Source organism: Saccopteryx leptura, chromosome 3 (genome assembly GCF_036850995.1).
Source record: "Saccopteryx leptura isolate mSacLep1 chromosome 3, mSacLep1_pri_phased_curated, whole genome shotgun sequence".
Classification (NCBI taxonomy): domain Eukaryota; kingdom Metazoa; phylum Chordata; class Mammalia; order Chiroptera; family Emballonuridae; genus Saccopteryx; species Saccopteryx leptura.
This window is the reverse complement of record NC_089505.1, coordinates 286,677,548-286,801,713: the sequence shown is the minus strand read 5'-3', so window position 1 is coordinate 286,801,713 and position 124,166 is coordinate 286,677,548. Positions and strand designations below refer to the sequence as shown.

The window sequence follows — 124,166 nt, the reverse complement described above, 5'->3', positions numbered from 1 at the left end:
CCTGTTTGAAAAGTCTGACTGTATAGTATTGTTCAGCTGGATTGTAAGGCTGCTCTTAAACTTAAAAAAAAAAAGAAAAGATGCAGATGAGGCCTCCAGCTGTCTCTCAATTGATGTGAGTAAGAAAGAGCAGAAAGTTCTTACACAAATCTCAAGGCTTAATTTTTTATAATTACTTTTTTGATTATTTATTGATTGATTTTAGAGAGGAAGGGAGAGAGAGAAACATCTATTTGTTGTTCCTCTTACTTATGCATTCATTGGTTGATTCTTGTATGTGCCCTGATCATGGGATCAAACCTGAAACCTTGGCATGTTGGGATGGATGCCCTAACCAACTGAGCTACTTGGCTTAATTTACCACCCATTCTTTTTCTATGGAGTCTGTAGCAGTCCTGCTTTCATAATTGCCTTCAATTTGATTGGACCTTGGGATCTAGGAAGAAAGATGGGGAGAGAGGAAAGAAGCAAATAGAGGGAGGCGAAGCAATTATAGAATCAATTGAATATAATTTCCTCAACCTAGTTCTTCATAATCTATATAGTAGCCACTAGGCACATGTAGGTAGCTATTGAACTCTTGAAATGTGGCTAGTGCAATGGAAGAATCGAGTTTTTACTTTAATTTAATTTAAAATTAAATATTGAAGGAGCGGGAAATATTTTTTCCTTACATACTATATTGTTTGGGTAGGACTACATTTCAGTTTAACTTGGAAATTTAATATCTGAATTTATAAATAAATACCATATTTTAGACTTAGTATTAAAAAAAAAAAAGAATGGCCTGACCTGTGGTGGCGCAGTGGATAAAGCGTTGACCTGGAACACTGAGGTCACTGGTTCAAAACCCTGGGCTTGCCTGGTCAAGGCATATATGGGAGTTGATGCTTCTTGCTCCTCCCCCCCTTTCTCTCTCTCTCTCTCTCTCTCTCTCTCTCTCTCATTCTAACTCTCTCTCCTCTCTAAAATGAATAAATAAATAAATATTTAAAAAAAAAAAGAATGCAGAATATCTCAATTTTTATATTGATTACATGTTAAAAATGACATTTTTTATATACTAGGGTACATAACATTAAATTAACATGTTTATTTGTACTTTTTAAGTTGGCATTAAAAATATAAATTACAGCCTGACCTGTCGTGGCGCAATGGATAAAGCGTCGACCTGGAAATGCTGAGGTCGCCGGTTCAAAACCCTGGGCTTGCCTGGTCAAGGCACATATGGGAGTTGATGCTTCCAGCTCCTCCGCCCCTTCTCTCTCTCTGTCTCTCTCTCTCCCTCTCTCTCTCCTCTCTAAAAATGAATAAATAAAAAAATAAATAAATTTAAAAAATATATATAAATTACATATTTGGCTCACATATTTTTATTTTTTTAATTTCTTTTACAGAAACAGAGAGAGTCAGAGAGAGGGATAGATAGGGACAGACAGGAACGGAGAGAGATGACAAGCATCAATCATCAGTTTTTTGTTGCAACACCTTAGTTGTTCCTTGATTGATTTCTCATATGTGCCTTGACCGTGGGCCTTCAGCAGACCCAGTAACCCCTTGCTCAAGCCAGTGACCGTGGGTCCAAGCTGGTGAGCTTTTTTGCTCAAACCCGATGAGCCCGCGCTCAAGCTGGTGACCTCGGGGTCTTGAACCTGGGTCTTCTGCATCCCAGTCCGACGCTTTATCCACTGTGCCACCGCCTGGTCAGGCAGTGGCTCACATATTGAAGAATGCTGATCTAGCCAACTAAATCCAATCTTATTTTCCATACCTTCCTTCAGCAGGGAAGTTTCTGAGGGTTAGGAAGGAGAATCTGTACCTAACTCCTTGAACACTAAGGGAGGTATGGCTGCTTGGGTCACTGTGAGTTATGGATTCAGAGGTTCTCATTAGGGTCTTAGAGTAGTTTTCTGCTTTGTCTATTTATACTTCCATTTCTTATTACCTTATAAATGCTTTGACCATGAAAGTAATAACAACTGTGGTGATATATGAACTAATTATCACCAAACATGGTAGTGATTATGCATATTGTTAAATATGGATGGATTAACTTTGTTTCAAATTTTATTTGATTATAGCACTGTACATTCATGTACACTTAAAATCAGCCACTCAAATAGCATGCTCATGCACTCAAGTTTAAATATGAAGGGATCAATTTATGAGAATCCCTCAAAGTACACACACTATACATCTCTTTGCTGGAATTATTTTCAACTTTCCAATAAATGCTATTGAATAAGCAAATTTTATTACATATCAAGGAAAATACATTTTTTGGGGGGTTGCTTTTTAATATAATGCTTAATATTGATTATAATTTAGTTCTAGAAATAGTTTGCCTTGTTCTGTAAAAAAAAAAGTGGCATATAACAACCATATGATAAATTATGTCAATACAAGCAGAATAAAAATTACCAGGAAAAAAGAATATCACAAATACATTATAAACTTAGCATTGTTTCTATAGTTAACTTTCAAATTTGGCTTTGAGTTCTCCAGTAGTTAAAGGAAAATGGTATACAGGATCTAATTTCTTGGGAGAAGAAGATACATCAGATACCCAAAGAAAACACAACATTTTTTAGTACTGAATTCTAAAAGTGCTTTCACATGTAAGTCATTGTCACAACATTTTATTAGCAAGTTCAATAACATTTCACATGACTGCGTCTGGTGGTGTCATTCAATTAGTGGTTTTTACATAGAAATGAGTAAGAATGTGATAAATAATTGTATGTTTTATTTTTACAGGAATCTTGGGAAGCCAAAATGAGGCATAATCAGCTATGTTGTCAGACACCACCTACTGTCACTGTTCATGTAAAATCTGGGTCAAGTAGATCATATCAGCATAAAAAACCTATTAATCTGAAACGTCCTATTTTTAAAGATAGTTGGCCAACATCTGAAAAAAATGCTCAGAATAGCAACAAGTCTAAACGCCCCAAAGGACCCTGTCTGGTTATACAGCGTCAGGAAATGACTGCTTTCTTTAAATTATTTGGTAGGTTTAAAATATTGTAATAGTGGTAATTAGAGAGTACTTAAAAATTAGAGAATGTAAAGATCTAGGTATTTTATTTTCATAATAATCAAAAAGGATACTATTATTTCCTATCAGATTTCTCATTTTCAACCAAATCTATTTTTATTTTACTTACTCCTTTTTATAAATGTTGGGTTTTGTTTTGAAATTCTTTTGGATTAGAAATTTAAAGTCTAAGTGTCAAATGTAAACTCTGGGCAATTCAAATTCATAGCATGAGTTTTCTATGACCTCAAGTAAAAACAACAATAAAAAAAACTGCATAAAATCTCAGCCAAGCGAACTGAGCTGGTTTCAGGGTTTTCCCAAGACTTTCAGTGCTATAACTGAGTAAACTGGGAAGGTAGTCAGTCAACTTAGAGAAGTTTCAGTATTATATCTGGGGAATATTGTTAAAAATAAACTAGGCTTTATCATGTTCATATAGTTTGTATCATAAGACAGTGAGTGCTACTTTGATGATAAATGTTTTTAAAATCATCAAAAAGAAACTTTCTTAGAGTACTTCTACTGGCCAACAAAGGGGTTTTGTTTAGTTTTGGTTTTGTTTTGAAGTAGAGGTAGTACGGTAGACAGAAGAAAGGATAGGATAGACAGAGTCTAGTAAATGTTTCAGAAATGAAGTCAAGTAGATACCACAGTCTGTAGGTAGAGGTAATAAACTTTGTTGTTTATAGAGAAAGGCAGATGTGTGTAGGAGGAGAGAGTTGAGAATAAGAGTATATGCTCTGCTTAGAGGACAGAAAGTTTTTTTAAAACAATGAGAACAAGCTGGTTAAAAGTTAAAGACAAGCAAAATTAGTTAAAAAAATATAACTAATATAAGTAGGAAAATGTTGAACTATCAGGATATTCCCAGTGCTGTTAATACAAGTTTGCCTCTCTATTAAAAGTAGAGCACAAATCTATTTTTATTATTATTAATTATAACTGATAATGAGATATAAGAGAAAGTCCCTGACTACCTTTTAGGTAATTTAAGAAATAAAAATGGAATTAACAAGACAAATTAATTATTCTCAGAAAGTCAGTACTTACTCTTGGAACTTTTTATGTATTTGACTACATACCATATTTCCCCATGTATAAGATGCTTCTATGTATAAGACGTACCTTAATTTTGGGGCTTGAAATTTGAAACAAAATGTATTACATAAAGTTATTGAACTCGTTTTATTTATCAACAACAATGAGCGCAAGAACAAGTGTGAAAAAGCAGTAAATGCAAGTAAAAAAATCTACAAATACTGTATAAGACACCCCCAGTTTTTAGACCCCACATTTTTTGAAAAATTGTGTGTCTTATACATGGGAAAATATGGTAGATATTGCTAGGTTGTAAAAATTAATATAAAAAAGTTAAGCTTTGTTATTTAACTTAAAATGAAAGGGGGAAATGGAAAAAACATTTTTCTCAGATTATATTCTGCAACAAACCAATATTTTTTTTTTTTTTTAAATGACCCAACACAATTTAATTATTTCGTTGTTTGGTGGGTTTTTTTGGTGTTTTTTTTTTTTTTTTCCACAGAGGCAGAGATAGACAGGGACAGACAGACAGGAACGGAGGAACGGAGAGAGATGAGAAGCATCAATTATCAGTTTCTCGTTGCGTGTTGCGACTTCTTAGTTGTTCATTGATTGCTTTCTCACATGTGCCTTGACCGTGGGCCTTCAGCAGACCGAGTAACCCCCTGCTGGAGCCAGCGACCTTGGGTCCAAGCTGGTGAGCTCTTTGCTCAAGCCAGATGAGCCCGCACTCAAGCTGGCGACCTCGGGGTCTCGAACCTGGGTCCTTCCGCATCCCAGTCCGACCCTCTATCCACTGTGCCACCACCTGGTCAGGCCAAACCAATATTTTTAAAAATTCTACATTTTAGCCTTATAAAATTGAAATAAGTCCTTTTGACCTTCTTGGATGTTATTCTTTTTTTTTTTTTTTTAACAGCATTTCTCTTTGTTGATTTTTTTGTCATAATACTCAGTTTCTCCAAAATTAAATGTTAATTATAAATAATTAATTATGAATCTTCTTTACATAGACATTTTCATGTGTATTTAGATAATAGATAATTGGACAGACATAAATAGGAAGAAAGAAGAAGAATCCAAAACTGAAAACACCCTGTGACGAGAAAGGAGAAAGCATTTAGAAAAAAATATTAATAAAATATTTAGAAAACAGAGTATCCCTTAAGTCATTATTTTTTAAAGACTGAAAAGCTATTGGGATATTCAATAACAAACTTTTTTGTTTTTGAGAGGAGGGGAGATAGACTCCTGCATGTGCTCCTGGTAACTCCTGTCTTGGCCCAATGCTGGAACCAACCACTCTATCCTTAGCTCCCTAGGCTGATGCTCGAACCAATTAAGCCACTGGCTGAGAGAGGGGAAGAGAGAGAGGAAAGGGGAGAGAGAGGGCAAGAGACGCAGGTGGTTGCTTTTCATGTGTGCCCTGACCAGGAATCAAACCTGGGATATCTGTATGCTGGGCCAATGCTCTATCCCCTGAGCCAACCAGCCAGAGCTTGAGCTATATATTAAGGCAAATCATATGGTAAACCAAAGAATAAAACAGTAACTTTTTGTATAGTGCTGGCAATGGTAAATAAACCAATCTCCTTATGTAGAAATTCTTCAAAAGGAAATATGCTGCCTTTAAAAGACAAGTCATAGCTATCTTTTGTTGTAGATGATGATTTAATTCAAGATTTCTTATGGATGGATTGCTGCTGTAAAATTGCAGACAAGGTAAATTTGGTAACAGTATAATCATTAATCAGCTTTATATTACCAGACCATCAGAACTTTAATGAAATCTTATAAGAATTTTCTATCCTCCTGGTTAAGTTTAGGAAAAGAAATAACCTGCATTGCTCCTTCAAAGTGGAATCCTTATACATTAATTTTTTTGAAATTAGTATATACTCTAGATTCATTCTTTATTTTGGGAAATTGTAAAGTATTATTGGTTAGATGTAAAAGACCTAAGACTATCTCTTTGATTGAAAACAAGAATCAGTATCGATTTAATATATTTTGATCAGAATTACCACCTTTTTTCAGACTGGAGAAAGAATATTCTGAGATTTATTCCACTAAGGCAGTCTGTTAATATTTTAATATTTTGTACATAATTTTGATAGAAACAAATCTCAATAATCTTGTAGAGTAAAATTAGCTTATATTCTTTAACATCAATGTTTCATTTTTAAAAAATTTATGCTAACTTCCATAATGTTCCAAGATGTTTCTATTAGATTTAGCTGAAGAGTTACAATTTCAGCTTTGTAAATGCCATCTTCAACCAGGTAATCATATCAGAAAATTTAGTATGATTTCACATCACATTTAATATACCAAACAGAATTTGGAAATTTAATTTCAGAAAATTTCAACCATACACAACTTAGGGTAGAGATGAAAACAAAGACCCTCCATGTGCCTGTCTCATTATAACAATAAACTGTCGACCATTCTTTTTTTTAGCAAGAGAGACAGAGACAGATAGTTGTAGCACTTTAGTTGTTCGTTGATTGCTTCTCATACTTGCATTGACTGGGGGGCTCCAGCTGAGCCAATGACCCCTTGATCAAGCCAGCAACCTTGGACTTCAAGCCAGCAACCTTTGGGCTCAAGCCAGCAACCATGCGATCATGTCTGTGATCCCATGCTCAAGCCAGTGACCCCACATTCAAGCTGGTGAGCCTGTGCTTGAGCTGGCGACCTCAGGGCTTGAACCTGGAACCTCAACATCCCGGATGGACACTTTATTCACTGTGCTACCACTGGTCAGGCTGTAGGCCATTATTGTTTCTTCTAATTCCTCTCCCCAAAATAAAGTTCTAGACATTCTAATATTTTACCCATAAATATTTCAAGATGTATCTCTAAAAGATATCTTTTTAAACATAATCACAATGTCACTAACACTTTAAATAATAAATAGTACTGCCTTAATATCAAATATCTAGTTCATGTGGCATAGTTTTTAAAAAATATTTTTTATTGAGTTTTAGAGAGTAGGGGAAGAGCAGGAAATATCAACTTGTAGTAGTTAACTCTCACATCCCAGGGCCTTGAACCAGTGACCTCAGCATTCCAGGGTGACACTCCATCCACTGCTCTACCACAGGTCAGGCATTATGTGGTATAGTTTTAAACTTTATGATTTTAAGTGCATTACAATAATTAAAGTAGTTGGGAGCACTATATTTCAACATGATTTCCAGAGTTTTCTACTAAAAATTACATTAAGACTTGGAATCTCCTTTATGGCCAATCTGTGAAGGTACGATGAATAGGCATTTTATGAGAGGGAATCTAATACATCGATATTATAGCAACTTGTTTTTAAGTTAAATAGCCAGAACTTGGCATGGTGTCCGCATACCAGGCTAGACATGTATCTTTTTAATAATTTAAAACTTTTTTTAATGGAGATAAAGCCATATTCTAACTTTTGTGTGTGTGTGTGACAGAGACAGTCAGAGAGAGGGACAGACAAGCAGGGATGGAGAGAGATGAGAAGCATCAATTCTTCATTGTGGCACATCAGTTCATTGATTGCTTTCTCATATGTGCCTTGACTAGGGGGCTACAGCAGAGCAAGTGTCCCCTTGCTCAAGCCAGCGACTTTGAGCTCAAGCTAGAAACCTCACGCTCAAGCTGGTAAGCCCGAACTCAAGCTGGATGAGCCCACACTCAAGCAGATGACCTCGGGGTTTCAAACCTGGGTCCTCCACATCCCAGTCCGACATTCTATTCACTGCGCCACCGCTTGGTCATGCCCGTATTCTAATTTTTAATAAGGAGTTATTTTTAAAAACTATGTTAAAAAATGAATATGGATGTCTGTAACTAAAAGCATTCAGGAGAAACCATTTGTATATATACATACATCAAGCCACTGTGGCAACCTAGTAACAATTAGTGAATCTAGGTGAAGGATATATGTTTCTTCATCTTATGATTATTTCAACTTCTCTATAGTTTTGAAATTTAAGATAGAAAAAATTTGGTTTTTAGTTCAAAAATATTGGCAAGCCTGACCAGGCATTGGCGCAGGATAGAGCATCAACCTGGGATGCTGAGAACCCAGGTTCAAAACCTCAAGTTTGCTGGCTGGAGCACAGGGTTGATGGCTTGAACCCAAAGGTTGCTGGTTTGAAGCCCAAGGTTGTGGGCTTGAGCAGAAGGTCACTGGCTCAGCTGGAGCTCCTCCCTCCCACCCCATCAAGACACATGAAAAAGCAATTAATGAACAACTAAAGTATGGCAACAAGTTGATGCTTCTCATCTCTCTCCCTTCCTGTCTGTCTGTCCCTGTCTGTCCTTCTATCTCTCAAAAAGATGTATTGGAAATAAAATGCAGGAGTTCATATAATCTTAATCATGATAAATGGTCAAGAATTATTTCTCACTGTTCCCATGGATTATAGGAAACCAAAAAATAAGGACTCAAATAGATAATTCTATAATAAATATAATGCTTTATTGTTTTAGCTCATTATTCATCTTAAAGGTAACTATTTTAAAGCATTAAGCAAAACATTAATATTAACTTTTAACTTTTTTGCCTATAGTATCTTTTGGCTATGACCTTCGTTTATTTCAAGAGGGCTAAATTTACTATAAATGAGCATACCAGGATGAATTTCTTTATTGCTCTGTAAGTATGCTTTCTCCTAAGTGTTTTTTGTGGTAGTTATTTATAATATATATGGTACTTTTATTTAAAACAGAGGCTGTTTAAAACCTGGTATCTTTGAAGAGACTTTCTTTATAAAAGCTATACAGTTTTTATTTCACTAGGATATTTTATGTTTTCACTGATCTTATCTTGCTTTATGCCTAAGATTTATTATTTAGTGTTCTACTTGAATTTGATTGTACCTTTTACATTTTCAGAATCTTCCATATAAATTGTCCCAAATTCTCCTCTTTTGGACTTAGTTGTTTCTTTTTAAGCCAGAATGTTTTCTTTGAAATTTTCGGTTAATATATCATAAAAATCATTATCCTTGTTGCCCCTTTACATTGAACAGCTTGTGGAAAAAGTTCCACATGTGGACATGCTCAGTATGGATTTCTGCCCATAATATAGGAGTTAATCATATTTGATACCTATAATATCTACTCATTGTTTTACTTAACACACAATACTTTGACCAAGGCATATTGTTTTTCAATTCTTCCACTGACTTTAGACCATTTATACTAGCTTTGTGATCTGGTAAATGTTTTTAATAACATGGCTTTCCAATCCCTAGGTCAAAATTCTGCTAGAATCACTGTAAATTAAGACACACACACACACTCTCTCTCTCTCTCTCTAATTTGAGAGAAGGGGAGATAGACAGACTCCCACATGCACCCCAACCAGGATCCACCCAGCAACCGCCATCTGAAGCCAATGCTTTGCCCATCTGGGGCCCATGCTCACAACCGATAGTGCCTAAGGCAGAGGCTCCACAGCCATCCTCAGTGCCTGGGGCCAGCGTGCTCAAGTCAATCAAGCCATGGCTGCCTTTATAGAGGAGAGGACTTGACTCATATAATGAATGGGTTTAGCAATGAGGTGCTTTATAATAAGGTAATATTAAAACATGTAAAGTTATTTTAAGGAAAGAAATAATGTTGGTATTCATTTTTTATTAATGTAACTAAATATGAATGTGCATATGGTTTTAAAAAGTACATGAGAATATATAATTAAAAGTAAGTCTTCCTCCTATCTCAAGGCCTTGGCCTCCCTCCTCAAGGACAATTAACTGTTTCATATGTATCTATCTGGAAATAATTTTCTATACATGAACCAATGTGTATATTACATGAATAGAACTGTATAGAACTGTACCTTCAAAAATTTTTAATTTGAAATACATACAAAAGAACACATGGTTTGTGAAGCTATAGTTCATTTTCACTGCAGTATAATATTGTTGATTATATATTTGGATTTTTTTCTACCATCTTGTTATGTACTTTCTATATGTCTCCCTCTTTTTTTCATTTCTTCTTTTCCTTCCATTTTAATCTTTTCTTATTGAGATTTTTAAATTTTTTATTTTTATTTTTTTTAATAAATTTTTATTAATTTTAATGGGGTGACATCAATAAATCAGGGTACATATATTTAAAGAAAACATGTCCAGGTTATCTTGTCATTCAATTATGTTGCATACCCATCACCCAAAGTCAGATTGTCCTCCGTCACCTTCTATCTAGTTTTCTTTGTGCCCCTCCCCCTACCCCTCTCCCCCCCCCCGCCCCCCGTAACCACCACACTCTTGTCTATGTCTCTTAGTCTCGTTTTTATGTCCCACCAATGTATGGAATCCTGCAGTTCTTCTTTTTTTCTGATTTACTTATTTCACTCCGTATAATGTTATCAAGATCCCACCATTTTGTTGTAAATGATCCGATGTCATCATTTCTTACGGCTGAGTATCATACCCTAGTGTATATGTGCCACATCTTCTTTATCCAGTCTTCTATTTTTTTTTTTACAGTGATTAAAGCCTTTAAGCAAACTCTTGGCCAATACAGCAAGAATCCATAAAAGAGTAGTGTCCTTAACATGTTCACCAAGTCCAAGTTGGCACCATCACCATGCCAAATCCCTGAAAAATGCAACCCAACCCCAGTTCAGTCTGTTAGGAGCTGTCACAAGGAGTAGTAGTCCAGGAAAAGTCCACATCCAGGAAAAATCCGCATGGCACTAGAATTGTTGTCACAATTCTATACTTTGCAGCTCACATCCAAGTCCCAATGACCGCTGCTTCTAGCTGGTAATGATTCAGGTAGACTGGAAAAGCCATCTGCAGCATGTGTGGATATGGAGCTTCTGTTCTCCTCTGCCTGGAGAGATGAGACCAGGGTGCTTTTCCCTGGAGCTCTGCGACTGTGGCATGGTAAAGAGAACCTTGAGATACACTAAGCTGGGTGGCAAAGGTAGATTCATAATAGAAGTTGGAAAAAGGGGAAAAGAGAGCTCTAAATTAGGAGTAGGTCCTAGCCTGAAATATGAGTGGGACATTGAGGTAGGAGGAATAAAGGAAACACTATATATTAAACAAAGCAGCAGAAAATAGGACTATCAACACCCACAACAGAGATCTTTGAGGGAAGAATAAAAAACCGGACTATTCAGGCAAGACATAGTTAAGTGGCCCTTGTGCAAATGAGATCAGTTTACCTGCTTCTTGGAAGAAATACCCTAGGCTCGTCCACAGTGTCGTAGATGGGGCCGATGGCCCTGGGCACCTTCAGCCTTCAGTGGCAAACCCCAGCATTCTTGGCAAGGTTAGGTCATAGGTGGCTGGAGCAGGGCTGGAAGAGACTGAACCCTCCCTTAGAGGAGCGAGGGGGAAGCCTACCTTCCAGTGTCCCTGTTTCCTCACAGCAGAGGCATGTAAGTCTAGCAGGCTTTAGCTCAATGACCTTCCTTTCCACTATTGAAGCAGGACCCAGATGGCATCCTATGAGACTCCTTTGGGGTGTTGGAGCCTTTAAGGGCGTATCCTAAAAGCTGGTAGTTCACCTGATCTCTATTGGGCTTTTTCTGCCTCTTGGTATCTTAAAAGCCATGCTCAGAAGATCTCACTGAGGGGTTTGAGGATCCCCATCCGCCTATATAAATCTTTTCCATATATCTGAAGCTATTTGGAAAAAGACAAAACAGTGTTGTTAGCTGGATCAAATAAAAGAGGGTAGAAGTTTGCAGGAGAAAAAGATTTGGCATCTCCTGTTCATCAGTATTCAAAAGAAATTTAAAAATTTTTAAGTAAAAAGCATGATATGGTAGACCCGTAGGAGTTCCAGGATATGACTCCCCCCTTTTAAATTTTTTTAAATTGACCTTAAAATATTTTCTGGGTACACTTTAATAATACCTTGACTTTAAAGATTGTAAGAAATACACATAATTCAAAAGGTTTGACAAAATACAGTAAATGCTTTTGCTCCATATGCAGGAGCATTGTCAGTTTAACCAGTTTAGGAAATCCAATAATAGAACAATGCATACAGACAATGAGCTATCACATGCTTAGCAGCCTCTCCTGTTCTGACAGAGGTTACTATAAATCCGGAATATGTATCCACTGTAACGTGGACATAGGACTGTTTGCCAAATGAAGGTATATGAGTAACATCCATTTGCCAAAGTTGTCCTGGTAGGGGTCCTTGAGGGTTAACTCCAAATGAAGGGACAGATTGTAGTATAGGACCCCTTGGACAGGATTTCCCAATCTGCCGTGCTGGTTCCCAAGAAAGTTGAAAAGTTTACACAGGGCTGCAGCGTTCTGGTGATGAATAGTATGAAACTGAATTGCTCGATCTGTCATGGTTGCTCCAAATAATTTTCTTTTGGGTAGCTTGATCAACAAGGGCATTCCCTTGTGCTAAAGCTCCAGGGAGCATGGAGTGAGCTCAAGTATGTCCTATAAAACATGGACCTCTATGTTGACATACAAGTCTTTGAAGAAAGAGGAACTGCTGAAATAGTTCATCAGCATTTGTTCTTGAGACAGCAGTCTTTATAGTGGAAACACCATAAGTAAATATTTGCTGTCTGTATATAGATTAAAGGGGGAATATGGCAAATGCTGAAAAGCCATGATAATGGCATATAATTCTAGACTTTGAGCTGATTTTAAGTTGACAGTTTCAATATAAAGTTGTTCATTGATTTGCAAGAGCAATTTGCCATTTAGTGGAAGTTTCCCAGAGCCATTGTTATTGATCCTTTGAAAAAAGGAACAACAGTAATTTTGAGGCTCAAAACCTATAAGCTGTAAGGGTCACCTATGCCCCTTGATAATCCAGGAGGCAACAAGATCAAAATATGGAAGTGTATTCCATGGGCTATTAGATGGTTCAATGTGCCCAAGCTGTAGCTGCTCTTGTACCAATTGAGCACCTGCCGTAAGTTTCTCCTGAGAAAAAGGCCATTGGTCTACCCATACAGGATTATCTGATTTCCAAATAATTGGGTCTGCACAATGTATTATTGAGGTAGCAGGAGCTGCCAAGGTCCCTATGCTAAATTTTGGTATGCTAATCCATACCTTCTGGTATTGGGTGCCACTTCTATGGGAGTGAGAATTCCTTACTGTTCTTTCCCTAGTCCCTTGGTGGGCAAAAATCCCTGATCAAGCATCTGAGTACTGACTAAACCATTACGACCGACAAGCAATGCTCCCATATTTTTCAAAACATCTCTACCCCACAAATTAACTGGCCATCCAGAGAGCACATAAGGCTTAAAAAATCCAGAATGACCTTCTTAATCTTCCCAATGCAGAAAACTAGAACTCTGTTGAGGGGATTTATCTGCCCTATACCTTGTAATTCTGTGGCTGCTGCATGAGTGGTCCAGGAAGGAGGCCAATGTAGCTTAGTAATAACAGATACATCAGCTCCAGTATCTAAAAGTCCTTTAAATTTATGCTCATGTATTGTTAGTTCCATTTCAGGGCGTTCCTGACCTATTTTTTTAAATCCAATTGGCAAAATCAGAGGAGCCAAATCACCAATTTTCTTGGGGCCCCTTTTGCAGGATGCAGCCTGAGAAGCAGAATTAGCATCCTTATACCATTCTTCTAACTGCCTGAATTAGCCGTGAGACAAATTCTTTTTTTTTTTAATTAATTTTAATGGGGTGACATTGATAAAATTGTCTTCTGTCACCTTCTAAGTGGTTTTCTTTGTGCCCCTCCCCTTCCCCAACCCCTCCCACTCCTCCCCCCCCCCACCCTGTAACCCCAACACTGTTGTCCATGTCTCTGAGTCTCATTTTTATGTCCCACCTATGTATGGAATCATATAGTTCTTAGTTTTTTCTTATTTACTTATTTCACTCAGTATAATATTATCAAGGTCCATCCATGTTATTGTAAATGATCCGATGTCATCATTTCTTATGGCTGAGTAGTATTCCATAGTATATATATACCACAGCTTTTTAATCCATTCGTCCTCTGACGGACACTTGGGCTGTTTCCAGATCTTTGCTGTTGTGAACAAATGCTGTCATAAACATGGGGGTGCATTTCTTCTTTTCAAACGGTGCTATGGTGTTCTTGGAGTGTATTCCTAACAGTGGTATAGCTGGGTCAAAAGGCAGTTCGATTTTTAATTTCTTGAGGAATCTCCATACTGTTTTCCACAGTGGCTGCACCAATCTGCATTCCCACCAGTAGTGCAAGAGGGTTCCCTTTTCTCCACATCCTTGCCAGCACTTACTCTGTGTTGTTTTATTGATGAGCGCCATTCTGACTGGTGTGAGGTAATATCTCATTGTGGTTTTAATTTGCATTTCTCTAATGATTAGTGATGTTGAGCATTTTTCATACGCCTATTGGCCATCTGTATGTCCTCTTTGGAGAAGTGTCTATTCATTTCTTTTGCCCATTTTTGGATTGGATTGTTTGTCTTCCTGGTATTAAGTTTTACAAGTTCTTTATAAATTTTGGTTATTAACCCCTTATCAGACGCATTGTCAAATATATTCTCCCATTGTGTAGTTTGTCTTTTTATTCTGTTCTATTGTCTTTAGCTGTGCAGAAGCTTCTTAGTTTGATAAAGTCCCATTTGTTTATCCTGTCTTTTATTTCACTTGCCTGTGAAGACAGATTGGCAAATATATTGCTGCAAGAGATGTCAGAGAGCTTACTGCCTATGTTTTCTTCTAAGATGCTTATGGTTTTACGGCTACATTTAAGTCTTTTATCCATTTTGAGTTTATTTTTGTGAATGGTGTAAGTTGGTGGTCTAGTTTCATTTTTTTGCAGGTAGCTGTCCAATTTTCCAACACCATTTGTTGAAGAAGCTGTCTTTACTCCAATGTATGCTCTTACCTCCTTTGTCAAATATCAGTTGTTCATAAAAGTGTGGGTTTATTTCTGGGTTCTCAGTTCTGTTCCATTGATCTATATGCCTGTTCTTATGCCAGTACCAGGCTGTTTTGAGTACAATGGCCTTATAATATAACTGATATCTGGAAGTGTGATACCTCCCACTTTATTCTTCCTTTTCAAGATTGCTGAGGCTATTTGTGGTTTTCTTTTTTGGTTCCATATAAATTTTTGGAATATGTCATTGGTATTTGTCATTGGAATATGTCATTGTCTTTGAAGTAAGTCATTGGTATTTTAATCGGTATTGCATTGAATTTATAAATTGCTTTGAGTAATATAGACATTTTAATGATGTTTATTCTTCCTAACCATGGTCATGGTATATGCCTCCACTTGTTTGTATCTTTCTTGATTTCTTTTATCAATGTTTTATAATTTTCCAAGTACAAGTCTTTATCTCCCTGGTTAAATTTATTCCTAGGTACCTTATTTTTTTGGTTGCAGTGGTAAAGGGGATTGCTTCCTTAATTTCTCTTTCTGACAGTTCATTGTTAGTGTATAAAAATGTCTCTGATTTCTGAGTATTGATTTTATATCCTGCCACCTTGCTGAATTCATTTATCAGGTCTAGTAGTTTTTTGACTGCGACTTTAGGGTTTTCTATATACAATATCATATCATCTGCAAATAATGATAGTTTTACTTCTTCTTTTCCAATTTGGATGCCTTTTATTTCTTTTTCTTGTCTGATTGCTGTGGCTAGGACTTCCAGAACTATGTTGAATAAGAGTGGTGAAAGGGGGCACCCCTGCCTTGTTCCTGATCTTAAGGGGATTGCTTTTAATTTTTGCCCATTGAGTATGATATTGGCTCTGAGTTTGTCATAGATGGCCTTTATCATGTTGAGGTATGTTCCCTGTATTCCCACTTTGCTGAGAGTTTTGATCATGAATGGGTGCTGGATTTTATCAAATGCTTTTTCTGCATCTATTGAAATGATCATGTGGTTTTTCTCCTTCCTTTTGTTTATATGATGAATCACATTGATTGATTTGCGAATATTGTACCAGCCTTGCCTCCCCAGAATAAATCCCACTTGATCATGGTGTATGATTTTTTTCATATATTGCTGGATCCAGTTTGCTAAAATTTTGTTGAGGATTTTTGCATCTAAATTCATCAGGAATATTGGCCTATAATTTTCTTTCTTTGTGTTGCCTTTGCCTGGTTTTGGAATCAGAATTATGCTCGCCTCATAAAAGGAGCTTGGAAGTCTTCCTTCCTCTTGAATTTTTTGAAATAGCTTGAGAAGGATAGGGGTTAGTTCTTCTTCGAATATTTGGTAGAATTCACTTGTGAAGCCATCTGGCCCAGGACTTTTCTTTTTTGGGAGTTTTTTGATAACTGTTTCAATCTCATTTGTTGTAATTGGTCTGTTTAGGTTTTCTGATTCTTCCAGATTAATTTTTGGAAGATTATATGTTTCAAGGAATTTGTCCATTTCATCTAGATTGTCTAGTTTTTTTTGGCGTACAGTTCTTCATAGTATTTTCTTACAATATTTTGTATTTCTGTTGTGTCAGTTGTTATTTCTCCACTCTCATTTCTAATTTTATTTATTTAAGTCCTCTCTCTTTTTTTCTTGGTGAGTCTGGTTAAAGGTTCATCGATCTTGTTTACCTTTTCAAAGAACCAGCTCCTGGTTCCACTGATCCTCTGTATTGTTTCTTTAGCCTCTATGTCATTTATTTCTGCTCTGATCTTTATTATTTCCTTCCTTCTACTAGCTCTGGGCTTTACTTGCTGTTCTTTTTCTAGTTCTTTTAGATGTAGAGTCAAGTTGTTTGTTTGAGCTTTTTCTAGCTTCTTGAGGTATGCCTGTAATGCTATGAACTTCCCTCTCAGGACTGCTTTTGCTGTGTCCCATAAATTTTGAGTTGATGTATGCTCATTATCATTTGTTTCTAGGAATTTTTAAATTTCTTCTTTGATCTCATTGTTTACCCATTCGTTATTTAATAACATGCTATTTAGTTTCCAAGTGTTTGAGTATTTTTCAGTTTTTCTGTTCTGATTGATTTCTAGTTTAATGCCATTGTGATTAGAGAAAGGGCTCAATATGATTTCAATCTTCTTAAATTTGTTGAGACCACTTTTGTGCCCTAACATGTGGTATATCCTAGAGAATGTACCATGAGCACTTGAAAAGAATGTATATTCTGCTGTTTTAGGGTGAAAGGTTCTGAAGATATCTATTAAATCGAGTTGATCTAATATGTCCTTTAAGTCTGCTGTTTCTTTGTGAATTTTCTTTCTTGAGGATCTATCTAATGATGTTAATGGGGTATTGAAATCCACTACTATTATAGTATTGCTGTTGATCTAACCCTTTAAGTCCATCAAAGTCTGCTTTATATATTTAGGTGCTTCTATATTAGGTGTGTAGATATTTATAACGGTTATATCTTCCTGTTGGATTGCTCCCTTTATCATTATGTAGTGACTTCTTTATCTCTAACTATAGTTTTTGTTTTAAAGTCCAATTTGTCTGATATGAGTATTGCTACCCCAGCTTTTTTTCATTTCCATTTGCGTGAAATATTTTTTTCCATCCTTTTATCTTTAGTCTATGTGCATCTTTTGATCTTAGGTGTGTCTCTTGTAGACAGCATATGTATGGGTCCTGTTTTCTTATCCACGCAGCTACCCTATGTCTTTTGATTGGATCATTTAATCCATTTACATTTAAGGTTATTATTGATATGTAATTGTTTATTGTCATTTTATTCTTTAAAACTGTATTCCTCTTTTGCTATATTCTTTTTCTCCATTACTTTGAATATTTCTTGCCATTCCCTTCTGGCCTCAAGTGTTTCTGTTGAGAAGTCAGAAGTCATCCTTATGGGGGCTCCTTTGTAGGTGATAGTCTTCTTTTCTCTAGCAGCTTTTAATATTTTCTCTTTATCACTTAGCTTTGGTATTTTAATTATGATGTGTCTTGGTGTTGATTTCTTTGGGTTTCTCCTTAATGGAGTTCTCTGTGCTTCCTGAACATGTGAGATGTTTTCCTGCCTTAATTGAGGGAAGTTTTCAGCTATGATATGCTTGAACAAAGTCTCTATCCCTTGTTCTTTCTCTTCTTCAGGAACCCCTATGATGCAGATGTTATTTCTCTTCATGTTGTCACAGAGCTCTCTTAGAGTTTCCTCAGACCTTTTGAGTCTCTTTTCTTTTTTCTGCTCTGCTTCCATGCCTTTATTTATCGTGTCCTCTAACTCACTGATTCGATTCTTTGCTTCATCCATCCTGCTTTTAATTCCTTTCATTGTGTTCTTTATTTCAGATATTGTATTTGTCATTTCTGACTGATTCTTTTTTATTACTTCAATGTCCTTTTTTATGTTTGCTATCTCTTTATTTAGATATTTGTAATGACCGTCTATTGTTGTTCTAATATCTTTGAGCATCCTAACAATCATTATTTTAAACTCTGCATCTGGTAATTTCGTTATATCTGATTCATTTAGGTCCTTTTCTGGGGATTTCTCTTGGTTCATTTGTGTTGCATTTCTCTGCCTTCGCATTTTCTCTGTGTAAAGGAAAGTTTTGGCCACTGGAATCCACTGGGTATGGCCTCTATTCCCTAGGTATGGTCTGTCTGCAGGCCTGCCACCCCCTCTTCTGTTGCTTTGGATTTGAGCGTTGCCGTTGCCTGCCCACAGGGGCTGTTGCTGTGGTTTCCACCTCTCCTTCACAGGAGTGGCTGTGATCACGTGCTCAGGTGCACAAGCCTTGGTGGCCTTGGCCTTTGCCCCACTCCGTGGGTGGCGTTATGCTTGGCCTTGAGGGCAGTGGTGAGCACCTTTGCTCAGCTGTGGGTCTCTGCCTGTTTCCGGGCTTTCGTCCCGCCCATGCAGGAGGAGCCTGCTCATGGAACGGCTGCTAGCCTTGGCTCTACGGGCCGGCAGGACTGTGTGCCTGTGCTCAGCTCAGTAGCAGAACTCTGCCTGTTCTGGGCTTTTGGCTCCACCCCCCACGGGAGAAGCCGGATACCAAGTCAGGCCACAAGCCTTGGTTCCACAGGCGGGGCAAGGCTGTGCTCCTATGCCCTTGCTCAAGGGCTGGTCTCCACCCCTTCCGGGGTTCCCACCCTTCTCCTGCAGGCTGGATTACAGGCTGCCCACGGCTGGGCTTGACCACTTTTGCACGCCTACTCCTCCCCAGCCGGGCAAGACTGAGCTCACACATGAGCCCAGTGGTGGCCAGCAGGCTTCCACCCCTGCCGATAGAACTGCGCCTCTGCCTCCCGCTGCCGCCCGCCCTCCAGTGAGCCCTCAGCTGTGTGGGGTGTGGATACTGCAGCTCCTACCCTAACACTCACTACTGTAGACCCGAAAGCTTCCTCCTGCTAAGCGACTCTGCTCTGAGTGCTGCGGGAGAGCTTATTTGGCTGGTGTCCTGCTTCCCTTTGCTGGTATTGTTGGTTCCTGGGAAAATATTCACTTCAGATTTGGGGAGTGACTCATCCCAGGGGTTAGGGTATCTGTCTCCCAAAATGTTTCTCCCTGTGCCTCCTAGATTACACTCTCTTCCTGCTACTCCGGTATTCTCCTTTCTCCCCGTCCCCTGAAGCCCCAGGTGAGTGGTTGTGAGAGAGGTGTTCTGCGCGGTCCCTTTAAGAAGAATCCTGGGTCTGAGAAATCAGTCTCTTTCTCATAAACAGTATCCTGACCTGTTTCCAGCTAAATACTGTCCTTATGCCTCTTCTGGGCTCTGGGCCTGCAGGCTGGGGCTTTGTTCCTGGGATTCAGGACCCTCCCCTCTCTGCTAAACTCACTTCTCGCCACGCGAGTCTCTCCCAGCTGCCGTTCACTCCGGGGAGCTGGGCAGCCCTCTCCGCATTTCCACTTTTCCTACCAGTCTCGGTGTGGCTTCTTCAGTGTTCCTTGGTTGAAGAGTCCTCTTAGTTTAGTCCAAAGTTGGTTTTACCAGATGATAGTTCTTAAAATTAGTTTGTAATCCACTTTGGTTCTGGGAGGTGGATGTTGGTACGTCCGCCTACTCCAGCGCCATCTTGTCTTCTCGTAAAATTTTTATTTTTGACATCATTTTTTGCCTCTACTTATTTAGAAATTATGCAGTCTATATTTATTCTAGTTATTTTTAATCATACAACTTTGAGCATTTTAACTCCAATCATCCCCTTCCCCAATTTATATTCTCTTATTTTGTTACTCTATAGTTCTGTCTGATGTCCAAAAAGTTTTATTTTTTTATACATTGAACGTTTAAATTTTTGCACGTATTTATATCTTTGCTTCCTATTCCTTCTTTTATTTCAAACGTTCCACTTAGGATCATTTATCTTCTTTTTGGACCGCTTTAAGGCCTCTCTTGTTTGTTTGTTTGTTTTTTTTTGTGACAGAGACAGAGCGAGTCAGAGAGAGGGACAGATAGGGATAAAGCAGGGGTCCCCAAACTTTTTACACAGGGGGCCAGTTCGCTGTCCCTCAGACCATTGGAGGGCTGGATTATAAGAAAAACTATGAACAAATACCTATGCACACTGCACATATTCTTATTTTAAAGTAAAAAAAAAATGGGAACAAATACAATATTTAAAATAAAGAACAAGTAAATTTAAATCAACAAACTGACCAGTATTTCAATGGGAACTATGCTCCTCTCACTGACCACCAATGAAAGAGGTGCCCCTTCCGGAAGTGCAGCGGGGGCCAGATAAATGGCCTCAGGGGGCCACATGCAGCCCACGGGGCCGTAGTTTGGGGACCCCTGGGATAGAAAGATAGGAAGGAAGAGAGATGAGAAACATTAAATCTTCGTTGGGGCTCCTTAGTTGTCCATTGATTGATTTCTCATATATGCCTTGACCCAGGGGCTACAGCCGACCGAGTGACCCCTTGCTCAAGCCAGTGACCTTGGGCTCAAGCTGGCGACCTTAGGGTCTCGAACCTGGGTCCTCTGCATCCCAGTCTGACGCTCTATCCACTACACCACCGCCTGGTCAGGCTCCCTCCCTCCCTCCCTCCCTCCCTTCCTTCCTTCCTTCCTTCCTTCCTTCCCTTTTTCCTGTGTTACCTTTTTTACTCTGGCTGCTTAAGATTTTCTGTTTATTACTGGTTTTATAATCTGATTATGGTGTATCTTGGTGCTCTAGGCTTCACGGAGCTTCTTTGTGGATCTATAATTTTCATCAAATTAAATTTTTTTTTAATCATTTGTGTCTTCAAGTGTTTATTTCTGTTCCCCTGCTACCTTGTAGGGTCTCCAGTTTCACCTTTATTAGGCTACTTGAGTTGTCTCATGGCTCATTGATGCTCTTTTTATTACTTTTGCTTAATTTTCTCTGCGAGTTTAATTTTGGATAGCTTATGTCTTCAATATACAAATTTTCTGCAGCATTTAATCTGTTACTAATTTTAGTAAGTGTATTTTTCATTGTACACATAGTTTTCATCTCTAGAAGTGTGTCTTAACTTTTTGAATCTCTGGAATAGTTATAACTGTTTTAATGTTCTCGACTGTTCTACCATGTGTATCAGTTTTGATTGATTACTCTCATTATGGGTTGTGTTTTCCTGCTTCTGTGTATGCCTGATCCCTTTCAAGCATTTGGCAGGATACCGATTTCCTTTTGTGTATAAGTAAACTACCTGATAGTGGTGAGAGAACAGAAGAAAGGATTGGGGGAACAGTGCCTGACATTTACCTAGGGCTGGAAATAGTGTGTTCCCACCAGCCAGACTGAAAAAAACTCATATTCACAAGATATTAAGTACAGTATTTAGGAAGGTCTGGCCTCACTAGTAGGGAAAAATTAGCCGCAGATTGAACATTGCGCCAGATCTACCTAACAAATCATAAAAGCCAGACCTGAAAGGGTCAGACTGTTTCTAAGTAACTGCATCCCGAAACCAAAGCTCAAGATTTGTAGGAATACACAGATATTCAGAACTCATTAAGGTAAAATTCACTATTTTTGATCTATTATTTCTTTAATATGAGTGAGGTTGAACATTTTTTATGTGTTTATAGTGATTTGTATTTTATTTATCTGCCCGTTTCTGTCCTTTACCTATTTCTTTTTTTTTGAGTTGTTGTCTTCTTTGTTAGGTATTTGGCCAATACAGTTGAAGAAGATGAAGAAGAATCCAAATATGAAATTTTTCCATGGGCTTTAGGGAAAAACTGGAGAAAATTGTTTCCTAATTTCTTAAAGTTAAGGGACCAACTCTGGGATAGAATTGACTATAGGGCTATTGTAAGCAGGCGATGCTGTGAGGAGGTAAGATTTTAAAATACTTTATATTTATAATCTGTCTTGTGTTCATATCATTTTCCTTTTCTTTTTTCATGTGCTTCTAAAATTTTATTTTTTTCTATATATAAGACTAGACTGTTAACCTTGGTTGTTACCTGGATACAACTTGAGTATTGCAGTGTGGATGTTTTAATTTTATATCACAAGAATTTTAACTTGTCATTTCAGTTTTTCAGAGCAGCCTGCTTCTGTAGTATTTTTATTTTAGTGTGTTTCTCTTATCTAAAAAGACACCAATATATTGAAAAAGAACTGTGCATGTTTCAGAAACCCTTATGGTAATGTCACTGGAGTTGAGTAATAATTTTCATTAAATAAAGTTTATGAAATCTGAAGTCCCCAAGATTGAAATGTGAATTACATGATATAAAATTTATATAAATTTAAATGTTTAAAAACCATACCTTTTTTCACATAGAATGCATAAAGTTTCCTTGATGCTAGATTTTATTTAAGATAAAGCAGAAAGACACTAAAATTTAAAAGACTGGTTATTTTATTTTTTTTAATATTTTATTTACTTTACAGAGAAGGTAGAGAGGGGAGACGAGAAGTAGCATCACTTTAGTTGTTCACTGATTGTTGTATATGCCTTGATTGATCAAGCCCAGGGTTTTGAACTGGTGACCTCACCACAGCATTCCAGATCAACACTCTATCCACTATGCCACGACAGGCCAAACAAAGATTGGTTATTAAAATGTTCTGGTTTTCAATGAAGAAGAAAATTAATGTTTTAAACTAAAGAAAAATTCTAGGGTAGAAAGTGAAATTAAGGCAGTGATCACTCATTGTAAGCCAGTACTTGTTTAGAAAAGTTTGGTAAAGGCAAGCTAGATAATGCTATAAACAAAAGAGATGATGGATTAGTGTCAAACCTGCGGAGAACTTCAGGAGTGTGTCACAAAACTCTGTCCAGAACTAACCATGTTAATTATATTTATTAATGAGATAAAGTATAGCAAGTATGCACATATTTGTAGATTAAATTAGGAGGGTTGTTGAATGTTGGGGAAAATGCAAGGATTCAGAGATAACTTAGAAAACTATATAGTGGGCCAAGTCTTGACAAGGTTAAAGTCTATAGAAAAATATGAAAAATTGGGTGTATAAGGCTCCCATAATTTAATGGATTTTCGTTAATTAAAGGATCTCAATGATTTAATCCAATCGCAGGGCATTAAAAGAGTCCTATATTGCTATTTTTTGTGCACCTGTTGCAACCCTTAGAGGTGATAATCCAAGCAAGACCTTATTTGAACAATCTTTTTTTTTTTTTTTTTTTTGAGAGAGAGCGCAACAGGGTGGGAGAGAGGTGAATAGAATTAACTTGTAGTTACAGCACTTTAATTGTTGATTGATTATTTTTCATATGTGCCTGGACCGGGGAGGGGGGGTGAGGCTCCACCTGAGCCAGTGACCCCTTGCTTAAGCCAGCGACCTTGGGCTTCAAGCCAGTGACCATGGGATCATGTTGATGCTTCCCATGCTCAAGCAGGCAATCCCACACTCAAAGCTGGCAAGACTGCACTCAAGCCTGACCTGTGGTGGCGCAGTGGATAAAGCGTCGACCTGGAGATGCTGAGGTCGCCGGTTCGAACCCTGGGCTTGCCTGGTCAAGGCACATATGGGAGTTGATGCTTCCAGCTCCAATCCCCCTTCTTTCTCTGTCTCTCTCCTCTCTCTCTCTGTCTCTCCCTGTCCTCTCTAAAAAAATGAATAAAAAAAAAAAATTTTAAAAAAAATTAAAAAAAAAAAAAAAGACTGCACTCAAGCTGGTGACCTTGGGGTTTTAAACCTGAGACCTCAGTGTCCCAGGTCAATGCTCTCTCTATTCACTGCACCACCACCAGTCAGGTGACAATCTAACTTTTTCCTTTTTTTTTATTTTATTTTATATATTTTTTATTTTTTGTATTTCTCTGAAGCTGGAAACGGGGAGAGACAGTCAGACAGACTACTGCATGCGCCCGACTGGGATCCACCCGGCACGCCCACCAGGGGGCGACGCTCTGCTCACCAGGGGGCAATGCTCTGCCCCTCCGGGGCATCGCTCTGTCGCGACCAGAGCCACTCTAGCGCCTGGGGCAGAGGCCAAGGAGCCATCCCCAGTGCCCGGGCCATCTTTGCTCCAATGGAGCCTCGGCTGCAGGAGGGGAAGAGAGAGACAGAGAGGAAGGAGGGGGGAGGGGCGGAGAAGCAGATGGGCGCTTCTCCTGTGTGCCCTGGCCAGGAATCGAACCCAGGACTTCTGCACACCAGGCCGACGCTCTACCACTGAGCCAACCGGCCAGGGCATACAATCTAACTTTTTCTAAGTAAACATTTCAAGCCCCATGGAATACTCAGCTGAGATTATGGAGGGAGCAGCAGAAGCAAGAGGCCAGGACAGGCAATAATTACCTCATGGCAGACTACCCACCTATTCCTAAAATGCAAGGACTAGTATCTTTTAAATTGCAACAATGTTAATTTACACTAGTGGAGCTGGAATTCCACAGTTGCTGACACGAGATTATTAAAGAACCAGATAATAGAGTGACTTAATGGTGGTTGTGTGTAAAAGACTAAAAAGTTTCAGACAGCTGTAAACTCAGTATTATAATGGGATTTACAGTAAAGGTTAGTCTCAGGATTCAACATGGAGAACTAACAGATCTCTCCACTAATTTCAGATCCCATATCACATTTCCTATTTATATTCCATTATCTAGTAGATTTCTCAAACTTAACATGCTATAAATTGAATTTTGATTCCCCCACATACACATCTACACCTGATCCTCCTACAATCTTCCACATTAATAAATGGTAACTTCATCCTTCTAGTTGTTCAGGCCAAAAAACTGTCAGCCTAGATTTTTCTTTTTCTTGAATCCGTATCTTAAAATAAAATCCAGCTTTCTGCCATTTCTCACCTTCTCCACCACTAAAACCTACTTGGATTATCATCTATTGCCTTGATTATTGCCGTAACCTTTCAAATAGTCTTTCTTATAACCTTTCTTCCCTATAGTCTATTCTTCGTACAGCAGCCAGAGTAAAATCTTAAGTCAAATCATTACTCCTCTACTCAGAAGCCTCAAGGCCTCCCATCTCACACAGAGTAAAAGGCAAAGTTTTTTTCCTGGCTCTACATAGTCTGTCAACTCTCCTCATTTCTTAGACTTCATTTCCCATCCTTGCCTACTCCACACCAACCTCCTTCCCACTTCAGGGTCTTTGTATTTGCCACTCCCATTAGCTGGAATGCTTTCCCCCCAGATATTAGTATGTTTCGCTTCTTCATTTCATTCAGGACTGCTTAAATATCACCTCAGAGAAATATTCCCTTAACACCCTATATTGAGTACTATCTCACTCAATGGAAAAAATAGAAGAGTCTAGAAATAAACTCTTACATTTATGTTCAATTGAAATTTGACAAGGCTCAAAATGGATCAAAGACTTAAATGTAAGAACTAAAAACTATAAAACTCTTAAAACATAGGGGAAATTCTTCATAACCTTGGATTAGTTTTCTTAGAGACAATACCAAAAGCACAAGCAACAAAAGAAAGTATAGACAAAAAAATGAAGAAAATATAGACGAAGTGGACACCATTAAAGTTGAAAATTAATCCAACAAACAACATCATCAAGAAAGTGAAGACAACCCACAAAAAGAGAGAAAATTTTTGTACATCATCTGTCTGATAAGGGACTTGTATCTAGACTATATAAAGAGCTCTTAATTCAATAATAAAAAGAAAATACAATTTTAAAATGTGCAAAGGATCTGAACAGGCAGTTCTCCAAAGAAGATATACAGATGGGCAAAAAAGCTCAACATCATTAGCCACCAGAAAAATGCAAAATCAAAACCATCAGAGGATGCCACTTTATACCCAACTAGGATGGCTATCATAAAAAGACAGATAATTACAAATGTTGGTAAGAATATAGTTCCAATGACCCAGCAATTCCACTCCTAGTTATATAGTTAAGTGAAAACTGTGTCCACAAAAAACTTGTATATGAATGTTCACAGCATTATTTATAATAGTCAAAAGTAGAAACATGCCAAATGTCCAACAGCTAATTAATAAAATATGATATATCTATACACTGATATATTACTTGGCAATGAAAAGGAATGTGGTACTGATACATGCTACAACGTGGATGAAACAAAATGTTATGCTAAGTAAAAGAAGCCAGTCATAAAGGACTACACATTTTATTATTCTGTTTATGTAAACTGTCTGGAATAGACAAATTGAAAAAGATAGCCTGACCGGATGGCGGCACAGTGGATAGTGTCAACCTGGGATGCTGAAGACCCAGGTTTGAAACTTGGAGGTCTCTGGCTTGAGTGTGGGCTCATACAGCTTGAGCATGGGCTCACCAATGTGAGCGCAGGGTCACTGGCTCAAGTGTAGGAACATTGATGTGATCCCATGCTTGCTGGCTTGAGCCCAAAGGTTGCTGACTTGAAGCCCAAGGTCACTGGCTTGAGCCGAAGTTTATTGGTTTAAGCAAAGGGTCACTGGCTCAGCTAGAGCCCCCCCACCCCAGTCAAGGCACATATGAGAAAGCAATCAATTAACAATTAAAGTGCCACAACTACGAGTTGATGCTTCTCATCTCTCACCCTTCCTGTCTCTGTCTCTCGCTAAAAAATAATAAAATAAAATAAAAATTAGTGGTTGCCAGGAGCTGAGGGAGGAATGAGGTGTGACTACTTTCTTTATGGAATGGTGATGTTCTAAAATTGGCTATGGTAATGGTTGTGCAACTAGGAATATACTAAAAGCCATTAAATTACACTTTAAATGGGTGAACTGTATGGTATTTGAGTTACATTTCAATAAAGCCATTAAAATAGCAAATAGTACCTCCCACTATTATTCCTTTTCCTGTTTTTCTTCATAGCATTTAGCCACCATATAACATACTGTTTTATTTATTAAGCTTGCTAATGTCTATTTCTCCCTACTTGAATATATACTGCTCACAAAAAATTAGGGGATATTTCAGAATAAATATGAAGTGATAAAATATCCCCTAATTTTTGTGAGCAGTATAAATTCCAAGAGGGCAGGGTCTTTACTTTGTTTTTATTGTATCTCTAGCTAACATTCTTTATACCATTATCTTGGGGAAGGCTACAGTAATCCCATATTCTAAGGGTATTTACTAGTCTTAATCTGGGGGTTTTAAGGTTTTCATTTTTAATAGTCCAAGCCTTTTTTTTTCCAAATAAAATTTTACACATAATCCCCAAAATTGAGCTTCTCTACCTGCTCTATTTCCCTTAGTACCTCCTAGCAACCCTCGAATATAGTCTGTGAAATCATAGGGCTCCTCACAAGAGTTTGAAAACCACTGGTCTAGACAATTAATAGGGCACTAACTCTTAAATTCTACAATTTTCATTTACTTTGGGTCACTGATAAGTACAACTAAACATTTTTGGTTAGAAGTAACATTCTAACATTCTGCTTAGGAGTTTTAGACATCATGAGATCAGCATGTAGGTACACTTCCCTAGCTTGACTGCTTAAATAGCTATCATTTGCCAATTGTTTATTATGTGATACAGATTTTACACATATCTAACCCTTAGAACAATCCTATGAGACAGATAGTATCCCCATTTTAGATATAAAGAAATTGAGGCCCTGGCCGGTTGGCTCAGTGGTAGAGCGTCGGCCTGGCGTGCAGGAGTCCCGGGTTTGATTCCCGGCCTGGGCACACAGGAGAAGCGCCCATCTGCTTCTCCACCCCTCCGCCCTCTCCTTCCTCTCTCTCTCTTCCCCTCCCGCAGCCAAGGCTCCAGTGGAGCAAAGTTGGCCCAGGCGCTGAGGATGGCTCTATAGCCTCTGCCTCAGGCGCTAGAATGGCTCTGATTGCAACAGAGCGATGCCCCAGATGGGCAGAGCATCACCCCCTGGTAGGCATGCCGGGTGGATCCTGGTCGGGCGCATGCGGGAGTCTGTCTGACTGCCTCCCCGTTTCCAACTTCAGAAAAATACACACACAAAAAAATAATAATAAAAGAAAAAAAAAAAAAAAGAAACTGAACCTCGGAAAAGTTAAGTAACTTGCACCGTATCACACAGCTAGCAAATGGCAGAGCCAGGATAAGAAACTAAGATTATGCTGACTCTAAAGGCAGTATTATCTAACCTTAGACAACAATGCCTGACATATAGTGAGGAATCCTAAGTGCTTTATAAATAATTTATGTAATCCTTGTGACAACCCTCTAAAATGGACATGCTCTCTTCATGTTACAGATGAGGAAACTAAGAAACAGAAAGGTTAAGTAACTTAGCTGTGTTTTTACCATATCCCTTACCATAACTGCAAACATTTTAATATTAGTCAGCATACATAGTTGGAATCTCAATTAAGCATACTATTTTCAGCCCAGTATATTCCAAAGTTAATAATTCTTTGGGATAACTGTATTGTCTTTCCTAAACTTAAAATATTCAGAACTGAAAAACCTGAAAGTATGCTTCAGTCCTATGTGAAATAATTTACTTTCAATTATTGTCTTAAGGATCCAAGCAATGAATCACTTTATAGGTTAATACTGCCATTACCTGAAGATGCTCCCCCCCACCCCCAACATCAGTAACTTAGATTTTTTTTTTTTTTTTTTGCCTTTTTCTGAAGCTGGAAACAGGGAGAGACAGACAGACTCCCGCATGCGCCCGACCGGGATCCTCCCGGCACGCCCACCATGGGGCGACGCTCTGCCCACCAGGGGGCGATGCTCTGCCCATCCTGGGCGTCGCCATGTTGCGACCAGAGCCACTCTAGCGCCTGGGGCAGAGGCCACAGAGCCATCCCCAGCGCCCGGGCCATCTTTGCTCCAATGGAGCCTTGGCTGCGGGAGGGGAAGAGAGAGACAGAGAGGAAGGCGCGGCGGAGGGGTGGAGAAGCAAATGGGTGCTTCTCCTGTGTGCCCTGGCCGGGAATCGAACCCGGGTCCTCCGCACGCTAGGCCGACGCTCTACCGCTGAGCCAACCGGCCAGGGCAGTAACTTAGATTTTTAAATCTAGTTTTAGAATTAGCTGTTCTTGAGTTATAATTTTTATACTTAATATTACTAAATTAAAAAAAAACATTAAAATTCTAAAAGAAAGCTTTCCACTATAGGTTATGGCCATTGCTCCAACCCATTATATATGGCAACGAGAACGCTCTGTGCATCACAGTGGAGCCGTTAGAAACTACAACAGAGATGAAGTTCAACTGCCCCGGGGACCTAGTGCCACACCTGCAGATTGTTCACTCTGTGGTAAAAAAGGAAGATATGTTAGACTGGGATTGTCTTCGTCATCATCTTCATCCAGCAATACAACAGAGGTGATGGAAAAAAATTCTCAGGAATCACACGACTCATCCTCAAGGAGCATAAGAGTTGATCCTCCTCAAGTTTATAGCTATTCTCAAGGTATGACTTAGTGACATGTCAGAATTAGACTTATGCAAGTTCTTAATAAATCCAAGTTAGTTATTGACCTATAGTCAGAGAAACATAATAACAGATACGACAACAATGAGTTAAATTAGTATTGAAAATTTTCCCCTTTCCAGTTACTTTTTGTCTTACTACTGTTTTTATAGTAGCTTACCTAAATTAAAATATTTTAAATGTAATTTATGTTAAAGTAAAACCTAATCACCACGAATCTCAGTATTTTACGAGCATTTGAAATGTTTGCTTTATTCAAGAGAAGTTTTAAAATAATAAATTTATTTGTAATCTCATCTAGTTTTATCAGTGATTAACTTGTTTTCTTCTACACATTTTTTTTAATTTTAAAAGTTTAATAGTACAATGCTATAAGGATGAAAGGGAAATGCATAAATCCTTTGTCTTCCCCTTCTTTTTCTTCTACACTTTTTAAAAATTAAGATATACTTGATATAACATTGTATTAGTTTTAGGTATACAACATGATTTGATATATGTATATATTTATTGCAGAATGATTATCACAATAAGTTAACATTCATTACCACATAGTTACAGGTTTTTTTTCTTGTGATGAGAACTTTGAAGATCTATTCTTTTAGCAATTTCCAAATATACAATTCAGTATCGATAACTGTAGTCACCATGCTGAACATTACATTCCTAGGACTTACCTTGTAACTAGAAGTTTGTACCTTTTGACCACCTTCATCCATTTTTGCCCAACCCCCCAAAAACACCAATAGGTACTCTATAAGTTCCATTTGTTTTGTTTAGGGTTTTTTTTTTAGATTCCACATATAAATGAGATCACAGTGTTTATTTTTTCTCTAACTTATTTCACTTAGTGCCATGCCCTCGGGGTCCATCCATGTCAAAAATGGCAGGATTTCCTTTTTTATGGGTGAATGATATTCCATTGTATACATATGCCACATTTTCTTTATCTAGTTCATCTGTTGATAGGCACTTAGGTTGTTTCCACGTCTTGTCTATTATAAATAATGTAGCAATAAGCATAGGGGTGCAGATGTCTCTTCAAGATTTTGTTTCCTTCAGATAAATACCCAGAAGTGATATTGCTGGATCATATGGTAGTTCTATTTTTAATTTTTTGGGGAACCTCCATATGGCTTTCCATAGTGGTTGTACCAATTTACATTACTACCACATCCTCACCAACATATTCCTTCTTTTTTTTTTCCTGGTTATTTTTCCCCCTTTTTATTGAAATTTATTGGGGTGACACTGGTTAAAATATTATACAGGTTTTGAGTGTACAATTCTACAACACATCATCTCTACACTGTATTATGTTCACCACCCCAAGTCTCCATCACCCTATGTTCCCCCTATACCCTCCTCTACCAACCCCCAACCCCCCATAAACACCAGTTTTCTGTGTCCGTGAGTTTTTTCTCTTTTCTTTTCTACTCAATCTCTACCACCCAGTTCCCCAACCTCCCCACTGACAGCTGTCGGCCTGCTATTATTTCCTGTCTTTTTGATAATAACAATTCTAAAAGGTGTCAACAATTTCATTGTGGTTATGATTTGCATTGCCCTGCTAATTAGTGATGTTGAACACTTTTTCATGTACCTGTTGGCCACCTGCATGTCTTTTAAAAAATGTTCATTTCCTCTGTGCATTTTAAAGTTGGATATTTTTTTCCTATTGAGTAGTATGAATTCTTTATATATATATTTTGAATACTAACCCCTTATCAGCTATAAAAATTTTAAGTATTTCCTCCCATTCCATAGGTTGCCTCTTCACTCTATGGAGTTTCCTTTGCTGTAAACTTTTTAGTTTGCTGTCTATTTTTGTGCCCACCTCTCCCCCTACCACTTTTTTTTTGCTTCTGATTTGGGTGCAAAACCATTACTAAGACCTAAACCAAGGAGTTAACCTCCTGTTTTCTTCTGAGTTTTACGGTTTCAGATCTTACATTTATGTCTTTTACTAGATTTTTGTGCATGGTGTAAGATAGTGGTCCATTTTATTCTTTTGCAGTGTTTCCAACACCATTATCCTTGCCCAATTTTACATATATTCTTTTAATTTTTTTTTTTTTTTGCACTTTTCTGAAGCTGGAAACGGGGAGAGACAGTCAGACAGACTCCCGCATGCCCCCGACCGGGATCCACCCGGCACGCCCACCAGGGGCAATGCTCTGCCCACCAGGGGGCGATGCTCTGCCCCTCCCGGGCGCTGCTCTGCCAAGACCAGAGCCACTCTAGCGCCTGGGGCAGCGGCCAAGGAGCCATCCCCAGCGTCCGGGCCATCTTTGCTCCAATGGAGCCCCGGCTGCGGGAGGGGAAGAGAGAGACAGAGAGGAAGGAGGGGGGTGGGTGGAGAAGCAAATGGGCGCCTCTATGTGCCCAGGCGGGGAATCGAAGCCGGGTCCCCCGCACGCCAGGCCGACACTCGACCGCTGAGCCAACCGGCCAGGGCCCTTGATTCCTTTGTTGTAAATTAATTGACCATAGATATGGGTTTATTTCTGGGCTCTCTATTCTGTTGTATTTATCTATGTGTCTGTTTTTATGCCAATGCCATACCATTTTCATTACTATAGCTTTATGCACTTTTTCTTTTTATTAAAAAAATTAGAACCATACTATATATAGGCCTGCTTTTTTTTCACTTATCATAAAGCATTTCCCCATGTCATTATTTAGTATCTGAAAACCTGATTTTAAATCATGACATGGTATAAGTACCATTTTTTTTCATATTTCACTTTATTATCATTTTTTACTTATTAACCTTGGGGAGGGAGAGAGGGAGAGAGGGAGAGGGAACTATCTATGCATTCATTGGTTGATGCAAACTTCATTTTTGTTGTGATTTTAAGTGGTTTAACAATGGTATATTATATTAGAAAATAATATTATAAATTTGAAGTACTTTTAATCAAATCACAATTTTTATTTAAATTATACTTATAAAGGTATAGTATTTCTCTGATATTTCTCAATTTGAAACAGAACCAGAAATAATCTACTAGCAGTAACCCATGTTACTTCTTTTTTATTATTTAGGAATTAAATTTAATGGGATGACAATGATCAATAAGAGTACATAGTTTTTGGGTAAACATTTTTATAACATTTGAACAGTTGATTGTATTATATGCCCCATCACTCAGTCAAATCATTTTTTGTCACCATATATTTGTCCCTGTTTACCCCCCTCCACCTTACCCGTTTTACTTCTCATAAAGTCTTTTTCCAAATTTTCATCCATGTGAAAACAGGACTGATAAATTTCTTATGGTCTTTCTAACTCTGAGACCCACATTATTTTAGAATTTCACCTATGTACTTTTACCACATCCTTACGAGATTAACAGTGGCCACTAAAGTTTTACTTAAAGCAGGGGTCTCAAACTCGCGGCCCATGGGCCGCATGCGGCCCGCCGAACAATGTTGTACTGATTTTTTTTTGTCTTCAACTGCAGTGAGAAAAGTGTTGCATAACAGTTGCCTTTTGTAGACCTAGTGCAGCCCGCCTAACGGCTGTGATCTTGCTCTGCGGCCCACATGCTGAGTTTGAGACCCCTGACTTAAAGGGAAACTAGACTTTTAAGACTCTTGAAGAAGGTAGGGGTCATGTCTCAGTCACTGTTTCATTTCCTGGCCATAGTAATCACTACACAAATTTGGCTGGCGGAATATGTAGTCTACTTCCTTGGAACACCTCCAAGCATAATTTTTATTGCTTCACTCATATTTGAAGGTAAATAAGGTCTACCATTGGGTAAATAAAATAAGAATTTCCTTGTAGTATTCCTCCCCTCTCCAAACTCCTTTTACCTACACTCTTTGATCTTTGTAATAGGTGAGATTTACTAGATATTTAAAATGTAAATTCCAGAGAATGTGTTAAGCATTTTACATCATATTATTTAATATTCACAGCCAACCCTCAAGTAAATACTGTTATCTTCACTTTGCAGATAAAGAACCCGAGGCTTAGAGAGGTTAAATAATTTGCCCGAGGTGGAGCGACATTTGAATCCAGGTCTGACTCTAGACTAGAGATTGAATTCCTAACAATTACGCTTTCTTGCCCCCTTTGATGAAATCCTGACTTGTGGTAAAAATAACTTGCCACACAAGTCTTCTGCAGACTACTTACAACCAAGGAAGCGGTAAAAGTATTAAAAACCAAGTCCCTGATGAAAGGTTATATGAAGTAAATTGGGAGAAAATCACAACCACAATTTGAACAGATATTTACAGAAAGTAGAAGAGAAGCATATTTTATTCAAATGAGGTCCTATAGCAATCAAGAGTAGTAACACTGTATTTTAGCCTTTGATATCTCAACAGGAAATCAGAGTGCACCCAGAGAATAGGGTTCTGCCAGTCGGCTTGCTTTAGTGGGTAGAAAACAGGTCTTATAGGGATTGTGGGTGAAAAGTGTGGCACTTGCCTTTCGGGGAGTTGTAATGGAGCTGTGCTTTCACCTGATGAAAGCCCTGAAGCACTGGGTTAGGATACACAGGAAGGGTATTTACTCGTCAGCTCTTTTAGTCAGAGTATTAACTCAGTAAGAAATGTAAGACTCTTTGTTTTAAGATGACAGAGGGTATGCAATACAAAGAAAAATGATTGATCATATACTTAAACATTTACATTCATTTTCCCTCAATAGGCTTTATGAGGGGGTGAGCTATTTGGGGGGAGGGAGCTATTTGAAGGGAGGACAGAGAGGGGAGGTTGATTTAAGGGTGACACAGTATTATCAGCAGCAGTGTTAAGCCTCTCACTGCCTCAGCAGCTGCTGATTCTCCACAGTGACCTCTGCTAGCAATATTTTCTTCCTCCCATCCACATGAAGGTGGTTAGAATCACCTAACAATATGCAGTTGCAGAAAATTCAATTCAGCATTCTCTAGGAGAGACACAAAGAACTGGTGCTCTGCTCCAGGCTTTTATGCTAAAACTTAGCAATAGATGGTTACCAATGCTTCCATCTTTATTTCAAACACAAGCAACTTCTCACTTTTCAGGTAAAATATATTTTCCTACCTTTAAAATTATTTCCTCAAAGCAAAATGTTCAAAAACCAAGTTTTACATAAACATGTTTATGACACGTCTTAAGAACAAAATATTTTTCATTTTGACAAGGCTGGTGGGGTATAGATGAGGCATTCTTTACAAATTTAGATACATCCCAATCCCAATCATGTACTAGGCATTTTATAAAGGTAGTCTCATTTAACACCTGATCTGCCCCCCCCCCCCCCGCCAAATCTTTAAGGGGCATTATGACACTCACTTTCCTGATGAGGAAGCAAACTCAGAAAAGTCACAGTTACAAGGTAAACACATCAACAACTAAAACAGCAAGATGGGAACCCAGTTCTATCTGAATACACTGCCCATTTTTATACTAACTAAACTATTATAGTTGACACTTAACCAACACAGGTTTGAATTGCACAGGTCCATTTATATATGGCTTTTTCTTTGAACAAATACAGTAAGTGTATTTTCCTTATGCTTTTCATAAACATTTTCTTTCCTTTAGCTTACTTTAATAATGCAGTATATAATACATTATAATATATAAAATGTGTTAATTGGCTTTATTGGTAAGGTTTCCAGTCAACAGTAGACAATTAGTACAGTTGGCCCTCTGCATCCACCGATTCCCAACCCCAGACTGAAAAGACTTAAATCCACAGTTGAATTAAGGGTGCAAAACCTACAGATACAAAGAGACAACTGTAGTTAAGTTTTTGGGAAATCAAAAGTAATACACAGATTTTTTTAACCATGTGGGGGGTTGGTGCCCCTAACCCCCACATTGTTCAAGAGTTCACTGTACATTCTCTTTACCTTATGCTGTCTTAAGGCTATGGCACCTAGGGTAGTCTATCTGAAACATGGACATATATTATTATGTATTACTTAAGGACTCCTCAGCTTTTAAACTAAAGCCAAGGGAACAAAGCAATTACCAAACCTTAGTCCTGGGTTCCGAAGGCAGGCACGGGACATACGGTTATATAATCTAAAACCAAATAATTTTTCCTCAAAAATAAATCCTTCTCTGATCTTATTTTTGTCACCACTATTCTAGTCATCCAGGTTTAAAATCCTTACACCTAATGAAGGCATAACCAGGCTTATAAATTATGTGATAAGGGCAATGTTAATTATATTATCAATATTTAGGACCACAAGTTTCCAGAACTAATTCTGTGGGGTGAGAGACTTGGTAAAGGCTTTTCAGAGGAAGTATATGAGCTAGCCATTGACTGAGTCCAGTTTTACCCAGAGAAGGGAAAGGGCTTCTGAATAGGGGATATAAGTTTAAAAATATATAGCTTCTCTCTCACTATATCCAATAAATTACCAGCTTATCTGGTTCTTCCATCACAATTTTTTTTCCATCTGCCCATTTAATTGTTTATTACTACCAATCATCTTATAGTTGTATATACTGTGTGTTACTATGAACTTTTGGATTTAACAGTTTTTTCCTTCTTTTAAATACTCATAGATACCACTAACAGGCTAATTATCTTTTACACAACATAATTATCTTTTACACAACCATGGAACCTTCAGAAGTTCCCTATTGCCTCTGAAGTATAAAGTTCAAACATAAAGTCTTCCACAGTCCAAAAGCTGAACACTTAAAATTTCCTCTGCAACAGCCAAGGCAACAGATGAAACAATACATGATGCATTGTAGGCCTAAAACCATCAGCAAACTGCCTGACCAGGTGGTGGTGCAGTGGATAGAGCGTCGGACTGGGATGCGGAGGACCCAGGTTCGAGACCCCGAGGTTGCCAGCTTGAGCGCGGGCTCATCTGGTTTGAGCAAAGCTCACCAGCTTGGACCCAAGGTCACTGGCTCGAGCAAGGGGTTACTCGGTCTGCTGAAGGCCTGCAGTCAAGGTACATATGAGAAAGTAATCAATGAACAACTAGGTGTCACAACGAAAAACTAATGATTGATGCTTCTCATCTCTCTCCGTTCCTGTCTATCCCTCTCTCTCTGTCTCTGTAGAAAAACCAAAACAAACCAAACCATCAACAAACTTTTATTGACCATTTAATGGATAGAAAAGACAGGGCCTCTGGAAGGCACTGGGAAGACAGTTGTATGTCATTCACAAATATCTAGGAGCTCACAGTATGGTAAATGAGAGCCAGACACGAACACAGAAAGCTAACTTTAGAAGAAGGTATATGTCCTATAAGCCAGACTGTAAACATGGTCAAGTGTTCAAGAGATGGAGAAAGGGCTTAAGTTGGACTTTGAGTAACTGTATAAATAAATTGTTTATTTGCATATGTAGTTTGGTTTTCAACTCAACTTAAAATTAGAATGGACACTTAGGTCTTACTCAACTCAGCCTCTACTGAGCACAGTGTACTGAACAGAAACTATTTAATATGAAATGGGAGTGAAGGCACAACTTTTCTTGACTCTTAAGCCAGCACCTTCTCCAAGTAGTACAATTAAGGCCTGCACTCAGAACAATAAATGAAGGACAGAATTGCACTGCCAGTTAAATAGAAGTACAAAAAAGTGAGTATTCATGATGGAATTTAAAAATGTATGCTAGAGCTTCTATATATCTGGAAATGTTATGAAAACTATAAAGCCATTATTATTATATGAATGTTCAGAATATTTACACTCATATATTATCATAATATACTCAGAATCATACACTTAGAATATTATCATAATACAGAAATATAATACCCAACTACTCTACTTACAATTCAATTAGTCCTCCAAATGCAGCCAGAGTGGTATTTTTCAAAACACAGATCTAAGTATGTTATCCCTTCATTAAATCCTTCAATGGCACCCCATTCTTAGGATAGACAAACTCCTTCACAGGTCTACAAGGTCCTGTATGGCCTGACCCTACCTATCTTTCCAGTCCCTTTCACTCAACCCCAGTATCACTGGCCTTTTTTTTTTTTTTCTCATTTTCTCTGCTGTAGTTAATTCAGGTCTCAGTTCAGTTGTCACTTCACAGGTAATTACTTAACCAGAGCAAAACTCCTATTACAGTACCCTATACTTCTTTGGAGCATATATAACAATTTGTTTTATATTTATGTGCTTAATAATTAGTTCTATAAAGGCTATAAAGGCAGAGATTTTAGGTTAACATTCTCCACATAGTTAAAACTATGTGAAATGTTATTTAAAAAATATATATAATTTTAACTATATAGTTCTAGCACAAGGGATAAATCCAGGAATAGCATTTATCCTCCCAAGAATGACTACTTTAAAATATCTGTTTAAACAACCTAACCACTCTAAACCTTTGTCTGTCTGTAAAAGATGGGTAACCTTAAAAATGAGCTACACAGGCCCTGGCCGGTTGGCTCAGTGGTAGAGCGTCGGCCTGGCGTGCAGGAGTCCCGGTTCGATTCCCGGCCAGGGCACACAGGAGAAGCGCCCATCTGCTTCTCCACCCCTCCCTCTCTCCTTCCTCTCCGTCTCTCTCTCTCTCGGCAGGGTGCAGCCGAGGCTCCATTGGAGCAAAGTTTGCCTGGGCGCTGAGGATGGCTCTGTGGCCTCTGCCTCAGGTGCTAGATTCTAGGCTCTGGTTGCAACAGAGCTATGCCCCAGATGGGCAGAGCATCGCCCCCTGGTGGGCGTGCCGGGTGGATCCCGGTCGGGCGCATGCGGGAGTCTGTCTGACTGCCTCCCCATTTCTGGCTTCGGAAAAATACAAAAAAAAAAAAAAATGAGCTACACATACTAAATGAATAAACTATAAAGTAATTAAAACAATGTAAGGACACATGGTTAATTTTTTTATTATTATTATTATTTTTTTTTACAGAGACAGAGAGAGTCAGAGAGAGGGACAGACAGGGACAGACAGACAGGAACGGAGAGGTGAAAAGCAGCAATCATTAGTTTTTTGTTGCACATTGCGACACCTTAGTTATTCATTGATTGCTTTCTCATATGTGCCTTGACCATTGGCCTTCAGCAGACCAAGTAACCCCTTGCTCGAGCCAGCGACCATGGGTCCAGGCTGGTGAGCTTTTGCTCAAACCAGATGAGCCCACACTCAAGCTGGCGACCTCAGGGTCTCGAACCTGGGTCCTCGATATCCCAGTCCGACGCTCCATCCACTGCACCACCTCCTGGTCAGGCAAGGACACATGGTTAATGCTAAATAACTGGTGCTTATGAATAATAAGGCTTTGTCCTAATTAATCCATATTTATAAAGTATATTTCTTTAAGCACTTGATTTAGGTAATAACAGAAGAATTCTGATGTTATTTCAAGCTGGTTAAAATGATTCTGTGAAGGATAAAAGTGATGCAAGAAATTGTTACATATTTTGTTACAAGTTTAAGGTGATTATATCATTCTTATCAGTTTCCCCCATTATTTACTATAACCCAGACTACTTTGTAATTTAAAATACAAGCCATTAAAATATATACATATTTAAAATACAGATACATAAAATTTATCATAAAATGCATATTTTATTTCAGTAGCTAATGACCATCAACCAAACAAAGAAAAGAAAACTAATTACATGAAGAAAGACAAGTCTATGGAGTGGTTTACGGGAAGTGAAGAATGAGATGGCTTAACTAAACCAACCTGAAATCATTAACTACAATATGCCAAACTAATTACAAGACAAGTGTCAAAATGGGACATTTAAGCAGTTTTGAAATGTTACACATTTGTCTTTATCTTTTGTTATGTTTTAAAATTATATGTAAAAGTTATACAAATGATAGTAATGGTTAAAAATACCAATCTATGTAAGTAATGATTTGCAATATAAAGTTCTATTTTGATACTTTTCTGTCTTCAAATCAGTTGTTGTTATCTGAGGTTCTCAGTTAAACTGTAGTTTGTACTTCCTCAACTTGACAAGAAAAGCTAATTTAAGGGAAGAAAAAGTAAGGTTATTATAATAATTAAAAAGAAAACACCACTTAATATTGCCTGAAAACATACTCACCTGTATGACCTGTTTGCCAGTGTATAGGTCTAGCAATGTAAGGAAATGATCCATATGGAAAATCAGAATGTGATTCTTCTGTTAAAGAACAAAATATATATTGTAAGCTACATAAAATATGTTGTAACTTGTTCAAATATTTCAAACTGTCAAAATACAAATTAATGTCCCTTTACTGTAAGTTTTTCTTTTTAAAAAATATTTATTGATTATAGAGAGAGGAGAGAGAGAGAGAAAAAGGCAATGAATGGGGGCAGAGCAGGATGCATCAGCTTGTAGTTACTTCTCGTATGTGCCTGGACCAGGCAAGCACAGGGTTTTGAACCAGCAATCTCAGCATTCCAGGTCAACGCTTTATCCACTGCTCCACCACAGGTCAGGCACTCGAAATTTTTCTTTCACTGTTTTTTTAGCATTTTTTTTAGAACTTCTATGACAGTTATCTTACAGAAACAATTTGTCAAGGATTACATGATAAACTTAAATCTGGTTTTTATAACTAAATAGATAGAACCATATCATAAATCAGGGGATATCTGAAAACTTGTTCATGGCCTAAATAATGTGTATATACAAAAAGAACCTAAATTTAGAGAATTCTAGCAGCATAAATAGCCAATGTTAGTTATTTTCATAGCAGGTCCTATGAAATTATTTCCCTTCAGCCTGACCAGGCGGTGGCGCAGTGGATAGAGCACCAGCTTAAGTGTGGGCTCATCTGGTTTGAGCAAAACTCATCAGCTTGGACCCAAGGTCACTGGCTCAAGCAAGGGGTTACTTGGTCTGCTGCAGCCCCACAGTCAAGACACATATGAGAAAGCAATCAATGAACTAAGGTGTCGCAACAAAAAACTAATGATTGATGCTTCTCATCTCTCTCCCTTCCTGTCTGTCTGTCCCTATCTATCCCTCTCTCTGACTCTCTCTCTGTCTCTGTTAAAAAAAAAAAATTTTCCCTTCAGTAATAATCAGTGATTTAAATTAAAAAAAATTTTAGTGTGTGTGTGTGTGTGTGTGTGTGTGTGTATGTATGTATATATATATATATTTCACAAGCCAATCTTCTTGTCACAAGTAAAATATGAATACTATAAGAAGGTTAAGTTCTTCAAAGGTACCAGAGCTTTACATAAAAGGCATGCAAAGTCATTATTCTTTCCCTTACAGATTTTAAGTTAATAGCATAAATACTACATTTCAATTTAGATACAAAAATATATCACTTGAGAAATATTTTTTATAATGTATTGGTCAATATACTCAGGAACCCATTCTCCACTTATTATGGCAAACACATGCATAAAATAAAACAACCTCACCATGGTCATCCTCTTGAAAAATCTCACCTTCAATTCTATTTTTCTTTTGAGAATGTAATTGTAAATCAACATTGATTTCAGGTTCTACTTTTCGAGCTAAAATTCCATTTTTCTGTTTTGCAAGGCAAACCAACCAATCTCTGACAATGACTTCGCTTATCTTTTCACATGACAGAGTTAGTTCAGAGACGCGAATTCCATCTAAAAGTTCAATAACCTGTGTGATGCTTTCAGAAAAGTAAAAATGTACTTTAAATTTCGAATAAAACAACTTTAAGTTTACTATACATCTTATCCATATATATATATATATATATATATATATATATATAAATGCCATTGTTAAATGAAGGGGGGAAAGTAAAAATGTGAGTTAGGGCACATAATAAGCAATTTCACAGAATACTAAGTAAAAAATATAGAGAACATAATTCAACATTATTGTTCACAATACACTTTTAAAACTTTTCTTCTAAATTGCCAGAAAAAATATGCATCTTATATTCCAATTTATGTAACGATGATTTAAACAGCAATATAAATGATTTGGGACATGTGTTGTTTTCCTAAGTTTTACAAGATGATGTATATATCTAACTCAGTTACAAAATGGACATGTTTAAAATCACAAGTAATAGCCACATCACTCACTTTGCTAGATATACAGCACATATGCCACCATGTTTAAGATTCGGGTATAAAACGGGCAAAGCAACTTGAGGATTCAACATATCCAAAGCTACCTGTGGGGGAAAAAAGAGAATCAGACTGAGTTCTGTTTAAACAAAACATAGGTTTTCTTTATCATGGTAAAATGATACACTTTTGGAAAGCAAATGCCTGAAAGTATTTCATTTTTTAGAATATAGTACTACTGTGATTTTACTGCTCCCTGAAAGATTTATTATTATACAGTTTGTCACAGTACTTGAATACTAGACTACATAAAAATTTTAATGGCATGTCTTGCACTGGGCAATACCAGTAATCCAGGAATCTTTCTCTAGCTATATATTATACATATACACACACACACACACACACACGTTTCAATGTTTTAACTGAGCTTTTGGCAATAGAATTTACATCTCAAATATTTTTTATATCCAAAAGAAAAGTTCCAAATATTTAGAGATTCTGAAATGTAAGAATCATGCCCCTTATTATTTTTTTTATGAGAAAGTTTATTTAAAAAGTTACAGAAGTAGTAGAAGTGAGTGAGCTGGGCTGTGTAGACTCAGTAAACAAGTTACAGAAGCAAAAGAAGGGCCCTTGGAGTTTAAGAGAGAGAGAGAGGCAAAGAAAGGTAACCACCTTGGTAGGGGAGAAAAAAGGGAAAGGAAAGGCTCGGTCATGCTTCTGGGAGGGACAGCATGCCCTTTATTTCTTTATTCTTCATTCAATTGTAGAATATAAGGCTGTACTAACAAAAGATTATGTCAAATAAAAACAGTGAGTAAAATTTTCCAAAAAGAAAACAAATACGAAATAGAAAATAAAACAACTATTAATTGAAAGATAATTCCAGACAGCTTAGAGTAGTTGGCATATCAATATATTTACTAAATTATGTTATCCTATTGTTTTTTAAAAAAATAGTACTGAGTCAAGAAACATCATTATTTATTCACCAACTCTTTTTGAGCACCTTCCATGTGCCAAGTGGTAAGGATATACCAGGAGCTGACATACTATTTTGTTTCATGGGAACTTAAATTCTAACCAAGAGACAGACATTAAATATCCAATAAACATATGTCAGACGGTGAGTGACATGAAGACCTATAGAAATATAAAACAGAATATAAGGATTAGAGTGACAGGGCAGGGAAAGAAAGTGCTATTTTATATGTAGGCTGGTCACCGAAGAGACTTGAAGAAAATGATTAAGTTTACTCTGTGGAAATTTAAGGGGAAAGTGCTTTGGAGACCAGAAAATACAAATGCTCTGAAGTTGTATGATACTTGTGAGTCTCAGAAGACCGCTGTGGTTGCAGAGATGGGGAAATGGTAAGAAATGAGTTTTTTATTTATTTAAACTTATTGTGATTTCAAGTGTCCCACTCAATATAACACCATCTACACCCCTTATCATGTCCCCTGCCCCAAGCAACATCTCTTTCCACTCCCATTACTTCCCCCTTTACACTCTGGCTATTGCTACACTGTTGTCTGTATATATGTTATGTATATGTTTTTGGTTAGTCCCTTCACCTTCTTTGATCCAGTCCCCTCTTCCCCTTTCCCTCTGACAGCTGTCCATCTGTTCCCTGACCCTGCCTCTGTTCCTCAATATATTGTGTTCACTAGATTTCACATATAAGTGAGATCATATGGTATTTGTCTTTCCCTGCCTGGCTTATTTCACTTAGCATAATAATCTCCAGCTCCATCCATGCTGTTGCAAAAGGTAAGATTTTTCTTCCTTTTTATGGCTGCATAATATTCCCTTGTGTAAATGTATCACAGCTTTTTATTTTTCTCTAACACTATTTTTTTTTAGAATCTTTTTTAAAATTTATTTATTCATTTTAGAGGAGAGGGAGAGGAGAGACAGAGAGAGAGAAGGGGGGGAGGAGCTGGAAGCATCAACTCCCATATGTGCCTTGACCAGGCAAGCCCAGGGTTTCGAACCAGCGACCTCAGCATTTCCAGGTCGACGCTTTATCCACTGCGCCACCACAGGTCAGGCACAGCTTTTTTTTTTATCCATCCACTGATGGACACTTGGGCTGTTTCTAGATCTTTGTAGTGTGAACATGGGAGTGCTTATCTTCTTCTGAATTAGTGTTTTCAGAATTTCAGGATATATTCCTAGAAGTGGGATAGCTGGTTCATAAGGCAGTACTATTTTTAACTTTTTGAGAAAATTCTGTATTGTTTTCCACAGTGGCTGCACCAGTCTGCATTCCCACCAGCAGTGCAGGGGGGTTCCCTTTTCTCCACACCCTTGCTAGCACTTGTTTGTTGATTTACTATTAATGAAAGCCATCTGGCAGGTGTGAGCTGATATGTCATTGTGGCTTTAATTTGCATTTCTCTGATTAGTGACATTTTTTCATATGCCTATTGGCCATCTGTATGTCCTCTTTGGAGAGTCTCTTCAGGCCCTTTGCCCATTTTTTAAATTGGATTGTCTTCTAGTATTGAGTTTTATAAGTTCTTTATAAATTTTGGTTATTAACCCCTTAGATGTATTGGTGAATATGTTCTCCCATACAGTGGGTTGTCTTTTTATTTTGTTAATGGTGTCTTTTGCTGTGAAAAAGCTTTCTAGTTTGATGTAGTCCCAATTTTTAATTTTTCCTGTATTTCACTAGGCTGAGGAGACAAATCAAAAATATTCCTCTGATAGACATCTGAGATTCTCCTGCATTTATTGATTTTAGTGAGAGAGGGAGAGAGTGAGAGAGACTAGAACATCAATCTATTTTTGTACTTGCCCTGATTGGGGATGGAACCAGCAACCTTTGCACTTCGGGATGATGCTCTAACCAACCGAACTATCTGGCCAGGGCACTCCATCGTATATTCTTGCCTCCTTTGTCAAATATTAATTGACCATGAGGAGATGAGTTCTGAAGCGGTGGGGGTGTGGTGTGAGTGGGAAAGGGACAGATTATGTAGAATCTTATGAGCTTTAGCTATACTCGAGAAGAGAAAAAAACACTGGAGAGTTTTAAGAATGATATAATCTGCCTTTTTAAAAAGTTTTTCCATGGTAAAATATAACAAAATTTGTAAATTTTAGTGGCATCAAGTACATTATGACTTACTTTTTAAAACTGTATGTAGAAAAGACAGAGGGCAAGAAAAGATAATGATGGTTTGTAATAGTTAACAGCACTAGATATGATGAGAAGTGATATAAATCTTGAAAGTATAAGAGCCAAATATAGGATTGGCTGTGAGATGAGAGAAACACAGGAGCCAGAATGAATCCAATGTTTTTAGCTTAAACCAGTGAAAGAATGGAGGTGTCATTTACTAATAAGGAAAATGATGAAGACTATGGGAGGAGCAAGCTTGGGGAGAAATAATCAAGAATTCAGGTTTTGACATGAGTTTAAGTTTTCTATTAGATATCCAAGTAAAGATCTCAGTGACTGAGTCAGAGTAACATGATGAACATAAGTAGGTTTCTCTGACTATAGTTCTACTCTATTATTGACAAAGACCAAAATTCAGATACCCAAGAAATCTACCATCCTTGAATGTTCTGTTCTCAGCTGTTAACTATTCATCCAGTAATTCAAACCAGAAACTTGGAGTCATTTTCTTAACCTTGAGTTCTCCTTTGAGAATCTGTGGAGTTTTACGCTTCTGTTTGAATTAAAATGATCCAGTCCCACAGATCTACCTCTTAAGTATTTCTCCAAGTCATCTACTGTTAATGCCTTAGTTCAGGACCTCATACCTTGTTGAAACATTATAATAGCTTTCTGTATAGGCTCACATCTGCCATTCTTCCACCAGAATTATTTTAAATCAAGAATCTAACATTCTACTACCTAACTACTGATTCAAAACTCATCAGTAGTTTCCTGTTATCTACAAGATAATGTCCACAGACCCTAACTTGATATATATAAACACATTCATTTTTAATCCCTTGTGACTGCATCTGCAGCATCACCTCATTATACCCAATTCTACAGCCATGGTGTTTCATGCATCTGAGTCTTTCTAATAATTGTTACTATGTCTATCTTCTAGAGTGAAAGTTAGTTTGAATATATAATTTACTTTATTTCTTGGCATAGTGCATGACACATAAGTCTTTAATAAATGCTTGTTGAATTAAGAAACAAGGTGGTTCAGTAATTCAGAAGATGATAACCTCCAACTAGATGATTAAGGTATATAGTCCATGGAGGAAATGACCATTATTAAGCTTTAAAGCAGGGGTCCCCAAACTTTTACACAGGGGGCCAGTTCACTGTCCCTCAGACCGTTGGAGGGCCGGACTATAAAAAAAACTATGAACAAATCCCTCTGCACACTGCACATATCTTATTTTAAAGTAAAAAAACAAAACGGGAATACAATATTTAAAATAAAGAACAAGTAAATTTATTTATTTATTTTTTTAAATTTTTTTATTTTTATTTTATTTATTCATTTTAGAAAGGAGAGAGAGAGGGAGAGAGAGAGAGGAGAGAGAGATAGAGAGAAGGGGGGGAGGAGCAGGAAGCATCAACTCCCATATGTGCCTTGACCAGGTAAGCCCAGGGTTTCGAACCAACGACCTCAGCATTTCCAGGTCGACGCCTTATCCACTGCGCCACCACAGGTCAGGCAAGAACAAGTAAATTTAAATCAACAAACTGACCAGTATTTCAGTGGGAACTATGGGCCTGCTTTTGGCTAATGGGATGGTCAATGTGCTCCTCTCACTGACCACCAATGAAAGAGGTGCCCCTTCCGGAAGTGCAGCAGGGGCCGGATAAATGGCCTCAGGGGGCCGCATGCGGCCCGCGGGCCATAGTTTGGGGACCCCTGCTTTAAAGTTAAAGTAGAATTTAAACAGTTGAGAAAAAATGAAGATCATAGCTAATATTTATTTATCTATTCATTTACTTTCAAGAGAGAGACAGAAAGGGATAGAGATAAGTTATCAACTCATAGTTGTGGCACTTTAGTTGTTCATCAATTGCTTCTCATATATGCCTTGACCGGAGGTCTCCAGCCAAGCCAGCGACCCCTTGCTCAAGCCAGTGATGTTGGGCTCAAGCTGGTGATCCTGCACTCAAGTTGACGAGCCTGTGCTAAAGCCAGCAACCTCGGTGTTTCAAACCTAGGACCTCAGCATCCTAGGCCGATGCTCTATCCACTGTGCCACCAGTGGTCAGGCACTAATATTTATTTTAATGTTTAATGTATACTAGATACTGTTCTACATACTTTACATGAATTATCTCATTGAGTCCTCAACAACTGTATGAAATAGGTACTAATATAATTAGTATTATTTCTGTTTAATAAATAAGGTGACTGGCCCTGGCCGGTTGGCTCAGTGGTAGAGCATCGGCCTGGCGTGCGGGGGACCCAGCTTCGATTCCCGGCCAGGGCACATAGGAGAAGCGCCCATTTGCTTCTCCACCCCCCCCCTTCCTCTCTGTCTCTCTCTTCCCCTCCCGCAGCCAAGGCTCCATTGGAGCAAAGATGGCCCGGGCGCTGGGGATGGCTCCTTGGCCTCTGCCCCAGGCGCTGGAGTGGCTCTGGTTGCGGCACAGCGACGCCCCGGAGGGGCAGAGCATCACCCCCTGGTGGGCAGAGCGTCACCCCTGGTGGGTGTGCCGGGTGGATCCCGGTCAGGCGCATGCAGGAGTCTGTCTGACTGTCTCTCCCCATTTCCAGCTTCAGAAAAATACAAATAAATAAATAAATAAATAAATAAGGTGACTGAAGCAGACAAAGATTAAGTAACTTACCCAAGGTCATATTGGCTATTATGAGCCTGAGAACCAGGTTGAATAGACTCCAAAACTCTTCCCCTCTTCTACCTCTCCTTTTCTCTCCTCAGAGATAATCATTTTCCCAAAGTTGGTAATGTTCCCAAATAACGTTATACTTATACATGTGTATGTAACTATAAATACATGTTTTTCTTAGTTTAAAATTTTATATACATGTGGCCATTCCCTACATATTTATAATGCTTTTTTCACTAAACACCATGTCTTTGAAATTGATGTAGATATAGTACAGTTACTTCACTATGTTAAATAATACTATTGTTAGTATTCCAGTGTGTCCATTCCTCTTCTGATGGTCAGGTGTTTCCAATATTTGTTAAAATCTGTTAAAAACCTTTTATTAGCCATTTTCTCTTTTTCTGCTCTTTGTCTTTGTGGTTTAACACATTTTTTATTGATTTACCGAGATAGGGAAGAAAGGAAGGCTGAGATTAGATTCTGAGGGGTGCTATAAGACTGTGAATAAAAAGTTCCTAATTGGTTTTTCAGCAGGAGAATGACAGTACCAGAACTACATTAACCTAGAGATGAATGGATTGCAAGTGTGACGGCCCAGGAAGTTCAAGTGATGGGAATATGACTTTTATGTTTAATCTACACCTCTTAATTTTTGGTCAAGTACTACTTTCAAGTACCAACTGACAATTAATAGGCTTTCTTAATGAAAGGAAAATTCCTCAGGATCTAGCTTTAACTTAATAGTTCTGTATTATGATTCATTTGTGAACACCAACTATAATTCTTTGCCCCTAATAGTATATAAGTTCTTCCCAGCAGCTGACAGCTCTTCTACTCTTATATTCTCTCATAGTATTCATCTGGCACTATTATTCAAGAGAGAGTCAACTGAAAAGCTCTAGTGAGGAGTATTCTTTCCTTTAGGTCAGGGATAGTTCAGCAGGTGTCTACAAAGCTTCAAGGATGTTAAAACCCTGTTGTGCTTCATGCTCATCAAGCAAAATTCTGATGACCAATTAACCTCCCAGGTCTCTGTGACATTCCTATGGATGGTCAAGGTAAATCAATTCCTTTTTTTTTTTTTTTTTTTTTTATCCTTAAGCTGTAATATGCAAGCCAAACAAGGATAAGAAAAAGAACTGTGGTCTTTGTCCTAGAGAGCTGTGCCACTAAAACTACAGGCTTTAGATAAAGAACCAGAATTTTATCTGGTTCACCTACAGAATTTTAGATAAAAATTATTACTTTCCTCTTTGAACTTTACTTCATTTCTCACCTAGGTTCCCTTATAAAGGCCCTAAAATAGGGATTGGGAATCTATGACTCGTGAACCAGATGTGGCTCTTTTGATGGCTGCATCTGGCTTGCAGACAAATCTTTTAAAAAAAAAATGTTGAAAATATAAAACATTCTCATGTATTACAATCCATTCATTTCCTACTGCTCATGTTCATGGTTGCGGGTGGCTGGAGCCAATCACAGCTGTCCTTCGGGACAACACCAAATTTTTATTGGATAATGTGTAATGTACATGGGTCGTTGTATGGCTCTCATGGAATTACATTTTAAAATATGTGGCGTTCATGGCTCTCTCAGCCAAAAAGGTTCCTGACCCCTGTCCTAAAATAACCCAACCTTCCAACAGCCAATTAAAAAAAGCAGAGAAGACTCTTTACCTACATCTCAGTCCATAGTGTCAAGCTGTGAGTTGATAATGGCATTATCAAGGATAAAGCAATTTATACTAGAATTCTGAAACTTTGAAGCCAACTAATACCTCTAATCCCACATCTCCATCCTCAATGGTCACAGCTTAAAATGTCATTCTCTGGTCATCTAACTTTTTTTTTTTAAATATTTTTATTTATTTATTTTGAGAGAGGGTGAGAGAGAGAGAGAGAGAGAGAGAGAGAGAGAGAATGGGGGAAGGAGCAGGAAGCATCATCTCCCATATGTGCCTTGACCAGGCAAACCCAGGGTTTCGAACTGGGAACCTCAGTCTTCCAGGTCAATGCTATTTCCACTGAGCCACCACAGGCCAGGCCTCATCTAACCTTTTATCTTCATACAATTCAGCTTCTCCCCTCACTCAGCCTACCACTGCTCCTCTTTTTCACAAATTCCTCCTCTCCACTTGCTGGAACTTTGTTCATGGTAACTGCCTCTGTCCTCAACATCATTAATCAACACTCCTCTACATCCTGACTTTAACTGTCTGAAGATGCTTCTTGCCTGTTTCCTCCCAAATGGAGGCTATTTATTCCCCCAGTCTCACATGGGGTCAGGTGCTGGGCTCAGTATGCTCAATGCTTTTTCCAATTTATCCTAGAAATGCTAAAGTTTATGATTCTCAACTCCTCCTCCTTGGTCACTACCCCATATTTATTAACAACTTTGGCAACTGGTTCAGTCTCTCTGCTCTAAATCCCACCATGACATTGAAGGAAAAGGTATCTCCCATGCCAGATACAGAAATGGGGCAAATAATGAGGACCCTCTTCCGTACAAAACAAGATCCCAAAACAAGGATCCCATACAAGTGTGATCCTTTGTTTTTTTTATACTCAGTATTAGATAATATCATAAGAACCACTCTAAAAACTTACCGCATCAAATGTTAAAGATTTTATGTCTTCAGTTGCTCCTGAAATATCTTTATGAATAAAATCCACATTGTTTGGCCACTTTTCTACATGACTAATATTCCATGAATCACACCACTGTTTGTAATTCTTCTTAGCCAATTCATGGTGGTCTTTTCGTATTTCAAAACTTATGACTTGTCCTTGTGATCCAACTTAAAAAAAATAATTTATGATATTTCATAGTATTAATCAGTTCATAAAAAATATAAAAATTTATTGTGAAAAAATATTTTAAGGATGTGAAAAAATAATTCAAATGTTTCAGTTACAAAAGTCTCCATCCCATCCCAGATGCCCAATCAATCTCCCTTTTCAGTTAACCATATTACAAGTTATTTACCCTTCTCAAGATAGTTGGTGCCTATACAAGTGTACAAGTACTTTTCTTTGTTTTCACACGCATTGTGATGTATTATGTCCTGTACATTTTATTTACAAGTGCTGTTTCAATGATTAACAATCTACTACATTCTTTTTACCAGCTATTATATTCTGTTGTATGGCCATGCCATGGTTTATTTAAGCAATCACCTACTGATAAACACTTAGTCTGAAGCTATTACAAACAATATTGCAATGAAAATTATTATGCCCAAGTTTTTGTACACATGAGCCAATATCAATATATCCATAAAATAAAGTCTTAAACATGAAATTGCTAGCTCAAGGGGTATGTGAATTTTTTATTTTAAAGATTATTACCAAATTGTCCTTCATAAGAACGATACCAATTTATACTCTACCAACAATGTATTAGTGCCAATTTCTCCATGCTCTCTCTCAAACATTTTATCTGTGTCCATCCAAAAACTAAATCTAGTTTATCATTATAGCTTTAATTTGTATTTCTTTTGTTATGCATGAGGTTAGGCCTTTCATATTTTTTAGATATTTGTATTTTTGTGAGTGCCTGAAGAACTTTCAAATTGTTTAGCAAAGTAATACTACTGTTTCACAGAAGACTACTGCATTTTAACAAGGCGATTAATTTTCCACCCACCTCTATCTGAGGTGATTTGCTATCATTTGGAGACTGTCCCAGATTAATCAGTCTGTAGTTTACTAATGAAAAGTTTAAATTCCAAGATGTTTTTGAAATGTAAATCCAGCTGCAAGTCATATTCTCAAGGGATAAAAATTAATGTTAATAGTAGCATAAGACAAACAATTGGAAAATAAAATTATGGAAAAAAAAAATCCATCCCAAAGGTAAATAGCAATAATTTTTTGATCACTCATATTTTACAATTATTTGTGCCATGTCCCTCTGCCAGTACTATAGATATTAGAAATATGTGCATTCCTCTTGTGGCACAAATTTTTATAAATTCACTTTGTCAAATGCATTTTAGGAATCTGTCATGGATTGTGAAGAAATGACTACCTTTAATTATGCATAGGAAAGATTCAAACAGAAGGAATGAATTTCCTGACTGGTATAAGCTGGATTCTGTTTGTATGTAATGGCATTAGGTCAGAGAACAAAGGTTTAAGTTTAATGTAGCATATTCTACCAGTAATCTATAAAACTAACCCATACACACCTACAAATGCTCTAGAAGTTGATTAGTTTAAAAAAGTAAGGTGAGGGTGACAGCCTGACCAGGCAGTGGTGCAGTGGATAGAGCATCAGCCTAGGATGCTGAGGACCCAGGTTCAAAATCCTGAGGTCATTGGCTTGAGTCCAAAAGCTGCTAGCTTGGACAAGGGGTCACTGACTCAGCTGCAGACCCCAGTAAAGACACATATGAAAAAGCAATCAATGAACAACTAAGATGCTGCCACTGAGTTGATGCTTCTCATCTCTCTTCCTTTCTGTCTGTCCCTGTTTGTCGCTCTCTCTTAAAAAAAGGGAGGGGGGTGTTTTACAAATATATGGAGACAGAAAATGAGTTGACTTTGGGTGATGGGAACACAACGCACTCAACAGTTCAAATGCCACGGAGATGTTCACCTGAAACCTATGTACTCTTACTGATCAATGTCACCCCATTAAATTTGATTTCTAAATAAAAGAAAAAAAAGAATGCATAAATAAAGAACAATATAAGTGATTTAATAAAACTGCCCAGAGAGAGTTCTGTCACTGTTCAGGACTCTATTATTAGTCGAGGAAGAGAAACACTTTCCCTTCCTGTCACTTTTCCTGTCAGGGTTGCAGCCAGAAAGCAACCTGACACTCAGAGAAATTAAGTGGTCATAGGGAAAAATAACTAGGACAACAGTAACCCAAAATTAGTGGTGGGAACATGAACAGGTATTTATATTTACCATATATCTCTTTTTTGATCAGGTGTTCCCTTCAGACAGTACTTTTACCAACTGATAATTTGTACAGATTTTCTTAAAGACAGGGAAATTCTTCATGAACTAGTTTTAACTTAGTATGATGATTAATTTATTTATAATACCAATGATACTTCTTTACTCGTACTAGTATGACAGCCCTCCTCCTTCTCTCTCACACTGAGAACATATCTGGCACTATTATTAATAAAAATATGTACATATATGCACCAAAAGACAAGTATAAGTATGTTCAGAGCAGTACTATTCATAATATTCATTTCAAATGCCCATCAAGAATGGAATGGATAAACTGTGATTAATTTATAATATGGAGTAACTATAAAGCAAATAGAATGAAAGAACTACCATACTCCCCCATGTATAAGACATACCATTTTTCGAAAAATTTGGGGTCTAAAAACTGGGTGCGTTTAATACAGGGGTTGTAGATTTTTTTACTTGCATTTCCCACTTTTTCATGCTTGTTTTTGCGCTCATTGTTGAAGACAGTGATTCGTCATCAGGCATAGATGAGGACAAACTAATGGAGGGGAGTTTTGACAGTGATGAGGAGTTGTATGAAATTTATGATGAATAAAACTTGAGTTCAATAACTTTATATAATACATTTTTTTTCCAAATTTCGGGCCAAAACATTGGAGCGTCTTATACATGGGAAAATAAGGTACTAGAAGACACAAAGGCTGACTTCATAAACAGAATGTTGAATGAAAGTAGCCAGACTCAAAAGAGTACATACTGTGTGATTCTTTTCCATAAGGTTTAAAACAGGCAAAATTTATCAATAATGACAAAAGTCAGAATAATGGTTACCACTGGGTAGGATAAGGACTGGAGGGGACATGGGGGGATTTCTGTGCTGCATTAATATTCCTTATTTTGGCCTAGTTAATAACTACATGAGGAAGACCACTATATAAAAATCCATTGAGATATACACTTTGATTTGTGCACTTTTCTGTAGCTATGTTATGCTCCAATAAAAAGTTTAATATTTTTTAAAGGTAAAAGCATTAAAAATCATGAAGAAAGCAAGAGAAAGCATAGAAAATATAAGGTTAGAAAGAGATTAGAAAAATGTACAAAGTGGAAAGGAACTTTAGTTGCTTATATTTGATTTCAAAGAGAATTCTCTATATCCCAAGGTTATGTGACTATTTTCTAAAACATCTTTATCTATTTAACTTTGTTATGGACAGATTGAATGTTTTCTTTGTTATCTAAATTCAGCCTGTTTATCCCAATCTCTTACCTGCTCTGGACAAAAATAAGCTCATTCCACCAGAGCCTGAGCCAGCTTCCAAAACAGTATCACCTGGGTGAATATTCATCATCAACAGCATCATATTTATATCCTATGATTTAAACACAGGAACCAATAAATACATGCAGAGCACCTACAGTATTCTTAACAAAAACTGTGTTGGACTTGGAGAAGAAAAAAGTGAAAGAAAAACAATTAAAACCTGGCCTGACAACAAGAGTTTAAATTTTACTTAATAAAATATGAGATTTGGAAATCAATTAGCAAATAAAGCAGTATAATATTGAAATAATAGACAATAAGCACCATAGGAACTCAGAAAAAAGAGAATTCAATAACTGTCCTATTTTAAAGACACAGTGGCAAATTTAAGGAAACAATCACAAGGTAGAAAAAGCTTTGAATAAAACAGAGGTAAACACAATTTTCCCATCTCAGGAGAAGAGGTAAGGAGGGACTTAAGTGCCAGGCAGGCTAAAGCATTCGAATTTGACCTGGTTAAGTAACTGGGACATGGCACCAAGGTAATATAAATAGCTTTTTATGAAAATTAACCTGAGGGGAATACAGAATGTACTAGAACAGAGAAAATTTAAGAGGCAGGATGATCAGATAAGAAATTATTACATAATGTCTGCATGAAATAACAGTTATTTAGAATTAGGAAGACAGGAAGACCTAACTACTAAATGCTATAATTGAAGAATGGCTTTGTTAACAAGAATATCATGGATAATAGCTATTATTATTGAAACTTTACCGTATGCAAACTGCTTTCATACACTATCTTATTTGATCAGAATAAAAAAAAGGGAAACCGTAGGACTATATCCACTGTTGATAACATATACCTCTAGTAACATTCCTTCTTAAATTAAATATGATTAAAATATAACTATAATGGCCCAGGTCAGAGAGTTCGGTTGGTTAGAGCATCATTTGATACACTAAGTTTGCATGCGGGTTCAATCCAGGGTCTGGGCATATAAACAGACTGATGTTTCTGTCTCTCTTTCTCTCCCTTCCACTCTCTCTAAAATACAATCAATCAATCTTTATTTATTTATTTATTTGTGGCAGAGACAGAGAGAGAGAGAGAGAGAGACAGATAGGGACAGACAGACAGGAAGGGAGAGAGATGAGAAACATCAATTCTTCGTTGCGGCTCCTTAGTTGTTCATTGATTGATTTCTCATATGTGCCTTGACGGGGGCGGGAGGGGGGGGCCGGCGGCTCCAGCAGACCGAGTGACCCCTTGCTCGAGCCAGTGACCTTGGGCTCAAGCTGGTGAGCCTCGCTCAAACCAGGTGAGCCCGCACTCAAGCTGGCGACCTCGGGTCTCGAATCTGGGTCCTCCACATCCTAGTCTGACACTCTATCCACTGCGCCACAGCCTGGTCAGGCTAAATATATATATTTTTAAGTCACCATAATGATACTTAAAAAATGTTCCCAAAAGAGTTCAACATGCTGAGTGCGGAACTTGCAAACTTAAAGAGTTATAAAGAACATCCCTGGCTCATGGTTCCTATACACCCATGTTGGAAGTTCCATCCTGGGTCAGGGAATATACAAGAATCAACTGATGAATGCATAAATAAGTGGAACAAATTGATGTTTCTCTCTCTCTTCTTCCCTCTCTCTAAAATCAATAAATAAAAAATTTAAAGAGTTATGAGAAACAAACATTAGTACTTACTATGTGCCTACTGGGTCCCCATAACTCTCTATATTACAATAAGTAGATAGTCTCTTCAGTTTACAGATAAAAAAATCGAAACTCTCAAATCAAAATTAAAATCTGGCTGTTTCTACACAGTACGGTAGCTTAGTTAGTTAGAAAGCAGCATCCCAACTAACCATGATTGTAGGTTGATCCCAGGTCAGGGCACATTCAGGAGTCAACCAATGAATGCATGAAGTGGAACAACAAATCGGACTCTCTCTCTTTCTCTGTAAAGTCAATTTAATTAAAAAAAAAAATCTGGCTGTTTCCTCCTAAAATTAATGTAAAAGTCATATCCATTGATTTAAAATCTGAAACGTTTGTGATGCGCTTTAAGTATGTGAATCAAATCTGTAGTTTCACATCTGTTTTGCTCTTCCTGGAACCAATATGCACCTAACTCGCATCGCGTTACCTTTGGATATGTTATGGCAGGACCTCTTTTCATCAGTAATACATAGTCTTCCAATGCCGGCCTCTTCAGCATGAAGTGCTTACCAGAGGAGCTCCTTAGTATCTGGCCAGGGAACTTCCCCACGATATCGCTGAACGGGACGGCCCCCCAACTACTATTTAAGAGTCCGGCGTTGCTCAACCTAAATAATTTTTTAAATTGTGTTTCTCTCTTCCCAGTCTCAGCTAAAATCAGCTCCCCAGCCCGAAAGGGCTCCGCTCTGGAAGTTGACCAGGAAGAGACGTTAAGTTCCTCGACCAGGGCGGCCAGTGAAGGAGCCCCGGATCCCCGATGTGTAAGATCGGACTGTTCCTGGTCTCCACTCGAGTCCTCGCTCTCTCGAGGGGGTGACTCCTCTCGAGGCGTCGGCAGTCTGAGGCTTTCCAGTGACGAAAGACATCTGATCCCAATGTCCCCGACGCTCGGAGGGACAGATGGTGGAGGCGACTCTGCGCCAGGGACTTTCTTCGGTGCCGCCTTGTACTGTCCCTCTCCATCTCGTGTGTCTCTTTGCGAGGGCTTACAACACAGTGGTCCCGCTCTCCCGAAGGGATCTCGTCTAAGGCTGCGCAGGAACGGCAACTTCCTGAGATGCCGTAACCGTAGCAAGACCGGAACACGGCAGCCTGCTAGTAGCATGCTGACTCGCGCAGGCGCCGTCGCAAGCAAGAGACGTAAGTCCGGGCGAGGCCCCGCCTCTCGCTGTCTGACGCACGGACGCAGCCGTTTGGGAGCTGGGGAGTTTCTGCCGGAAAAGAGCTCGGTAACTGCGCCTGCGTCCGGAAGCGGAGAAACGCTGGATCCGGGTCAGTGGGTCCGCGGAGGCACGAAACCCCTGCTCGGTAACTGTCCCAGGGATGTGTCCGGAACCCACCTAGGGTACATTTTCTTCTTTGGAATATGGACCGACTGAACAATTGACCGTTGACAAGTCTCCACCAGCCTCGCCCGAGGAGGATTAAGAGAGGCAAAGCCTGTGAAAGCGTTGTGTGAATTGAGCCCTGTACCAGGGTTAGCCTGTGTAGTAATCAGAACAGGAACTTCTTTCTCTAGGTCACTCCCAAGATGTATAAGTAGAACTGGCCCGGAGCTGCGTTTGACAGATGGTGGTTAGACGGGTTACCCGCTGACTTGAGCTGCTTTCCCACCTGACCACGACATTCCCCCCAGCCCTACCAAGTCCCTTTTGATCCCACTCTGACCACTGGATGCTCGCCCCCAGTCCAGAGATTACAGTGATAGTATTTATTTTGTGCTTATTTAACATAACGTGTTTTTTTTTAATTTTTATTTATTTCAGAGACAGAGCGAGAGTCAGAGAAAGGGATAGACAGGGACAGACAGACAGGAACAGAAAGAGATGAGAAGCATCAATCATCAGTTTTTCATTGCAACACCTTAGTTGTTCATTGATTGCTTTCTCATATGTGCCTTGACCGTGGGCCTTCAGCAGACCGAGTAACCCCTTGCTCGAGTCAGCGACCTTGGGTCCAAGCTGGTGAGCTTTTTTTGCTCACACCAGATGAGCCCGCGCTCAAGCTGGCGAGCTCCGGGTCTCAAACCTGGGTCCTTCCGCGTCCCAGTCCCACGCTCTATCCACTGTGCCACCGCCTGGTCAGGCAACATAATGGGTTTTAATAATTAAAATACAACATGTAGTTAACTAAGTATTTTACCCTCCCCCAAACTAAAAGTATCTCAAAAGGGGGTTATTGGCCCTGGCCGGTTGGCTCAGCGGTAGAGCGTCGGCCTGGTGTGCAGGAGTCCCAGGTTCGATTCCCAGCCAGGGCACACAGGAGAAGCGCCCATTTGCTTCTCCGCCCCTCCCCCTCTCCTTCCTCTCTGTCTCTCTCTTCCCCTCCCGCAGGGAGGCTCCATTGGAGCAAAGATGGCCCGGGCGCTGGGGATGGCTCTGTGGCCTCTGCCTCAGGCGCTAGAATGGCTCTGGATGCAACAGAGCAACGCCCCAGAGGGGTAGGACATCGCCCCCTGGTGGGCATGCCGGGTGGATCCCGGTCGGGCGCATGCGGGATCTGTCTGACTGCCTCCCAGTTTCCAGCTTCGGAAAAATGAAAAAAAAAAAAAGGGGGGGGGTTATTAAAGGCTTAGTTTCATCTCTCCAAAATTCATGTGTTGAAATCTAAGGCTCTGTACCTCAGAATATGACAGTATTTATGCATTCATAGGTTGATTCTTGTACGTGCCCTGCAACCTTGTCGTATTGGGAGGCACTCTAACCAACTGAGCTACCCACCAGGGTGAGCATAGACAAGTCATCCTTAGTACCGTAAGAGATAGAGCAGAGGTGGGTAGAGTCTCTGGTGCTGGGAGTTTACGGAAGTTCTTTGTGATTGCTTCTGCTTTCTCAGGAAACAAGAAGCAGTCATCCACTGAGAGCAAGGATAAAGGAGGTTTGAGATGAGATGAATTAATGTCTAGGAGAGTGGAAGAATGAATGGATTAAGGAACAATTAATTGATAAGATAGCAGCACTGATGTCCCACATAAAGTTCGTGACTATGACTTGAAAGTGGATAAAGACAGGTTGCGAGTTCAATCCCTGGTCAGGGGACACATGGAAAGCAACCCAAAAAAGCACGACTGAGTGGAACAACAAATATTTCCCTTCCCTCTCCCCTTTCTCTCTCCTTTTGTCTCTTCTCTCTAAAAAAAAAAAAGATAATAAAAATTAAACCCTAGCTGGATAACCCATTTCCTAATTTTAAAAGCTTCAGAGCCTTCCTATACCTGTGAGGGTGGTGTTTTGTTTTTATTTTATTTTATTTTATTTATTCATTTTTAGAGAGGAGAGAGAGAGAGGGAGAGAGAGAGACAGAGGAGAGAGAGAGAGAGAGAGAGAGAGAGAAGGGGGGAGGAGTCGGAAGCATCAACTCCCATATGTGCCTTGACCAAGCAAGCCCAGGGTTTCGAACCGGCGACCTCAGCATTTCCAGGTTGACGCTTTATCCACTGTGCCACCACAGGTCAGGCAAGGGTTTTTTTTTTGTCTTTCTTGTTAGGCGATAAGCTCTGCGAGGGCTGAACAGTATTTGACATTTCTTGAATCAGAATGCATAGGTTTGGTGAAATATTGTGGAGACATTAAAATTTTTCTACTTGATGTAGTAACAGGGTAAATCTTGATGAAATAAGAGGGAATACTTTTACACTGTTATGATTAAATAAATTGTTATGTGTATACATGATTAGAGATTGGCAGTGGGTAGGCAAAAATGGAAAGAATTGTTACAATCATGCAGTTTAAGTGAATATTTCTTTAAAACATTTGTTCAATTATGTTATTAAAAAGAAAACAGCTTTCTGTGCTACTTTGTGAAAGGCCCATATGGTGTTGTTCTTGGTTCCCACATAACTGAAAGGACAACTTTTACAATGTCTGGAGACTTTAGTGTCCTGCAAATGAAGGAGGAAAATATCCTCAAATTCCTTGCAGCAGGAACCCATTTAGGTAGCTTCAGCCTTGATTTCCAAATGTAATAGTACATCAACAAAACAGAAAGTGATAGCATCTACTTCTACATCAGTGGTAGTGTTAACCTGGTCCCTACCGCCCACTAGTGGGCGTTCCAGCTTTCATGGTGGGCGGTAGTGGAGCAACCAAAGTATAAATAAAAAGATAGATTTAACTATAGTAAGTTGTTTTATAAAGATTTATTCTGCCAAACAGCGAAAATCCAACACAAAGTACTTGGTAAGTAATTATTATTATATGCTTTAACTTGCTGTAATTCTGCTTTATAAATTTTATAAAGCAAAGTTACTTTCCTACTTTATAAATCACCATTACTCTGGAACCGGTGGGCATTTAGAAAATTTTACTACTAATAGAGATACAAAAGTGGGCCATAGGTATAAAAAGGTTGACTACCTCAATCTACATCATAAATCTATAAAGAACCTGGGAGAAGCTTCTACTGGCAGCTTGTGCCATTGTTGCCATTGAATACCCCCTCTAGGAAAAAAAAAGAAAAAAGAAAACCCTGCTGATATCAGTGTCCAGTCCAGGAAAACTGGCCAGTGAGCTGTGCTGAAGTTTGCTGTTGCCACTGGAGCCACTCCTTTTGCTGGCCACTTCGCTTCTGTAACCTTCACTAACCAGATCCAGGCAGCCTTCCATGAGGTGAGACTTCTGGTGCTTACGGATCCCAGAGCTGTCCGCTAGCTAACAGAGGCATCTTAACGTTAACCTGCCTACCACAGACTCTCCTCTGCGCTATGTGGACATTGCCAGCCCTTGCAACAACAAGGAGACTCACTCCGTGGGTCTGATGTGGTGGATGTTGGCCGGGGAAGTTCTGTGCATGCATGACACCATCTTCCATGCCATCTCTCACGGCACGGTAAACGACCATTGGAGGTTATGCCTGATCTCTACTTCTACAGAGATCCTGAAGAGATTGAAAAGGAAAAGGAGGAATTTCAGGGTGAATGGACTGCTCCAGCTTCCAAGTTCACTGCAGTTCATACTGGGGTCACAGACTGGCCTGAAGGCCTGCTGGTGCCCTCTATGTCTATTCAGCAGTTTCCCACTGAAGATTGGAGAGTTCAGCCTGAAGACTGGTCTGCAGCCCCCACTGCTCAGGCCACTGAATACATAGGGACAACTACTGAGATCCTAAGCTGTTCTACAAACTCTTAAACAGAAGGGAAATAGGACTGACGGAAAATAACCAGTTTGAAAAACAAACAAGCAAAAAAGCCAACCAAAACCACCTTTTTTGTTTCTTTCTTTTCGCTCTCTCTCTCTCTTTTTTTTAAGGAATGGGCCCTAAGCTGCAGTGCACAGCCAAGTAACGCCACCTGTCCGGTACCCCATTACAAGTCCGCATTGGGCTTAGCGGGCCACCGTCTACAGGTTGGGCCCGCCCAACCATCCTTGCGTGCCGAAGAGCCACTCCCTGGGCTCTCTACACTCCCTCCGCCCCACTTCCTCCCTCCAAGCCCCGCCCCTGGCCGGTGCGCCTGCGCATGGGCGAACACGTGGCTGTCCGCGGAGCCAGGGCAGCAATGGCGGCGGGTGGCGGCGGAGTTGCCGACCCCCTGACTCCCGCCGGAATTCCCTGCGCCTTCTCCCCGCAGAGTCAGGCCTACTTTGCTTTGGCGTCTGCTGACGGTCACTTGCGAGTGTGGGAGACAGGCAGCAACCGGCTGCACCAGGAGTACGTGCCTTCCGCGCACCTCAGCGGTACCTGCACCTGCCTGGCCTGGGCGCCAGCACGGTTGCAGGCCAAGGTAAAGCAAGCGGGACAGTGGGGGGGCTGGCGCCCGCCCTGCTCGGCTCTGGCACTCCCTGGCCTGGCGGTGCGTGGCCCGGCATCCCGCATGGCCCTCGGAGGCCCGGGGCTAGGAGGCACGGAGTGCGGCGGCGCGGAGTGGGCCCACCCCGTCAGTGCGGTGCGTGGCTTGTCCAGAGGGCAGCGAGTGAGGTCTCGGTCCGATCCGACGGGCGGTGGCTGGAGCCCTACCAGCGTTATTCATGCCGTCTTTGCCCCTAGCTCCGTTGTTGCCGGGACCGCCATGTTCGCCGAGGCCCCGGCCACCCGGAGGCTGTAGTGTAGGGCCTCGCTTAACAGAATGAGATCAGAAGAAATGTTCTGGTTTTTGACAGAGTACCACCTCAGGGCTACACTACTCATCAACGATCCACTTACTACCCACTCATCGGATTTGCCCTGGGCGTTTGGAATCAACAAGTCTTATTTCCTTGCTGCGGTACACCCCCACTTTTGGGTGCCGGTTCACCACGTGTTGTCTTCCACGTACTGGACGTAGGACTCTCTCTCCTGGCTCTTCCAGGCTCGTTTCCATTCTCAGACGTTTGAATCCTCTTGCTTTTTTATTTTTAACATAGGCTCGACTTCCTTTTAACACCCTCTTTCTCCTGATTCTAAAGTCTGCGTCAGGATATGGACTAAAGTGAAGTGGTTTAGCTTAAGTATGAGTCCAGATGAAATTTGTTTTAGATAGGACACTGCCGAATTTGGGAAGGCTTTTCACTGTTAGGGATCCATATCAGGTAAAATGCCATTCCCTGCTGAGCCACTTGGCTAAATCTGCTCTGACACATACGTGGGACCTGCACTTAAGCTATACTGCCTACCTTTGAATCTAAGCTTGGCTTCTTAGAAGTAATTTTGCCTCTTTTTCCCCATTTGTAAAATAGGGATAACAGTATCCACCTCATAGAGTAGTTGTGAAGGTTAACATTTAGTAATATGTAAAGCATTTAGAATAGTTCTTGGTATATAAGTGCTACAAGTTTTGTTACCATTAGTAATGTTTCATATTTGTATGGTTAGTCTTGCAAGGTCAAGACTAACTTTTTGCCTTGTTTGGGAAGAAGAAACTGAGGCTTTAGAAAATTAAGCGACTTGTCAAAAGCCAAAAACTGAACCTGGACTAGAACTCAGGTATTTAGAGCTCAGTTCTCTGTTATTTGCAACAAATAGTTAATATTAGGCTGGCAAAATTTTTTTGCTCACTCTGGTTTTCTGTTGACTTGTAACCACATTGTATGCCTCAAGAATAAAACATTTGTCTAGTCTTAAATTTCCTGTTAAAAGTCATACTTTTGGATTGAATATAACACTTGGATACGATAGGAAAATATCTGGATTTGGTTTCATAACCAAGACTCCACTCAAACTTGGTTTTGTCACATTGAGCAGGTCACTTTAATTTTGGGGGCCTCATTGAAAAATGAAAGTTGGGTTATATTAAAAAGTTTTTATAGGTTTCTGTATCTTTTTGCCTGTATTCTCTCATTTTAACCACACAACTCTCTGAAATGCCCTGAAATTACTACATTTTAAAAAACAATCAGAACTAAGCAAGTTTAAATGACTTCACGAAAACCTTAATAACTAATAAAGTAGTAGTGACCACTAGAGTCTATATACTATGACTGAGTAGGATGGCATGGCATGTAGTAAGTGCTCAATAAATGGTGGTTGTTATGGAATGAATCACTGAGTGTTTCATATGGGCTCATCTGTCAGTTACTGCTACTCCTCAGTGTAAATCAGTTTGTGAGAGTATTCTCTGTCTGTGTCAGTAACTGACAGTTCACCAGAGGACAGTATTTAGTGCTATTATCAGTGGAGAAAAAAAATGATGAGTTGGTGCTATTTTTCTTGGGTAACAGGAGTTAAAACAGTATATAAAATGTTTAGAAAAACTGTACTGCTGCTTCTTGTTCTCAGTCACAGAATGATTCTAATAATTTGCATTTATGCCACAATAGTTTTTAAAGGGATTTTGCACATATTATATAGCTGAGCATTTCCATTTGGTTGATAGAGCCTGGGTGAAGAGGACCTCTACTGATAACAAGAAAAGTACGGGGAGACAGATTGGTGGACTAGATGGATGCTGTTTGAGGTCCTTCAGTTTAGGTGTGTAAACTGAGGCTAAGAGGTTATATGAGATGCCAAAGCCACACAGTAAGTGGCTGAGCCACCTAGGAACTGACTCTGCTATTGTCATTTCACCCTTAAATCTCTCAAACTTTTCTCCTTTTTATTCCCTAACTTCTCCAGAGCCCTGGAGAAGCATAGCTTCTCTACTATTGGCTATTACAGTTGCTGTTTTGCTGTCACTCACTGCACACCCACATAGCTTATCTCTCATTGAATGAAGCACGTGACATTTCAGACATAGGACTGGGCAAGCATAGTAGCATTAAGCATGCTTCTGGGGACAAATCTGAGCTGAGGATCCCCACTCCTCTCCCCTAAGACAGTGGTCCCCAACCTTTTTTGGGCCACGGACTGATTTAATGTCAAAATATTTTCACAGACTGGCCTTTAGGGTGGGACTGAAAATGTATCACGTGATCGAGACAAGCGTCAAGAGTGAGTCTTAGATGGATGTAACAGAGGATATCTGGTCATTTTTTAAAAATAAAACATCGTTCAGACTTAAATATAAATAAAACAGAAATAATGTAAGTTATTTATTCTTTCTCTGCGGACCAGTACCAAATGGCTCACGGACCGCTAACGGTCCGTGGCCCCGGGGTTTGGGGACCACTGCCCTAAGAGATGTAGTATAATCCAGTTGTGTTTCTGTACAGTGTGTGCGCTCTCTCTCTCTCTCTCTCTCTCTCTCTCTCTCTCTTATATATATATATATATTTTTTTTTTTTCTATTTTTTTATTTATTTTTTATTTTTTTTTTTTTTTTTAAGTGAGAGGAGGGGAGATAGTGAGACAGTCTCCCACATGCACCCTGGCAGGGATCCACCTGGCTCTAGGGCCAGTTCTTGACTACCAACAAGGCTCTATCGTAAGGTCTCTCCAGTATTTAAACTTTGAAGAAGGTAAATTTTGCCAAGTAGATAACATTGGCAGAAATAGGCATTCCTGTGTATTAGAACTTAATTGTTTTTGATAAAAATACTGTGTGTAGTTATATATAAAATGCACACATTTTGTTGATTGTTATCTATGAAACATTTGCCAGAGTAAGTGACAAAGTTCAAAAAATGGTATAGGGGTCTAATTCCAGAATGAAACTAGAAACTGGCATAATTTTCAGTGTCTAGAGGTCAGTATTTTTCAAAAATAAGTTTTGATTAGTGGATTATGACATGGATTTATGGGTTGTAATGGCATAGGACAATATCAGTGTATTTTGCATGGCAAAGAATAAGTTTTTTGGTGAAACTTCTTTCAGTTATGTATACAGAAGTTCTTATGAGTATGTATTGGCTCTCCAAATTCAGACTTCTCATTACTGGAACTTGCTGTTTCTCTCTGTCTTCACCACATCTGTACTATGCCTGGCTTTTGTAAATTATGCACATGTGCCAGGCAGACTCCCTCAGCCTTCTTACTGTCTTCTGGATCAAATGCTGATAAGCTTTCTTCAGATGGTGCTGTATTGGTGTTTATTGCTTAGCTCAGTTGCACCTTCATAATGAGAAAGACTCCAGTCCAAAAAATCATATCCTTTTGGTCTTTACTCCTGGTACCTCCAGGAACTCAGATTTTCCAGTCACAAATACATATATGAGCTAAATTTTAGCCTGCCCTTTCCATTACTTTATACATTTACACGTAGAGTTTACATGTACATGACATTGTGCTAAGCACGTCGGAGGAAGCAAAACAGTGTGACTCAAGGCAGTAGTCAGCAAACCGTGGTTTGCGAGCCACATGTGGTTCTTTGGTCCCTTGAGTATGGCTCTTCCACAAAATACCACGTGTGGGTGCTACCTCAATGAGGTATGTACCCACCTGTATAGTTTAAGTTTTAAAAATTTGGCGCTCAAAAGAAATTTCAGTAGTTGCACTGTTGTTATTTGGCTCTGTTGACTAATGAGTTTGCAGACCACTAGTAAGGTGTCAAGGAAGAAGTAGAGACAATGCAGGGAATACTGTGTCTGCAGTGTACAGCAGAGGATGACTTGTGCCTTAAGGGGAGGAAGAGGGTTTTGTGGAGAAATGATATTTGAGGTGGACCTTGAAGCATGGATAGCAAGTGGAAATTGGGGTTGAGTGGGAAAAGGCCCCTCCCAAGTGCAGAGAAAAGCAAAGGCAGAACGGTAAAGTTATTTGTGATTAGGGAGTGTAATGTAAGGATAGAATTGAAATTAAGGTTGGAAATCGTGGTTCGGAGGCAAATTGTGGGTGCTTTTAAATGCCAGAGAGTTGTTTTATGTTGATTTACTCTTCTCTGGCGTCATTGAAGCTTCTCATCACAGGACTCAGGTTCAGATAAAAAATGCTAAAAAAGATCTGTCATAATCTGTAATCATCAGCACTGAACTGTTGTTTTCAGAAATACACTGCTCAAGGCCCTGGCCAGTTTGCTCAGTGGTAGAGCGTTGGCCTGGCGTGCAGGAGTCCCAGGTTCGATTCCCGGCCAGGGCACACAGGAGAAGCGCCCATCTGCTTCTCCACCCCTCCCCCTCTCCTTCCTCTCTGTCTGTCTCTTCCCCTCCCGCAGCCAAGGCTCCACTGGAGCAAAGTTGGCCCGGGCGCTGAGGATGGCTCTGGTTGCAACAGGGTGGTGCCCCAGATGGGCAGAGCATTGCCCCCTGGTGAGCGTGTCGGGTGGATCCCTAGTGGGCGTGTCGGGTGGATCCCGGTTGGGTGCATGTGGGAGTCTGTCTGACTGTCTCCTTGTTTCCAACTTCAGAAAAAAAAAAGAAATACACTGCTCACAAAAATTAGAGGATATTTTATAGCTTCCTATTAATTTTGAAATATCCCCTAATTTTTGTGAGCGGTATATTAATAGTGGAGTAATACATAGAATATTAGAGTTTACTAAAATGCACGTTGGCTATTTAAACTTAACTAGTTGATGTGTTACATGTTTGGACATGTTCATCCTGCTGAATGGGGAGTTATTTTTTTAAAAAAGGTCACCCGGCTCTGAGAAAGCATACCTGAGCCAGCAGTTCTCTGAGATTAATTTGTTGGATTATTATTTAGGTTTAGATCAGTAATCTTCAACATGGAGCATTGATTTTGTGAATACTCCTCCTACATGTTCACTATGACTGCTTCTCCTAAATACACAGTTTGCTGATAGGGAAGCTAGGGCTTTGAATATATTAATGTTTAATTTCTAAAATTTCTTTGCTTTTATTTGTTTTTTAATTGATTTTAGAGAGAGAGGGAGGAAAAAAAGCATTGATTTGTTCACTTATTTATGCATTCTTTGGTTGAGTCTCATATATGCCCTGACCAGGGATTGAACCCGCAACCTTGGTTGGCATATAATAGGGATGATGCTCTAAATAGCTGAGCTACCCGGCCATGACTCAAAATTTCTTTGCTCTTAAATGCAAATTCAGATCTGCAGAAAAATATACTGTACGTATTTGGACCAGCCTGTCTTCCACATGTTATGAACTGCAGATACTTTTAATTTGGAAAAAATCAAAAGCAGAAGAAATAATTTCTAGAACCTTTCAAAGAGTTTCCTGATTAAGTAGTAATATGTTGGTGTACTTTTCTCCATTGTCCTTCCCTGAAATAGGTGTTTGTGTTTATAACCTTATATAGAAACTTGCATTTGCTTTCTGGGATCATTCAGAGGTGGCTTTAGAAATTCATTTAACTGAAGCTGGGATCTAGGACAATCCTTGTGCTAATGTTTCAATGCCGCCAACATCAAAAATTGCCAAAGTGATTTTCAGATTTTTTCCTTTGCTTTTAATTGTAACTCTCTTTGGGGTTTATGAATGTAGGTACATTGTCCTGGACTGCTTTTTTGTATTGTAGAGCAAACCTAGCACTATTAAGAAAATGTGTCCTTTCCTATGGTATTTGAAGAATTGATTTCTCAGAGCTTCTTTATGCTAAAATATAGGCTAGCAAGCTTTAATTTAAAAATTATAAACATGTAAGGTAAGTTCTGAAATTATAATTTTTCAGCATTATAAATTGATACATAGTCTCTGAAGTTGGGATCATGGATTGTCTTTATGATGTACAGACAAGAGCAGTCATCATCATTTTTTAACATAAATGAAAGTCTTGTGGCATTTGACACTAGATTTAAACTTGGGCTTCTTCAGGCCTTGGAATCACCAAGACAGCATGGAACTTTCAGGCTAGCACTTAATCAGACACTGGAGCGACATAGCTAGTATGTGCCATGTGCCGCACTGTTAGCTACAGCTACTTTTTGACTGAAATTGGAGTAAATACGTTTTATAAATATAAAAACATTTGTGTCCCTTTTCCTAAAAACAAAGCTAGAATGAAAGAAAAGATGACAGGAAAAGGGGGAACTGTTGGCTGCTTGTGAATGGGTCTGTCATCTCTTTGCTTGGGAATGGAGCACTGAGTCTGTTAAGAGAATCCCAAGAGCATACCAAGTTGTCCTATTTGACGACTTCCTTCCAGAGAGGTAGGAGATGGGGATGACAGTTATGAGCTCTTCTTTTAGAGTGATTCCCCCCTCCCCCAAATAGAAAAAGGGAATCCTACTTTCCTTTTTTTTTTTTTTTAAAGTAAGGATCCCTTAGTAGCAGTCATGCCTCATTTGTGGGCTATTGGGCACTTGCATTTATGCTTTGATGATGTTTCAGTGTATTTGAAATACAAAATAAACACTTTTTCTTTTATTTTTAGGAAAGTCCCCAAAGGAAAAAAAGGAAATCAGAACATATAGAAACAAGTAACCAGATTGACTTGTTGGCTCTTGGTACAGCAGTTGGCAGTATTTTATTATACAGCACAGTAAAAGGAGAATTACACAGTAAATTAACAGTAAGTATGTATGTGTTTTATATAAAAGAGATATGACAGGGGAATTGGTATATTAGAGATTTATTAAATAAAAACAAAACTTCAGGATATGCTATTGGATCTGCACTTCGGGGCCACTTCTCTGCCCCTTCCACATTTAAAATTCTGAACAGTAATATTTGATAATAGCTCTGATCGATAACAGTACTTATTATAGATTGGAATGTGAAGAATTGTTGACCAGATTGAAAATAAGAAAGGGTAAAAAAATCTAAGTGTCACAATAACAACTGCAGGAAGGATCCCACCTTTTCTAGGGCTAGATAACAGAAAAGGTGGTTGGAATTACTGCTGAAACTCAGACCTTTGAGGAGCAGGGGCTGCTGTCTCTTCAGCAAGAGTTGGCCCTATGGGCTTGGGGCCCAGAATTCTGAGGAGAGCTCCACCTGACTGGTGGTGTCTGAAAGGAAGTGATAAAACTGGTTCTTCACGTGCTGGAAAAATTGTGTTCAGCCACTGCTAAAAAGATTGCCACTGCTAGGGTGAAGAAGCAGGGGCATGATGCAAACTAGGAGATAGAAGGGAGTAAGCCCCTTGCTGCTTCTCCAGCCTTGTCTCCCTCTGGCACTCCTTCCTGGTAGAGCTGAGGGAAGCAGGTCCCAGCTCCAGCACTGCAGAGCAGAGAGTAGTGAGGCTTTGGCTCTGAAAGATAGTTACTTAACTGACATAATTTGTTGCTCTCACTGGCCACCAATGAGAGAGTTGCCCCTTCTGGAAGTGCGGCGGGAGCTGGATAAATGGCCTTAGGGGGCCAAATTGCAGCCCGTATATATTGTAGTGTATTTTGAAGTTTACTAAACTTCTCCTCTCTGTTTATAGTAATGCTTTCTGTAGATATAAATGAAACAATATTTTCCCTTTTAAGTATTGTCTACCTGTAGATAATTTGGAACTACATAATGTTGAAAAGGAAAAAAATATATTCCTAAATCTATCACTGAAAGATCCTCTGTTTAATAGTTGTGTATTTCTTTGTTTTCAGTATATACAGTGTGTCTGTAAAGTCATGGTGCACTTTTGACCGGTCACAGGAAAGCAACAAAAGATGACAGAAATGTGAAATCTGCACCAAATAAAAGGAAAACTCTCCCAATTTCATACCTATTCAGTGCAGTTCGATGTGGGCTCATGCACAGATTTTTTAGAGCTCCTTAGGTAGCTATCCTGTATAGCCTCTGCAAACTCGTCACTGACTGATGGCCTACCAGAACGAGGTTTCTCCACCAAACTGTCAGTTTCCTTCAACTGCTTATCCCACCGAGTAATGTTATATCTATGTGGTGGCGCTTCATTATAAACATGCCAATATTCACGTTGCACTTTGGTCACGGATTTGAATTTAGCGAGCCACAGAACACACTGAACTTTCCTCTGTACCGTCCACATGTTGATTGGCATGGCCGTGGGCTGCTTCGCTGTATACACGGTGTTACATCATCATCTGCGCATGCGCACATGCTGCCACATCATCCTACAGAAACTGGGAGGGTTTTCCTTTTATTTGGTGCAGATTTCACATTTCTATCATCTTTTGTTGCTTTTCTGTGACCGGTCAAAAGTGCACCATGACTTTACAGACACACTGTGTATATATACATATGTGTGTGTGTATGTGTGTGCGTGTGTATGTATATGTGTGTGTGTGTGTATCAAGATGTGTTTTTTTCTTCTTTCCAAGTATCTCATTCCCTAGCCATATCCCCTCCCCCCTTCTAACAGCCAGGCCTTCTGAACCTGTTACCTCAGGGGAGGAATATGACAAGGCAAAGGAAGGACAAAACTGCCTTCCTATCTTTGGGGCACCACAGACTTTATCTTTAGGAGACCAGAGGGGACCATGACTTTAAGGACACACTGTATTTAAAAAGTACATATGGGTTCTGTCTGTTCATCTGTTTTGTATTCTGATATTTTCTATTATGTTACTGTATATAAAATTATATTTGTCTAGATGTAGTTACAAACATTTTCTTTTTTTTTTTTTTGTATTTTTCTGAAGCTGGAAACAGGGAGAGACAGTCAGACAGACTCCCGCATGTGCCCGACCGGGATCCACCCGGCACGCCCACCAGGGGGTGATGCTCTGCCCACCAGGGGGCGTCGCTCTGTTGCGACCAGAGCCACTCGAGTGCCTGGGGCAGAGGCCAAGGAGCCATCCCCAGTGCCTGGGCCATCTTTGCTCCAGTGGAGCCTCGGCTGCGGGAGGGGAAGAGAGAGACAGAGAGGAAGGAGAGGGGGAGGGGTAGAGAAGCAGATGGGCGCTTCTCCTGTGTGCCCTGGCGGGGAATCGAACCCGGGACTTCTGCACGCCAGGCCGATGCTCTACCACTGAGCCAACTGGCCAGGGCTACAAACATTTTTAATGACTGTCTAAAATACCATTACACTGGATAGTCCCTTAGTGATTTTACTATTACTGACTATTTTGGTGGTTTCTAGTTTTTATTTGGTTGTTTTTAAAGAATTTTTTTTCAAAACATGCATGGTTTCCCAGAATTACTAACCTGCAGTTAATGAGTCAAAGGCCTTGAGTGTTAAGGTGTTTTCCACATAGTATAAAAATACTTATTAGGTCCCTGGCCAGTTTGCTCAGCAGTAGACAGCCTAGCATGTGGAAGTCCCAGGTTCGATTCCTGGTCAGGGCACATAGGAGAAGCAACCACCTCCTTCCACTCCCACAGCCATGGCTCAAATGGTTTGAGCAAGTTGGCCCTGGGTACTGAGGATGGCTTCACCTCAGGCACTAAAATAGCTCAGTTGCTGAGCAATGGAGCAGTGGCCCCAGATGGGCAGAGTATCGCCTGGTACAGGGCTTGCTGGGTTGATCCTGGTCTGGATGCATGTTGGAGTCTCTCTCTGCCTCCCTGCCTCTCACTTAATAATAAAAAAAAACTTAATGGAAGAGTTTTCCTGTTTTACTTATATCAGCAACGGAAGGATGGTACCAGTATTTTGGTAGTGTTATTGCCAACTTTGAATATTCCCATTAAAACAGCTAATTTAATGGGTGAAAATTTTTGAGTTTTTAATCCTTTGCCTCTGAATGAGTGATCATCTTGCTATGCTGAGGATCTTTAAAGTATCATTAATATAGTATGATCTATAACACAAGGAAAATTTAGTGTTTACCTGAAGAAACAGTGATTTCTTTATTGAAAAATAGCGTGGGCACTTTTAAAAAAAGATTTTCAGTGATAGTTTTGACTGGACATGATTTTTGCCTTAAATGTTGATTTTAAGCTCTTTAGAATATGACTCAAGTGACTCAACTAGGTCGCTCAAGTGTCACAAACTTTTTGCCATTGTCTGCAGTGAGTGTCATGCTTTATGAAATATTTATCATTCTTTGTGCCGGCATTCCTGTCAAAAGCTCGTGGCATTTGGGATTAGTATCCTTTAGTTTAGTGTGTAGAAGTAGGTTTTTCCAGCATAGAAGGGAATGTTAACATTTGATGAAGTTATAGCTGATTTATCTCATTTTGATGTTGGAAATGGATTGATGTAGCTTTTTTTAAGTTAGGGTAAATAAAACCTAACATTTTAGTTAACTGTTAATGATTCCAGGGTGCATATTATCATATTGGATGAGGTGTGTTTCTTTTTTCCCCTTTAATTTTTTTATTTTTAATCCATAGAGCGGTGGACATGACAGCAGAGTCAATTGCATACAGTGGCATCAAGACAATGGCTGTTTGTATAGTTGTTCAGATGATAAACATATTGTGGAATGGAATACACAGATATGCAAAGTAAAGTGGTGAGTCACATTGATGGTTCTGTGGGATTGAAGGGGTATCTTGGTTACTGTTTAAAAATGCATTAGAGCCCTGGCCGGTTGGCTCAGCGGTAGAGCGTCAGCCTGGCGTGCGGGGGACCCGGGTTCGATTCCCGGCCAGGGCATATAGGAGAAGCGGCCATTTGCTTCTCCACCCCCACCCCCTCCTTCCTCTCTGTCTCTCTCTTCCCCTCTCACAGCCAAGGCTCCATTGGAGCAAAAGATGGCCCGGGCACTGGGGATGGCTCCTTGGCCTCTGCCCCAGGCGCTAGAGTGGCTCTGGTCGCGGCAGAGCGACGCCCCAGAGGGGCAGAGCGTCGCCCCTGGTGGGCGTGCCAGGTGGATCCGGGTCGGGCGCATGCGGGAGTCTGTCTGACTGTCTCTCCCCGTTTCCAGCTTCAGAAAAGTACAAAAAAAAATGCATTAGAATCAGACAAATCAAGACTATTCTTGCTATAAGTAAAATTTTATAGTGGACATACTGGAGGATGTTGACAGTGTTCTCAAGGAACTTTTAATCAAATTGTGCATGTAGGATTTTAATACATAAAAGTTAAATAATGGTACAAGAGATGTCATAGATTACTGGTTACATGAGTAAGGTAGTGTTGGGAAGGCCTGATAGAAGGGAAGGGATTTCTGTTGGCTTTTGAAGATAGGTAAGATTTGGATGGAAGAGGGAGGGAGAATCCTTTCCAAGGTGGGGAAAGGAAGGCAGGGAAGTGGTAAAGGCTAGGATAAAGGAAAGTAAAAATTTTGCTTAGGACTGAGTGGAGTGATGTGTAGAGGTAGGGGCATACTAGAATACTGTTGGTAGAAGATAGGGGGACCTAAGGATCTTAAGGAGTCTGGCCTTAAATGTAAGAGTTAAAAAATCACAGCTATCTGGTAAGTAGGAGAGAGCCGGTGAAGGGCTGTGTCTTTTTTTTTTTTTTTTTTTTTTAATCTTTTTTTTTTCCTTTTTCCCAGACACAGAGTCAGAGAGAGGATAGATAGGGACAGACAGACAGGAATGGAGAGAAATGAGAAGCATCAATCATTAGTTTATCGTTGTGACATCTTAGTTGTTCATTGATTGCTTTCTCATATGTGCCTTAACCGCGGGCCTTCAGCAGACCGAGTAACCCCTTGCTCAAGCCAGCGATCTTGGGTCCAAGCTGGTGAGCTTTTGCTCAAATCAGATGAGCCCACACTCAAACTGGCGACCTCAGGGTCTCGAACCTGGGTCCTCCATGTCCTCCCAGTCTGATGCTCTATCCACTGCGCCACTGCCTGGTCAGGCAAGGGCAGTGTCTTTGAAATAAAGTAAACAAGTAAATGCTTTGGGGAAAAGTAATCTGTCAGCAATGTCCAGAATATATGGGAAGGAGCTAGTTCAGAGGTCGTGTTCATTTGCTAAGGTTTGTATATACTATATACCTTTCATTTCAGTCTGACTCCTCTAGTAGTCTTTATTCTCAGTTATTTTTAGACACATCAGTTTTATTATTTCTTGGGGGCTTTCTTCTAATTACAATTATTTCTTGGAGGACTTCTGCCTTCTCCCAGGGTGTGCTGAGCAAGTGATTGTCCCAGGATTTCCTTTCTCCATCATCTTGAAAATTCTCTGGTCAGATGTAGTTTTTATTTCCTAAATTCCATTTTTCACTGTTGGTTTGCTCCTTTTGGTGAAGCACACAGATGTTTGTTTCCTGAACTAAAGGGTGCATGGATGGTAAATTTAATACCGTTTTGTTTGTACATTAAAGTCTTTTATTCTAGCCTCACAGTTGACTCATAGTTTGAGGGTATATATATAATTTTGGGTTGGAAATCATTTTCCCTCAGTATTTTGAAGTATTGATTCATTGGTTTTATAGCTTTCATTATTAAGTATCCTTAGTACTTTAAAATATCCTGAGAATTTTATTTAAAAAAATTTTTATTTTTTGGTAAACAAGGAATTGTATTGGCATTTGAGGGGAGCATTTGGCCTGGAAATTCTTCTTTTTTTTTTTTTTTTACAGACAGAAAGATGAGTCAATGAGAGGGATAGACAGGGACAGACAGACAGGAACGGAGCAAGATGAGAAGCATCAATCATCAGTTTTTCGTTGCAACACCTTAGTTGTTCATTGATCGCTTTCTCATATGTGCCTCGACCGTGGGCCTTCAGCAGACGGAGTAACCCCTTGCTCAAGCCAGCGACCTTGGGTCCAAGCTGGTGAGCTTTGCTCAAACCAGATGAGCCCACACTCAAGCTGGTGACCTTGGGGTCTTGAACCTGGGTCCTCCACATCCCAGTCTGACACTCTATCCCCTGTGCCACCGCCTGGTCAGGCTTCTTCATTTTCTTATACTATGTTCATCCCCTCTTTTTTTTTTTAATCTTTCTTCAGTACTCACTGTTTAGATGTTGCATCTCCTGAAGTAATCCTTTAAGTTTTGTACTTTTTAAATCTTATTTATTTATTTTTGAGAGAGAGAGAGAGAGACAGGAAGGGAGAGAGGTGAGAAGCATCAACTCATAGTTGCGGCACCTTAGTTCATTGATTACTTCTCTTACATGCCTGTAGCCCAGTGAGCTTGGGCTTCAAGCCAGCTACCGTGGGGTCATGTCTATGAGCCTGTGCTCAAGCTGGCAGCTTCAGGGTTTTGAACCAGCATCCTCAGCGTCCAAGGTTGACGCTCCATCTACTGTGCCACTGCCTGGTCAGGCTTTTCTCTTACCTTTTTTTCTCTTTTGTCTGTTTCTTCTGTTACCTGGGGATTTTTAAAAAAAAATTTTTGTTTTAAATCTTTGAAATCTTCTATTGAATTTTTCAATTTTTCTTACCATGGTTTTAACTTATGGAGCTATTTTTTGCTCTCTTGTGTATTTTTGTTGCATCATTTTCTTTTTGAGTAATATATATTCTAACCCTAAAGACATTAGTTATAGGATATAAAGTTGATTTCTTTTGTTCCTTACATTAGCTCCCTGTTGAGGATATGTTTTGATTGTTTTTTGATTTTGGTCTTTGTCTTTAATGTTAAGGTGTTCTTTAAATGAGTGGAGGTCTTTGGCTGCCTATTGCTATTGAAAATGAAACAAAAATCTGATTGGAAAGACTGTGTGGCTTAATGGTTGGGCTTTATTTGTAGAGTGATTGGAAGGTCTTCAGACGTCAGAATGTGTGGGGCTGTTCCTATAGAACCAGTCACGGTTCCCAGAGTAGAATCTTTTTTTTTTTTTTTTTTTACAGAGACAGAGAGAGAGAGTCAGAGAGAGGGATAGATAGGACAGGAATGGAGAGAGATGAGAAGCATCAATCATTAGTTTTTCGTTGTGACGCCTTAGTTGTTCATTAATTGCTTTCTCATATGTGCCTTGACCGTGGGGCTACAGCAGACTGAGTAACCCCTTGCTCAAGCTGGTGACCTCAGGGTCTTGAACCTGGGTCCTCCATATCCCAGTCTGACGCTCTATCCACTGCACCACCGGCTATTCTGATCTAGCGCTTCTCAAGCTCTACTGTGAGTGTATAGTACTTGTACGTGCAGATCTGATTTGGTGTAGGTCTAGGCTGGGGCCAGGAAGTCTGTAATTCTAACAAATTGTCAGGTGATGCTGCTGTAGGAGGATTACACTTTGATTGCAGAACTTTTTTTTTTTTTTTTGTATTTTTTTTTTTTTTTCCTGAAGCTGGAAACGGGGAGAGACAGTCAGACAGACTTCCGCATGCGCCCGACCGGGATCCACCCGGCACGCCCACCAGGGGGCGATGCTCTGCCCCTCCGAGGCGTCGCTCTGCCGCGACCAGAGCCACTCTAGCGCCTGGGGCAGAGGCCAAGGAGCCATCCCCAGCGCCCGGGCCATCTTTGCTCCAATGGAGCCTTGGCTGCGGGAGGGGAAGAGAGAGACAGAGAGGAAGGAGGGGGGGATGGAGAAGCAAATGGGCGCTTCTCCTATGTGCCCTGGCTGGGAATCGAACCCGGGTCCCCCGCACGCCAGGCCAACGCTCTACCACTGAGCCAACCGGCCAGGGCCTGATTGCAGAACTTTTAATGGGGGAGGTGTTAGAGGATATCGCCATGGTGGTAGGTCTGCTGGCATTTTCAGTGCTGAATTGGGGACGTTCAGTGCTGAATCAGGAAGCTTGTCAGGGTGAGGATCATGTCTGTCTTTTTACTTATGTATCAATTCAGTGAATAGATGCTGACTAATGAATATAAGTGAGTGTGGAAGCTGTGGGAATTCATGAGAAGTTGTCAAAAACGTTAAGAACTGATGAGGGTGAAGGAAAAGTTCTCATACGGTTGTTGCGCTTTTCCTTCATTACTAGCAAGGTTGAATGTTTTCATGTTTATGGACAATTTGTAGTCTGTGAATTGCTTGTTTATGTCATTTGTCTATTTTGAGTTCTTTTTCTTGACCTCAAGGTGCTATTTCTTGAATGTAAGGAGCTATTCTAATACATTCTCATACATACTATTCTATAGCTTCTGTCTATAGTATCTATCTTTGATATTTTTTGCTAGCCTTTTACTTTTATTTTTATCACTTATTTTGTGGTACAGATATTTTATTTAATAAATCAGGTCATTTTTTTTCCTTTCTGATTTCTGGTCTGTAATTGCTTTGGAAAGCCTTTCCAAACCTCAGGAATATAAACTGTTCTCCTATGTATATTTTTATCACATATTTTAAATCTGTAATTTTGTGTTTTAGTACCAGTTAGGAGTCTTAAGTTTTTTTCCAAATGAGTAATTTGACATATTCCAATGTGATTGGCAGAGCAATACATGTTCTTCCACTTTAGAGTTAATCTCTTTTGGTAATAAGATTGCTACTGTTACTTTGTGATTTATAAGTGACTAGCTAAGCTCCGTGTTGTCTATACAGTATTATTTTGTGCAACAAACTGCAAAGACTCATGCTGCTAATCGTATTTGAAGTATTAAAAAGGGATCATCTACGCCTAATTTTTTTTACCCTATCAGATGGGGTTCATCTGTGTGGATTTGGGATGAAATATTTTTGGACTATAGTTTGAGGACTTGTTTATATTATGCAAATTAAAAGCCAGCCCTCCAGAGCATGTAGGTACCATGTGCCAATAGGATAGACTTATAGAGGTCCAGCCAGCATGGTAATTTCCTGGCTATCAACAAAATCCACCTCAAGGATCACAGGATGCAGCTTACTATCCAGTTTACAACTCTTAACCATTTCCTGTTACCTCTTAACCTATCCTATCAGGAGGGTTTACCTTAATGATATGTTCAAGGTTAGTTACCTGACACAGGTTTTCAGGGAATACAATTTGGCATAGAACCTTAAGTGGTATATTTAATGCCTGATTTGTTTTTTGTTATGTTTTTTATTTGAATAAAGTTTTCTCCCTATTCAGATATTTTTGTTTCTGTTCTCAATACAGCAAATGGAAAGGTGACAACAGCAGTGTCAGTTCCCTGTGTATCAGCCCAGATGGAAAGATGTTGCTTTCAGCTGGTCGAACAATCAAACTATGGGTTTTGGAGACCAAAGAAGTCTACAGAGTGAGTGCAACCAATTAGTTTTAAGCATAATAGTCATCTAGAGTAAATATGGAGAAATGCAGAGGTCTGAGCCATGCGATGCTGTTATAAGAACACAGGTTCTTTATTTTCAAGCATATCAAATAGAATTAATAGACAAAAAGTTTGCTTCCAAATCTGGTTTGTTGATGTTAAATAGAATAAGTAGGTTATACATGTCCCCTTCACATGCATTGGAAAAAGGAATAAAACAAGTGGAATTTGTATTAAAACTCTTTTACTCTACTTTGTAATAATTTTAGTGGTTTTGATTTCTAGCTTGCAGCCAGCATTTGGTCCACTTACACTATTTAACAGTGATTTAGTATTAGAGTAGGGGTTATGGAACTTTGGTGCTGTGATGATACCTTAAAGGTGTGGTTTCAACTCACTGAGAGTGAAATGAAGACCTACAATTCCTTGGCTGTGTCTGAGCACCCATCACCACTTTGTAAATGGGTAGCGTTATGTGAATCTTTAACTCAGAAATGGAAGGAATGTAGATTGTGGGGTGCAGATATGGTCACGGGAGTTAAAAGGAACATCTTAATTTTCATTATTTTCCAATGGACTTTTTTTAAATTGAATTTAGTGGGGTGACATAAATTATATAGGTTTCAGGTGTACAATTCTACAATACATCATCTGTATATTGTGTGTTTAGCACCCCAAGTCAAGTCTGCTTCCATCACCATTTATCTACCTCTTTACCCTCTTCTAACTCCCCTCACTCACCCTCAGATGGAATTTTTAAGGAGAATATACCGTTTCTCCATGTATAAGACACACCTTAATTTTGGGGCCCGAAATTAAAAAAAAAGTATATTACATAGTTGTTGAATTTAAGTTTTATTCATTATAAAATTCATACAACTCCTCATCGCTATCAAAACTCCCATCCATTAGCTTGTCTTCATCTGTGTCTAATGACGAATCACTATCTTCATGTATTGCCTTGTCCTCGGTTCTATCTAGGGCCTTTGAAATGCCACAACCACTGTATAAGAAACACCCAGTTTATAGACCCCAAATTTTTCGGTAAAGGGTGCGTCTTATCCATGGGGGAAATACAGTAGCACAAATAACTTAGTTGCTTAGAATTAAATTTGTTACCTTTAATCTGGATTTCTGATTTCAGGCATAGGATAGATATTTTATGATACATACAGACGCTTAACTTTTTCTAGTGCTTTTTATCCATCTTTCTAAATCTGATGTAACTTTTTTAGCACTTCACAGGACATGCAACGCCAGTTTCATCACTTATGTTCACTACTATCAGACCTCCTAATGAGAGCCAACCCTTTGATGGAATTACAGGTCTTTATTTTTTATCTGGAGCCGTACATGACCGGTTACTTAATGTCTGGTATGTAATCTTTTGGATTTGGGACGTAACTTTGCCTTGAAAGAATCTGTCACAGCTTGTATGGTTAATATAAATGATGGATATCAGACTTGCTTTATTTTATTTAGTGTTAGGTTTGTATTGAGTTATAATGAAGAATTCAGCCTGCCTTAAACAGATCTACATCAGAACAATTTAAGAGCATTGCATAATGGAACTTCCCCCATGCTTGTTTAGAGGTATTGTGAGAATAACTTTTTAAAAAAGAATTCAGGAAAATCTGATTTTGTTGAAAGGTGACTGCTGGGTTAGTATAGTAATGTCTACTTGGTGATGGCATACTGGAGACATTACATTCCTTTAGCTGTGTTTTTTTAATTGTTATTATAATTATATAAAAGTGTACTTTATTATAAAGGACATTTAAATATAACTAACAATACTGGAAATAATGTAACTGGCATTTACAGCCTCAGTCACAGTTCTTTATTAAATAGTAATTTTTGCTATTCCATGAATAGTTAACATTCAGCTTATGCAACAAAATAGGTTACTTGAAAAAGTGAATAAAGAGTGCAGAATGATAACTGGAAATCTTGGGTTTTGTATGTTGTTTATTAACATGGCTTTTAAAATCAAATAGAAAACAAGTCGTCATCTCTAACATGTTGAGTTGAGTTCAGGGCAGCTTCCCTGTTCTGTTAATTAAGCTTTGGGACACTGAAACCCAAACGAGGAAAGGTAATTGGATAGAAAGCATTGTTCTGTTCATTTACTCCCCAGGCTACAAAATAAAAGAAAGAAAAGAAAGTCAACTCTATGTGGTAAGCTCTCTGCCTACAAGAAAGTTTGCAATATTGTTAAACAGGGTTCTAAAATGTGGCTGAAATTTTACACTTTTAACTTTACACACACATACACATACACACACACACACACAGTGATACCTTGAGATACGAACAGACCAACATACGAATTTTTTAAGATAATAGCTGTGACTCGGTCCATATTTTTTTCTGAGATCCGAGCGAAATTTCGAGATATAAGTCATGATTCAGAAGCTGCCATTAGTTGGCACAGTGGCACACGGGTCAAGTATCAGCAGTTTGATATACGAGTTGATTCACTTAACGAGCTTGGTTACAGAACGAATTAAATTCGTAACTCAAGGTACCACTGTACATGTTATTTGGTTAACACATCTTAAACACATTTTCATTATATAAGTAAGACCGTAAACATTCTATAATAAAACCACACTACTTGGCTGTGGGTTTTTTAAAAATTTTTGTTTCTAAATGAGAGGAGGGGAGATAGACTTCCACATACGTCCTGACCAGGATCCGCCCAGCAATCCCCATCTTGGGCTGATGTTTGCAACCAAGCTATTTTTAGTGCCTGAGGAAGAGGCTTCACAGAGCCATCCTCAGTGCCCAGGGCCAATGCACTCAAATCAACCAAGCCATGGCTGCAGGACGAGAAGAGTGGGGGAGAGAGGGGGAGAGGTGGAGAAGCAGATAGTCACCTTTCTTGTATGCTCCAACTAGAAATTGAACCTGGTACTTGCACACACTGGGTTGACGCTCTACACTGAGCCAACTGGCCAGGGCTTAGCTGTGTTTTTGAAGCTACTTTTAAAAGTAAAAATTTTGTATTAAAGGACCATCAAAAGTTTTTAAATTTAAGAAATATCTTGGGTTTTATGATGTCATCTGATGGTAAAGTTAACTTTTAACCTGTTTGTGGACAAAATAAACATTTAAAAAAATAGTTTTTCATCCTAGTAATCAGTTAGGTGAGCATTCTCTTGACCAGGGGTCCCCAAACTTTTTACACAGGGGTCCAGTTTACTGTCCCTCAGACTGTTGGAGGGCTGGACTATAAAAAAAAACTATGAACAAATCCCTACGCACATTGCACATATCTTATTTTAAAGTAAAAAAAAACAAAACGGGAACAAATACAATATTTAAAATAAAGAACAAGTAAATTTAAATCAATAAACTGACCAGTATTTCAATGGGAACTATGCTCCTCTCACTGACCACCAATGAAAGAGGTGCCCCTTCCTGAAGTGCGGCGGTGACCGGATAAATGGCCTCAGGGGGGCTGCATGCGGCCCATGGGCCATAGTTTGGGGACCCCTGCTCTTGACCATATAGAGTTACTATGAATTTATACCAAAGTACTCAGATAAAGTGGGATTCGTCAAAATATGTATTACTTAAGTTGTTGTGTGGGGAAGGGTTCAGGAGGCCACTCTGTTCTTCTTCAGTGCAGCTAAGCTATAGTCCTCATGTCTCTCAAGCAGATTACATTAGTTTTTTCTTTCTTTTTTATTTTATTATTTTTACAGAGACAGAGAGTCAGAGAGAGGGTTAGGTAGGGACAGTCAGGAATAGAGAGAGATGAGAAGCATCAATCATCAGTTTTTCGTTGGGACACCTTGACCATGGGACTTCAGCAGACCGAGTAACCCCTTGCTCGAACCAGCGACCTTGGGTTCAAGCTGGTGAGCTTTGCTCAAACCAGATGAGCCCGTGCTCAAGCTGGCAACCTTGGGCGTCTCGAACCTGGGTCCTCCACATCCCAGTCTGATGCTCTATCCACTGTGCCACCTCCTGGTCAGGCAATTTTCTTTCTTTTTCTTTTTTTAAAAAGATTATTTATTGCCTGGCCTATGGTGGCACAGTGCATAAAGCGTCGACTTAGAATTCTGAGATTGCTGGTTCAAAGCCCTTGAGCTTGTCTGGTCAAGGCACATATGACAAGCAGTCAGTGAACAACTAAAGTGAAGCAGCTATGAGTTGATACTTCTTGTTGTTGTTCCTCGGTCCCCTCTCTTATACGTCTATAAAATCAAGAAATTAAAAAGAAAATTTTAAATATTATTTATTGATTTTAGAGAGAAGGGGAGGGAGCGGGAAGCATCAACTCGTAGTAGTTGCTTCTTGTATGTGCCTTGATCAGCCAAGCTTGGAGTTTCAAACCAGCGACCTTGGTGTTCCAGGTCAACCCTTGATCCACTGCACCACCATAGGTCAGGCAAATTACATTGGTTTTCAATTCTGTGACTGATAGTTGAGGAGTGTCTGTTGGAATGATTTTAGTTCTATAGATTTTTGCACTTACATAAGAAATTAGTAATGCCAAAAAGCTAAAATCTTTGCTTAACCCAAGGTCAGAACGACTTTCTCCTGGCAGTTTTATAGTTCTAAGTCTTACATTTCGTTTTGTGATCGGTTTTAAATTAATATGTATATATGGTGTGAGGACTAGATTGATGTTCATGTTTTTGCATTATGGATATCCAGTGGTCCCATACCTCTTGTTGAAAAGACTATCTCCATTGAGTTAATTTTGCATATACAGTGGTACATTGAGATACGAGTTTAATTAGTTCTGTAACCAAGCTTGTAAGTCAGTCAACTCGTATATCAAACAGATTTCTCCCATTTAAAATAACTGAAATAGATTTAATTCGTTCCAGCCCTGTGCAACAACCCCAGACCATTCTAAATTATGAAAAAAGACGTTTTTAATTAAGAAACACACATGTATACTTTACCAGTGCATAACAAAATATATGAAATAAAAGAAAAAAGTGTTATTTAGTACTGTATTCTTACCTTGGAGACAGACAAGTGCGGATAACGGAGGTGAATGGCCGAGGAGGGAGGGAGGAAGGCATGCAGGCACTGTAGACATGTAAACTAAAACTGCACTTTCTTAACACTAAATGTAAACTAAAACTGCATTTTCTTTACTTGAAAAAAAAATAAAACTGCACTTTCTTTACTTAAAATAAAACCACAAAAACTTAATTGTAAAACAAATGCACTTTCTTAACTTTAAACTTAACCTAAACTTAACATTACGTATTTTTCATTTAATCATCACCTGTTTTTGCCTTTTTGGCTGCACTGTCGGCACTTTCACTTGCAGGACTTTTGAATAAAAATCCAAAGAGGTTTGCTTTTGCCTGCCTTTTAAAATGTTACGGAAATGTGACAAACAAGTGTCATTAAAAAGTGCTGAGGCACTACCAGTTGAAACTTTTTCTGGGTGTTTCTTTTCAGTGAAACTTGAAAGCTTCTCCCACATTGCCAGCATGTCTTTAATTTCACTTGTAGAAATCACTTCCTCCGACTATACCTCCTCCTCACTACTAATCTCTTGCAGAAGCACCAGATGTTGCATCATCTCTAGCTCCTTCAACTCCTCAGTTGAGAGTTTCTCCTTATGTTCCTTGACGAGCTCATTTACATCACCCTCATCTATCTCCAGACCCATTGACTTTCTGAGAGACACAATCTCCTCCAACGCTTCTACCTCGGTCTTGGTCTCTGGTTCGAATCCTTCGAAGTCCCTGTCTGCAACAACATCAGGCCATAACTTTTTTTATGCCGAGTTCAAGGTTCTTCTTGTAACCTCTTGCCATGCCAAGTCAATAATGAGTAAACATATCACGATGTTGTAGTGATCTTTCCAGAACTCTCGAAGGGTTAGAATTGTATTCTTAGTCACCTCAAAGCAGTGGTGGAACAAGTGCTTTGTGTAAAGCTTTTTAAAGTTGGAAATGACCTGCTGATCCATAGGTTGCAAGATTGGAGTCGTGTTGGGTGAGAGGTAGAGGACTTTCACGAATTTGAACTCATCGAGAATGTCATCTTCAAGACCAGGTGGGTGGGCTGGAGCATTTTCAAGGATTAGTAATGCTTTCATCGGGAGTTTATTTTCTTGAAGATATTTCTTCACTGCAGGACCAAAGACGAGACTTACCCATTCAATAAAAACTGCCGCATAATCCATGCCTTAGCATTGGCGCGCCACATAACCTGCAGTTTTTAAGAATCTTGTGAGTCTTAAAGGCTTGAGGATTTTTGAAATGATACACTAGCAGTGGCTTTACTTTACAGTCACAGCTAGCATTTGCACACAATGCAAGGATCAGACAGTCCTTCATGGCTTTATGGCCTGGCAGCTTCTTCTCCTCTGCGTGGTGAAAGTCCTCTGGGGCATTTTTTCCCTAAAACAATCCTGTTTCGTCACAGTTTGAACACTAGTTGGGGGATGTAGCCTTCCTTTGCGATAAGCGCAGCAAAAGGTGCGATGTACTCCTCAGCTGCCTTAACGTCAGCACTCGCAGCTTCACCATGCCTCACCACCGAGTGGATGCCAGATCTCTTCTTGAAATTTTCAAACCAGCTGTGACTTGCCTTAAACGTATCTCTGCTGCCTCTTTTGAGGTTGATGGTTTCGTTCTTCTTCAAGTTGCTGTAAATAATACGTGCCTTTTCACATATTACAGTCTCTGTCACTATCTCCTGCCAGCTCTTTCTCTTTCACCCACACCAGCAGAAGCTTCTCCATTTCTTCATGGATATTTGTCCTTAATTGGGACAGAATTTTAGTTCTTTTGCTGGATTTGCGCTTTTGATGGCATCCTTTTGTTTAAGGATGGTACAAATTGTAGTTGTATTGCGGTCATACAGCCTTGCCAGTTCCATCACTCCTACACCACGCTCGTGTTTTTTTGTTATTTCTTGCTTTACTTCTATCAACATCATTCTCTTCTTCTCACCACTGTCCTTTACACTCACTTTCTTCGGCCCCATGATAGCACACAAAAAAAGTTAGTAAAAAAAATGCAAAAATGATGCAAGAACGAGTACAGCACACAAGATTCAACTTGATTCTGCAGGTAACAAATGAGAAAGGAGATACTGGTGCTATGCTGCCAATACTGGACCCGTGCGCCAACGTGCCAAGTAGCGGCAGCTTCCTGAATCACGACTCGTATCTTGGAATTTCGCTTGGATCTTGAACAAGATATGAGTCACAGCTCATATCTTAAAAAAATTGTATGTTGGTCTGCTCGTATATCAAGGTATCACTGTATACACGTATATAAAACTATAGTTGATTCTGATTATTTAATTGTATGAAATTCTTGAGCACTGATTTAGTGATACTGAACTGTTACTGTTAGGGGAAATACAGGTTTAAGTTTCTGCAAGCCTCTATGGTCACAACATTTTTGTCACCTGACCAATCTATAATCTTGTTTTATGTGTGTTTATGTTTAAAGATACCTTATTTTATACACACATACACACACAAGGCACACTTTATTGTGCTGTGCTTTATTGAACTTCAGATGCTGTGAGGTTTTTTTGTTTTGTTTTGTTTTTTGTATTTTTCTGAAGCTGGAAACGGGGAGAAACAGTCAGACAGACTGCCCCATGCGCCCGACCGGGATCCACCCGGCACGCCCACCAGGGGCAACGCTCTGCCCACCAGGGGACGATGCTCTGCCCCTCTGGGGTGTCACTCTGCCGCGACCAGAGCCACTCTAGCGCCTGGGGCAGAGGCCAAGGAGCCATCCCCAGCGCCCGGGCCATCTTTGCTCCAATGGAGCCTTGGCTGCGGGAGGGGAAGAGAGAGACAGAGAGGAAGGAGGGGGCGGGGGTGGAGAAGCAAATGGGTGCTTCTCCTATGTGTCCTGGCTGGGAATCAAACCCAGGTCCCCCACACGCCAGGCCGATGCTCTACTGCTGAGCCAACCGGCCAGGGCTGCTGCGTATTTTTAACAAATTGAAACTTTCACTAGCAAAAGATTACATACAGCAGGGGTCCCCAAACTTTTTACACAGGGGGCCAAGTTCACTGTCCCTCAGACCGTTGGAGGATCAGACTATAAAAAAAACTATGAACAAATCCCTATGCACACTGCACATATCTTATTTTAAAATAAAAAAAAAAAAAGGAACAAATACAGTATTTAAAATAAAGAACATGTAAATTTAAATCAACAAAATGACCAGTATTTGAATGGGAACTATGGGCCTGCTTTTGGCTAATGAGATGGTCAATGCCCGTTTCCATATTTGTCACTGCTAGCCGTAACAAGTGATATGACGTGCTTCAGGAGCCGTGATGCATGCGTCACCGGAAGTAGTACTGTACCTAAGCGCCGCCGCACTTTGTGGCGCCGCTGCCGCCACAAACAGTACTCCAGGAGCACAGGATGTAGATATTGAACACCAATGAAAGAGGTGCCCCTTCCGGAAGTGTGGTGGGGGCCGGATAAATGGCTTCAGGGGCCGCATGCGGCCCGCGGGCCGTTGTTTGGAGACTCCTGACATACAGCTTGCTTTATTGGGGTGGTCTGGAACTGAACACTCAGTGTCTCTGAGAAATGCCTGTATGTATTGTTATTGTTGATTGCCTCATGTCAGAATAGAGTTTACCTAACACAGACATTTTCTCCATAATGCATATCACACCTTTTTTTGCTCATTAGACAATAATACTTCGTTACTACTCTTGGGCCATTTTAAACAGTAAAATCACCAACAAAAAGCGTAAATGTGAAAAACATAGCACTAACTAGACCACAAAAGGGATACTTACAGTATGAGAGCTGAAATAAGAAGGCTGAGCATAGCCTTGTTTAACCTTGAATGTTGGGTAACTCTTATTTTTTCATTGCCTGTGTGCATACCTGTTAAAGACCAACGAAGTTCCATAAATGCTGATTTTCAGGATTATAAAGTTTAGCAAACAGGTGAGGTCTCAAATGACTCAACAAATGAGGATCATGTGCATTTCTGAAATTTTTATTTTGTGTGTGTGTGTGACAGAGAGAGGGACAGATAGGGACAGACAGGAAGGGAGAGAGATGAGAAGCATCAATTCTTTGTTGTGGCACCTTAGTTGTTCATTTATTGCTTTCTCATATGTGCCTTGACTGGGAGGCTACAGCAGACCGAGTGACCCTTTGCTCAAGCCAGAGACTTTGGGCTCAATCTGGTGAGCCTTGCTCAAACCAGATGAGCCCGCTCTCAAGCTGGCTACCTTGGGGTTTTGAACCTGGGTCCTCCACATCCCAGTCTGACGCTCTATCCACTGTGCCACTGCCTGGTCAGGCAAATTTTTCTCTTTTTAAAAAATTTATATTTATTAGTTTTAGAGAGAGAGGAAGCGGGAGAGACAGAAACATCCATCCATCTGTTCCTTGTGTGTGCCCTAACTGGAGATTGAACATGCAACCTTTGTGTGATTCCAGACAAAGCTCTAACCAACTGAGCTATCTGGCGAGGGCTGTATTTTTTTCTTGGTATTGCTATGATGTTAATTCTCAAATTAATCTACAGATTCAGTGCAAACTTAGTCAAAATTCCAGCAGACTCTGGTAGAAATTGACAATCTGGTTTTAAAATTCAAATGGAAATACAAAGGTTGTAGATACCAAAACAAATTTGAAAAGGAAGAAAAATGTAGGAGGACTCATTGTCTGATTTTAGGACTTGTCAAGCTGCAGTAATCAGAATAGTATGGTATTGGCATCAGTCAAGCTAGCGGAACAGATTAATGGAAGAGAATAGAGAATGTTACTTTGTTTAAATCTGTTAGAAATGCACTAATGATTTCTCTTTTCCCATACATCCATTTTTATAGTAAGAGATACACATGTTTCTTTTATTTTGATCTTTAGTCACCTTAATAGCTTTTAAAAGATGAAAAACTATTTTGAACCTAATGCTGCGATTTATTTATTTATTTTGTGAGCACCTTTTAAAAAAATCTGTTTTACTATCGAATTGTTGGTTTTGTTATCTAGGCAGGTCCGATCAGAAAACAAAGAAAAAAATGCAGTGATGTCTTTCACAGTGACAGATGAACCTGTCTACATTGACTTGACTTTGTCAGAAAATAAAGAAGAGGTAAATGGCTCAATTTTTGAGAATTTGTTTTTGGATTTCACAAATATTTTTAAAATTGAAGTTTTGATGGTGTAATCGTTCGGGAAATGGGACATAAAGGAAGAAGAGTGAAGTAGAACACACATCTCCTTACACTGTGCGAAGTAATAGCCATTAGGTCACTGTGGTCAGCTCTTCTGGGGGGAGGCACAGGGTGCAGCGGTGTTTTCAGCATCCTCACTGCTCTCACAGACTTCTGCACCTGGTAGTGACTTTGCTTATCTAACTCCAAGCTGCAGTCTCCTTGACTGTTATCTTCTTGGCCTAAAAACTTTTATTTAGAAGCTTGGTGACAACAACTTGAGCTGTTATTTTGAAGACATTATTATTTTTAAACGCAACAACTGTGCATCCTTGCCTGCCTTTCTTTTCTTTTCTTTTCTTTTCTTTTCTTTTCTTTTCTTTTCTTTTCTTTTCTTTTCTTTTCTTTTCTTTTTCTTTTCTTTTCTTTTCTTTCTCTCTCTCTCTCTCTCTCTCTCTTTCTTTCTTTCTTTCTTTTTAAATTTTCATTTATTTAATTTAGCTAGAGAGGAGGGGGAGGAGAGAGAGAGAGGATCATCAATCTGTTTCTGTATGTGCCCCGAACAGAGATTGAACCGGCAGCCTCTGTGCTTCGAGCCCATGCTCTAACCAACTGAGCTATCTGGCCAGGACTATCCTTGCTTTTCTAACTTTTTATCTGGTTATATAATGGGTTGGGGCGAGGAGTTGAAGTTTCTTAAGTATATTATAAAAGTAATTGTTCACTAGGGTAGACGAAATGTATTGCCCATTAATTAGCTGCGTTTTTATTTTAGCCTGTCAAGTTAGCTGTTGTTTGCAGAGACGGTCAAGTTCATCTTTTTGAACACATATTAAATGGGTAAGTTAGAAGTTTAAGTCAAATTTATTTTCCTTCCCTGACTTGTTACTTCTTTTTTTTTGTTTTTTTGTTTTTTGGGTTTTTTTTTGTATTTTTCTGAAGCCAGAAACGGGGAGGCAGTCATACAGACTCCTACATGCACCCGACCGGGATCCACCCAGCACACCCACCAGGGGGCGATGCTCTGCCCATCTGGGGCGTCTCTCTGTCGCAACTAGAGCCATTCCAGTGCCTGAGGCAGAGGTCACAGAGCCATCCTCAGTACCCGGGTCAACTTTGCTCCACTGGAGCCTTGGCTGCGGGAGGGGAAGAGAGAGACAGAGAGGAAGGAGAAGGGGAAGGGTGGAGAAGCAGATGGGCACTTCTCCTGTGTGCCCTGGCCGGGAATCGAACCTGGGATTCCTGCATGCCAGGCCGACGCTCTACCACTGAGCCAACCGGCCAGGGCCTTGTTACTTCTTTATACTACCACTTCAATATTCTTTGCATTGTATTTTCACTTAGATTGTTTTGAAAGTATCCTTAATTCCTATTTTTATAAATAGCTTTAATGAGGTGTAATTCACATACCATACAGTTCAACCAAAGCATTCCTAATTCTTTATTCATACAACTACATAAATTCCTAGTAAAGGCTCAAGATTTTGGCATTAGGGATCATTTCTTCATATTTGTGGTGAGGAGACTGGCTTTTTATGATACACACTTACTAAACATTGGTAGTTCTAATGACAAATTTTAAGAGAAAGTGGTTTATATGGAGAGTTTGGTGAAGACTTCATTTCTAACCATGATAGTACTACCCTTTTGCACATACGTGGATCAGTGAAGTGTGGTGATGCTAGTGTTTTGGTGGACAGAGGAGTATGTTGCTGGTAGGATGTATAGTAGTTGTATGTAGAGTGAGGGTCAGTAAGTTGTGGGCTGGAGACCAAACCCAACAGAGACCATATGTGGCCCCCCAAAACTAAAATGTTTAAAGTTTGAACTTATTGTCAGTTGATAATCTTTTCCTTTAATAATCTTAGTATGGTAATTTATTTAAATATAAACTATTTGTGAAAGCAGTATACACTTATTTTAAAACATTCAGGATACATAGACAGTTAAAAATCCCAAGTCTCCCTCCATTGAGTTCTGCTTTCTAGAGGTAACTGTTAATGACTAGGACCTATATTTACATAATTTACATAGTCATAGTGCACGTGAAATATAGAATTGAGGGCTTAGAAGTTGTAGGCCATGGCAAGGGCTAAGGTGATAGATAGTAAGCAAGCCATTGAAGGATTTTAAGCAGAGGATAGATGGGGTTTGACCTAAGTTTTGAGACATTAAGTTTCTAAGTCATTCTGTCTGATGTGTTGAGAATAAACCATAGAGGGGGAAAAGCCAAAGCAGAGGCCAGAAATCCTGGATAGAGATGGTTTTGGTTTTGCAGTCAGAGTACTAGGAGAGGGGTGAACTGGAAAGAGAGATAGTGGGCTGCTTGCAGTTGAGATTAGGGAGGGTGTGCATTTATTGGGGATATGATGTCCGTGGTGTGTGCAGTGAGGGGCTAAGACAGAGTGGAGGGCAGAGTTGTTGGAGGTGGGAAGGTTAAGGAACTGAGAGGACAGGGTGTCAGAAGGATCACCGACCTGCATGCTGGATATGGAAGCCACAAAGAAGGGAATTCCTCAGGAATAGTACTGTACAGGTTTACAGCGAGCCACTAATGCCTTTTAAGAAGTGTGGGGAGTGACCCAACGGGCATTGGGTGACAGTGGGAAGAGAGGAGCTGCTATCTGGTGACGACGTTTTCAGAGGTTTTAGAGGTGAAGGAGGGAGAGCAACTCTTTGTCTCAGAGTGTTAAAAGGACAACCTGCATGTTAAATCATGTCCTAGGCCCCTGGCACAGAGGGTATTGGGGGGGTAACAGCTACAACTTGGGAGGGCTGCAGCGCACTGGCGTCAAGCAAGCAGGTGATGAGAGAGCTCTTAGATTAGACATTGCTGCCATTATTTTGTCGGTTGTATTTTGTGCCTGAAGCTACGTTGCTGAAGTCAGGGTGAGGCTCTTAGTGGTTGGGCACGATTAGAGTTGGGGCTGATGAGGGCATGTATGGGCATTTAGGACTGAAGCTCAGGGTGGTGCGAGAGCCCTTGGGAGCTTGGGGGCCTCTTATGGAGTTGACGACATGGGACAGGAGGGCAAATGAGGCCGGACAAAGGTCTTGAATGTTGACGATGGTGGGGACAGATAAAGTCCTGACAGGAATATTAGTGGTTTGGGGACCCTGATGGTGGTGTGAAGGCCAAAGGAAAGTAACATTTCATGCAAACTTCAAAGAATTAGTATGAGATGTTGTTATTTCAAACAATTTATATTTATTTATTTTTTTAAACTTCTAGATACTGCAAAAAGCCTTTGACTTCAAACTGCACAATTCAGATAGCGGCACCCGGTAAAGGCAAGAAATCAACACCAAAACCCATCCCTATTCTAGCAGCTGGTTTTTGCTCAGACAAAATGTCCTTGTTGCTTGTATATGGCAATTGGTTTCAGCCCACCATTGAACGAGTGGTACGTAGATGCTACTCTGGAGTAAAGCTATGTCCGCATGTCTTGGAAAAGAATAATTTTAAAATGATTGGTCTGCTTATTGAAATACTTCCAAAATAGTTATGTATTTCCTCTGAAGAACCTTTCTGTGTTTTCATTTTTAAATTTCTGAGAACACTCTATAATTTTACTTAATCAGCATATACAAAATATTTTCATGCTTAGTCCGTATGAAACATTTGAGATGTTTGATTCCTGCTCCTTCTTCATTTGGTGTACTATGTCTTTGAAATCTGGTGTATATTTTTCACTTAAAGGCATATCTCAGTTTGGACTAGGCACATTTGAAGTGCTCAGTAGCCACATGTAGCTACGCATTCCTAGTGGCTACCGTTTTGATGAACACAGATGTGGGTGAATTTTGCCCAACACTCAAAAGATAAATCTTAGTATAAAAGAGCCCTTTGTGGTAGCACCCATTCAACTTTCTGAGTGGAAATGTAATGGTCGGTGCATGATTTGATTTCTTTGACTACAAAAGTTTCTCTGGAGACTTTTGGTGAGGTATTATGAGCATGTCCAATAGATTATTTCTAAAGCTTATGAGCATGTCTAATAGATTATTTCTAAAGCTTATGAGCATGTCTAACATTATTTCTAAAGCTGGCATGTATGATACATTGATTCAGTAAGGCCCTCAGAGAGATGGATATATTACATGTTCAACTAAGCTCTTGTTGAATTTATTTAAAAATACTTTTTAAAAATTTATTGCATGAATTTGGTTTTAAAAAAGCAAATTGTTAAGCTGTAAATGTAAGTTTCCTTGCCACATGCAGACCTTGCTAACTTCTTGTCCAGATGCAGTCATTGTTTCCTGTTTTGTGTCCTTCAGAGACTGATTGAGTATAGGGGCATAAAGAATTTACATACAACTTTAAAGCTTTATGGGCACATGGGACTTGGCTGCATGTGACTTTCCCTTGTTTAATCCCATGTCCAGAGAGCCGACTTCGCATTTTGTTAGTCACCAGTGCTGTCTTTGACTCACTGTGGAAAGGTTCACAGTAGGAAATTTTAGAGTAGGACCATTCTTTTTTAGCACAGGTTAATTCTTTATAAGGGTGATAAACTGTTGTTTTTTTTAATATCTGTCACATTGTAAAAAAATTTGTTGAACTTTAAAAACTATATATGTGAAGAATTGGAGCAGTTTATAACCGAAGAAACATAATGCCGGTATCTCCAGAGTTGACCCATTTCCTCAGTGCCGTCGGTCTGGGTGGTAGTCTCAGCGGTCCACAGTTCTGTGTGGAAGCTGTTCATATTTTTCTGTGTTTTCATAAAAACATACAAGTAGCATTTGTTTTTATTCTTATTCCCAATTGCTTTATTTGACACTCTCTCTTCCCCTCTCACCATACTCCCTCACCCCCAAATTATATTTATAGGCTTTAAATTCCAAAGAACCTCATATGTGTTTAGTAAGAGATATTTCAAACTGCTGGGCTCCAAAAGTAGAAACAGCTATAACAAAGGTGAGTGCATTTCATACTAGGAGTGGAGAAAATATTTGAATGAATTGAATTGTTTGAGTGAATGAATTGAATGAATGAATTGAACGATTGATACTATGTTTAGATTTTTTAACATTCTTTTTGTGTTCTTAATAAATTGTGTGGAATTAGGTTTTAGATATCAAGAGTATAAAAGTATTCATTTCTGTGCTCTTGATTTGTTGAGTGAATAAGTGAGTAGATGAATAGACATTGAAGATCTTGGATTGAGTTCTTCCTGCCCCCCATGCATGATCATTGAATAAATATCAATATCAAACTTATCAGTATGGGGCTGGAATTTAATACCATATATAAGGGCTTCATCATGATGCTTTATTTTTTACTTTTTTAAGTGAGAGGAAAGGAGATAGACTCTTTCAGGTGTCACAACTGGGATCCACCCAGCAACCCCTGTCTGGGGCCAATACTTGAATCAGCTGAGCTATTCTTAGTGCCTTAGGCCAATGCTCGGACCAACCGAGCTATCCTTGGCAGCTGGGATCTATGCTTGAGCCAGTCGAGCCACTGGCTGTGGGAGGGAAAGAGGGAGGTAAGAGAGAGAAGCAGATGGTTGCTTCTCTTGTGTGCCCTGACCAGGAATTGAACCCAGGACATCCATACATGGGTGACACTCTATCCCCGAGCCAACCTGCCAGGGCCCATGATGCTTTATTTTGAATGTGATGTGGTATATACATGTGGGTATCATGTTTGAAAGTTTAATGAAAAAAGGAAAAGCAAGACATGCTATGATGACATCCATATGGTTTCGCTTCTGGCTGAGTTTCAGAGATGACACCCTTCTCTTGGCTGTCTGAGCATTTCTGGCAAAGGTCAGTTACTGGCATTAGTCATTAAATGTACAGATTTTAAAACTTAGTTGCCAACATTCATTTAAAATTTATCTTTAATTCATATCATATTTAGTTATATTAAGTTTTCCAGGATAAAAACCTTTTAAAAGCTGTCAGTTTTCTCATTGGGGACAGAGGCAGGACCACGGCATAACTTCCTGTCACCCCTGCTATTCCTGGTTAACAGGTGAGAACACCAGTGATGAATTCTGAAGCAAAAATTCTGGTGCCTGGGATACCTGGTCATCAAGCAGCCATCAAGCCCACTCCGTCACAGACTAAAGAAGTAGAGAACAAGAGAAAATTAGGGGGAAATGAGGTAATACAAGCACTCTGACCATTTTTGATTTTGAAATGTAAGATTACTTACTTGGGAGTTGAAACTTCAGAAACGACTGCTGCTATTCCCCTTGTCATCCCCAGCAGTGTAGGTTCTGAAATTCCAGACTGGGACCTTTGTAAGACTTACAAAGTTAGTAAGTGGCTTATTTTCAAAGCCACTGTTATTAGAGAAGACAACACTCTTATTAACTAATGAGAGCGCAGTTTTGGCCACCTGCTAAGTAGCTAGACTGCACAATTGACTGGATGAAGCCAGGACTTGCCATGATGATGTTCATTGGGTTTCGCATGTTGCTGAGTTCCCGTGATGCCTCTTCTCTTGGCTGTCTGAGCACTCCTGGCTGGTTTAGTGCTAGTTGGCTTTAAAAGTGGTAGTTGTTATAACTTCTTTGAAGTGCCCATAAACTTGATTTTTTTCTCAACTCCCCAAACACGCCTGTGGTTGTTGTACTTTTCTGTGTGGAATTCTCTTTTTCATCTTCTGTTTGCATGTGTCACTGTTATCTCAGCATTCTAGCATTTTAACTTTTATCACTAGAGTAAGATTGTTTCTTTACCTGATACTAAGTGTCTTATTTTGTTGAGCTGAGTTTGGGGACAACATTGCTATTCATAAAAGCTATTTCCAATAATGTGATATCTGTATTTAAGAGTAATGTGCCAGCTTTCATTAGCTTGGCCTAGAACCAACCTTTTAATTTCCTTCTGTCTTTATTATGTCTTTCATAAGTTAAGATAACCCAAACAAGAGGCTTTACCAAAGCATCTCTTCGCTTTGCTGTCGTTGTAGAACATTATATTTTGATTTAGTTAGACTTGATTTAATAAGGGATCAGTTCTCTACAGTTAAGTTTTTGTATTGCATATTTAATAATGCTTATTTACATTTAAACTTTAGATATTTTTCAAGGAAATTTGGTTTAGTGTAGCATTTTACAGAAAATGAATCACCCTCTGGAACTGACAGAAAAATCGGAAGATAATTTAACAATTGTTTTGAAAGCATAACTGTCTTCATGTACTTAAAAGTATTTGTTTCCTTTTGCAGATTTGAGGGTGATGGCAAGGAATAGTTTTGGAAGGGGAAGCTTCTGTAAAAATAGATCTTTTCCCGTGTTACAATAATCAGACGCCAGATCATTGCCTTTTTTGAATCTTCATTATAGAGGGATTTTTATGAGTTAGGTTTTAAAGTCACGGCTTCTTGTGCAGTTTTTTTCCCCCCAGTAAGCTCTAGAAATTTGAATCACAGATAATACACACTTGTCTCCAACATTGGCTTTATGGTAGTGAGTCTATGGACTTGAATAGGTGTGAATCAGTCTGTGCTTTTTGTCTGTTGAGACATAAGCACAAAGTATATTTAACCGAAGTCCTTTAGGCCTTGTCTGGTTTAACACTAATAGGCCATCTCTCTTCTGCAGGTTAGCATTGAAGAACGCCTAGGAGCACTGAATATAGAATCAAACAAAGGAAAGGCTGACCTCCCACAGACGAATAGCTTCCCCGTTCTTCTGGCACAGGCTTTAGAAAGTAATGATCTTGAAATGCTAAATGTAAGTATTCTAGCAGTTTTTAAATGAATTAAGATGGTTTAATATTTCTTAGAAAAAAAATGACATAGCACATTCAAAGAGTAAATAGTTATTTTATATAACCATTTTGAATTTAATATTTTTGAGTTTAGTCAAATGCATATCATCTGGTAGCATTATACAGACAGTCACTAACCTACAAAGGGGTGGTATTATTTTGAACCTGGAATGCATTTTCTCATAGAAATATTGTTCAGAATTATTATTAGATTCTTAGGCTTTAGTTCACAAAAGCCTTTGTAAACATAATGTACCTGAATTATAATACTCAGCATTCTAGATCACAATTTATATTTTTTTCTGTAGGGAAATGCGTTCCTGAGTTTTTACTCTGGATTCCAGAAACTTATTTCCCCCTGGCCGTGAGAGGGGGCGGTGAGGTGGAACCTTGGCAATGGGTAGGAGGTTTGGGGGAAAGTCAAGAGGGTTGGGGGTTCTGTTGTGAAGTATGTAGAGGTAAAAACACTAGAAACTTTGTATAAAGGGAGGCATTTATGATTTCTGTGTTTGTAAGTTGGTGACTGCTTGTATGAAGTTACTTAATTAGGTTTTCTTAAATTCCAGAATTTGACATTGGTCTGTAGAGATAATTTAAATGTAAAAAATTAGATTTAAGCACTACCTCATCAGCTTAAAGCACTGTACATTTGCTAAATGCATTTATTTTTAGAGACTCAGTGACATTGCATTGCCACTTCATGTAGATGGGGCTCTGATATGTAACCTGTGAGTAGTTTCTTTTTCATTTATATTTTTATTTAAATAGGAATACCTTATATTTGTGTCTAAGGTGATTTTGCAAAACGGGAGGGGAAGACCAGCATGTCTAGAAAGTTAAAATTATTTTTGAAATAGTTTGTGAGTGTATATATTTTGGAAGGTAGATTGTAGTTTAACATGGCATGCTCAGCTGGTTGGTAGCAAAGGCACTGAGCTGAGTCAGTGGAGAAAGTAAGTCTTTTCCTTAACTAGTGCTGAACCAACTGAATATCCACATGGAAAAAATACACCTCAACTTTTACCTAATACTTTACACAAAAGTCATCGCAAAATAGCTCCTAGACATAAATCTAAAACGAAAGCCTACAAAACTTCTAGAAGAAAACAGGACAAAATGTATGCGAACTTGAGTGGAGAAGAGCTTCATTGTAAAAAAGCATGAAATGCTAAAGGAAAAATTGGTCATTTGGACTTAAGAAAATTAAATACTTGCTCTTGAAATGACACTGTTAAGAGCATGAAAAGGCAAACCACAGGCTGGGAAAAATGCAACTCCTATCTGACTGGGAATTTATATCTAGAGTATGTCAAGAACTCTAAACTCAATGAGACTCAACTCAGGAAACAGGTAAAGATGTGAACAGATACTTAACAAAAGAATTCCTGAGGGTAGTAAGTGCATGTATGCATGTAAAGTTATTATACACCATTAGTCCTCACATACAAATTAAGATCACGAGATAGATAACATTACCTACCCACCTCAGATCAATTAGAATTTAAAAGACAGACAATACAGTACCATCTGTTGCGGAGGATGTGGAGTGCCAGAACTCATCTTGCTGGTGGGAATGTAATATGGTACAACTACTGTGGAGAACCGTTTGGCAGTTTCTTAAAAGTTAAGGATACAGGCCCTGGCCGGTTGGCTCAGCGGTAGAGCGTCAGCCTGGCGTGCGGGGGACCCGGGTTCGATTCCCGGCCAGGGCACATAGGAGCGCCCATTTGCTTCTCCACCGCCCCCCCCCCTCTGTCTCTCTCTTCCCCTCCCGCAGCCAAGGCTCCATTGGAGCAAAGATGGCCCGGGCGCTGGGGATGGCTCCTTGGCCTCTGCCCCAGGCGCTAGAGTGGCTCTGGTCTCGGCAGAGCGACGCCCCCTGGTGGGCAGAGCATCGCCCCTGGTGGGTGTGCCGGGTGGATCCCGGTGGGGCGCATGCGGGAGTCTGTCTGACTGTCTCTTCCCGTTTCCAGCTTCAGAAAAAAAAAAAAAAAAAAAGGATACATCCACCCTAAGACCCAGCTATTCCACTTCTGGTATTTACCAGAAGAATCCTACGAAGATTTGCATGTGAATGGTCATAACACTTTATTTGTAATAGCCAGAAATGGGAAAGAACCGACATGTCCCTCAACGTATGAATGGATAAGCAGATTGTTTATTTAGCAGTATAAAAAATAAATTATTGATTCTTTGACATGGATGAATCTCAGACTTAGGCTGTTAGAAAGAAACCAGACCAAAAAAGTACATATTATATGGTTTTGTTTATACACTGATTCTAGAAACTACAGAGCCATGTGTGGTTTAATGGTTGCCTGGGGGTGCAGGTGGAAAGAGATAAAATATAAAGGGGCCCGAGAAAACTTGAGGGTGATAGAGTGTTTACGTTAGTGTTTATTTCCTGTGTAAATGTTTGTATCAGACTGACCAAATAGTACACTTTAAATATATACTGTTTATTACACATCAGTTATAATGTAGTAAAACTATAAAAGAAGAAACCCATTGTCAATATTCTTGTTGTGACTGTGGTTTATAGAGTTGTTTCTTTAAATATATTCTTGGCAGAAATTAATGCTAACTCCTCTGTCCACTATTATTTTGCTTGGTTTGAGATAACTTATTTGCTTATTTCAAATTGAAAAATTGATAGCAGAGCCTCTGTCTTTAGTAGGCATAAGAATTATCTGAGAGCTTGTTAAAAATTCTTCTGCCCCACAGTTTGGAGTAACTTCTAGGCCACAGGTACTCTTGTTTGCCGGTGACAGTTGTGGTTCTCACCCCTTATGTTGGTGTGATTATCTATGTATAGTAACGCCTTTCATTCTCGGAAGCGTTCCCGTTTGAATAACGACTTTTGTGATTACTTTACATTTAGAACAGTAGAGGATTTCAGAGACTTATTTTTCAAACCATCATTCCTGCATCATTTTTACCCAAGTTTTTGGCATAATGTGCAGCAACAAGGTTCAAGAGGATAGGTTTTGACCTGAAGTGCTAGTACCCTACTTGGCTATTTAAGACCGTGATGCCTGGTGTAATAAAAATTTTTTAAAGTTTATTTTTTGTGACAGATACAGAGAGAGAGACAGAGAGAGGGACAGATAGGGACAGGTAGACAGGAAGGGAGAGAGATGAAAAGCATCAATTCTTTGTTGCGGCTCTTCGTTATTTGTTGATTACTTTCTCATATGTGCCTTGCTCAAGCCAGTGACCCTGTGCACAGGCTGATGAGCCCATGCTCAAGCCGGCAACCTTGGGGTTTCAAACTTGGGTCCTCTGCGTCCCAGGTCCACGCTCTATCCACTGTGCCACCGCCTGGTCAGGCAAGCATATTGTATCTTGAAAAGTAATTTGAGGTGATTTAGACAGAATGTTACAGGGAACATTATTATAGTTGTACATTATTAGAATTTTGTGATAAGTGATGTTTATAATCAGGTGATTTTAGAAATGTTTAGTTAGTATCATCAGGTGCCTTCTGAATTGTTAAAATTCTGATAAGCATACTTTGCTTTGAATCTTGTATTCTGATTTTTGAAAATGAAAATGATAAGTTAAGTGGGACTATTAAATCAGGACAGTCTATCTCTCAGTTCCCCAGTGACTGTGTACAAAAAAGTTTCTTTTTCATAAGGAGCTAATTATGCCAGTGATATATGGTTTTAAATAGTACTTGATGGTTTCGATATAAAGATACTAGTATAAGCAAATAAAATCCATAGGGAATTCTGAAAGGCTATGTTTGGACTGTTTTAAGGTTGAGAATGAACGTTCTATTTCTTGTCCTTTGGTATTTCTGCTGTTCAGTCCCTGAGAATGATCTTTATAACAACATGCCACCAAAACACAGCATGCAGCAGCCACTAGGGAAGTTGCTTTAGGAGTCAGCCTTTTGTGAGAAAGAGTCTAAAAGTATTCAAGAGGAAGGGGGGATCAGGATTTTGAGACCTGAAAAGACTGACTTCTCAACCTCCCTTAAAGGTGAAGCGTCTGGGGTTGGGAGAATGGGAGGGAAGGGTCCTACCGGGAGCAGGACAGACATACCTGCTGCTTCTGAGCCCTGTGGTGGGGACAGGTTTCTCTCATTGGTGCACCCTTACCGGGTTTAGCTTCAGCTCTCACTAATGATCATTCAAGTGGCTTAACATTTTGTAAAAAAGTTGACGCTTTTAAAATATTTATTGCTTTCCATGTATGATTTTAATATGTTTTGCTCACTTTTATGTGGATGTAGCTAGCTATCATATCATAAAACGAAGGTTTGGGCACATTTCTAAAGTGGTATATATCTGTACTTTAATGTGCAGAGGTATTTTTTTCTGTTTTATATAAAAAATTAGTTCATAAAAGTTTAGAATCTGTAGGGAAGAAACCTGTTTATTGAAGTAAATGTCCTGAAACTGAAGACTACTTTTCTGATAGCTGTAAGATAACCACATTCTTCATTCAGTCCCCTCAACCTTTATTTGCTAAGATTCAGTTGGTAGTCTATTGCTTGGCTTTTAAAATTATTTTCCTGACAGATTTTTCTGTAGTGTTTGTAGCTGCTGAGTATGCTTATCTTCATATTTGTTTTATTTTCTCGCAGAAAGTACTTCAAACTAGGAATGTAAACACAATAAGGAGGACTGTGTTAAGGATGCCCCTGCACGCTGTTATTCCATTGTTGCAAGAGGTAACTGAGTGCTGTGTTCATTTGAAGGTTCTCATGCTAGGAGTGTAAGACTAAATCCAGTATTTAGAGAAATGGGTTTGCATAACGGAGGCAAGCAGGGTATTCACTCAGGATGATAGATAAAAGATCTACTCAGGGCCCTGGCCGGTTGGCTCAGCGGTAGAGCGTCGGCCTGGCGTGCGGGGGACCCGGGTTCGATTTCCGGCCAGGGCACATAGGAGAAGCGCCCATTTGCTTCTCCACCCTCCCTCCTTCCTCTCTGTCTCTCTCTTCCCCTCCCGCAGCCGAAGCTCCATTGGAGCAAAGATGGCCCGGGCGCTGGGGATGGCTCCTTGGCCTCTGTCCCAGGCGCTAGAGTGGCTCTGGTCGCGGCAGAGTGACGCCCCGGAGGGGCAGAGCATCGCCCCCTGGTGGGCAGAGCATAGCCCCTGGTGGGCGTGCCGGGTGGATCCCGGTCGGGCGCATGCGGGAGTCTGTCTGTCTCTCCCTGTTTCCAGCTTCAGAAAACAAAAAACAAACAAAAAAAAAAGGGCCCTGGCCGGTTGGCTCAGCGGTAGAGCGTCGGCCTGGCGTGCGGGGGACCCGGGTTCGATTCCCAGCCAGGGCACATAGGAGAAGCGCCCATTTGCTTCTCCACCCCCACCCCCTCCTTCCTCTCTGTCTCTCTCTTCCCCTCCCGCAGCCAAGGCTCCATTGGAGCAAAGATGACCCGGGCGCTGGGGATGGCTCCTTGGCCTCTGCCCCAGGCGCTAGAGTGGCTCTGGTCGCGACAGAGCGACGCACTGGAGGGGCAGAGCATCGCCCCCTGGTGGGCAGAGCATCGCTCCTGGTGGGCGTGCCGGGTGGATCCCGGTCTAGCGCATGCGGGAGTCTGTCTGACTGTCTCTCCCCATTTCCAGCTTCAGAAAAAATACAAAAAAAAAAAAAAAAAGATTTACTCAGACAGTATTTGCCTGGCTTAGATTTTTTTCTGTGTATTTTTTTATTGAGATATAATTCACAACTCATAAATTTCACCCTTTAAAAACATATAGTTCAGTGGTTTTTAGGGTATTCATAGGTTGTACAGTTGTCACACCAGAAAGAAATCCTGTGCCATTGGACATCCCCTATTCTACCGTACCCCTGGTTCTGATGATCTCAGACTGACTTTCTGTCCCTGTGGGTTTGCCTATTCTGGACAGTCCTGTAATTCCTAGCCTAGATCTTTATCAGGTAATTATTCTTATTGTGGGGATTTATTTCCAGACTTTGTTATATTGGTTGTACATTTAGGAATTCGGAAATTTAGGAATAATGATTTTCTACAGTCACTCTGTTCCTTTGTTTTTGTGGGAGCGTGTATCACGGGAATTGATGGAGATGGACTGTGTCTCTGAAGGGCTGTTGCTAATACTGTGTTTTTCTTCTTCTCAGCTTACAAAGAGATTGCAAGGACACCCGAATAGGTAAGATGTTTAGGTGACTTAAATTGCTTTGATTTTATAACTATTTTAAAGATGATTATTAAAAACAGCAATGTCTGACAACATGAAATGATGTAATAGTAGCCCCAAATTCTGACTAATAAAACTCTTTAAAGTATCAGTTGTTGCTCTCGCTACATTTTAAGTTGAAAGATTCTTTATACCTAGGATTTTATTATAGTTTTTCTTCTTTCTTTTAGAAAACTCCTGTGTAGGTTTAGTTTTATTATCTGGTCATTTAATGAATTAGTCTTATTTAAGGATTTGGTCCTAATCATATGTAAAATTGCCATTTGGAATTTGCCCCATCTCTGTTAGCTAAGACACTGTAAGGCAGTATGTTACAAAAGACTGAATTTTCTGGATCCTTTTGTTAATAATTTGCTGATTAAAAATTTAAATAGGAAGTTGTTATTTCAGAGGCCCTAAGCCAGGAGTCCCCAAACTTTTTACACAGGGGGCCAGTTCACTGTCCCTCAGACTGTTGGAGGGCCGGACTATAAAAAAAAACTATGAACAAATCCCTATGCACACTGCACATATCTTATTTTAAAGTAAAAAAAAACGAGAACAAATACAATATTTAAAATAAAGAACAAGTAAGTTTAAATCAACAAACTGACCAGTATTTCAGTGGGAACTATGGGTCTGCCTTTGGCTAATGAGATGGTCAATGTCCGGTTCCATATTTGTCACTGCTAGCCGTAACAAGTGCTGTGACGCGTGCATTCCGCGTCACCGGAAGTAGTACTGTATGTGAGCGACTCCGCGCTTTGTGTCCGCATCCTGTCCTCCTCTCACTGACCACCAATGAAAGAGGTGCCCCTTCCAGAAGTATGGCAGGGGCTGGATAAATGGCCTCGGGGCCACATGTGGCCCACGGGACGTAGTTTGGGGACTCCTGCCCTAGCTTTAGTTAGCATAGTATTATCAGTGTCGACAATATATAGTTTTTCTTTACTACGTTATTTCCTGACAGGTTCCACAAAGGAAAGTGAAAGAATTCATTAATTGGGCCCCGCTTCCACATTTTTGGTCTATATTTGTCTTCTAATATTGGTGTGGAAATCATTTGCTGTTTGTACCTATGATGAGTAGGTGACAGGCTGAAACATTGTGAACATAAAATGCAAAGTCAGTTGAGCCTAAGTTAGTGCCCTGGTGGCAGTTAATTGTGAAGTAAAGTTCGAGTTTTAGTCTTAAATTTGAGGAAAGGAGTTTTTTCCTGTTTTCCAGTCTACCTTACCCCCCCCCCCCCCCCAGATGAGTGTTACACAGATTGAAATGTTCAGTGAAAGTATGTAAGGCCTGTCAAATTCACAGTGGTTTATTTGTGATAGTCATTTTCTCAGCACAGTTTGTAGATCTTGACTTCGCCTGAGTTTTTCTAATTTTATAACTTAGTTCTATTTAATTTTGAATTAGTGTGCATTCATTTACTTGGATTTTCCCTCATTTTTCAGTGCTGTTTTGATGGTTCAGTGGCTCAAATGCGTGTTAACAGTCCATGCATCCTACCTGTCCACAGTAAGTCTCCAGCTACCATTGCTGAAGAGTCAGGCTTTGATAAGGGTTGTAAATGCTGGCTTAACAGAACCACCCTCTGTCCGTCTTTCCTTCTGCCCTCAGTGCTGCTTCTAGATTTTTATTTTTCCCTAGTGCAGGGTCATCATGTCACTGTTGTTGCCCTTTATAAATTGTTGTTTTTTTTTGTCCCCTGGATTTAAAAATAACATGTTTATAGAGAACTTGGAAAAAGTTATATGTTGACATTTTAACCTTCAGATTTTTTTTTTCTTTACAGAGATAGAGAGTGAGTCAGAGAAAGGGATAGACAGGGACAGACAGACAGGAATGGAGAGATGAGAAGCATCAATCATTAGTTTTTCGTTGCGCATTGCAACATCTTAGTTGTTCATTGATTGCTTTTTCATAGTGCCTTGACTGTGGGCCTTCAGCAGACCGAGTAACCCCTTGCTCAAGCCAGTGACCTTGGGTCCAAGCTGGTGAGCTTTGCTCAAACCAGATCAGCCCATGCTCAAGCTGGCGACCTCGGGGTCTCGAACCTGGGTCCTTGGCATCCCAGTCCGACACTCTATCCACTGCGCCACTGCCTGGCCAGGCCAGGCCAGATGTTTTTCTATATCCTAACCAGTTCAGCAAAATTATCTTTACATTGTATGTCTTTGCCCTTTCCTCTTAAACACGTAGCACATTTTTAAAGTTTTGTATTTGTGCTGACATGTCAGCCTTACCTTGTCCCAGGAGGATAAAGGGTGGCTTGTGATTAAAATGACATAAATTAAGCATTCAGCATGTGGCATTTCTCTGGGGTTGTCTTTTGCTCTTGGTTATCTGGACAGATGGAAGAGAGGGAACGTAACATCTTACAGCAGCCCAGAAAGAATGGGGCATGTCACAGTATGAGTTGGGTTTTTTGCCGTAGCATCAAATCAGTTGTATTTTAAGGTAGAGGAATTTTTCTTTTATTGGATTATTTGGCACTTTACAATAGGTTTTTTAAAGGTATAGTGGATAGTTTAAGTAAATTTTTAATTGCTCTTTATATTATAGCGCTTCTTTTTTTTTTTTTTTTTTTTTTTTTTTATTTTTCTGAAGCTGGAAATGGGGAGAGACAGTCAGACAGACTCCCGCATGCACCCGACCGGGATCCACCCGGCACGCCCACCAGGGGGCGATGCTCTGCCTCTCCGGGGCGTCGCTCTGTTGCAACCAGAGCCACTCCAGCGCCTGGGGCAGAGGCCACAGAGCCATCCCCAGCGCCCGGGCCATCTTTGCTCCAGTGGAGCCTCGGCTGCGGGAGGGGAAGAGAAAGACAGAGAGGAAGGAGAGGGGGAGGGGTAGAGAAGTAGATGGGTGCTTCTCCTGTGTGCCCTGGTGGTGAATCGAACCCGGGACTTCTGCACGCCAGGCCGACGCTCTACCACTGAGCCAACTGGCCAGGGCCAGCGCTTCTTTTTTTTTTTTTAACACAGCTTCACCCACTTCGGCCTGGTCACACCCTGGTTCTTTGTCTCAGGCTTCTCTGCCCTCAGTAGTCTGAAATAGGGAAAACTAGTGGGTTAGCTGCTTTGAAGTCAGCAGTTTGTTTTTCGTGTGTCCACAGAGAACTCTGCCAGGATGTTAGAGTAGGGGAAAGAAACGAGAGACAGGGAGAATGGCTGCTGGGTGTCCCTGCCTGCAGGAACCTTGAGAGGAAGAGTGGCGAGTAGCCTGGTGATGGTCTGGAAGCATCATGTCTTGGAACTCTGGCTGGTAAACAGGACAACAGTCATTTGGGGACCTGTTACTTGCTTAGAAGTGAAAAGAGCCCTAGGAGGCCTTGTAGTAGGATCCCTTCTGGAATCAGCTCTTAAGGTATAGCTAAACTACTGGAGTAGCTGTTGTGTAACATCAAGGTTGTAACAAAGCAAACAAAAGAAGTTTGGTCTAGGAAGGACTGATAGCCCCCGACAGACAATTTCTCTCCTCAGAAAATAGTGCTTTTCCCTCACCTTTTTGTTATTTCTGCCTTCATAACTAGATACCTTTAAGGACCTTTTCTAAACCAAGGACAATTATGCACCAGGGCTTTGGTAATGTGCAAGGCACTCTGATCCTCATCTTCCTGGAGCTTAGTCATTTTTGTGTATATTTACTGTTTTTATTTTTTATTTTTATTTTTTTACAGAGGCAGAGATAGACAGGGACAGACAGACAGGAACGGAGAGAGATGAGAAGCATCAATCATTAGTTTCTCGTTGCGCGTTGCGACTTCTTAGTTGTTCATTGATTGCTTTCTCATATGTGCCTTGACCATGGGCCTTCAGCAGGCCGAATAACCCCTTGCTGGAGCCAGCAACCTTGGGTCCAAGCCGGTGAGCTTTTTTTTGCTCAAACCGAATGAGCCCACGCTCAAGCTGGCGACCTTGGGTCTCGAACCTGGATCCTTAGCATCCCAGTCCGACGCTCTATCCACTGCGTCACCGCCTGGTCAGGCATGTATATTTACTGTTTAAAGTTAAACATTTGAATGAAATAACTTTTATTTACACTACAGTGTCAGGGATAGGAGGGCAGGTAAAGCTAATTAAGGGCAAAGAGAGAATTCCTTTTTTTTGTAGTCCTGGAGGGACAAAATTAACAGTATGTTTGAAATACTGTTAAGTTCGCTTTGTAATTCTCACTCTGTCCTGGTCTCTGGAAGTTGTGAAAGGCTTCTTCCAGCCTGCTGGGGCCTTCTGGATGAGGTAGATGACATCACTAGGCTGTGAGTTTCAAAGGGAAGCCCCCTTTAGCCTTTTACCCCTTTATTCCTGAGAGATGTGGTAGGGTTTTTTTTATTTAGTGTCTCCTTTCTGTTGACCATCTCTGAATTGGTGTGATGAGTATGAAGCTGTCTCACCCTGCACTTTGTCCTACCTTGCAGTTTCTCCTCATCTTGTGTCATTATTTTTTTAAATGTGTTATGTTTTGCCATTAGGATTAAAAGCCCCTGAAAGTTGGAGGTGTTGCTAGGCTACATCCCAGCAGCCATGGCCACTGGAATTCAAGCAGATGGCTGTGGAGCAGCGGCTGAATCCTCAGGCGCAGACGAGCTTGCTTTGTACGTTTGTCATCTACATTGTGTTGTAATAGTGTTAATGTTTTTTTCCCTTTAGTTGCCTGATCTGGTTCCCCAGCTGGGAACACTATACCAGTTAATGGAAAGCAGAGTAAAAACTTTTCAGAAACTCTCCCACCTTCATGGAAAGCTTATCCTTCTAGTCACACAAGTGAGTACATTCAGGTATTTTGTGCTGGAACTTTTGGATGTGGTAGGAATGGAGAGAGGAATGAGGATCATTTGCCTGAACACTGAAAGCTTCCTGCTTCAGTGAGAAATTGGTAAATCTAGATGCAGTCTTGAACTGGGAAATGTTAAGTATTTGACAGAGAGTAAACTTAGTTGTGCCTATTTCAACTTTACTCAGAGGTTCTCTTTGTATTTCATTGTTGATATAGTTAGGATGATTGTGGTACTATTATAGGGAACTTAAATAGTGAAAGAATTTTGGCACCGGAAGACATTCTGATTCCCTTTTTAAAACGTTTCTCAGCTTTTACAGAGTAATTCTTTCCCTAGTGTAGTTGATGAATTTGTTTTTTGCCCTGTATTTGACCTATGTTGTATTGAGGTCATCCATTATGGTAGTTGAGGGTGAGTTTACTGTTCAGAAGGTTGGGTTGTGACATGTGAGGTAAACTTAAACACTACTTCATTTTATTATCTTTCAGGTTACAGCCTCAGACAAAACAAAGGGAATGACTTGCCCTGAACAGAAGGCAAAATTGGTGTATGAAGAAGGTAAAGCTTGGGGAGGGGGTGTCTAGGTAGGGTCTTCAATTGGAAGGTTTACTTTTTCACATTGACTGCGTTCTATTATCTTATTTTATAAAATCATCAGTGTGAGCCCTGGCCGGATAGCTCAGTTGGTTAGGGCATTGTCCTGATACATTAGGGTTGTGGGTTTGATCCCTGGTCAGGACACATACAGAAACAGATTGATGTTTCTGTCCATCTCTCTTTCTTTCCCTTCCTCTCTAAAAGCAATAAATTAAAAAAAAAAATCAGTGTGAATAAGATCATGCTTTGGCGCATCTTCTCTAAGAAATGCCAAGCCTGTTGCAAAAGTATGATTAGGTAGGAAAAGGCACAAACACAATAATAGTAATTTAAAAGGGCATTAGTGTGGAAGAGATTTAAATAGAGGAATACTGAACAAATTTGATGCCAGTATATTAAAATACCAGATGATATAGGTAATTTGTTAGGAAACATCAATGGCCAAAATGGACTTAAAAATAATAGAAATTCTGAATAAGCCAATAGCTTTAAAAGTGACTTATTCAAAACTTTACCTCCCCTGGCCGGGTGGCTCAGTTGGTTAGAGTGTCATCCAGATATACCAGGGTTGTGGGTTTGGCCCCTCATTGGGGCACATACAAGAGTCAACCAATGAAGACGTAAATGAGTGAAACAACAAGTTGATGTTTCTCTCACTTTCTCTCAAATCAATAAAAAAATATTTTAAAAATCATATTCCCTGACAAGAAATCACATGCAGAGGTTTTGTGCATGAGTTTTATCTTTCAAGTTGATTTTGCCATATACAAATTAGTCTTTCTATGAGTTCAAACCAGACAAAGATAGTGAAGAAAATAACATTTTAGACCATGCTCAAATATTCTAAGTAGCAAATTATGGACATGCTTAAGTAATTAAGTTATTACTAGATAGAATTTATTTAAAGATTGTAAGGTGATTTAATATCAAGAAATCTGTTAATATAGTGACCATATTAATAGATTAACAGGGAACACTATATAGTGGTACCTGACACATGAGTTTAATTCGTTTCATGGCTGAGCTCGTGACTCAGTTTGCTCGTGTGCCAAATCTAGTGAAGGGTGGCGGAAGCTCATGATTCAAATATTTGCTCGTGACTTAAAAAATCCCGCGAGTGACTGCTTGTCTCAAATCGCTTGTGATTTAAAGTGCTTGTGTGTCAAGGTACCACTGTATTATTTTAAAAGGAAATTCAATAAAATTGAATGTATCTCATTATTTGATAAGGAACCTAAGAATTTAAAAGAACTCCCTTAATGTACATTAAACAAAGTTTAGAAGCATTTTCAGAAAGTCATGATAAGACAATAATGTGCCTTTTATTGCTTCTGATGTCTTGCCTAGTACTGTGTGAAAGAAATGAATTCTGGACGCTGAACTTTGCCCTATTCTCCTTACATGGAAGTCACAGCAGAGCCTAGTCACACACGTACTGAGATAAGTGAAGAGTTGGGTTTACTGGATACCAAGATCAGCAAAAAAGGAATCATAGTATTATTTTGCTTCAGCAGTATACTGTATCTCCACTAAAATATGTCCCAGTCAGAAAACATATTAGAAAAAAAAGACCTCATTCAGAGCAATTAGAGAAGTATGAAATACCTAGAAAAACATCGAAAAAGTGAAACAAAACCTTTGTGAATTATAAAATAGAACTGAAGGACATAAATGCGTGCCATGTGGTATATATATACCTATGGTATATAGCAGACTGTGACTGATAGTGGAAATTTGTACCTTTGTGTGTGTGTGTGACAACAGAGAGATAGATGGAGCAGACAGACCGGAAGAGAGAAAGATGAGAAGCATCAGTTAGTTCTTCATGGCAGCTCCTTAGTTGTTCATTGATTGCTTTCTCATATGTCCTTGACCAAGGGGCTACAGTAGAGCTAGTGACCACTTACTCAAGCCAGCCACCTTTGGGATCAAGCCAGTGACCATAGGGTCATGTCTATGATCCAGTGCCAACCTGGTAACCCTGCGCTCAAGCTGATGAGCCTGTGCTCAAGTCGGCAACCTTGGGGTTACTAACCTGGGTCTTTTGCGTCCCAGTTCAAGGCTCTATCCACTGCGCCACCATCTGGCCAGGCAGAAATTTGTACCTTTTGACCTTTACACATTTCTTCCACACACCACCCCCTCTTCTGTCATCCATTAGAGTCTGTTCTTTGTGAGTTTGGTTATTTTAGATTCCACATATAAGTGATATCATACAGAATTTATCTTTTTTTTTTTTTATCTGACTTACTTCACTTAGCATAGTGCCCTCAAGGTCCATCTGTGATGTCACAAATGGCAGGATTTGTTTTTTTGTTTTTCTTTTTCTATATATAGCTGTTCCTTTGGATATATATGCCACATTTTCTTATTTATTGTGGACACTTCAGTTGTTTCCGTACTTTGGCTGTCATAAATAATGCTGCCGTGAACATGGGTGTAGATACCTCTTTGAGATCCTGGTTTTGTTTCCTTCAGCATATACTCAGTAGAATTGATGAATCATATGATATAGTTCTATTTTTAATTTAATCTGTAGACTTTTTTTATAGTGGCTGCATCAGTTTATATCCCATCCACAGTATACAAGGATTCTCTTCTTTCTACATCCTTGGCTTTGCTTTTTAAAAAAGTTATTCATTCATCATTCATTTATTCATAAGTGAGAGGGCATAAGATAGACTCCTGCATGTGCCCGGGATCCACCTGGCAACCCCTTTCTGGGGCTGATGTTCAAATCAGCCAAGCTATCCTCAGCGCCCAGGGCCGATGCTTGAACCAGTCGAGCCACTGGCTGCAGGAGAGGAGAGAGAGAGAAAGGGGAGAGGGAGGTGAAGAGAAGCAAATGATTGCTTCTTATGTGTGCCCTGACCAGGGATCAAACTCAGGATGTCTGCCCACTGGGCCTACACTCTATCCACTGAGCCTACTGGCCAGGGCCCAGCTTTCTTTTTTAAGATAGGATTCTGTTAGAATTTTTTGGTTCTTCATCCTGCTCAATGAGATCTTGATGGAATAATATACAATGTACTTTTATGTAGATAAGAATGTTAGTGTTACTTCTTACATAGATGATAGTTGAATGTAACATTCTGAAAGTAAATTCAGGTACCTGATTTTATTTTTTTTATGGCTCTGCCCTCTGCTTTGATCACAAAAATAAAGACTGTTTTCTCCCTTTACAGAATCTTCTGAAGAGGAGTCTGATGATGAAATAGATAAAGATTCTGATGTGAGTAACTTGTGTGTTGGTATTTAAATCTGCTTTTACAACCTTGTGCTCTGTGAGAAAATGACTCATGAGTGCTGTCCTTGCTTAATTTCTACCAGGATAATTGGGATGAAGATGAGGAAGAGAAGGAAAGTGAAAAAGAAGAGGATGTCGATGAAGAGAATGCAGAGGAAGATGAGGAGGAGGAAGAAAAAGATGAAGAAATTGGTGAGGACAGAGATGTGGCAAGTGAAAAAGAATTAAATGGAGATTCTGATTTAGATCCTGAGAACGAAAGCGAAGAAGAATGAAGACAGAACAACAAGCCAATCGAACTGTGTCAGCTCTGGCTCATCTCACCCAGTGCCGCGCGTTGTCCTGGGACGGTTGTCTCTGTGGCAGGGTGCCGAGGACCGTTGCACATTTCTAAATTCCTAATGGTGGCTCCCAAGACACCTCACTGTCCTGAGCACCCCAGACTTCACTGTGTAAATAAGTGTTTCATTCAGATGTTAATAAACTTTACACAGTAAATAGACCTTTTCTGCAATGTACTGACATGACTGTCCAATATATGGTATATTTTTTATAATATAATATCCTAGTATGACTTGGTTATGCCCAGGATTGACACCAGTGAAGAGACATTTCCCATATAGGGTTCAAGAACTGGACTTTGTGAAGGAGTCAGCTCTTATCTCAGGTTGGTAGCTTTCATCAAATCCAGATATGAAGCAGCACTAGTGGAAAAAAGTTTTAATTTGGTACATTTTCTTAAAATAATGAAGGAATAACAAAAATAAAAATGATTGTGATTAAAAAATAAAATCACCGGTGTCCCTAGCTTGTCTAACTGTGGTGATCTGATTGAGTCAGATTGGATATTTGGAGTGATTCCCTAAAACCACCACTTATTTTTTAAGCTGTCATGTGAAATATTTTTTAAAAACACCAAAAATTATGGTAATTAAAAAACGAAAGAGTTTACCATAGTAAGGATTTTTCTTGACTGCAGGTTGCCTATAAAGAATCATTAGTGTATAGATTTAGAAGTGCTCATTACCTGCAACTTTTTAAAAAATTGAGTTATAGCCGCTTTTAAAGAGGTTTTCATTTTTATTTAAATTACTAATGGATCAAAGAACAATTGTTTATTTTCTCTTTGGTTTTAGATATTAATGATAACCTTCTTGGAGTTTTTTTCCAAAGAAAATATTTTTATAATTCAGTAATTTAATGTTTTTCTTCCTTTCCATTACCCACTCTTGGCAATGTTAGGGTATTTGTTTACCTTTAAAATAATAAATCTGACTCAAGACTTTTTATGTATGTATAACGAGGTATTTTGGTGTACTACAAAAGCCTTTTCAAATTATCAGTAATTTTTTTTTTTTTTAAAGAACAATCCAGTATTGTTCAGTGCTCTCTAGGGAACAAGCAGGTGGAAGCTCAACTCTAGGGAAGGGCTGGGGAGACAGGTGTATTTTCCCGCCTGTGAATATATACAACACAGAACCGTTATCTATGAGGGGCTTTTAACACCAGGGGCAGAACAGGTTTCTGTGCTCGGCTAATAGAGCAGGAGCCACATATAAGCATCTTGGGAAAGTAAGTTTGAGCCAGCTGCTGTTATAATGTACAGTTATATTTGTCTATAAATGGAGCTGTTTATGGGAATTTAATACCATTCTCTTTGTAAAGTGAATAAATATCTTTATCCATTGCTTGTCTTGTGGTATATGTAGAGAAACGGCCATGTGCTTGGGCTTGTGGTATAAAGGTTTATAAAAAGTAATCTTCACTAGCATGGACAGGTGAGTGCTTTTGGTGCCATTTGGACAACCTACACTCTGTACTGAAGTGAAAGAACCAAGAACTGGGCTGTAATCTGGTGGTTGCTCCTGGAAGCAGTCACACTTGGTGTTGCGCCTGCACGGCCCCAGGCTATGGTGATCTTAACCAGGGCGCACAGGCTCTTGGAGTTCCTCTCTGAGGTCTGAGCGTCAGGTTTCCCTGCACCTGACTAACTGAAGAAGCAAAGGACTACAGCTGTGGTTATTGCTTAATCACTTTTTAGTTTAGACAAATCCAGAGTTAAATTAGGTTTTGTTATAAGGCATCTCACTGTGTTCCACTCCTAATCTAGACGATAAAAGTTGTGTGTGTGTGTGGTGGTGTCTGTTGTGAGATTAATTTTTCTTTGCAACTTTTGATTTTGAAAAATTAACCATTCATGAGCAAGTCAAGGATCACGCATTGTATTTGGTTGTGGTACTGCACTGGTATTGCCATGTGTGATGTGTTGCATGATTTTGATCTTTAAATGAGTCAACAAATTAAGCTGTGTTGCAGAATGTCTTACCATCTGGATTTATCAGCTTGTTTTCTTATTAGATTCTGGTTAAAATGTTTTTGGCAAGAATACTAAATAGGTGGTGGTACTTGAGGTTAATTTGTAAAAAGTTTTCTGTAGTGTGTTTTGATGTAAGTAGATGTTGAGGCTTTAGGTTTGGGACTTGAAGCTTTCATGCAGAGCGATGTTTGGCGTCAGGATGGGTGGGGTCTTACAGTGAGGACACTGGGTCCGTTGTTGCCATATGTGGTAAGGATGTTACAGTCCTGTGGGAGTTCTTAACAGTGTACATTCATTTAACAAATACTGCCTGCTCTGTGCCAGGAATTATTTAGTTGCTTGGTATATACATCACTGAATAACAACAAAAAATATAACTGGCCCGAGAAGCTGGTACTCTACCAGAGAGATATAGTCAATAAACAATGTATGAAGAGTAATTAAATTTAATATTGTATGTTAAAAGGTGGTGACTGTTTGCGGGGTGGGGGGGGGTGTTGTAGGGAAACAGATTTGGAATGAGTAAGTGAAGGCAGAATTGTGGGTAAATGATCAGGGCAGGGTTTGCTGAGAAGACATGATTTGAGTACAGATGAGGGGGAGGAGATGCGGAAGTTAGCTTCGTATCTGGAGAAAAGTGTTCTGGGCACAGGAGACAGCATGAGCAAAGGCCCTGCAGCCAGCACATCTGATGTGTTGAAACAGGAGACCAATATGACAAAGAGGGAGAAAGGGAGACTGAGAGGTGATGGCGACTTAGACCTGGGTGGTTGTAATGGAGTTGGTGACAAGTGGTTTCTGGGATTGTTTCAAATTTAAAGCTAGTGGGTTTTCCCATGAGGTGTGAGAAAAAGGGAGTCAAGGATATGACTCCCAAGTGGTGTTTGCTGCAACACCTGCAGGATGCTGCGGTTGGCGTGTGTTTGGGAAGGGAGGTCAGGTTTGGGCAGGTTGAGTTTTATCTGTTAGGAACGCAGACACACATGCCCAGTTTCTTGGGAGGGATTTGGTGGTGTCCTGTTAAGTGACAGTCAACACAAGACTGAGTGAGCTTCCCAAGAGAGTGAGTTTGCACAGGAAGAGCACCTAGGTCTGAGCTCCATCAGCGGAGTGAAAGGAGAAACCCTAAGCGGCACAGAGAAGAGGTAGGAGGAATTGAATCTGAATTCATGACATTCCTCAGCCGAGGTTGCTTCCCGCTGTACTTGAGATGACTGGTGAATCCCCCCAGCTTCAATGGTTTTTGTGAGGCCCTGCATGTGACCATTTATTTGAGGGCAACTTCCATGTAAAATTTGTTTTTCTTTGAATCTAGTGTAGGGTTGTTCACCTTCGTGGTATCTCAACACTGTCCATCCTGCTGAACCATGCGTCTAGATTGTACGCTGGTTCACAGAACTGGCTAAATGAGAGGCCCAGCAGTGACAATGGCTTAGCAGGCATCATTCAAGTAGGAAACAGAAAGCATCTGTAGAGGGCTGGCAGCGAGTGGGAAAACTTGACTGTACTCATTAGTGCTGTAATGGGTTTCACATACATTTGTGTGTAATTTTTAATAAGGAAATAGTTCTGGGAAAAGCAGGATTACTATAAATCACACTTTAGGAGTTGAGGAATATCAAAAACATGCAAAAGGTGAAAATATAGCACTTTAAAAATTGCCTGGCATGTTCTTTCTAGGTAATAATGGCCCAAAGGAGGGGGGTGGTACTATACTTCTTGGATGCTAAAGTTATCAAGGATTTCCTAATGGAAATAGGGAGCGTTTTGTTGTGGGCTTGCCCTTGGCCATGTTGTAATTTGATTTTTTCTAGTTTGGAAGAAGTGAGAGGGTGTGGTTGCCTGGCCTGCAGTCACTGAAGTCAGGAGATAACGTGGCAGCTGCTCAGCTGGGCCTGTGTGGCCATGATGAACTGCGCCAAAACTGCAAGTTCAGAAACATAATTTTGTCCTTGTCTCTAGAGTTGATGCAGTTTTAAATAGTGGAATCATTAACCAGGCTTCCCAGAGAAATGGGTATTTAAATGACATATTTATTTGCAATGAGAGAAGCAGATGGGCGCTTCTTCTGTGTGCCCTGGCTGGGAATTGAACCTGGGACTTCCATAAGCCGGGCCGATGCTCTACTGCTGAGCCAACTGGCCAGGGCCTGGCCAAGTCTCTTATTTTTGTGATAGGATTAGGTCCAGGAACTGCAAGAGGGTGAACATAGATATCATCAGTCGAGGAGAGACCAAATTTTGGGCCAGAAGCTCCAATTCTTGGTCCACACCTTGATTTTTTTGTTTTGTTTGTTTGTTTTTGGTTCATAAGAGGAGAATAACTAATGTCTTTCAAAAGGATACTGTAAGAATCAAATGGGACAATGTGGTTCACTGAACACCAACTAATGTGTAGCACCAGGCAAAGGGATTGTTTACAGAACCATTAATTATTAGACATTTTTTCAGCACAGAAAGAGAGAATGGCGAACAAGTGCAACACTTGAAGAAATTGAACCAGAGCCTTATGGGTAAATGGTCCTTTTCCACAGGTGAAAGATAACTTAAATCATTTTCCTTTTCTTTATTTTTTAATCTATTGCTTTAAGAGTAAAGATGTTTGTTCATTGAGTAAATTTTGGAAAATACCAAAAAGCATAAAGAAGGGACATAAAATCATATTAACAGATAACCATTTGCAAAATGTTTTGATGTGTCTCCTTTTAATCTTTTTTCTCTTTGCATGAGTGCACACACATTTTTCTTATGAAATTGCAATGGTATATTTTATCTTTTGTCATATTATATAGTTAACTAGCCTTTGAAGTAATGATGTTTGTGACTATTAGTATTCCACTGTGTTACACAAAACAGTCTCCTATTATTTTGTTATAAGTAATGCTACAGTGAACATTCTTACATTTTATATACACACACATTTAAATTTTATTTATTGATTTTAGAGAGAGGAGAGAGAGAGAGTTGAGGGGAGGAGCAGGAAGCATCAACTCATAGTAGTTGCTTCCTGCATGTGCCTTGACCAGGCAAACCTGGGGTTTTGAATCAGCGACCTCAGTGTTCGAGGTCGGCACTTTATCTACTGCACCACCACAGGTCAGACACATTTCATTTATATTTTAAAAAATGTTTCCTTATGACACAGTCCTAGGAGTAATGTTACCTAATAAAATATAAGAATAATCTCTCAAATTTAAGAAATTTCCTGAAATTCTTTCCCAGAAAGATTATATTGATTTTTTTCCATTCATTCATTCATTCATTCATTCATTTATTTATTTATTTTTACAGAGACAGAGAGAGAGAGTCAGAGAGAGGGATAGATAGGGATAGATAGAAACAGAGAGAGATGAGAAGCATCAATCATCAGTTTTTCTTTGCGACACCTTAGTTGTTCACTGATTGCTTTCTCATATGTGCCTTGACCATAGGGCTACAGCAGACCGAGTGACCCCTTGCTTGAGCCAGCAACCCCAAGCTGGTGAGCTTTTTGCTCAAGCCAGATGAGCTCTGGGTCTCGAACCTGGGCCCTCCGCATCCCAGTCCGACGCTCTATCCACTGCACCACCGCCTGGTCAGGTGATTGTATTGATTTTAAGCTCCACAAACAGTGCTTGTGTTTTCCATTTCGTCATGAGTCTCAGTTCACCTGTTTTTTTCATCACCATTTTTATTTCTTTGGAGCATTGCAAGTTCAGGTCCTTGTCCATGTTTAAAGGGATTGTCCCATTTACCTGTAAAGACTATGTATTCACCCCATGCCAAACATATGCAGCAAATATTTCCCCCGATTTGTCTTTTCATTTTTTTTTTTTTTTTTTTTTTTACAGGGACAGAGAGAGAGAGTCAGAGGGATAGATAGGGACAAACAGACAGGAACGGAGAGAGATGAGAAGCATCAATCAGCCCTTCATTGCGACACCGTAGTTGTTCATTGATTGCTTTCTCATATGTGCCATGACCGCGGGCCTTCAGCAGACTGAATAACCCCCCGCTCGAGCCAGTGACCTTGGGTCCAAGCTGGTGAGCCCCCTGCTCAAGCCAGATGAGCCCACGCTCAAGCTGGCAACCCCTGGGTCTCGAACCTGGGTCCTTCCGCATCCCAGTCCGACACTCCATCCACTGCGCCACTGCCTGGTCAGGCGTCTTTTCATTTTTTTATGATACTATTTTTCTTTATAGTTTTCTTATTTACTTTTATTTTTTACAGAAAGAGAGAGAGAGTCAGGAAGAGGGATAGATAGGGACAGACAGACAGGAACGGAAAGAGATGAGAAGCATCAATCATTAGTTTTTTGTTTCGACACCTTAGTTGTTCATTGATTGCTTTCTCATATGTGTCCTGACCGTGGGGCCACAGCAGACCGAGTAACCCCTTGCTCAAGCCAGCAACCCTGGGTCCAAGCTGGTGAACTTTGCTCAAACCAGATGAGCCCACACTCAAGCTGGCAACCTCGGGTCTCGAACCTGGGTCCTCCACATCCCAGTCTAACATTGTATCCACTGTGCCACCGCCTGGTCAGGCTACGGCTATATGTTTTATATTTTTAAGTTTAAAAAACTTCCCTCTTGGAAGATATTCCTTGTTTTTTGTTTTAGTCATTTTGCATCTTTAATTTTTTAGAAAATTTCCCTCTCCTGTAACTGGTTATGATTTATTAATGCATTGATTATGAAGTAAAAGAGAAGGTAATTAATGTGGGAAATGCTGTGCATCGCATGTAGTTAAGGGTAATTGTTTCAGAGGGGCGGGACAGTGGAAGGGTGTGTCTGTGGGCAGGACGTTTGAAGCTGCTGCTCTAATCCATGCGGAATTCTCCCGTTTATCAGGGAGGTGAGGCTCTAATTTAGGCTTCCTCTCCCCCACTCCCCCACCCCCTGTCCACCAGTTTCCTCCACACTGTTAAATGATGTTTGCTGTGGACTGAATTTGTGTCTTGCCCAAATTCATACATCAAAACCCTTAATTCCCAATGTGATGGTGTTTGAAGATGGGGTGTTTGGGAGGTAAGTAAATCCTGAGAGTGGAGCCCGCATGGCGGGATTGTCGCGATTGTAAGAGACAGGAGAGCGTGGTCCCTCTGCTCCACAGTGTGGGGAGGCGCTGAGAAGACATCCCATGCAAACCAGGAAGCAGGCTCTCCCAGGCACAAGATCCGCAGCCACCTTGATCTTGGACTTCTCAGCCTTCACAACTGTGAGAGAGAGATGTTTGCTGTCTAGGCCACCCCACTGTTACAGCAGCCTGAGCAGACCAAGACACGTGACCCCGGAGACGGGCTTGCTTAGCCAGACAGGAGGTGCGTTTCGGTGCTCTCCATTCTAGGCCACCAATCTCTCTTCCTGCATCGTTAGTTTCAAATGTTACAGCTTTATAGTTCATTTTTATCATCGGTATCTTTATAACTCTGACATATTTTCCCTAATATGCCTTTGCCTCTTTATTCTCCCATATTATTAAGTAAAGATTCTTTGGTTGTAAGAAACAACACCTTACTAGAGGCAGTGTAAACAAAATGTAATTTTGAAAAACCTCAGTACAGAAGAAAACAGGAAGGGATTACAAGTAGGTGAGGGAAAGAACCATTAGGGCCTCTGCGTGGTCGCTGTCCCCTGCCACCTCATGGTCCTCCCTGTCATTCCTCCCGTGGCATTCCCGTCCTGTAGTCCAGCCACTTGTTGACTGGTGGGAAGGCTGTATTCTCTGCCTCTCCGACCCGTTCTCCACGCTTCTCCATCCCCTCCAGGAGCTTGATTGAATGTTACACACTGTGTCAGCCTGGGCCCCTTGCCTGGCTTCTGGTTGGGATCAGCCAATGGCTGGTCCTGGCAAGAGACTGGAGGGTGGGAGGGGCGTAGATGAGCATGTTTATTGCCCTTGTGCCCTCTGCTGTCTCCCTCTGCCCTAACTCTAGTGGGAGTCCAGGAACCACAGACCGGTTTGCTCTTCCGTGGCTGCAGTAAGGCTGCTGTCTATTCTGATCGGCCCCAGAAGGCCTCACACCGCTGCTCGACTCCTGGATGCCACTCACACCTTTGTGAGAAGTCTGTGAAACGCCAGAGGTACTTTTTCTGAGTGGGTCCTGTGTTACCTGCTGGGAGCCCTAGTTTGTTCAAATGGCCCATTCCCCGGAGAGACTGTGTCCCCTACGTGCAGTTGCCCATGCTTGGGCCGGGGTTATACTGCACTGGTGACTTCTGCGAGTTTACTCCTGTGGAGAGGGCAGGATCATTGTGAACTGAGCTGGTGTCGACCTAGGTCACAGACAGCTTAAGCATTTCAAAAAAACTTTTTTAATTTTTAAAATTGTGGTAAAATATTATACTAAAAATAATAAAAATTTACCATTTCAACCACTTTTTAAGTTTTCGGTTCAGGGCATTAAGTATATTCACATTGTTGTGCAACCACCACCAGTTCCATAACTGTTTTATCTCCTCGACTTGAAAGTCTGTCCCCATTAAATGCTAACTCCCCCTCCCTCTCCCCTCAGCCTCTGGCAACCTCTGTTCTCCTTTCTGTCTGTGAATTTCATTAGGTACCCCATTAAAAAATAGACTTTAACTAGGCAAGTAAATATAGAAATGCATTCTTTTTTTAAAAAAAAAGATGAACACATTACATATAAGGCTAAGCTAACTTTGGCCACCACCTCTCCTGATCACCCCTCCTCCCTGCAGTGGTCACAGGCCAAGGGAGCCACTGTTAGTTTAAGAGTTGGAATGTCTGTAAATCTCTTTCTGTGCATCTGTATATATACAGATGTGCTCTTAGAAAACAAGCAGTTTCTTCTCACACAAATGGTGTCATACTGAATGTAGAATTCTGCTACTTTTATTACCCACTATATCTTGGAAGACTTTCCGGGTCAGTACCGTAGAGCTACCTCAGTTCTCTCAAGCTGCATCAGGGTCCTCTGGAGAGCTGGGTAGGGGACAGGTTCTGGTTCCCACCCCAACTGACTCACAAACCCCAGGGAAACCCCCAAGGTAAAAGAAAATCCAATGGGAATTTTGATGGAGCTTGAGTTAAACCAATAGATGAAGAGAATTGATTTTATCATGGATTAGTATAACATTAAAATTCACTTTTCTCATTTGATAGAAATATCATATGATGACGACTTTATTTATTTATTTTTTTAAAATTGGGAATCAGTGGCTCTTCTGCCCATTCCAGCTGGGGCAATCACACTGGAAGTAGTGATCTAGTCGGTCCTTTAATAGTGTGTATAGCTGAACAACCAACCCACTTAGGCAAAGTAGGTAAGACACATAATATTTAGCAAGCTCTTACCTCCTGAGTGAATGGTTTTGTGTGTTAATTGAGGATTTGAGTTCAATAAGATGGGGCAGGACTGGGGGTGTAGAGGTGGGAGTCTCTTAAATGGGGAGGGATTTTTTTTTGGCTTTTTTCTCACACCTGGGTCCTCAGTGCTTTGCACACTGTTGATTGCATTTGACACAAAAGTGTCCCCAGGATTGAGACGATGGCACTCATATACAGGGATGGAGGTGAGGAGGGAGATATAGTCAAATAAGTAATCAGAATACAAGGTAGGATGAAGTAAATGCCATTTACTTTTACAAGTGAAGTGCTGTGCAAGCCACGAGAAAGGGGAGATCGCTCTATTTCCAGCCAGCAATCAGATTTGAGGACGTGAGAACATTGGACTGGGCCTTGTAGGAAGCAGGGGCGATTAAAGTGAGTGGCTAATAGATGCTTAACAGGGGTGTTCTAGAAACTTGCAACTCAAAATGCTCAGAACTGAGGTCCTTAATTCAGTTAAGTGTGGGAAACTTATCTAGTTTTAAGACACCAGAAAAAATTTTTTGGGTTTTTTCCTATTGATTCGAGAGGGGAGGGGAGGGTGGGAGAGAGAGCAGGAGAAATATCAACTCATTCTTCCACTTAGATGTTCCATTTAGTTGTGCACTCATTGCTTGCTTTTTCTATGTGCCCTTACCGGGGATTGAACCTGCGACCTTGGTGCACCAGGATGATGCTCTAGCCACTGATAGAGCCAGCCAGGGCGCACCAAAGTGTTTTGATAAATGGAGAGCCTATGGCACATTTTTCTCAGGTGTCCCCAAATCCTTTCACTCTCACCGGTCATTCTGTGCGTGGAGTGCAGCTCACACATGTGTGTTGCTCAGGCTCCGGCTCTGAGTTGCTGAGCTCAGTGGGTACACGCAGAGCCAGGGCATTATCATTACTTTCACTCACCCTTCCCAGGCCTGTACAAATGCCCCTGTTACTTTTTGGGGTTAGAAGGACAATGTCAATATAATTAAACAACCACTAGGTGCCAGCCTTGCTTTGTGTAAATTTCTTCTTAACCCGGACTGGGATTCTTGATTTGGAAAAGCTGCTAGTTGTGACCTTTTCCTGTGTCACACATGCTGGGTTTGATCATTTCCCTTTTGTGGGTTTAATGCATTCCTCCTATGCCCTGTATTTTCTATAACCTAGATGTTGTAGCACAGTACTATCCAACAGAACATTTTGTGATGATGGAAATGTTCTGTGATATCCAGTGTGGTAGTCACAAGCCATACATGAGCATTGAGCCCTTAAAATGTAGTAAGTGGGGCTGAGGGAATGAATTTTAAATTTTATTTCATCTTCATTTATTTTTATTTATTTATTTATTTTTTTGTATTTTTCTGAAGCTGGAAACGGGGAGAGACAGACAGACTCCCGCATGCGCCCGACCGGGATCCACCCGGCACGCCCACCAGGGGCGACACTCTGCCCACCAGGGGGCGATGCTCTGCCCCTCCGGGGTGTCACTCTGCCGTGACCAGAGCCACTCTAGCACCTGGGGCAGAGGCCAAGGAGCCATCCCCAGCGCCCGGGCCATCTTTGCTCCAATGGAGCCTTGGCTGCGGGAGGGGAAGAGAGAGACAGAGAGGAAGAGGGGGGGTGGAGAAGCAAATGGGCGCTTCTCCTATGTGCCCTGGCCGGGAATCGAACCCGGGTCCCCCGCACGCCAGGCCGACGCTCTACCGCTGAGCCAACCAGCCAGGGCCTCATCTTCATTTATTAATTTACATTAAAGGGCCACATGTAACTCAGTGGCTATGATGTGGAAATGCACAGACCTTAAGGCTTGACTAGAGGTTTAATAGTTTTGACAAGACATCAAAGGTCATGATATATATTTTATATTGTAACACATCAGGAGGTGAGGTAATGAAACATTGTTCCACTATTAGTGATGCTAGTTAAAAAAAACCCTCTTTACTGAGGTATAATCTACAATCAATAAAAACATTAATTTTTGAGTGTGTGTGTGTGTGACAGAAACATAGAGAAGGACAGATAGGGACAGACAGGAAGGGAGAGAGATGAGAAGCATCTATTCTTCATTGTGGCACCTCAGTTTTTCATTGATTGCTTTTTCATGCATGCCTTGACTGGTGGCTTTAAGACCAGCGACCATGGAGTCATGTCTACAATCCCATGCTCAAGCCAGTGACCCTGTGTTCAAGCTGGTGAACCTTGCTCAAACCAGATTAGCCCAGGCTCAAGCTGGCAACCTTGGAGTTTCGAACCTGGGTCCTTCGCGTCCCAGTCCGATGCTCCATCCACTGCGCCACTGCCTGGTCAAAAACATACATTTTAAATGTATAGCTCAATGGGTTTCAACAAATGTTTACACCTGTATAACCATCATGTAATCCAGATAGAGGAAATTTCCATCACCCCCAAAGTTCCCTTGTGCATTTTCCTAGTTAATCCCCAATCTCCCCACTTCCTAGAAGTCTGTAGCACTATGGACTAGATACGTTTCTAAGAGCCTCACATAAATAAAATCATATAAATGTACTCTTGATTCTGAGTTTCCAAAGAAGGATGCTCAACATACTGTTTTAGAGATTTATTGATGTTTCTGCATGTATCTATATTTTGTTCTTTTTATTGCCAAGTGATATTCCATTGTGTGGGTATGCTACAATTAGTTTATCCCTCTGTTAATGGAGGTTTGGGTTCTTTCCAGTATAGCGTTGAAAGCTAAACTTTTCCTCTAAGCACTGCTTTAGCTGCACCCAACAAATTTTAAAGGCTCTGTTTTCATTTTCATTCAGTACAAAACATTCTCTATTTTCTCTTTCTTATGTGAGTTCTCCTTTGCTGCATGGATTATTTATTTATTTATTTATTTATTTATTTTTACAGATAGAGATTCAGAGAGAGGGATAGATAGGGACAGACAGACAGGAACGGAGAGAGATAAGAAGCATCAATCATCAGTTTTTCATTGTGACACCCTAGTTGTTCATTGATTGCTTTCTCATATGTGCCTTGACTGTGGGCCTTCAGCAGACTGAGTAACCCCTTGCTCGAGCCAGCGACCTTGGGTCCAAGCTGGTGAGCTTTTGCTTGAACCAGATGAGCCCACACTCAAACTGGTGACCTTGGGGTCTCAAACCTAGGTCCTCAGCATCCCAGTCTGATGCTCTATCCACTGCGCCACTGCCTGGTCAGGCTGATGCGTGGATTATTTAGACACAAAATTTTTATTTCCAAATATTTGGAGATTTCCCCCAAAGATCTTTCTGTTATTCATTTCTAATTTAATTTTGCTTTGGTAACAAGGCATCCTCTGTATGACTTAATCCTTTATATTTACTGAGACATTTTTATGGCCCAGTATATGATATATCTAAGTGAATGCTCTTATGCCTTTGGAAAAAGAAATGTATCTGCTGTTGTTGGGTGGAGTGTTCTATAAGTAGCACTTTGGTAACACTGTTTGATTGTGTTCAGGTTTTCTACTTTTTGAGTCTGCTTATCCTATCAATTATCAAAAGAGGTCTGTTGGAATATTCAACAATAAATGTGGATTTGTCTGTTTTTACTTCAGTTCTGCTAGTTTTTGCTGCATGCATAATAATCTTTGTGATTGGGAATATTATATCCTCTTGATGAATTGATTCCTTTGTCACTGTGAACTATCTCCCTTTATACTTGGTAATATCTCTTGTCCTAAAGTCTACTTCATCTGATATTAATGTAGGTTTCCAGTTTTTTATGCTTATTGTTTGCATTATTCACCTTTTTTTCATACTTTTACTTTTAACCTATCTGTGTTTTTCATTTTAAAGTGTTATTTCTTATAAGCAGCATATAAATAGGTCTTGTTTTTACCCAGTCTAGCTCTCTCTTCCTTTTATTCTGAATATTTATATTAATGACATTTAATGTAATTATCAGTATGATTGGGATTAAGTGAACCATTTTGCTATTTGTTATCTATTTGTCTCATCTGTTCTTTGTTCCCCTGCTCTCCCTCTTTTTGTAACTTTCAGTAGAATTTAAAAAAAATTCTACTTGATCTTCACTATTGGCTTATTTGCTCTACATTCTTCCTCTCGTGGTGGCTCTAGGCTTTGATGACCCCTCACACCTTGCCCAGCCTTCCTGAGTTCCCCAGTGACAGGTCGTCACTGCGGACTCCCCTCTGGCTCAATGGAATGTACAGGTTGTGACTGCTCTGGGAGCTGGTCAGCGACCTCTTTCTCCGTGGCTCTTCGTCTGACCACCTGGAACTTCACTCTACACATGAGAATGTGGTATTCATTGAAGGCTCAAGGGAACATTCCTGGGCAGATTTTTTGGGAGTTGTTTTTCTATCTTCTTCTCTCTTCGCCAGAACTCTGTTCTGCAACTTCTAGCTACCCCAGCTTCTTTGAACCCCGGTTCC

General features: G+C 39.9%; 3 protein-coding genes, 4 non-coding genes and 1 pseudogene across 8 annotated transcripts; 7 read left to right on the top strand and 1 right to left on the bottom strand.

Moving 5' to 3' along the window:
- The first annotated feature begins 2,760 nt into the window (after positions 1-2,760).
- On the top strand, positions 2,761-39,342 carry SPDYA (speedy/RINGO cell cycle regulator family member A). 2 transcript variants are annotated; one of them, XM_066378616.1, is made up of 6 exons: positions 2,761-3,010; positions 5,745-5,803; positions 8,638-8,723; positions 22,051-22,222; positions 29,412-29,709; positions 39,254-39,342. In XM_066378616.1, exons 1-6 carry the CDS (start codon positions 2,776-2,778, stop codon positions 39,340-39,342), a joined length of 939 nt encoding a protein of 312 aa, XP_066234713.1. In that variant the 5' UTR covers positions 2,761-2,775. The 2 variants fall into 2 exon arrangements, with proteins under 2 accessions (XP_066234713.1, XP_066234714.1); XM_066378617.1 differs by having other exon boundaries at positions 2,776-3,010; positions 39,251-39,342.
- Positions 34,812-56,561, bottom strand: TRMT61B (tRNA methyltransferase 61B). Its single transcript, XM_066378618.1, has 7 exons — positions 55,849-56,561; positions 53,696-53,798; positions 50,095-50,285; positions 41,703-41,794; positions 41,079-41,278; positions 39,733-39,810; positions 34,812-39,650 (listed from the first exon to the last, which is right to left on the bottom strand). Exons 1-7 carry the CDS (start codon positions 56,524-56,526, stop codon positions 39,607-39,609), a joined length of 1,386 nt encoding a protein of 461 aa, XP_066234715.1. The 5' UTR covers positions 56,527-56,561; the 3' UTR covers positions 34,812-39,606.
- Positions 56,562-59,280: 2,719 nt separating this feature from the next.
- On the top strand, positions 59,281-60,547 carry LOC136398521 (small ribosomal subunit protein uS2-like; annotated as a pseudogene).
- Positions 60,548-60,877: 330 nt separating this feature from the next.
- On the top strand, positions 60,878-111,829 carry WDR43 (WD repeat domain 43). Its single transcript, XM_066378615.1, has 18 exons — positions 60,878-61,140; positions 68,001-68,138; positions 71,813-71,934; positions 77,352-77,472; positions 78,720-78,859; positions 87,465-87,567; positions 88,404-88,468; positions 90,861-91,032; positions 92,463-92,549; positions 93,612-93,743; positions 95,191-95,322; positions 99,954-100,040; positions 101,457-101,488; positions 102,970-103,033; positions 106,168-106,281; positions 106,784-106,853; positions 110,078-110,124; positions 110,223-111,829. The coding sequence occupies exons 1-18, from the start codon at positions 60,916-60,918 to the stop codon at positions 110,412-110,414; spliced, it is 2,043 nt and encodes a 680-aa protein (XP_066234712.1). The 5' UTR covers positions 60,878-60,915; the 3' UTR covers positions 110,415-111,829.
- Positions 77,844-77,928, top strand: LOC136401547 (small nucleolar RNA SNORD53/SNORD92). Its single transcript, XR_010750575.1, has one exon. It is a non-coding gene; the product is annotated as a small nucleolar RNA SNORD53/SNORD92 (small nucleolar RNA).
- LOC136401548 (small nucleolar RNA SNORA36 family) lies at positions 79,497-79,630 on the top strand. The gene has a single exon (XR_010750576.1). It is a non-coding gene; the product is annotated as a small nucleolar RNA SNORA36 family (small nucleolar RNA).
- LOC136401545 (small nucleolar RNA SNORD53/SNORD92) lies at positions 93,315-93,392 on the top strand. Its single transcript, XR_010750573.1, has one exon. It is a non-coding gene; the product is annotated as a small nucleolar RNA SNORD53/SNORD92 (small nucleolar RNA).
- On the top strand, positions 94,026-94,101 carry LOC136401546 (small nucleolar RNA SNORD53/SNORD92). Its single transcript, XR_010750574.1, has one exon. It is a non-coding gene; the product is annotated as a small nucleolar RNA SNORD53/SNORD92 (small nucleolar RNA).
- Positions 111,830-124,166: the final 12,337 nt, after the last annotated feature.

Coding starts and splice junctions, on each gene's coding strand:
- WDR43 (XM_066378615.1), top strand. CDS start 60,916: ATGGCGGCGGGTGGCGGCGGAGTTGCCGACCCCCTGACTCCCGCCGGA. Junction 87,568..88,403: donor TGTCAGAAAATAAAGAAGAG/GTAAATGGCTCA, acceptor TTTTTATTTTAG/CCTGTCAAGTTAGCTGTTGT. Junction 103,034..106,167: donor ATGCATCCTACCTGTCCACA/GTAAGTCTCCAG, acceptor TTTTCCCTTTAG/TTGCCTGATCTGGTTCCCCA.
- TRMT61B (XM_066378618.1), bottom strand. CDS start 56,526: ATGCTACTAGCAGGCTGCCGTGTTCCGGTCTTGCTACGGTTACGGCAT. Junction 53,799..55,848: donor CTGCCATAACATATCCAAAG/GTAACGCGATGC, acceptor TTTAAATCATAG/GATATAAATATGATGCTGTT. Junction 39,811..41,078: donor AAAGAAAAATAGAATTGAAG/GTGAGATTTTTC, acceptor GTTCTTTAACAG/AAGAATCACATTCTGATTTT.
- SPDYA (XM_066378617.1), top strand. CDS start 2,776: ATGAGGCATAATCAGCTATGTTGTCAGACACCACCTACTGTCACTGTT. Junction 3,011..5,744: donor TGCTTTCTTTAAATTATTTG/GTAGGTTTAAAA, acceptor CTTTTGTTGTAG/ATGATGATTTAATTCAAGAT. Junction 22,223..29,411: donor GCAGGCGATGCTGTGAGGAG/GTAAGATTTTAA, acceptor TTTCCACTATAG/GTTATGGCCATTGCTCCAAC.